Source organism: Indicator indicator, chromosome 2 (assembly GCF_027791375.1).
Source record: "Indicator indicator isolate 239-I01 chromosome 2, UM_Iind_1.1, whole genome shotgun sequence".
In the NCBI taxonomy this organism is placed as follows: domain Eukaryota; kingdom Metazoa; phylum Chordata; class Aves; order Piciformes; family Indicatoridae; genus Indicator; species Indicator indicator.
This window is the reverse complement of record NC_072011.1, coordinates 33,992,563-34,136,741: the sequence shown is the minus strand read 5'-3', so window position 1 is coordinate 34,136,741 and position 144,179 is coordinate 33,992,563.

Genomic DNA, 144,179 nt, shown 5'->3' with positions numbered 1-144,179 from the left:
GAATTTCACAAACTAAAATTATTTTTCTTTTTCTTATTCCTTCCTGAAGGTATTGCTCAAGGACAGAGCTAAAAACCCAAGTTCTGTTTGAGGTCTGAATTTCTTGACAACAGACTGCTTTGAAGAACTATGCACACTTCTAACACAAGCTCAACAGGGTCAGTTTTTCCACCTTAAATACTCATGGACATACTGTCTGTCCAAATGCCTCTTTTGCTGACATTACTCTCCCTTTAATTTCCTGTTTTCATGCACTTTAGATTCTAAATTTTCTCTGTATTCTCTAAAGCACATAGTTGTATGGAGTATAACATAGAAAAATGTTTTGTAGTTGACAAATTGATGTTATTTCTCTGAACTCACTGATTTTATTTATGAGATGGATGTGAAAAAATAAAATTAATTTCTCTTAAGTTTAGAAGTGTATATTGCAATAGCAGTGACATAATATTTATTCCAATGACATATTTAATTAAGCTTTCAAATAATAATTGAAATATTTTTGAAATCTGTGCTTCCCTTTCATAACTCTAACAACTATATTTTCATGATATATTTTTTTTAAATCATTACTTTTTTTGAGAGAATATACTTCTGCCATATACTATTTTTACTCTCCCAGATATAAAAATCTATTGTTGAGTTACTAGATAAGGAATGAGTAACTCAGTGTTGGAAAACATAACTCACTACATAATGGTTTGAGCTGCATCATATATATATTTATATGAACCCCACCCCCCCTCCATATGTATATCCCCCACTATTCTGAGCAATGCTGACTGCAGGGCATGGTACTCACATGATGTTATGTAGGTAGCGTTTGGAGGGCTAGAGGCTGGGCACTCTCTCTGGTTTTGTTTTTTGTGTGGAGTGGGTTCCTGTATGAATTTTGGTTCATCTATTTTTATTTTCTTTTCTTTTTTTTCCCTTGCGATGTAGCTTTTTGCTGTAATCTGATATCTCTGCAATAGAGTAGTAAAATATTTTGTGTAACTCAACGAAACTCTCCAGTTTCCTTCTTTTTATGTCCCGCCAGTGGGAGAGAGGGGATGGGAGTGGAGGAGAAGCTGTCAGGTTAACCTCTGCCTTAACCTGTTACACACTATTGTAACAAAAGTCAAATGTTACAAACTTAAAATGTTCCACTCCCAGTACAGAAAGAAGCCTTAGCAGCTCTTTTCACATGTCAAGGGCTTGAGCCCTCTGCCTACTAACCACTCTGGAATCTATAGGGTAGTTTGAAATTGAAATACTCCTGCTCTGTGAGATTGGAAATAATTGTGAAGTGAAAATTCATGCTCTTGCTGAAGCTAAAAATAACTCAAATAACACTGAAAAAGTATGAAAATCATTTTAAATATGTAACTCTCTGCTGTTTCTCCTAAGCATAAATCTCCAGCAATTGAAGCACTCAATTCAAAATTCCAGTTGGACCAACCAACTATTTATGGCTAGAGTATAATCTATTTATTTTGATATGTAGCCAAGCATTACACTGTGCTATCAACTAAAGTGTGTCGTTAAATATCTTAATTCTGGCCTGCAATTACACGATGTGATGAGCTGAAATGCAAACTCATAGACCGAGCTCGTAGTGAGGTGGCCTTTGCCACAGGTGGGGAAATGGCCCTGATCTGTGGGACAAGTGCCTCTTTATTGCAAGATGCTTACATGCTTTGCTTCCCTTCCTACAGCCTACTGGCCTTCAGATCCACTGTTTACAAAACCACACTCCTTCTCTCCCTCTAGCAGATTGCTTTCAACACCCGTTTTCCCACATGTTCTAGCGATAGAGCATTCTGTTACTGCAATACTCTCATCTGCTCATCTTATTATCTACCAAACCTGGGTTTCCACACTAAAGTACTAAAGTTATGTATCAAACTCAAGGGCTATAAATCAGAAAATTTAAGGTAAAGTGATTTAATTCTATAAATTCAGGACTTTATTGCATAGTGCCACAAGAGAGAGTTTCAAATGAAAATTTTCTGATTCCAAGGTCTAACACAAAGTTAATATTTTGAATCTTACTTCTGCATCCATAGGAATGTCTTTTTAACGGTAACATTACAGGAGTCCAACTCTGATCACAGACAATCCCCAACTGCATTAAAAAATACATGACCTAACCTGCTTGTGATGATTTGGACAAGAGCAGTGAAGATTCAAGATTGCTCTTTCCATGGAAGTGGAGAGAATTTAACTGCAAAAAATCCATAAGGTTTAAAAAAGCAGCTCAGTGACATGTTCCCAAATGTGAGAGATTTCCAGATTGATCAGCTGCAGCTGGCTATGATTACCCAAAATGTCTTTTCAGCTTCATACATCGTAAACTGACAGTAATAATTTTTGAGGTTTAATTGTCATCATAATTATAGTGAGAAGTAGAATGAACAGATAGCACATCATTTGATGGCAATTCCTTTGTAACAAAGCATAGCAGCCAAAAGCTTTATTTCTTGTTATTCTGTTTCACCTTTAGAGTTTTAATACTTCAAAAATATTACTTAACAAATTACATTATCATAACCCATATGTAAGTTGTAGTAAAAATTACTTATAATTTTATTGCATTAATGGAATAAACAGACAACATGCTTTTATCATTGACATTTAATTGGAGGTACATTAAAAACATATAGTAAGCAAATCTTTTAATGAATCTTGACTACTAATTGATGTTTCATTCATGTACAAGCTGCAGTCTTCTACCATGTCATTTACAGTGGCTTTTAACTTCTACAAACAGTGTGACAGTGACTGAACTGTTGAGACATCATTACAGTTCCTGCAGAACAGTGACAGGGTTTGTGGATGTACTTTATCTGCTTTGTATTTCATTTATCTACGTGCATCCAGAAGTGAACAATAACTGAAGACACTGCAAAAGCTCTTCTTTGCCAGTTTAGTGCTTCACTTCTGGGATGAAATACTGGAAAGAAACACAAAGGACTCAGGAAAACTACTAGACTGATGTCCATTCTCATCCAAAGACTCTTTAAACTAATTAAAATCTCTGCTTTAAATAATTTGTAACTAAATAACTTCCCTTTCCCTGAAATATAAGTAAATGGAAAAAAAAATGAAAAAAAAAAAACAGACTAAAAGCAGCATAATCCAAGAATCTATCAACAGTTATCAAACACCTAAAAGAAAGGCTCTTGATTAGCTTTGCATTAAGTAGCAAAGGCAGCTAATGGTATTCTGGGTTGCCACCAAATAAAGTAGTTGATTTGTCCTCTCTGCCTAACACTGATGAGGTCACACCTGGAGGACTGTGTCCAATTCTGTGCTCCTCAACACAAGAGAGATAAGGAGCTACTGAAGAGAGTCCAATAAAGTATCACAAAGGTCATTAAGGATCTGGTGCATCTCTACTATAAGGAAGGGGATCTGGGACTGTTCTCTGCCTGGAGAAGAGAAGGCTCAAAGAGATCTCATCAGTGTGTACAAACAACTGAAGGAAGTGTAAAGAGGACAGAGCTAGGCCTTTCCCAGTGGTGCCTGGTAACAGGACAAGAGGAATAGTCACAAACTGAAAAACAGGAGGCTCCATTTAACCATAAGGAAACACGTTCTACTATGAGGGTGACCATGTACTGCTACAGGTTGCCTGTAGATGTTGTGGATTCTCCATATGTGGAGACATTAAAAAGTCTTCTGGACATGATCACTGACAACCAACTCCAGGTGATGCTGCTTGAGCAGGAGTGTTGTAAAAAGACAAATTTCAGGAGTCTAATTCAACCTCAACCATTCTGAGACTCTGCCATGATGGGAGTCATCACGTCTAAAGAAACAGACTAGCTTGATTGTAGATGTACCAAAACAGTGCATAAGAACTAAGATAGAGGACATGTTTCTTACAATGATTCTGCTGAAATACAGATAAGAATAGGTGTATAGGATTCTATATTGTTTCTGCTCTCCTTTCAACTTGTCTACGATTGCAAGAAAGATAAATATTTTTCAAATAGAAAAACGAAGTACAGCCTTCCTGCAGTTTGGAAGTCAGGTGTAGGCCACCACTCAGTTTGCATAGCAATTTCTGCTAGAGCCTGGGGCATTATGCATACTTCTCACATGAAGATATGAAAAGGATTTGTGAAATCCATAAGAAAGCCATTAGAGTATTATTCTCTTTATTCTTTTATTGCCCCAATCATTACTATTCCTCTGGCAGCTAATCCAGACAACAAATCCAAGTGGAATATATATTATACTATTAAGACATCTCTTTTTCTGAATGAAACACATTATATATGCATGCAATTCAGTGAAATAAATGTAATTTCTTTGCACAGGATGAAATTAGTTAGCTTATTTTTCCTTTTTAATATTAATAGAACAACCATTCTTTGTAAAATGAATTGAAATCTACATATAACCACTATAACCACTATTCATAGTGCAGAAAATAGGCACTGAAAAGCTCACCATCTACCTTAGCATTTTCTATAGCACCTATGTAGTTTCTAGGAAAAGGGACCTGAAAAATGTATTTCAAATAAAAATGTGGAATCCTGTTCTGCAAATTATACAGAACATTAATTTTTCTTTTTTCAATTTTAGAGATTATTTTGGGTTTGCTTTTTAATGTAGAGTCCTTGTCCTCTTGGTCCTCTTGGTCCTCTTGGTCCTCTTGGTCCTCTTCACCTTGCTTAAGTGAGAGTATTTCCCTGGCACAGGCTCCTCTGTTATATTCATCTTCACTGGAGGTAAACATATGATCAGGAACAAGGTCAGCAACTACTGCAGTATGGAGAAGCTCACTGAACTACTCTGAGCTTGGGGAAGGCCCTCTGCTGTTTGCTTTTTCTTCCTCACATCTTTTTTTTTGGTTCTTCCTTAGACTCAGCTTCTAATTGATTGATTGCCTTCTTTTCTTTTTTTTTTTTCCCTTTTTTTTTTTTTTTAACCAGGTCGGAAAAGACCTCAGAGATCATCAAGTTCAATCTATTACCTAATACCTAACGCCTCCTGACAACTAAACTATGGCTCTGAGTGCCACATCCAAACTTTTTTTTTAACACCTCCAGGGATGGTGACTCCACCACCTCCCTGGGCAGCCCATTCCAATGGCCAATTACTCTTTCTGTGAAGAACTTTCTCCTCACCTCGAGCCTAAACTTCCCATGGTGCAGCTTGAGATTGTGTCCCCTTGTTCTGTTGCTGGTTGCCTGAGAGAAGAGACCAACCCCCACCTGGCTACAACCTCCCTTCAGGTAATTGTAGACAGCAATGAGGTCACCCCTGAGCCTCCTCTTCTCTAGGATAAACCATCACAGCTCCTTCAACCTCTCCGCATAGGGCTTGTGCTCCAGACCTCTCACCAGCCTCGTTGCCCTTCTCTGGACACATTCAAATATCTCAATATCTTTCTTAAACTGAGGAGCCCAGAACTGGAAAAATTACTCAAGGAGGGCCTGACCAGTGCAGCGTATAGAATGACTTCCCTGCTCCTGCTGGCCACACTATTTCTGATGCAGGCCAGGATGCCATTGGCCTTCTTGGCCACCTGGGCACACTGCTGGCTCATGTTCAGCCTACTGTCAACCAGTACCCCCAGGTCCCTTTCTGCCTGGCTGCTCTCCAGCCACACCACCCCCAGTCTGTAGGGCTGCATGGGGTTGTTGTGGCCAAAGTGCAGCACTCAGCACTTGGACTTGTTGAATGCTATCATGTTGGACTCTGCCCATCTGTCCAGCCTGTCAAGGTCCCTCTGCAGAGCCCTCCTACCCTCCAACAGATCAACACCTGTTCCAAACTTGGTGTTGTCTACAAACTTACTAATGGTGGACTCTATCTCATCCAGATCTTCAATAAAGATATTAAACAGAACTGGGCCCAACACTGATCCCTGGGGATCACCACTAGTGACAGGCTGCCAGCTGGATGTGGCACCATTCACCACCACTCTCTGGGCCTGGCCCTCCAGCCAGTTCCTAACCCAGCACAGAATGCTCCAGTCCAAGTCACAGGCTGACAGCTTGGACAGGAGTTTGCTATGGGGGACAGTGTCAAAGGGTTTGCTGAAGTCCAGGTAGACTACATCCACAGACTTCCCCACATCCACCAGGTGGGTCACCACATAAAATGAGATCAGGTTGGTCAGGCAGGACCTGCCCCCTCCCGAATCCATGTTGGCTGGGCCTGATCCCTTGGCCATCCTGCAGGTGCGCTGTGATTGCCCTCTAGATGATCTGCTCCATAATCTTGCCTGGCACTGAGGTCAGGCTGACAGGTCTGTAGTTTCCAGGATCCTCCATCCAGCCCTTCTTGTGGATGAGCATCACACTGGCCAGCTACCAGTCATCTGAGACTTGTTTCCTGTGAGCCAGGACTGGTGGTAAATGATGGACAGTGGCTCGGTGAGCTCATCTGCCAGCTCTTTCAGTAATCTGTCCATCATTTCTGTCCATTTTCTTTTTTTTAAAGGAACGTGTGTCCCCACTATTATATTCCCAGAAGGAAACATTTTAAACTACTTTTTCAGTTATATACTGTCGACTGGCATAGTGTAATTTTTTTTAGCTAGTTGGCTTATCTTCAGCTCCAAAGAAATTATTGATAGGTTTATTCTTTTTTGCCCTTGTTATAAAGTAAGCAAGAGCATTTTAGTTAATAAAAAACCTCAGAGCCTTATGATAGTAGGAACTTATGTTTCTGCATGTTTTCCAGATCTAGTAAACACATGGCATATGTGTAAGCAGTGTGCCCAAGTAGCTAATAAAGCCATTGGCGTCCTGGCTCGTATTAGAAACACTGTGGCCAGCAGAAATAGGGAGGTGATCAGCCCCCTGCACTCAACACTGATGATGCTGCACATTGAGTATTGTGTTCAGTTCTGTGTCCCTCTCTAAAAGAAGGACACTGATGTGCTGGAGCATGTCCAGAGAAGGGCAACAAGGCCTGTGAAGGATCTGGAACACATGACCTATGAGGAGCATGTGAGGGAGCCGGAGTTGTTCAGTCTGGAAAAGAGGAGGCTGAGGAGAGACCTCATCACTCTCTACAACTACCTGAAGGGAAGTTGAAGAAGGAGGAGACCAGCCTCTTCTCCTTAGTGTCAAGTGAAAGGGTTATCAAACATTGGAATGGTCTGCCCAGGGCAGTGGTGGAATCACCATCCGTGGAGGTGGTTAAGCTGCATGTGGCCCTGGCACTTAGGAACATGGTTTAGTGTTGACACTTCAGTGCTGGGTTGAGGGTTGGACTGGATGATCTTTGATCTCTCTTCTAACCATATGTATTCTGTGATTCTGTGATTCTATGGCAGTTTGCCTCTTACTGTGAGAAGCCACCTAGCTGCATTGTCGCCAGGCAGGTCTGTGAAATCCTCCAGTCCATTGTTTTGAAATAACAGGTGTGCTGTAAATGTACGCTTGGGCTTTCTTTACTCTAACTTTCCTCCGTTGCCATTTTGGCTCTCACACCTACAAGCTTTCAGTGATATAGCTTATCCATGCTTTCTAGATGGTATAATTGCTGATCCTTTAATGAATGAATAAATCTGTCAATCAATAACCTTGGCAGGTAAAAAAACCAACCAAACAAACAACAAAATGAAACAAGCCATTCCTCACTTCAATCTAAATGTTGAGAGGTATATATACATAGAGATTAAGCAAGATTTGATTCTATGAGAGACCTCATGTTAAGGAGGAGTAATTCTGAGTATATTTAAAGATATGAAATATTTAATATTGAAATACATATATTTCTTCTGAATTATTTTCTTCTGAACTTAGACATCTAAGGATAGGCATCTAGGATAAAATTGTTGTCTAGAAAGCATGCATCATTAAAGGAGAGAAGAAGGCCATTAAAATAATCAGAGGGCTGAAGCACTTCTTCTGTGAAGGCAGGCTGACAGAGCTGGGATTGTTCAGCCTGGAGGAGACCATATAGCAGCTTTGCAGTACCTGAAGTGGACCTACAAGAAAGCTGGGGATGGGCTGTTTACAAGAGTGTGCAGCAAAAGGACAAGGGGCAATGGCTTTAAAAATAGAGAAGGGTAGATTTAGATTGGACATTAGGAAGAAGTTCTTTTCTATGAGGGTAGTGGAACACTTGGGCAGGTTGCCCAGGGACGTGGGGAAGTCCCATCCCTGGAGACATTAAAGGTCAGGCTTGGTAGGGCTCTCAGCAATCTGATCTAGCTGGGGATTTCCCTGCCTACTGCAGGGGGCTTGGACTAGATGACCTCTATAGGTCCCTTACAACCCCATGCACTTTATGATTTTAAGACTGGTGTCATTCTTATGGGGGAAACTCTCAGTCTCAGATCAGTCATATCAGGAATTGTTCTCCCTCTGTTGTTCATGTAGGAAACCTAGGTGAGATGACTCATTTGGCATATTCTACCTGACTCATAGACCTTTAATGAGTCCTGGCCTGAGCATATAAATGTCTCAAGTCAAAACTCTTTATTTGAAATTAATAGGAATTTTTGTCAGTTTACTGCATGATTTTGCCATTTCAATTTTAACCCTAGACTCAATTTTGGTCCAAATATTTAAAACTCAAGATTTTTTTATAAATATAGCAAAAATGAATGGATTTTTTAAAAAAAATAAAGACCGCTATGTAATTTTATAACATTTGCATTACAAGTAATTAATAGTCCCTAAAACAAGAGATAAAAAGTAAGCCTAATGATGAAATAGCTATATGAAAAATAAGGCTAATAATACTTGCCAGTACAGCACAGCTGAGAAGATCTGAACTTAGAATTAGTTTCCTTCAAAGACCAGATTTTTCCTTAACAAAGACATAAGAAAGACAACTTTAACAAAATGTAAAGCAGCAAAATAGACTTGCAGTTTGCATTTGCTTATGAAATAGTCCATGAGTATTAATCACTTGGAGTAATTTGCAAGGATTTCTCGTATCTGTGTTTCAGGGAATACTTCTTGACAGCTCTCTGTAGCTATATTCACAAAAATAATTTGCTGGAAATCTAAAATCCTAAAAGACAGAAATAACAATGGGGAGAATCTGTATCTATGCTATTTCCCACCCCTCTTTTTTCAACTTTACTTTAAGAACTTCTTATTTGAAATGTAATTTTTCAATGGAAATAATTAGAAATTAGTGCAGAATGTATCCTGAAGACATTTGTTGCTGATTTTCATCAATATGTATGGTTAGTGTTTAGTGGAATTGCCACTCCAGTTTCATTCAGTCTGTCAATCAATAGAAATGAGCCAGAACATTTGCAATTACAGCTGTGGTATGCAAAATAAGAGGCAAAGCAATGTTCAAGAAGTTGGGTCCATGCTCAGTTTTGAGGTAAGATATATCTGTCACTTCAACAAAAGAGCCTAACACAAGTGCATTACATAGACAAGGAAGCATAATGTTGATTAACTTCTAAGAGAAACAATAACACATGATGTAATTCTATTGCAACAGAGAAGATCTGCTCAATGGTTACTCAGCAGGTAAATTTGTCAGATAGGATTGCAAGGAAGCATGTGGAGAATTACATCATGTGTGGTGACCAGTCATCAGGAAGAACATGTGTGGTAGGTAAAGGAGACTTGTTTATATACCCAACCCAGCCAATTAGTGTCATCTCCATGATCACCACCCTATTTTCTACAAGCATCATAATGTACCTCTTAGTACACTTCCTAGTAGACAAATCACTCCATGAAGAAAACCAGGTCAGATCACAGATGTATCAAGCCATCTGTCTGGGAGTGTCTGTTAACGAGAGATTAGTGTATAAGAAGAAACAATACAGAAATCTTGGGCTCATTTGATCTTCCCACCCATCAGGAAATTAGAAAATTCATGAACTTGAATTTTAATTCAAATTGTCACAGATAATTGTCACAGCTATATTTACCTCTGGTGGTGAGGTGAATTTAAGTAATTCTTATTTTGATGCTACTTATATTTGTGCTGTCTAAAAACTTCCTGTAAAAATAGGCTTTCTTGTGGGGTAAAAAAGAATTCTCTTTTGATTTAAATCTGGTACCCAATCATAAACTCGGTTTCAGAAAAGCATACTTTTTCCTATACAATTTCCATACCATTCACAACTGTATAATTTCTTAGGTCTCCTGCTGGCTGACATTTTTTCCAAGCAAAGATTTCAAGTGAATTATCCTTTATATAGAAGCATTCCCAATTCTTAAGAATGTGGTAATCTTACTATTAATATTTGTACTTCTTCCTGGTTTACTAGAATGATTGTGAGAAATTTCAGTAGAAAAACAAAAGTATAAAGTCCATAAAACATTCTTTAAAAATACTCCCCCCATCTCCAGACAAACAGCATCCATTGGATCAGTTTTCTAATGTTAGATATTGATAATATTTCAGTTAACTAGGACATTTGTTCATATAAGTAGAGCTAACAGAAAATCTGCAAGAGACACTTGATCTTCTGGACCAGCAGCTGAATACAAGTTAAGGGAATACAACATTTTATATAGCCTAATCCACATTTTTGAGAAAGCTGAAGTGATACTTACCCTTGAAAAAATCTGTTGAAAGACAGTGTGCCATGACTGGTTTTCCAAAACCAAGATTAGTGAGCACTGATTAATCTTGCATAGAACTTCTCAGAAAGAAACAGCTGCTTTTTCCATTTTCTCAATGTGTAGTTTTCTAGATGAGAAACAAGCTAGAATTTAGTCCTTGCATCAGAAGATGTAAGTGAAAACTGCTGACATGCACATTATAGAGCAATAAAGGAAAACCGTTATAAAACTAAATGTGAAATAGCCATCTAGGTATTCATTGTGATAAAATACAGATTCATAAAAAGCAAAGTAACTATTCTTTGGAATTAATTTTGCATACATCTTTCTAATTCCTGAAAGAAAAAACATAAAAGGTCGAACCAACATGCAAAATAAAGTAGAAAGATTTTGTAAAATAGAAATAAAAATGCTTAATAGTTCTTATTGATTGCATATTGCAGTACAATTAAAGAATTATTTTACTCTGACAAACATACTTTTCTATTGCTTTAAAATTCACTTTTTACTACTGCAACAATATTTATTGGAATGGATTAGCAGCAAAGAACATAATATCTACCAGGTTCTTATTTTTTTTTTAATGTCCTCTCTTTTTAATTAAGGAGTTATGAGCTCACATGCGTATTTTCAGTATTTCTAACCTCATGGATGGCAGTTTTCAGGTGCTGAGAAATCAGATGGAAGAAAGCCACTGTTTTTCAACTGAGTCAGCCCTACTGGGCTAATGTTTGCAATTGATATGCATGAAGCAAAGCACTGAAATAGGAACCAATAGCATTTTGACTGTCTTTCTAATTTCCTGGAGTCAGTCCTCTGGAACTAGAGCTTCATAGTTGATAGCACTCCAATGTGATATTCTTTTGTCATTTCCATATTATCAATATGGTGATTTATTTTTCCATCACTAAAGAGGAAGCATTTTTCTCTTCTGTTCTGTCTCACTTTAGCCACTAAGGCTACTTCATTTCATTTTAATAGGACAATGAGTCAATGACATGGAAATTTTGGTATCTCGCTCTTCCTAGTGAAACTCAAATTCTTAAATATCACTGAAGGATAAGCTGCTTTATCAACACATCAGTCTCATATTCTCACAGCACTGCTTATTTGGCTTTCTTTGGAATAAGAAAGTTCATAAGAAAAATGATGGTTTATTGCAAGTTAATAATAACAAAGCCTTATATGATCATTCAGTCTGACTTCTTATCTTAACCTTGGTCCTGTGATGACCCAGTAGAATTCAGGTAGAATAAACACCGAAGTTCATACATGGACTGAAATTACTAGTACACAAAACACACTTTTTTCTTCCCTGACTCAAGAGATTCCTACTTCATTATCTGATGACAAAACCCCAAGATGCTGCAAAGAAACCTGCTAATGTCCCATAGTTTTTGTTAGAGTTTGGTTGGTTTTATAAAACATTGTTTCGTTATACAGTCTTGCTAGTGACTTTCCAGTGCTATGTGGTATTTTTGCCTTTATTGGAACAGGGATGTGTGTATATATATATATATATATATATATATATACACATATACACACACCTTATTTTGTTCTAATTCTTTATATAACTCACCATAAAATAAATGGCAAAGTAAAACAGAAAATAAAGCAGAGAAAGAAGAATACATGGGAATTATTATGGGAATTATTAAGAGGCATTTGTTAAAACTAACGGGTTGAAAAAAGCTTTATCTTGACTGTCAAAATAATTTATAGATGAACTTCATTTTAAAAGAAAGTATTTTTACCACAAAGCTAATGCCTAACGCTTAAGGCTGCCCAAGAGCTCTTGAAAGCTTCTTTTAATGACTTTACATTCAACAGTTCTTGCAATGTGAATGAATAGCAAAGTCCTTAGACAAATTCAAGTTAAAAGGACACAATTGCTTTTCACTACTTCATAGGAACAACCATATTTAAACATGGAACTTTCTATTTTGCTTGGGCAGACAGAGGCAAAACTTCCTTTTTTTTAAAACTTCCCCCCCTGCCCACCCCCCCCCCCCCCCCCTTTTTTTTTTTCCCAAACGTTAATTCAATTCATTACTGAAGAAGGGTTGGTTCACTCTTACATTTCTTTCAGGAATGAAAGTCCCACTGTCTTGTGCCAAGGCAGGATTTAACTTCTTGAGTATTGCTTTTTATTTCTGAATGGAATAAATCAGTATTGTACTGATGAAAACCAATAAAATAATCAGATTTCTGTGAAAATCTGTCACAAATCAATGTAATTAACCTCACTTACACTCAAATTTCAAAATTCAGCTAAAAACTCAAGGAAATTTTTCCTTTCTTATCATAGAATCATGGAATCATAGAATAGTCTGGGTTGGGAGGGATCTCCAAAGGTCATCTAGTCCAACCCCCTCTGCAGTAAGCAGGGGCATCCTCAACTAGATCAGGTTGCCCAGAGCCCTGTCAAGCCTCATTTTGAATATCTCCAGGGATCGGATCCCAACTACCTCCCTGGGCAACCTGTTCCAGTGTTCCATCACCCTCATGGTGAAGAACCTGTTCCTAACATCCAGACTGAATCTACTTTTCTCTAGTTTGAAGCTATTGTCACTCGTCCTATCACTACAGGCCTTTTTAAACAGTCTCTCTCCATCCTTCTTTTCCAGGCTGAACAGCCCCAGCTCCCTCAGCCTTCCTCTGGACCCTCTCCATTAGGTCTATGTCCTTCCTATACTGAGGGCTCCAAACATGGATGCAAGTGCACACTAATCAACATTTTTCCTATTAACACTCATCAACATTGTATAAAAATACATTTACCTGACTGAGAATGGTACCCTGCAAGATGTGAGAATCATATCGCAGAGAGAAGTGATTTTCATTATTTGCTCAGCAAGATAAGCCAGACATGTCACCTTCTTAGAGGGGCACCCCATTGTTCCCCCAAGGCATTTCACATGAACTACCTTCCTCTCCCCTCTTACCTCAGAGGCCCATAGCTCAGCTCTGTAAGACCCTGCCTTTACTGCAGTGTTCACAAAATGCTTCAGGACAACAGGTTGAATGTATTTTTGAGCATGTTAACAGAAAATTAAGAGAAATTATAGTTCTATTTTCAGTGTCTCCAATGTTAATCAAGACTGGATAGTACAGACCCATTACTAGGTGACTACCAGCCTTCAGGCTGAGCACGTGGTTTCTAGTCTATTTTTTCACTATTTCACATTGATGACCTTTTCAGAAAAAAAAAAAAAAAAAAGGAAGGGGGGTAAAATTCCTCACAGCTGCCCTCAAGATCTGTCTAGTCTTTGCTGAGGTACCACTAATAAGAACTTTAGAGTGATTATTCAGTTGCAGTGGGATAGGACCCAAAAGTGGCATCATTTACTATCCAGTATCTCTATCAGGGAATGAAAGTTCGTTTTAGCCCCTAAATGTGGTAACATGTACAGATAACTGGAATATGTCTGAAGCCTGACCACGGGTTGTGCTTATTCAGTTCTCTTGCTGCAGAAAGCAAAGTGATCATCAGTAGTCTGTCATGAATTCCCATGCCTCCAGAGACCTCTGGAGGGCTTCTGTTAGCCACTAGGCTTATCTTGCACCCTAACTTGAAAATTTGTCACCCTGATAAAAAAAACAAACACCCATCAATATGCTGAATGGCCATCTGGGTTAAGCAGGGTATGCAAGGGGGAACTAAAGGCACAGAACAAAATGCGTTGCTACAAATGGCTTCTTGTATTGTTGTTAGATTCATTCCATCAAATTACAGCTACATCTTACCTTGACACAAGCACCGAAGTGAAATGTGATGCATAGTATTGTAAAGACTAAGATTTATAGATCTCCTTTCTTGGGACAAGAAAAATAAATTTTAAAATGGTAATTTTATAACAGTCATTGCACAATTTACTCGTAGTTTGAAGCCGAATAATTCTCTGTGATGGTTTTAAGACTGTCTTTTTAATTTTTCTTCACAAAGTTCCAGCAGAGAAAGTGAAAGAACGTAAATAAATCGCTATTGGGTGTAAGAAAGCAAAATAATGATTATTCTAAACACTCCATTAAAGAGAGAGAAATGTTTAAGAATCACTACTCAAAACAAGATACGGGACAGGGGAGCAGTCGGGCACTCTCGCAGTCCGTCTTCTCTCAGTCTGCCTGCTTCTTCTTTCCTGGCTGAAGAAAACATACTGACCTTGACAAGCTAAATCTAACGAACCTCTCTCTGCTTCTTGGCTTTCTTCCCTTTTGCTTGCTCTGAGGGGGGGAGGAAAAAAGAAGCACACCCCCTCCCCTCTCTCCCTTGGGGGGGCCAAGGGGGCTCGGTTGTGTTTTTCTGTTGGTTGTACATATTTGTAAATGTTGTGAATAGTGTATATTTGTACATATTCATCGCAGTTCATCATAGATTGTGCTTTTGCTTGTAAATACAGATTTCATTTGCTTCCAGACTGAGGTAGCCTGGTTATTGTCAGTGTGGGAAGGGGATTTCAGCTCTCACACTGTGACATTCTCTTATTGAAAGGAACTAATTTTTAAAAGAACAAAGGAAATTGTGATACATGGGTGATTAGTATTTGCACTGTAAATGGATATGTGATACCTTCTTCCAGTATTTCAGTTCCAATCTGAAATGAGAAAAAAATTAAAATATGTTGTTACATTCTGAAAGTTGTGCATTTACACGTGTGAAGTGAGGTTTCAATCTAAATGCAGAAGTAGCTGCATTTGCATTTGGGTAGTATGAATAAAAGCAACAGCAAAGATTCAGCAGCGCAGACAGATAAAATATTAATCCAGAGTGCCTAGCAGGGTAAGTCCACGAAGCCATGAAAACACCTTCTATATAATGACATGTGTAAGTGCTTGTGGCAGTATTTTTTTTTCAGAACAGGTGTATTCTGAGAATGTATTTTCAGGATTTAAGAGTACTAAAATAAGGTGGTAGTACCTGAATGTCAAAGAAGAGTGGCTTAATCATATTCTTAACCTGTAGGACATGTACTAGTAGGACATCAAGAGCAGTTTTCCATAATTTGTAGTTACTGAAAGTTTCTCTAAGAAGATATAAAATCAGGGCTTGTGTGGGACCTTTAGTCTATCTATATATGTTATATGAGTTCCTTAGAAGAAAAAGAAAAAAAAATCCATAAACAACTACAAAAATTATTGAAAAAAATGGCAAAAATTTGAATGCTGGAGTTTGAGTCACATCTCTTTATATTTCTACTGACATTTTCACAGGAGAAAAACCCTTCAGCTAGAACCAGGGTGCTTTCCCCCTTCTTTTCCTTAAACAGTTATGTTTGACAAATATTCCTCTATCCATCTTAAAATCAGTTTTAAGAATTGGAGAAGCAGTTGAGAGAAAAGGGAGAAATATGAGCCAAGTATAGATTGCTTTCCAGAAGCATAAATCTGCTTGGAACACAGTAGGTCTCAGATTAATTCTTTCCATATTCTGCTTTCCAAAATGAGGGCAGGGGATGCCACCACCATATCAGAGGCTTTATATGTTTGTTTTTACCTTTTTTTTTTTTTTTATTATAAATATCACAGCACAAAATGTTTGTTAAGGCAGGAATTCTTCCAGCTTATCATTCAGGAAGACAAAAATGAAGAAAAAAAGATTGCATTATTAAGTTAAACTGAGCTGAATGCATCTGTATGTGTATTTAAGGAAAACTAGATTAGACACTTAGAAATTATTATGCTTTTTTGCACCCAGTAGTGATTTATTTACATTCCTTCACCTTCTCTGCTTGAACTTTGTAAAGCAAAATTAAAAAAGACAATTTTAAACCATCACAATGGAAGTTGTGACTGGTCCATTAGGTAGAAAGAATAACTCTGAAATTGGACTTTCCATGAGTAATAAACAGCTTTGTGACCTTTTTAGTGGATGGGGGAGTATGTTCGTATATATGAGCATGCTTGTGACAGTGACTCATAGAAACAAACTGCCACATAGTAGAGCCCTGGATTTTCATGGGGATGCCAGCACAGGTACTGCCAAGGGCTGATGGTAACCAAGTTCCCCTTCATGTTCGTATCTTTGCATTTCACAAGGCTTTTTGTCCCCTTTTTCTGACTGAGGCACAACAGATTTATGGCAAAAGGAGATACCTGAACTTGCTCCCAGCTTGCCCATCTTTCATCTTTTCTATACCAGGTTCTTCAGTACTTCCTAAACCCAGAGTAATGTTCAGTGTTTAGGTCAGGTGAGACTGGCTGAAGAAGAGCTGCACACCATAGTTTCCCCCAGTGACTACTGTTCTTTCTGAAATAAGCTTTTTGGACTTCTGACTTATATGCAGGGTCTGCTCCTGGCAGGGTCTCAAATTCAGTCAGTTCTCTGCTGATTTTCCCCTTCTACCCAGAAAAGCTTCCATTCTGGCTATGAAGACTCTAGGATGTGGCAAATCTACTACTCTTTGCCATTTGTCCAGTGATTAACCACACTTGTTTAAAAAGACATGGCTTCTTTTGTGCCTCAGCTGCCCTGGGTTTGATCTGCATCTACTAGTCCTTGCTGCTTCTCTTTCTCCTGGATTAGAGAGCCCTTAATTTTCCAGTGTTTTCTCCCTTTAATGGTACTTAAGTCCAGCATTCAACTCACTTCTGACTTCTTTTTGATAATTTAAGCAGACTAAGCTCTAGATGCCTTTGTGAAAGTGACTTTCTATACCCCCTCATTTTTAGCATCTCTTTGTCATCTCTTCAAATTTTTGAAAACCCTTTTATGAACGTTAGACAAAAGTCCTACTTGACATTCCAGCACAGAAGCAAAATCACTTATTTCCTTCTATTCATTCTTTTTTCTCTGTATTTATCTGAGGAGTGCATTAGGCCTTTTTGGCCTATCATTACCATGATAGCTCATATTGAGTTGTCTATCCAGAATGAACCCCTGCATCATTTTCACTGAGATATCCTTTTCCAGGACACCTATTTTCCTGCTCTATTTGTATACTTTCCATCCTTTTTTTTTTTTTTCCCTCTTCTCAATTGTGTGAAACTCCTTATTTAGCTATATTACAGATTTTTATTCAAACAGGCAGGGCTTATCAAGCAATTCAGACTGTTCTATTGAACAATATAAAACCCACCACCGGTGCCGCAATGCAGTGAGTCCTGCTATGCTATTTGATAAGGTCTCTCTAGAGAAACTTCTCTCAGGATATGCTGGGAAAAGCAGGCTTACTACTGTGCTTTCAGACTGGCTCTACTGTGCCCACTTCACTAGCAAAGCAATTACAAAACGGCATGCTAGCAACTAGATAAAAATGAACATTTGCCCATTACTTACCCATTAATCAATATTTGCACAAATTGTCTCTTATATGGCATTTTCTTACCTCTCTTCTAAGATTAAAACAAATGCCTAGAGCAACAATAAAAGAAAATTATTTAGCAACGGCTAGACAAAAATATATTCAAGCTATTGATGCGGGTAAATAGTTACTCATTTTTTTAAGAGAGATATATATAACATCCCTGAAGAATCACAGAATCATAGAATAATTGTTAGGGTTGGAAGGGACCTCGAGAATTATCTAGTTCTAACCCTCTGCCATGGGCAGGGATGCCTCACACTAGACCAGGTTGTTCAGAGCCACATCCAGCCTGGCTTTAAAAACCTCCAGGGATGGGGCTTCAACCACCTTCCTGGGCAACCTGCTCCAGTGTCTCACTGCCCTCATGGTGAAGAACTTCTTCCTAACAACCAACCTGAATTTACCCATTTCTACTTTTTTCTGTTCCTCCTAGTCCTATCATTACCTGACACCCTAAAAAGTCCTTCACCAGCTAAGAAAACTAACAAAATTTTGGATCTTTCTCAGGGAAGTACAGCCCAGCAAAAAAGTTATCACAAGCCTCATAACTAATTTGTAGGACTGTATATAAACACAAGGGAACATAAGTTACTGTCAACAATCAATTCCTTACTACATATTTTACATATCTATATGAATGTATGTATTTATTTTATATATATATTTGTGGCATGCTTTTTTATACATAGAATGTATTTAAGAAGGTAAGCAAAAACTTTGCCCTAGAAAGCTTTTCTTTTCAGAATTTTACCCCAAACCAAACAAGTAAATTTGTTCTTTAAGCATCGATATATACTGAAGAAGCAAATTCTATAAGATTTTGCCACTTTTCATACATTTTTTATTGAAAGAAGCTTACATGATCCAGTTAGGGTTAATTAAGTTCTAAATGTACAGCAAAGTTGTTTCCCAGCAACTGATCTGACCTTTCTGTTGATTCCTCCTCTTCTGCTTCTACTTTGCTCACTAATTTTAGTTTGCTAAAGAAAAAGAGCATACTGTGTGGGATTTGTTTATACATTTAAAACCGAATTTTAACATATATACCTGCACATGTCTTATGCAATACTCATGGAAGAAAAGGACTCTCCTAGACCTCTCTGGGATTTTTCTCTACCAAATAACCAACCACCCAGAGTGGCTAGTGGTTTAGATGTGCTCTTAATCTTCTTCTGCTACCTCTGTTTGTCCAGTATGAATTACGTTTCTGTTGGCAAGCTGCTGCAGAAAGTAACATATAATTTAAAGCTATGCTATTAAAAAGAAAAGAAGCTTCCTCTGACTGACCATTGTTGCATTTGTTTATATAAATATAAATTTGCAGTACACACAGGAAAGTATCAGGAGATGTCTTCCTGAATACAGCTGTAATAAAAAATAGTAATATGTGAAAATTACAGTTTCATGCCAGACTTCTTTTAAAAAGGCTTATCTTTGTCTATAGCCCTCCCTCTCTATTTTAGTAAGTAGTATAAAAGAGCATATCATATGAAATTTTCCAGAAGAGACAGAAGACTAGGTATCCTTGCAGTTACTAAAATAATTTAGTATTAAACTGCACAGCAAAAGCCTCAAGATAATATGAGAACAATGAAGTGTAAAATCAGATAATCGGAATTTCAAAAGGCTTATTCCATTATCGTAGCTTTTCTATAAATCAAAAGGACTAATAAGCAGTCACAACACTTGGTTATAGCAAATACTGTTGATTGCTCTGTTGATTATAGTGAAAGATACGGAGTTCTTAGGTAAGGTAGCAGGGAACAAGCAAAAATCCCTCATTTCTGGATGCATCAGTGTACTGTCAGGTAATACAGGAGCCTAAGGGTTACAGCACCAAGGAGTAGCAACAGATACAGGAAGGATATAATCTCTATGAAAAAAACTTGGCCCAAATAATTTGAGAATATCCCCAAATGTAAAATGTTCCATTTGCTGTTTGATGAGTAGCAAGACTAGAGAAATAAGAAAATAAGAAAACATGCCTGCTAGCCTGCTCTGTTTCACAGCATAGAACCCTGTCTGGACTGTGTGGTAGCTGAGTGTGTGTTATCAGTACACTTGTCTGGTTTAAGAAACAAATGAAGTTGGGGTATGCTTACATGAATTTCTCCTCTCAGAAGAGCATTTGGATTGACATGTGTTGACCCTTCTTCACGCTTGAACTATCTCTATTTTAAAAAAAGAGCTGTGTATTTGTGCAATGTGCTGTCAGTTCGCTGTATAAACTAACCTCTTGAGACTATTAGTGACCTGTCCAAGCTCACAAAGTGAATTAGGAAGAAAGCTGGTATAAGAATAGAGAAGTTTCTAACAAGTAATGGTTTCTCAAGGAACTGATTTGCAATGTCAAATAGAAATTAAACCAACCATCCTTTGAACAGCTAAATGATAAACGTAATTGACATCAAGCAGATGGGCATTTGAAATAATGTATCATTAATACTACAATTCATTTCCACTCAGAAAGAGTCAGCATTGATCTGGAAATTTGGGCTCTTTCATTCTACTTATTGTCTCTTAAAATCACTGTATCTTTATGTTTCTAAAGTCCTCTTTTTCACCTTTTCTGCAAAATTAAGATCTGATTCTGTTACAAGTTTGTTTGTAGATAGGTATCTAGAGCACTAAAACCATGTTTGATATTAGAGTGTGCACATTATCTACTCTAACAAGAGTTTATTAAACTGCTCTTTCACACCTGGAAACAATTCTCTGGAAAAACTGGTAGGATATAATTGCAAAACAGTGAAGTAAAAAATACCAGGTGGCTTCTAAGCTTGAGACTTTTAATCAGTTTTGAAAGGAAACAATAGAAGAACTGCATCACTCTGTATAGTACATGAGATGCAGATTCTTTAAGAAATTTACTTTTTTATTAGATAATGTCAAGTTAATTAAAAAAAGAAAAAGGGTAGTTAGGTGGTTTTATATATCTGAATGAAATAGAAATGAAACATAGCAAAATCTTTGGTGAAACCAGCTCTTGTCTTTTGCTATTTCTCTTTTGACAGCATATATGCTGTGAGCATTAGTGTCTCCTAATGAGATGGAAATGAATAGAGCTCTCTGGGTTCCAGGTAACATGGTGGTGTCTGGTAAGATTTAGGAATATATCTGTCCAGTTTCTTGATGGTCCAGGTTTTCTGACTCCATTTTAACCTGCCGGCACAGAGCCCATTTAAAGGACTATTGAAAAATAATGAGTTATTGATCTGAAAGCAAACATCAAAATAATTAAAACTGGGAAAAAAAGTATTAACTTTCTATATGTAACTCTAAGCATGATTTAATTTTGTCATATTTACTAAAGAAAATAAATTCTATGAACACACCCCAAAATGATGTTTCTACAGTTGTACATTTACATTTTGGAAAGGATTTAGAATTGTGAGATATGATTACTTTTTTTCAGTACACTTGTTTAAATTAGGAATAACTCTAATGAGCCACACTGATTCTAAAATGGTGCACTAGCATAATGTGTAAAACAGCTCACTTGTAGCCAATCTGTTAGTTCTGAATGGCCACTAGCTTTTGACTTTTAAAAACAGTCATATTTTGACAGTATTATTTTTCGATACCGAATAGGGCTTGATAAAGAACAGTTGTACTGGAGCACTTCTGATAATAGATATTCTTGCTTGTAAGTAAATTTGCCTCATTTTAGACTGGATTTACACTCACAGTAAAAGTCTTACGTCCTTCTTTAATTTGATTTATCATTCTAGGTCAGGCAAGTCTGTTTTCCTGGAGTGCTTCCTGGTACTGAACTGCATCCACATGGCAGTCCCTTACTCTAATTCCCATTATTACATGTTTAATGGATCAATACAGTCTCTTTCACAAATAGGATGGCAGAAATGTGAGATAGCAGAAGTTTAACCTGTCATGGTATGTTTCTGAAATCTGAGAGTCACACTATAGTTTTGTCTGGACCGGGAGATGGCTGATACACAATTCATGCTTTAACACAGTGCTTTCTCTGGTTGCAAATTCTTTTCAGAGATGATTTAAAAAATGCTCTGTGTCCCCAGACAACTTGTGAAGTGGCATCTTTGAAAACCTTTCAGTTTAAGCCTTAGGAAGACCATGCTCTCAGTGTACATTAAATCAGCCTAAGACCTCCAATAGTTTTCCCATAGCTCTGTCAATGTGCATCTATGAATCATTTTGAATTATGACTGTGAGTGTTTGTGTAAGAACCTGAAGAGCAATGGCTTTAATAATTTATGACCCTAACAAATAAATAAATTTGTTTCATATTTCTAATTTCTTCTTATCCTTACCATTAAGGGAAGGCAAAAGGAAGTGAAAAAGGAGAAAGTACAGTCAGAATACATTTTTCTCAAGGTTCACAATATTTGCATTATTCAGTCATTCCTCCTTACCTAAAACTTAGATATACTTTTACTGCTTTCTATCAGGAAATTAAACATTCTTTTAGTATAAAATACTGTTGTGATCCTGTTCTCTCTTCTTCATGTACATCCCCCCTCATAAAGTTATAGCATACCCACAGCAAACTCCTGGCCAAGCTGTCAGCCTGTGGCTTGGACAGGAGCACTCTGTGCTAGGTTAGGAACTGGCTGGAGGGCCGAGCCCAGAGGATGGTGATGAATGGTGCCACATCCAGCTGGCAGCCTGTGACTAGTGGTGTCCCCCAGGGAATCAGTAACATTGGGCCCTATTCTGTTCAATATCTTTTTTGATGACCTGGACAAGGGGATTGAGTCCATCATCAGTAAGTTAGCAGAAGACACCAAGCTGGGGGCAGGTGTTGATCTGTTAGAGGGTAGGAAGGCTCTGCAGAGGGACCTTGACAGGCTGGTCAGATGGGCAGAGTCCAATGGCATGAGATTTAACAAGTCCAAGTGCCTGATTCTACACTTTGGCCACAACAACCCCATGTGGCACCATAGACTGGGGGCGGAGTGGCTGGAGAGCAGCCAGGCAGAAAGGGACCTGGGGGTACTGGTTGACCATAGGCTGAACATGAGCCAGCAGTGTGCCCAAGTGGCCAAGAAGGCCAATGGCATCATGGCCTGTATCAGGAATAGTGTGCTCAGCAGGAGCAAGGAAGTAATTCTGCCCCTGTACTCAGCACTGGTCATGCCACACCTTGAGTACCCTCAGTTTAAGAAAGATGTTGAGTTGCTGTAACGTGTCCAGAGAAGGGCAACAAAGATGGTGAGGGGTCTGGAGCACAAGCCCTATGCGGAGAGATTGAGGGAGCTGGGGTTGTTTATCCTGCAGAAGAGGAGGCTCAGGGGAGACTTTATTGCTGTCTACAACTGCCTGAAGGGAGGTTGTAACCAGGTGGGGGCTGGTTTTACACCAGATTATTATGCTATAAATTACAAACCCACTTCTGAGGCTACGGTATGTTTAGTGGAACTCAAGGAGCAACTAAACATACATTGAAGAGAGAAAAACATTTCTTTTTCTTGTGCTTGCTCTTTCTTAGTTATTTCAGATGCAATATTAGGCTTGACAAAACCTCAACCAGACCTACTTGGTTTTGTTCCTATAAATGCCAAATCTTCCACGAAAGTACATTATATCAGACTTCATATGTGGAAACAAAGAATTACACAAATCAATTGCATTTTGTTGACTGTAGCTTCCTTTTTTCCCCTCCCTCTTTTCTCTTTTATAAAGGTTTTAAATTCTGTTTAATTTCTGATACATAATTGAAAAAGACAAAGTCCTACTATCACCAATATAGTTGTCATCCTGACCTAAAACTTCTGGAACAATATTTCTTGAACTAGCTCCCACACTTTTTAAAAGGTTTGAAAGATGTGTTTTAGATTCTGAAATATTCCTTTTACTAATAAACTGAAATTTAATCTCTATCTATAAAGTCTCTGAGGATAAGAAGTAAGGATGTTTGCTTTGAGACTCATGAAAGTGGGCTGTTTAATTCTGCTACAGTGTTTTAATACATTCACAGCTACAGAATCAGGCTGAGAGGGCAGATCATCTTCTTTTGAAATTTATTAGCATGATATTGGGTTTTGTATAGATTTTTTTTAATGTGAAGACAATGTGCATCCATGACAGACGGATTTACATAAAATCAAATCTGTTTTCCAGAGAAGATTTGATTTTATTTGTTTATGTGGATTTGTGGATATTGTTTCAACGATTCAAAAACATACTGAATATGATAGTTTCAAGCTACAAAACCTAAGAGAACAAAGTCTTGAACTTGTACTTTTAGGACATTACACTTGATAGGTGGACGTCAAAGAGAGATGAATGCAGATGAACTATTAGTTCATTAGACAACATTAGTGACAGAAGACTAAAAGAAAGAGAATTACAACAGAGGTTACTTGAACTCAGTGCTCTCCTACCTAGGAATCTATGAAGTGAGGCATGTTTGTGAAATGTTAGAGATGGTACTGCTTTGCTATCCTAAAATTAACATCCTTCTAAAATTCACAAAAACCCTAATGCTGTGGTAGGCTTTATCTTATCATAGTAACTTCTGTATTAAATTAGCCATATATCTGTATCTAATGAGGAAACAATTTTGGAAAAGGGTGGGATAAAATCTAGGATGATGTTAAGATCTGATTTAACAGGATAGTCTCAATAAGAAAAAAAGAAGCAAAAGGAAAGTTGATCTTTACTTTTGGCAGTTTAGACCTGTCAGTGATAAAATACAAGAATCAAAATCTGTTCCGTAGTACAAGATTTTTCTAAGATGAAATAAACCATTTTTTTCTTATAGTTTCATTTTGTTTAAAGTCATTAAGATTATTAAAATTAGTTTGTTTATATTCTGTTGTGATGAAGTTTTAGGGATCAAGTCTGTTCTGTGGAAGCCTAACATGGACTGCAGAAACATGAATAACCCTTTCACCACCCAGGTTTTGGTTTTTTTTTTTTTAATTTATAATTAACATTTCTATTTGAAACACCTGTATCTGAACCTCTCTGGGGAGATATATTTTTTTTTTTCTGACAGAAAGCATTATGTTTTATTGTGGTGGTGTGATAATCTACAATTTCTAGATAGTTTCCTTTCCTACTAGCTTTTGTTTCCATCTTTAAATACAGAAAATTGGAAAACACTGGGGAGAATGATTAGGATGTAAGAACCTAGTACCAAAGTTTTTGATCATCTGATGGGAATTAAGTTATGCAAAAGTTTATACTGACTATTACAGTCAATCTCTAGTAAGCCTGTGACTTCTCCCCTGCCTGAGCTTTCCAAGCAGAGGACTATGTCATTTTTTGTTTTTTGCATCAATGAACTAATTTCATTACAAAGGACAGAAGATGCTGCAATGTTTGGAATGGCAAAACTCTCCTGCAATACCAACAGAAGGAGAGCGAAGTCACCAACTTCTGGCAGGTACCCCTCATTATCAGCTTGACCCCTCAAAAAAAGTCAATGGATATGGTTTTGGGAATGCAATTCACAGAATCACGGAATTAACTAGGTTGGAAAAGACCTTCAAGATTCTGAGAGATCATTCCTTTTTGTCTGACAACAGAGGACATTTAAATAAAATATTAATCTGTTTCTGTGCAAAAATAATAATCAAGGCCAACTACTGCTTCTCATCTTTTATTCACTGTTTGAGGTTCATTCCTACCTCTGATCATCCCATGGCACCAGTCTGTTATCTTAGTTATATTTTCAAACATGCATCTGTTCTTCCTTTGACGATACAGTACATGACAGGGAAGCCTGGTCTTTTTAAACACCTGCAAAATAGGATGTTTATCCTTCTCATAACTGCCTCTGAAATGCATACTTCCTTCCAAGACTCCTAGAAAAAATTTACAGTCTTGGCATTTGCTTATTTCATTTATCAACAGCATCAATTTGATGCCTTTTCTTGCTGTATTTCAGAGAAAGAAACAGTATTTTCCATCTTATGCTGCTGAGTTTTATTCAGTGATTTCAGGACAGATGCAAATGATCTATGAGCCTTATTGCATTTTTTCCATCAGTGTTTCTTGTCAGGTCATCTCATATCTTTGTCTCTTTTTTTTTAATGTCTTTTTAAATTTTACTTGTAACATGTAATAACAATGCCTTCTTAACTTTGCAAGACTGTTTGAGCTCTGCAAATGAATATTGAAGTGTCATACATAAACATTTGTTATTCCACAGCTGAAATCACAGGAAGTAAACACAACAAAACCAACCACATAATACAGGAGTATCCGGCATAACTTAAATATATGATTTTTGTAGAAACTTGTGGCTAAGTTACAAGCAAAAAGTGTATAGTTTGGGAGAGATGAAAAGTAAGCTCTCCCCAGTGGCTTTGCTCTGCAAAATGATCCGTGGATTTTTTTTTTTTTTTATTATTTTTTTTTCTGTTTGATACAGGGTGGATGAGAGTACCCCAAAATCTGCCGAGGAAGTTTCATCAACCTTTGGTAAAATTAAAGCTACTTTAAAGATCAACTGTTTTTATGAAAATATGAATAATCCCTGTGCTTCCAAAATGAGACTGGAGACCATAACATGGGCACATCACCTGTGTCCTGACCTGGAATCTGTATAGGATTTCCTTTTGCTTTTCAGAGGCATGAAGGTGGTAGGTAAAGGAAAATAATCATGAGAGGTCATGTGTATTTCATGTTTCTGAGACCCAGGAGGATTATGAAGGCACAGATCTGATTTAATCACTTCTGAGATTAGACAGACTAGAGAAGAATTTTGAACATTCCTTCCACTCATATATATTTGCATATATTAATTAATAGAGCATGTTTCAGTAGAAATAAAAAAATATAGCTGGCAAAGGAAATAAGAATGTGTTTTAAAATTTTGTTTATTTTGGTGTTTTATAAAACATCATTAAAAATGTAAGGAATTTTTAAATGGCAAAAATAAAGCCAACAGCACACATTTACTTCAGTTTCTTTGCAAGAAGCTTCTATGACACAATCTTTAAGTATTTTGGTAGCTTTTTCTTTATTTTGCAATATATTCCACTGTATCACAAATTCCTGTTAGAAGCACTGCCTAAAATCACTGGCACTTAATATGTGAGCAGGAATTATTTATTCTGACTTCCTCCTTCAGAATGCATCCTTTACAATGAACCATCTAAATTATGTCATTTATAAAACCTGGAACTGATGATGAGGTTCACAGAGTGCTATACTTCACCTCCCTGTAATGTGAAGACTTACTCTCATCCTTACTGAGCATTTGGAGCTACACATCATAGAGAAACAATGCATGCATTCGAAGAAGAGATTCCTCAGACAACCACCTTGAAAAAACATTGTTTAAATGTTTGTTCTTGGCTACAGTCAACATGGCTTCACCAAGGGCAAATCCAGCCTGACAAATCTGGTGCCTTCTATCACAAGGTCACAACACTAATAGGTGAAGGTTGAGCAACTGACATCATTTATCTGGACCTGAGCAAAGTCTTCAATACCGTCCTGCATGACATCCTGGTCTCCAAAACGGTAAAGTCTGGGTTTGATGGATGGACCACTGAGTGGATAAAGATGGCCACACCCTAAGAGTGGCTGTCAATGGCTCCATGTCCCAGTGGAGGCCAGTGACAAGTGGAGTCCTTCAGGGATCAGTACTGGGACCAGTCTTGTTTAACATTTTTCTTGGTGACATGGACAGTGGCATTGCATGCACCCTCAGCAAGTTTGCTGACAACACCAAGCTGTGTGGTGTAGCTGACAGGCTAGAGGGAAGGGATGCCATCCAGAAGGACCTTGACAGGTTGGAGAGGTGAGCCTATGGCAACTTCATGCAGTTCAACAAGACCAAGTACAGGATCCTGCATCTGGGTCGATGCAATCCCAAGCACTAATACAGGCTGGGCAGTGACTGGCTTGAGAGCAACCCCGAAGAAAAGGACTTGGGGGTGCTGGTGGATGAGAAGCTCAACATGAGCCACCAGTGTGCACTTGCAGCACAGAAAGCCAATCACACTCTGGGCTACATCAAGAGAAGCATAGCCAGCAGGTCAAGGGAGGTGATTCTCCCTCTCTACTCCACTCTGTGAGACCCCACCTGGAGTATTGTGTCCAGTTCTGGAGCCCCTATTACAAGAAGGATATGGAGGTGCTGGAAAGTGTCCAGAGAGAGGCCAAGAGGATGATCAGAGGGCTGGAGCACCTCTCCTATGAAGACAGATTGAGAGGTGGGGTTATTGAGTCTGGAGAGGAGAAGGCTCCAAGAATACCTTATTGTGGCCTTCTGGTATCTTAAGGGGGCCTACAAGAAAGCTGGGGAGGGACTTCTTAGGGTGTCAGATAATGATAGGACTAGGGGGAATGGAACAAAACTAGAAGCGTGTAGATTCAGATTGAATGTTAGGAACAAATTCTTCACCATGAGGGTGGTGAGACATTGGAACAGGTTGCCCAGGGAGGTGGTAGAAGCCCCATCCCTAGAGTTTTTTAAGGCCAGGCTGGATGTGTCTCTGGGCAACCTGATGTAGTGTGAGGTGTCCCTGCCCATGGCAGGAGGGTTGGAACTAGATAATCCTTGAGGTCCCTTCCAACCCTAACAATTCTGATTCTATTATTCTATTCCAACCCTAGCAATTCTGATTCTTATTCTAATTTTCTGCACCTTGCAAGACACTTCTGGCACTTGTCTCACAGTGAGGAAACTCTGGATCCAAAAAGCAGTGTGACTACATGACACATGACCTTGAAATCCTTTGCAGCTCCATGATGCAGAATGATCAACAGGCAGATCCTTTGAAAATGCAACTGGCAACCTTCAGAAAGATTTTTTTCCAGGCTATCTGAATGGAGATTATTCAGATAATCAGAATACTTGGTCTGGATTACATTCTCCCTTGCATAGAAGTATGCATGCGTAGAGGCAGCTAGAGACTGATTTGGTCTACGTGAAAGCTGACCTTAACACTGCTTGTGAATTCAGGGGGTTGACAAAATACTTGCTAACAATTTTCCAAAATTGTCTGCAGATCTGGGCAATTTCTGTCTTTTTTTGTGGGCTCACATTTAAGATATATTTTGACACTCACTTATTGAAAAATAGACCTTTAAAGTACTGAAAATCTTCAGCCAGCCTTTCAAGAAGAGGCTAGTAAGTGCACGCACACTAGTGTCACTGCTCTGCCATAGGGAAATAGTGAAAAGTTTAGTGAAGAAATCGCTCTGGAGCATGATCTAAACACATCTCTGAATTACTGCAAGGGAGACGGCTGGTCACACTGATGAGGCAACACATTTTGCATTCATTTCTGTGTAAACACAGCACTATAACAGCCTTCAGACACAGATCCTTGAAGGCTGAGACTGGAAACAGGCACTGTGTTGACGTTCATGTTGTTGAATAACACAGGGCAGATATTGTCTGCTGCAAAATGCCAGCTTCTGCTGCATGAGCTCCCAGCTACAAATGCTGCTACACAATGGTAGGTCTGTTTTCACAGGAGTTTTACCGATTTACAACAGTTGATGTTTTTATTAGTACTGTGTGATCTCTAGATAATATCCAACTTAAAACACAAGAAATATTTATAAAGTTTCTAGTGGGTACTTCCATTATTACATTATTTTCTTCCCCAGCACTGCATTGTTGTGTTACAACTCAACTTCCACAAGCGTGACTATGCTGCAGGTTGACACAGCCTACAATTATCTTGACTGAGAGCAGACAGAAAATATCTTGAAGGACACTGCCACATTTCAAGAAAACAAGAAAAAAAACAGAACAAATACCAGCAAATTCCAAGTGTTACCTGATAAAACCGGGAATATTTGCTTTGTGAGAGGTATCACAGTATCACAGTATAGCAGAGGTTGGAAGGGACCTCAAAAGCTCATCATATATCAAAAAATCCATACATAACAAACATCTGGAAATCTTTAACTGTAGCGGCAAAAAAGTGGTACTCCTGCAAACCTAGGGCATGGGTTTGCAGCCTTGATTTTGTAGAAGGGCAAGGAGGGAAGACAATGTAAAAGTAAAAGCAATTCTAAATTAGACGCAGTGGCTGGTTAAGCAGTGAACCAAGAGGCAAACACTCACACAGAAATTTTAAATGGTAAAAGTGTATCTCAGGCTCTATGGAAACGTCTTATGCTGCTAAACCCTGCAGCAACAAGAGAGTTGACCAGGCTGTACTCATCACATGCAGCAATCAAGCAGAATCATTATCCTGAATGCATTCCAGACCACGACTGTTTGCAAACTAATATCTTGAAGAATATAGTCAACGATTGTAATTACCCTTCAGAATTACACTTACCATTGGCAGACACTGATTAGCTTTTATTTCATAGCTCATTTGGAAATTAGCAGCAGACAATGCTTCTTACTAATTTCCTAGGGGCATAAGGAGAGCATTTTACACAATCTCTTGCCACAACCATCTACACAAGCAAGAAATAGTTATTACACACTTGGCATTTTACTCTTTTTAGATCTGCTGCCAGCACTGAATTTTGGTTTTGCGCTCATTGGTTTTAAATCCCAGGTCTTTGAAACTAAAACCCAATAACCCCTATTTGAAACTAGCAAAGGTGAAATACTTTACTAAGCTGCATATCAGTGCTCACTGACCTGAGATAACATCATTTCAGGTGAAAAACTGCTTTGTGCAAAACACTAAACCTGAACTTAAGTCCTCCTCTCCACGCATATTTTGTGAATATCTGCTTCAAGTACAGAGAAAAGATCTCTTACCCATGGTGCAATTTCATAGTATGGGGGTCAAATGCAGGTGTTCATGCAAAAACGTGTTATTGCCTTAGTTCTCAAATCTCATTCACACATTATAGAATCATAGAATCAAGAAGGCTGAAAGAGACCTCAAAGATCATCGAGTCCAACCTGTCACCCTAAACCTCATGACTATCTAAACCATGGCACCAAGTGCCACGTCCAATCCCCTCTTGAACACCTCCAGGGATGGTGACTCCACCACCTCCCAGATTATGTGCAGATTTGAAAGTACATTAACATAATGTAGCTGCATGTTTTATGACAATGACAGATTTTCTTAACTAAATACATTTCTTGTTTACTGACTGATAGACTGACTTCAAATCAAAGTCTATCTGACTTCAAATCAAAGTGTACTAGAAAGTGATTTGAAGAAAATCCATTTGAAGAAGTGTTGATTTGCTTTTTCTACCAATATACTTACAGATAATTATCTTACTCCTTTAAGACATCCCTAATACCATCCTGAGGAACCTTTACTTAATTTTCATTTGGTGAAAGGCATTCCCGTCTCAAACTACATTTTGATGCTGCTGTTGAATTCAGTGAACCTTACTCCAGCTCATGCAGACATAATGATCACAGGCTCTCAGCCTTCTAAGGGGTTTTTACTACCAATGGATGAAGGGACAGGCATCAAGGGAAGAATACAGGGATGTTGCCTGGTTGTGTAGTGATGAGGTCAGGAAGGCCAAGGCACAGGTGGAAGTGAGCTTAGCAAGGGATGTAAAGAAAACCAAGAAAGGATTCTACACATACCTTAACCAGAAAAGGAAGGTTAAAGAAAGCGTCACCCCCAATGAGTTGTGCTGTTTAATATTTTTATCAATGATATAGAGTACACTATCGACAAGTTTGCAGATAACACCAAGCTGAGTGGTGCTGTTGATATGCCAGAGGGATGAGATGTCATCCAGAGGGACTTGTACAAGCTTGAGAGGTGGGCTCAGGTGAACCTCATGATGTTCAAAGAGATCAAGTTCTGTAACTGGGCTGGAACAATTGCCACTACCAGTACAGACTAGGGAATGAGGTGATAGAAAGCAGCCCTGTGGAAAAGGACTTGCGGGTGCTGATGGACGAAAAGCTGGATGTGAGCAGACAGTGTACTCTTGCATATATGCCAATAGCATTCTGGACTGCATCAAAAGATGCATTGCCAGCAGATCCAGAGATGTGATTCTGCCACTTTACTCTGCTCTGGTGAGACCTCACCTGGAATACTGCATCCAGGTCTGGACTCTTTTAATGACTACTAATTATTTAAAATAACTAATATTTTAAAAATATTTATCCCATCCTTTTGTGGCAGAATAAGAACATTCTGATTATTCATCATTATTTGTCTACAATGGATAATTTTACTGCACCTATTTCCATCAAAATATTATCTGCAGAACTGTATTTATTATTATTTCAGCTAGTGTCCTAAGTTTCAACAGAATTTGCTATTCTGCATATTGCCCATATTATTCCAAACCTATTTATCAGCTGGAGAATGAATAATGTTTTGCAATCACAAAGTCAAAAAATTAGTAGAGGCAGTGCTTAGTCATAGAATCACAGAATCATGGAATGTTAAGGGATGGAAGGGACCTCGAATGATCATCTACTCCAATCCCCTTGACAGAGCAGGATCACCTATACCAGATCACACAGGAACTCATCCAGGTGGGTTTTAAATATGTCCAGAGAGTGAGACTCCACAACCCCCCTGGGCAGCCTGTTCCAGTGTTCCATCACCTGCACAGTGAAAAAATTTTTCTTCACGTTTCCATGGAACTTCCGATGCCTCAGCTTCCACCCATTGCCCCTTGTCCTGTCATTGGGCACCACCCAGAAGAGGCTGACTCCATCCTCTTGGCACTCACCCTTTACATATTTATAAACATTAATGAGGTCCTCCTTAGTCTCCTCCAAGATAAAGAGCCCAGCTCACTCAGTGTCCCCCTGCAAGGAAGATGTTCCACTCCCTTAATCATTTTTGTGGCTCTGTGCTGGACTCTCTCAAGCAGTTCCCTGTCCTTCTTGAACTGAAGGGCCCAGAACTGGACACAATATTCAAGATGCAGCTCACCAGGGAAGTGTAGAGGGTGAGGAGAACCTTTCTTGACTTACTAACCACACCCCTTTTAATACAACCATTTGCCTTCTTGGCCACAAGAGCACATTGCTGGTTCATGGTCAACCTTCCATCCACTATGACCCCCAGGTCCTTTCCCCCTTCACTGCTCTCCAGCAGGTCAGTCCCAAAACTTTACTGATACATGGGGTTGTTCTTCCCCAGGTGCAAGACTCTACACTTGCCCTTGTTGAACTTCATTGAATTTCTCCCTGCCCAACTCTCCAGCCTGTCTAAGTGTCACTGAATGGCAGCAAAACCTTCTGGTGTGTCAGCCACTCCACCTAGTTTTCTGTCATTAACGAACTTGCTGACAGTGCTCTCTGTGCCCTCATCCAGGTTGTTGATGAATATATTGAACAATACTGACCCCCAAGGGATTCCAGTAGATACAGGCCTTCAACTACACTCCTTCCCACTACCTGATCATCCAGACCATACTGCCTCAGTTTAGCTGCAAGGATGCTGTGGGAGACAGTGTCAAATGCTTTACTGAAATCAAGAGAAACCACACCCACAGCTCTACCATCATCTATCCACCTGGTTATGTCCTCATAAAATGCTATCAGGTTGGTCAGACATGACTTCCCCTTGATAAAATTATGCTGACTGCTCCTAATGACCCTCTTGTCCTTGGTATGTCTGAAGACAGTGATGAGGATAAGCTGTTCCATTACCTTTCTGGGGACGGAGGTGAGGCTGACCAGCCTATAGTTACCTGGGTCCTCCTTCTTAACCATTCTGAAGATTGGAATGATGTTTGCCTTCCTCCAGTCCCCAGGCACCTCTCCTGTCTGCCATGACTTACCAAAGATGATGGAGAGTGGTCTGGCAATGACCTCCACCAGCTCCCTCAGCACCCACGGTTGCATCCCATCAGGACCCATGGATTTACAGATCTTCAGATAACTTAACTGTTCCCTAACCCAGTCCTCATCAGCCAAGGAAAACTCCTCCTTTGTCCTGTCTTCCTCTGGTGTCTCAGGGATCTGGGGCTCCTGAGGACAGTCTCCAACAGTATAGATGGAGACAAAGAAGGTATTTAGTACCTCTGCCTTCTTTGTATCCTCTGTCACCAAGGCACCCACCTCATTCAACAGTGGGCCTACATTGCCTCTCATGTTAGTTTTTTCTGCAATGTATTTGAGGAAACCCTTTCTGTTGTACTTGACCTCCCTTGAAAGGTTGAATTGCAAGGAGGCCTTAGCTTTCCTAGTTGCCTCCCTACATCCTCTGACAATAGTCTTATACGCCTCCCAAGTGGCCAGCCCCTTCTGCCATGATCTGTAGACTCTCTTCTTCCACTTGAATTTGCTTAGCAGTTCCCTACTTAACCATGCAGGTCTCCTGGCTCTCTTTCTCAATTTCCTACTTGTTGGAATGCTCTGATTTTGAGCTTGGAAGAAGTGGTCCTTCAATAGTAACCAACTATCATGGGCCCTTTTGCCTTCTAGTGCCCTGTCCCATGAGATTTACCCTAGTAATTACTTGAAAAGGGCAAAATTGGCCATACTGAAGTCCAAGGTTGTGATCCTGCTTGGTATTCTATTCCTACCATACAAGATCCTGAACACCACTATCTCATGATCATTGCAACCAAGGCTGCCCTCAGCCTTCACCACTTCATCCAGACCCTCCTGGTTAGTGAGTATCAGGTCCAGTAATCATAGAATCATAGAATCAGTCAGGGTTGGAAGGGACCACAAGGATCATCTAGTAATGCTCCTCTCCTAGTTGGCTCATCCAACATTTGCAACAAGAATTTATCATCAATTCACTGGAGGAATCTCCTGGGCTGGCTTGCTGAGTAGGCCTTCCAGTAAATATCTGGGTATTTAAAATCCCCCATGAGAATCAGGGCGTGTGATTGCAAGACTGCTATCAGCTGCTTGTAGAAGGCCTCATCAGCTTCATCCTGATCAGGTGGTCTGTAATAAACACACAGAACAATATCACCCATGATAGCCTGCCCCTTAATTCACATTCACAAACTCTCATCTCTCCTCTCATCCACCCCTGGACAGAACTCAATACATTCTAGTTGCTCCCTCACATAGAGAGCAACTCCACCACCTCACTTTTTTGACCTGTCTTTCCCAAAATCGGCATAGCCATCCATGACCACATTCCAGTCATGTGAGCTGTCCCACCACATCTCTGTAACTGCCACCAGATTGTAACCCCTTGACTGCACATCAATTTCTAGCTCCTCCTGTTTATTCCTCATGCTGTGGGCATGGTGTACAGACATTGCAGGGAGTTGGTTTTGATTTTCATTTACTGCATCACACATTCCTTTCAAATGTTCATATAGGCAAAACTTGTTCATGCACTAAAGGACATTTCATTCACTTATAAATAGTGGAGTAGTGAGCAAAGGTAGTAGAAGAATCAACATGAAACAGTCACAGAACATACAGAAGTCAGAAAGGTAGCAGCTGGAATTCGAAAGAAAAAGGAGAAATAATATTTGTTGTCCACTATCTTTACCTCTTTTCTCTATGAAAAGCATTTCATGTTTTTCTGTTTCCCCACAACCACAAAAAATGTTCATGTTTGCAATTTTCTTTTCTCATCTTCCCTATTCCATTTGTCGTTCTGTTCCTCTTGTTTTTTCTTCATTCTCTCCATGGTGATGATAAATCTCAATGCAATTATTCCAGTCACTATGCTGTCATTATTTCCATCATTCATAACCTTGCCATTCCTTTATACCTCATCAGAGCAAGTAATGAAAGGGCCAGAAACGTTCTGTAGTGCCAGAATCCTTGTCACTTCTGTATTTCAGATATCAGGAATAAGGGACTGCTCTATATTGGGTCACCAAAGAAGGTCACTGTCTCAGTAAGTCAATTGCTATTTGTTGACCTGTATGAGAAGTGGCCCTAGTCAATTTTCTGGTGGCTGAGGCTATTCATTAGAACCTTAATTATTTTTTATATTGTCATCCTCACAGTTAGCAAGAAATAAACAAGTTAGAGAAACCGTATTATCTTTCCATCCTATCCACTTAAGAAGAGGTTTCTCTTGTTTGCTCTTTTCTCACACTGGGACTGAAGAACATCTGATAGAAGAGTATTTCCTAATTCACAAATGGAAAATTCACTGTTTAAGGTTGGATAGTATAACCAAGATTCTGGCACATGGTTGATTATAAAATTAATATCTGTCCTGCTCTTCTGCAAGTGCTAGCCACTTAGATCTCCAAAATGATCTGCAACATGTTAAGAATGACCCTCCTCTCTTTTTTATTTTTATTTCATGGGGGGTTTGTGGTCTTTGTTTTGTTTTGTTATTTGTCTGTTTGGTTTTTTGTTTTCTTGTTGTTTTTTTCTTTTAGGCTAAGAAATAAATTATGTGCTAGAATTTCGAATGATGAGGAAAAAATGTGCTAGGCAGTGACTTTTAGTTAAAGTGATATCATCACTCTTCACCACTGTAGTAATAAAACTGCACCTTCATCTCCCTGGATGCAAAGTGATTAAAATATTTCCCCAAAAATAGTGCTTGTGCTTTTTCCAGTTACAACAACTAGTAATTTTTGTAGGTGAAGAAGTCAGTGTGTTCTTGAGTGCATTCAGAAGAATTCCATTCCCTAGGTTCCACCATTTGCTCAGGCCACTTACCTAGAACCACAGTTTCAGTACAGGCTGGCTCACAGAATCAAAACCAGCTTTAATACCAAACAAAGCAAGGCAACATAATATTTCCAATTCATTTCGCTCTATAGCAGATGGTATTACATTCCTCTTAATCAATCAGTGTAATTTTCTATCTCTGATCTCATCCAGTTCTTCCCTGAGGATTTCTAACAGGATGTAGTTTATCAAGAAATCTTCAGCGATGAACTTAATAAACACTACTAACAAAACAAACCAAGCTCTTCCTCTTGCTGTCATCACTATCAAACACCTATTTCTAATACCCACCCACACCAGAAAAAAAAAAAAAAAGAGAGAGAGAAAATGCAGAAAGAAATTCATATGATCTGCCTAAAGAAAATTCAGTTTCAGCTACCACACCTGACAAATGCACTATTAGTTATATGAACTAATGAAAGCAAGATAACACAACTGCTCTGAAGATCAAAATGAATGTATTTAATTCTTTTACTTTAATTTCAGAAATGCTCCATATAATACAGAAATTGGATTAATTAGTGGGGTATGTACCGGCACAGGAGATGGCCAATACAGTATTCATGCTCACTGTCCTAAGAGAGCTTAACTTTCTCTGAATAAAGGCCATGGTCCTGTTTTGTCAGTCTTGTCAATGTCTAGATAATAAATGTTTAAAGAATTCTGTATTGAACAAACATTTCTCTCAGTAATTACCCACGTTCTACTTAAGGGATAAAAGATGCATGTAAGATATAGTTGTTAATAAAGTTTAGAAGATGCATTCTGATTTACCTCTTGCATAGAGTAACAGTTACAGGTTCATTTGATGTTTTCTGCATTGTTAACAGTAACATTCTATGAATTGTGAAGAAAAAGAGGATCTTTCTGAATCAGATCTTTTTTTCCCTCTTTAAAGCAGGGATCAGAATTCAGGGAAAAGTTTGCTTTAGACAGAGAGTTATGTGTTTTTAGGCAGTGAAACTGGTCTTTGCTGCAACAAAACAGTGTCAACAAAATGAAAAGACTTTTAATAGCCTAATGATTCATAGATCCTTCTAGGAGGTGATAGATACCAAGGTGTCTCTGTCTCAAAGACACCCTTGATCACAATCTCACAGATCTCAGTAATAGCAAAGGATGCAGTTAATTTTTGTCCAGATCCCAAACTCAGGTTTTAGATGTGCTCGTAAGTACACTTGGTCTATCTAGATAATGCCCATTTTTGAAACCTCAGATATTTTGACAGTGAAGCATAATGCTAAGCTTTCCAGTGTTGTCTCCACTATAGCATCTGGGAAGGGTACCTAAACCAGAATATCTCTTACAGCCTTCAAATCTAGGCACTGACAGAGCAGGACATCATCTGAGAGGGGGATTTCAGGTGCTATTCTTAAATGAACCAAAATGTCATGTTAGAATCTGGACTTATGTGACTAGCTAGCAGGGCACAGATGCATTTACTGTGGAGTAAGACAGAAACACAATAGCAGTAGATTTTCTGAACTTCCTGTGGGTAGCAGTAGCTATTGTGCTGCGGGGATAATTTAATTTGTTCACCAAGATATATTTCTTTGCTTTAATGACTATTGATTATTTACCCTTCCTAATGAGTAATAAATTTGCTCTTTAAAGCTGTAGCAAAAAGGTCAAGGGAAAATGGGCATTTGGCATTTATATGGTATTTTATTTTATTCTAGAAATAAATATGGTAAAAGTCATTCCCATGTAGCAACACAGAATGAAAACATACCTCAGGCAAGAAAGTGGACATACAAGGATCAAAAATCCCTTGCTCTAAAAGTCAAAACTACAGAACCAAAAGGAATAACAACGAAATTATACAGCTTTGCCCATATCAAAACCTTCAAAACAGGCCAGCATAATATTTAACATTGTCAAATAGTATTTCTATCATCCTCCCCTTTAAAAGTATATAGAGCCTTGCGGATATCTCTACTTCTGCATGACATGACCCATGACCAATGTAGTTTGGCAGTATCAAGCTATGCGAGCTTGTGATCAGTAAGTGAAAAAGGTCAGCATGGAATGTCATCATAAGATGAAGCTGGGATGCAACATTTCTACTCCATATTGATTGTGTCATCCTTAGCATAACCTGAAGACAAAGTGGACAGCTGTCAGTCACAGGTTATTTCAAGTGCTCAGAAAGAGAAAAGAGAGTGGGAATTAACACAGAAGGATTAAGAGAGTTAAATACATACTAAGTAAGGGGGTTAAAAATGTACTTTTCGTATTTGAAAGGGTGAAGACCTTTGTAAGAATGAAACAAGATAAAGGGATCATCATCATCATCAGGAGAAACAAATACATTCAAATAAATCATAAATTCCAGAGGATGGAATGAGGTAAATATCTTTTTGTAGAAAGAGTGAAGAAGTGCTCTTCAAAACACCAACAAAAAAAGTATTCTTCCAAGGTATGGGGTGCACTTCCTGAGTGACCTTAGACCTGTGAAATACTGATACACTCATATCAGGGGTTGGACTAGATGATCTCTCAAGGTCCCTTCAAGCCCCTGAGATTCTGTGTTAGTTACAACAGGAGTATATATTTTCTCCCCTTGCTCAAACCTTGGTGTGGAACAAAAAGACAGAGGAGGGAAACCTAAGCCAGGGCAGCAGAGGGTGGTGTGCAAAATCACATGGCTACAAATGCTATGTGGATCCAATCTTCTCACTTGCAAAAGTGTAGAATATGTGCATTTTACACATCTAACAGTTGTTGCAACAGCAGCTTTTTTTAATCATCAGTAAGGAAAGCTAAAAGCACACCCCAAACAAAACTGCCAGCCACATACGGAATAATTATGAGCTCTATCATAATCAGAATATTGTTACATTATAAAATACTCACAGTCCTAGAACATCCTGTCACTAAACCTGAATACTTCAGTCAGGAGTCAGGAGAAGAGACCTCCAGAGATCATTGAGTCCAACATCCTGCAGAGCAGGACCACTTAGGGCAGTTCACACAGGATTGCATCTAAGTGGGTTTTGAAGATCTGTAGAGAAGGAGACTCCATAACCTCTCTGGGTTTTTTCTCATGTTGAGATGGAATTTCCTGTGACTGAGTTTATGTCCATTGCCCCTTGTCCTGTCGCTAGGTATCACTGAAAAGAGACAGGCTTCATCCTCCTGACAGCCATCCTTCAGATATTTGTCGACACTGATAAAATCCCGTCTCAGCCTTCTCTCCAAACTAAACAGCCCCAGTTCTCTCAGTCTTGTAAGATTGATGCTCCAGTCCCCTAATCATTCTCATAGCCCTCCATTGGACTCTCTCTAGTATTTCCCTGTACTTCTTGAACTAATGTCTTATATTTTTCACACTATAAGAAGGCACATGTAACCTTTCTAAGTAATTTCAGAACTGCATAGCCTAAGCTTTTGTGCTTCTATTGCTGTTAAAAGTCTCCTGAATTACAGGAAGGAATCTGGTGCTGAGTGTTAACTAGATGTGCAGATTGTTTTCTCATTTACTTTGCTTTTGTAATGGCCATTATATTTGTTTGCATCTGATTTGAAGACCGCTACACAGTAGTTTTAGGCTTTACCATAACAGACCTCCATTTAGCTGTAAATAAATACAGGTTTTCATCATGTTAGTTCTGGTTCACACAATATGATTCACACATGCCTTCTATAGTTTTTTCACAAGAGCTAGTCTAAAACAGTCTAATTGGACACCTGCACATAACAGAACTGCATTCAAAATGATAGAGAAAACCACACAAAATATTGGCAGAAAGGTATTTAACTCCTTTGTGTCCAGGCTTTGTCAGTCTCCACTATGATGCAGGTAGCATCACATTCTTGACATGACAGTAAAATCTATGACAGCCAGTACACAGTGACATTTTTGTCTTCCCAAGACTATTATTTCCTTTGGACATAAAAAATGTATATAATTAGAAGCTGAAATTATAATGTCAAACTAGTTTCTCCAAGAATGCACAAGGTCGGGGTTAAATATAGAAAATTAGCATATTTTACTGCACATGGGGACTTTGTGGTCTTTTTTTCAAACATATAAAATAAAAAACTTTGCAATGAAATGACAGAGAGCCATATGACTAGAAATTGCAGAGTTTTGGAGGTGTTAATATCACGTGAGTCTACCAACTGCAGCTCCATCTCATGCCATTCACCTGACAATCTCTTCTCATGCATAGGCAACTCTGATAAGAAATTAATTGAGCTGATAAGGCGGATTAGTTTACATGTTTGTTTATCCTCAAACAATATTAGACAAAAAGGACATATTTCTGATCCTTCTGCTTTACAGTACCTTACCTTCACAGAAAATAATTACAATTGGCAGCAGAGAACAATCATGAAATCTGGGCTAAAGGATACAGATGAATTTTAACTGTATCAGTACATATAAATATATAACTATATAATTAATATATCCATAGCTACATTGATTTTGTCTGTCAGAGAAACAGATCTGCATTCAGCAGATAAATTGGGATGTATTTTTTTAAATTCCCTGGCAATTCAGCTTTAAGTGAAATTTCCATTTGTTACTGTGTGAGCCTTGGGCTCTGATTGGCAGAGCAGGTGATGGCTGTGGCATGTCTACAGAGACCATCTCAGCTGCAGGCATGTTTTGAAAGTCTGAGACTCAGAAACACAGCCTAGCACTGCTCAAAGCACAACACTTCATATAAGGTTATCAACTTTGCTGCCAAAGACACTGATTTCACAGTTGCTACTAGGCTGTGGAGAATTCAAATGCTATATTCCAGTGACAAGTGAGTAAATAATTTTCTGAGTACTGTTTGTGCTATGTTAATTTTTGTTATGAAATCGAATTCAAGATCATTAAAACATACAAGCATACACTACATAGGCTGAAACAATACAAAATACTTTAGTTAAATGCCTTTGTTTTTTATTAAAGTTTACAGAAAAACATACACTATGCAGTGTATTCATAAACTGAGGATGCATAAATTACAACTACTAAAATAAAACCTTTCTTTTATTATTTCTAGCTCTAGGGAGAAAAAAAAGGGGAAAAAAGATTTAACAAAAGCATATGTTGGATCAATTTTCAGTGCAAACAGAAAATAGAGTAAAGAATACAATCTCTTTATTCTACCTGAATTTAAAAACAGTGTCGCATACTTTGAGTTCAACAAAGACAGATGCATTAAGATGACCTCCACAATAAGCCACTCTATCATTTTTCCAGGGATGGAGGTGAGGCTCACTGGTCTCTAGTTTCGTGGAACCTATTTCTTGCCCTTTTTGAAGACTGGAGTAACACTGGCTTTCCTCCAGTCCTCAGGCACCTCTTCTGTCTGTCAGGATTTTGCAAAAATGGTGGAGAATGGTAGACCGAAAACATCAAGCAGCTTGCTCAACACTCTTGGGTGCATCTCACCAGGGCCCATGGACTTGTGAATATTTAATTTATGTAGCTGATCCCTAACCCAGTCTTCATTGACTAGTGGAGAGTCTTCCCTCCTCTAGCCTTCTTCTCCTTCATCCAGGGTCTGGAATTCATAGGGGAGTTCAGTCTTAGGAGTAAAGACTGAAACAAAGAAGGTGTTCAGCAGCTCTGCCTTCTCTGCATTGTCAGTTATCAGGGCTGCCTCCTCGTTCAGCAGTGGGCCCACACATTCCCTAGTCTCCCTTTTCCTACTGATATATTTGAAGAAGCCCTTCTTATTCTCTTTAACTTCCTTTGTCAGTGTTAGATCCAAGAGGGCTTTGGCTTTCTGTAGCAGAGAAAAATTAATTGGAGTGTGATTAGAAGCACCCAGCTGCCAAGGGCTGCCTGGGAATAATTGGTGTTTGTGCTGAGCAGCCTGGGAGTGTCTGGGAATGCTTGGTGTTTGACCAGAAGATCCCAGGTGCACAATAAGAGTAATGGATAACCCGTATCTGTAGGTCTCACTGTTTATGAAACTAAGCGGGGATAGGAATGTACTGAGTGTGTTGGCATCCTGAGCTGACTGCAAAAGACCTTCAAGCTCTCATCTGACCACTCATGAACCTGAGGAAGATGAAAATGAGGAAGGCTATTGCTGGGCAGGGAGCATACAACCCTGAGTGGGCTGTGTGCATGAGCAGTAGGGGGAGAAGTCACATAACATGATTGGGAAATATGGGAGGGGCTTTGGCTCCAAGACACAGCCTCTTGTGGTTGTCCTCGTCTGACGCCACAGGATGCAGGACCCTTAAAAAACCTGAAGGTCACTACTAGTGGTGCAGCCGTTCTCTCCAATCCAACAAGACAAGATTTGGTCTTGCAGGGACACCTGCCTGGATGGGAGATGGTCAGCTCTGTCATTTCATGATCTTCGGTACCGCTGTGTTTCTTATAGGGTGTTTAGGGTAAGTTATGCTTTGCTTGGGATCAGGCTCTGCTTTTGGGTTTACTGGGTAGCTTACGGGGTTGTGCCTTGTTTTCGGTTTTCATCCTTTACAGCACTCCGGTGCAGCCTCGTCAGCCTTTATAATAAATAAAGACGTACCTATTGGCATCTGTGGTACATGTAATTAATTAATTCTGCATTGAAAAGAACTCACTGGAACTCCTTCCTTGTTGCCTTCCTACATGCCCTGACAACTATTCTATAGTACTACTAAGTGACAAGTCCCTTCTTCCATGAAATGTAAGTTTGTTTCTTCCATGAGCTTTCCTTCAGAAGCTCTTTTCTCATCCATGCAGGTCTCCTGGCTCATCTACGTGATTTTTTACTCAGTGCCTTCTCTGACCCTTTCTCTGTTCTATGAAACAGTTATGAAGATTTCACATGCAATACACCTAGTAAATGAAATTTATGTTACTTAACTACAATTGGGAGAAAAAAATACCTAAAAACTTTTAAAGACACACACCAGTGTATGACCTCTCATGTTCTTCACTTCAGCTTCCAATTTCTATTTCATTATAACATATTAAATTTCTCCAAGGCATTTGTAGGCAATATAAAAAGAAGTGACAACTCAAACTACTTCACTTTGCTCTTGTACCTTGAGGGCAAGCACTTAAGTAGATGCTGAACTAATCTATGAACTCTAGACCTCTGGCCAGTCGTGAACTTTTTATTGAAGGTGTTGATTTTCACACAGCTGTCCTCAATTCAAATGGCCTTAGAACAGGATTGAGGTAAAGTGACTAACTTAAAAAATGCTCCGATAAATTGCAAGTGTGTAAATCTTGTGACATATTGTTGTTGAGTATGCATACATTTATATGCACACACGATTATCCATTCACAATTCATGGGTCAACATAACAAAAAGAAAACCCTAAAGAGACTGCTTGGCAGAAATTTCTGTTGCACCTTATCACACAAAAATTAGAAAGATCAGGTCATAATGTTACCCAACAACAAGAAGAAAACCTCTTAGTGCTCTCCTTAGTAAACCCCTCACTCTCCTGCACCTGAAAACAAGAAAAATGATGCACTTCTTGCTTGCCTGCAAAAGGAATAAAAAGCAGCGCTCAGGGAAACACAATTTCCATCTCCCAGCCTATGAGTAATGGCTATCATAGATGTAACATCTGACATTCTGCTTACACTTTGAAAGGTAAGAGCTCAGAGGCTGTAAGGCAATGCACTTCACTCTGTCCCAATTATCAAAAATCTTTGAGTTTTCCCAGAAGAATTACAAGCCTGACACTAGCAGGCTACATCTGACCCTTCCCATGGTTTCACTGATGACCTTCCACAGCTAAGGGCAGCACCATTGTCCGGCCATGACGTGTCTGCTGCTGATAATTTGTAAAAGGCGTTCTCATTGACAAGCAAGTGCCCTTTCACAGACACAAAACCTTCTCAGTGGCTGGTAGCACTGGATGTGGAAAAGTTACCAAAAGAAGGAACAACGGCAAACATTGCCAAACCTTTCAATGCATTTATTGATTTAAATGATAATAATTTCTCACGATCGCAACCAAAGTCACATGCATTTTGAGGCATGTGATGATTGCTTGCTTAGTTTTGATTAAGATATTTACCTGTTGCCAGTTTAAGAAGTGAAATTTGCTGGAGAAAGGGTGTTACATGGCCTAAATTTGCTTTAGAGTAATGTGCTTGCAAGCTTTAGCAGTAAGTTGTTAATTGATGACGTGAGTAAAGAGCATGACAAAGGAATTTATTGCAACAATGGGCAGGAGTATGATTCTAGTTTCTCTTTGGAGTAATGAGGATATATTTTAAGAATGAGCCTTGTAGTACACACAGTCCATTTCCTGAAAAAATGTCTAGTTACGTAGCTGCCACATAAGCGGCCATTTTTTCCTCAAAACCTGGGCCACAATTATTTCGTAATTCCTTTTCTTCCAGTTTCTCAATAGTTAAATACCACAAATATTGGTTGTGACATCCTGAGTCTCTGCTCAGAACCTCAGAACTAACACTGTTTTGGCTCAATCCCTCTTTACTCTTTTCTTACTAAGATATAGTCTCGGAGGATCACAGTGAACAAGGTTTAGGGGACTTCAGGAGGTTACCTGCTCTCCTCTTTTGCCATTATACGTGATCACCTAGCTACATTGTTCTTATGAGATGTTTCCTGGCATACTCCACCCAACAAAAGAAGGTCCTCAGTCCACTTGAGTAACCACAGCCTCATTGTTTTTTGTGGTTTTTTTTTCTTCAGATCTTCAGCTTTTCCTGCATATAACCTATTTTTTGATTGCCACTGTCCAAATCAATGATTAAGCTACTTCTGTCAACAGGCAACTTGTATGTTGTTCTACCTGACTGGGGGCCATTGGGTGACAAATGAAGGCACAAACCCTATTGCTGTGTAGCAACGAGATTCCAGAAATGCAGAGAGCATAGAATCTCAGAAGTCCTCCCAGAAGTCCTTTATTGCTGTGTTGTAGAATTTCCAGCATTACAGAATCTTAGAGTCCCACTTACAGAAGTCCTGGAAGCCCTCAACAGATGAAGCAGCTAACAGAAGTCCCGAGCATACCCCCAGCATCATTGCTACACCGAAGTTCAACCAGAAGAAGTAGCAAACTAACAGAAGCAGAAGTCCCTAACTGAAGCCCTAGCCCAAGATAACTGTTGCTTGGAGTGGCTGTTTACATATTCTTTGTTATCAATCACTTAACCAGTAAAATCCTACTACATATATAAGCTAAAATCTTTTCCCAATGAGAGGTGTCAGCATGTCAAGGAGGTGGCTTCTGCAGCATGCATAGGGTGCCAATGTGAGGATGTTGTTCTTGGCACATATGGAATGATGTTGTTTTCCTCTACGCAGTGTGCTAAGCAATTGGTCAGCTAAGGAATTATGCCTCTGCAAACGTCCAGCAGCTGCCCTCAGAATAGTGTCTGCAACATTTGTATCCTTGTCTTTTGCAAGAGTTTTAGCGTAGCAGGAGAGCTTTATCTTGTCTCCTTTTAGGATTCTCTTCTGTAGTCCTAAATAATGGTGTTTTGATATTTGTTTGTCTGTTTTGTGGGGTTTTTTGTTTGTTGTTGTTGGTTTTGGTTAGTTAGTTGGGTTTTGGTTTGGTTTTTTTTTTTTTGGTCCATTTTGTGCTTCCCCCTTTATCTTTTTCTTCTGGCTTCTGGTCTTTCTCACTCTTCCAAAACTTCTCCTGAGATGTGCTGCCTAATCTTGGACATAATTTATTCCTACTGAGTTCTGTAAATCCTGACTAGAACTGCAGGGTTACCCACTGGTCTTTCTGGCAGATCCCATGTCTGTCTCTCTGTCTGCATCTATGAGATTCTATTCTGCAGCAACACAACATTGTTGAGCTTTTTACCCAGTGAACATCAGTTCTTTTTTGCCTTACTATTGCATATGCTGTTGGAAAACTTTTTAGAAGTCAAAAGATCTCTATTGTGATTCTCATTACAGTAAAGAAGTTGCAATCCAAGCTCATGTGACAAGAAATAAGAAGTGAATTGGATTTCTTTGTCTTTACCAATAAACACTATTTTGCAGAAAACCCACCCTGCCCCAGGACCCAGCTGTTTCAGATATGCAAAGCAGATTATCTTACTATATACAAATACACACACTCTGAGCAACTGATATACAGAGAAAATATTTAGCAACTAGAAAGCTGATGTACTTCGGACCACAGTGTACCTTCTGCTACATGCAGTTCCCTTAAGCTATGACATGAATTTGGGTAAAGTATCAGTGGATAGAGAAGATTGAGAGGTTTGTTTACTATCAAAGGTCAAAAATACCAGAAAGTCTCTCTGAGTTTTCTTATTGATTCTTTTTAGAATGAAGTCAATTCCTGAAATTCCTGGAAGTATAACTAAGGTGATGGTTGTAAAGCTAAGGCACTGTTTCTTTAAGAGTCAGCTTCTGGAATTGTTAATACTATTAGAATAATTAGCTTGTCTGTGTGTGAGACATAATTGCACACACATATACATGCAGCAAATTTAATAACTTTTCCTTTAAAATGAAAAAATAAACCCACAGATTGGATTTATTTTTTGTTTCTTTGTTTATAACATATATTCCCAGGCTTCTGCTGTGACACTTAAAGGGACCAGAAATTCCAAAAATATCTAACGGTTACATGCTTTAGATATCTGATGGGTTTTTGAGCATAATGAACTGTACCCACTTTTATTTTTTCTTAAATTCAGATAGAGCTTCTAGGTGAGCTATGGCTTCTGAACAGCAGGTTGAAAACAGTTCCAAAAGCCTATCAAAAGATATAACCTGTTTCAGGTAAGCCCAAGAGTTAATATTAATGTTAATGTTATATTAATGTTAATGTTAATGTTAATGTTATGAGATAGGTTATACTTTGAGGCAAGATATTCTTCTGCTTTGACCACTATTAGTTAAGTTTCTAAGATTATAGATTATTTGTCCAAATTATTCTAATTTGTTTGTGTTTAAAAATTCGTTATTAAAAAAATCCTAGCAGAGCCTTCTCTTCACATATCCACATTTCAGCAGAAAAGTGAGTCTGTGAAAATATTTTTAGGTGTTAATTACTGTTTCTGAAGATAACTGGAAAAAATATACAGGGATTTTATGATTCAGGGAGCTAAGTCCGCAAGTATTGGAAAGATGTTTTCTTGCAGGCCTAAATATATTGATTCTGTGTCCATCTTAATACATTTTGTTGCATGATAAATTAATGTGGTAAATTCTTTCCTGGAAAACACCTTATTTTCCTCTATTTCTAAATAGTCACCACTATTTTATTTTGCAGTACATGAATGCACCTGATATTCAGCCTACTCAGGCAGGAAAAACCACAAAGCTCTGGGATTCACCTAAAGAAGGTTCTTCCTGGCTGGTGCAAAATAAAGAGCTAATAGAGGTTTTCTCCTCTTTCAAAGATGTTGAGGAATGCAAAAACTTTTCAGCTATATCAGACTTATCCTTCACATTGTTTATGTTCTGAAATTAAAGCTTCTCTTTGCAATGTTTCTAAAAAAAGAAAAATGTCATAAATTTTGAAAGTGTATCAGTTAAGTGGACACAAAAAGTTAAACAAAACTAAACCATGAAGTAAATTAAAAGAAATGCCACAGGCGGAAATCTCATTTTCACTAAATCCAAAGAGAAACACAGATGATGCAGAGACTTTCTAGCAGCTATTTGCTACTTGAAGTAAACTAAGTGAATACATCCTCAATATACCATAATTTACCTGAAGCTGTATTGAAGTAATTTAAGGGCATATAGCCTCAGTATGCTATGCTTTATTTAAAGCTGAATTGATAGTGCAGTTGTTTCTCATGACAATAAAACAATGCAACTCATACAGCATTTTAGTGATCATAATCTGCAAACTGGGAAAAAAAGTGTGGCAAATTCATATCTATCTTAACTACTAAATCATCGACTACCCAGAAAAATGGCAACTGAGTAGTGTAGTGGTACCAATACTTTTTTAATTGGTGTCTCTTAAAAGACCAGTCTTGAGCAGGAAGTGAAAGCTCTCGTGGAAGTGGAAACAACCTGCAGTTCTTCCAGACATGAAACTATCCTTTTTTCAATATTTCATAGATATACATTAGTCATACACTGAGTATAAAATGTATATTTGCTAGAAGACTGACATTATGTGGAGTTATTCTTTATCTAAAATAACTGTGGCATCTTAAGAAAGGAGTTTGAAAAGAACTCTGTGTAACCCCACCTGAAAAAACTCAGACAGGTCCCACTGTCTCTATCGGGATAGTATACAGTCGGTGGGGACGCCCTTCCAAAGGATGATGTATTGAGACACCACTAAGCAATGTATTTTGAGAAGAATGAATTCTGGAGGAGTCACATCAAAGTAGATCACAATGAGGCACAGAGGAGGTCACATCAGATTGCTTTTCAGATGCTTTCCTGACACCCTGAACATGAAGGTCTTATACTGTCAAATTTGGCCACTGAGTGAGAAACGGTCCAATCAGACCCATCACTCTCTTTTAGCTGTTGTGCATGCTCAGTTGATATAGGAAGAAGAATTTCTCCGTTTACTTATAGAAGTCTGTTAAGAAGAGCTAGAAGAACTTGTCCTTTGTACTCTTGTTTTCACTGTTGCATGCAGTCTTGCCAGTCAAAGACTGTTCAAAGATTATCAGAGGGAGCATAAACAACTGTAAGTATGATGCATATGACATGAATGAAGTATCAGTTAGCATTTATTTACATTTCAGTCTTTTAAAATTAAACATGTGATTAGCTACTAATTGATTCACTTGAATCAAAGCCACGATGCTTTTGAATGATTGCATACTTTTTATTTTCACTCTGAAGAGGCTAAGAGCTCTCTGTTATTTCTCAGACTTATTCAACCTTCAGAACTTCAGCTCTCACTCTGGACAGAAAGCTGACATACTTGTGTGCTGGTTTGAGGCCAGACAGATCGTCTCTTGCCCTGAAAGGGACAAAGGAATGAGACTCACACAAACGGATTGGAGAGTGATGGAAAGTTTAAATGGAAAAGCGATTGGTGAAGCTACAGAGAACTACAAACTACACAGCATAGTGGCAGAGAACATCCCAAAGCGTGCAGAGCCCGTTACATAATTCCCAAAGCTTCCCAGTTCTTCCCTTCTTCCCAAGAGGCTTCCCAATCCTTCCCTTCTCCCCACCTGAGGGTAAACCCAAAACCCCAGGGCTCTTTCTTCCCCCTCCCACTGCTAGGCAAGTCTCAGGCTGGCCAGGTCTGAGACTGCCCCCCCTCCATTCTACTCCTGGCATTAGGCCTAGACAGGCCTAAGAGGCCTTGAGGATACTCCCCCGGCATTACCCGATAAGAGAGGACATCTCCCATGGGAGCAGAGAGGGAAAAAAGAGGAAGAGAATGACTCTGCAGATGGCCTTATAGGGCGCAGGATTTATGGGTAGAAATACATCGTTTCCTGTGTCCACCTCTGTGGGTGGGCACCCAGGACACCAGAGGTGTATCTCATGTAGCAGTGGCAGGGGGCACCCAGCCTAAACTGCCACAACTTGACACATCAAGACAGCTTTTTCCATTCTTCTTAGAGTGCCCCCTTTCTGCTTTGAGGACAACAAGTGGTTGGCTGGTGTTTTCTGTGGTTTGACCATCATATTGATTCAGGCTGTCTGCAGTACAGCTAGATATAAGAATTTCCTGTCAAAACCAACAACAAAACAACACCACCACACACACCAACAATAGAAAAAGCCCCAAAACAACACCACAAACAAACTACCATCAAACACCTGCACAATTAAATCCAAACTGGAAAGCGAACTCATCACAAGGACATTACTCTGGCTTGACCTTCTGTGCCTCTGATATTATTTCAGTATCAGATATTAAATGTTAATGCATATTTCCAACAGACATGGTAGGAACTGTAGCACTAACAGCTTAGGTTTATCTTATAATTCTTGGTTTTTTAATATTATCAGGGTTTGTGGGCAAAGGACAAAGAGGAAAGGTTGTAGAAATAAACATATCGATCTACAACTAGCATAACTCATCCACCTACAGAGTCTAAGGTTTTGTTTGAGAAGATAAAACAGTACTTCCCTAAGCAAATTATCACAATTTCCCCACTGGAGATTACTGGCCTGTCAAATCTGCTGGCATCATCATGCATGTTCCCTTCTGTAACCTGGTGGTGTTAAATGAACTTGGTGAGAAAAGAAATAAAGAAGCAAGCATCAACCTCCTTTTTGAGAGCTCCCAGGCTCAGACGGAATGAGGGCAAGGTAACTGTCATTGATATGAGGGCACAAAAAACGCTGTTGAAATGAAGGAAGGTGTAATGAGTTTGCAGGCACATATGATGCCTTTGTATAATCTACATGATCTGTGATGCCAAACTCCTGATCCAGTGCTTGGCCATGGATAAGGGGCAATGAATGGGACTTGATACAGATATGAATAAGGCCACATTGCACAACAGATATGCCACTGAGGGGCTGAAAGCACACGCCTTTTCTTTCTGGCTTGAGTTCACAACAGTATCTGTATTTTCTGTGGAGAACATATGTAGGGCAACGCTGGTAAAGAATGTGGTTCATTTCTCTGTTCTGTCCAAGATGCAAATACTTTGCTCATATGCAGCTTTTTTGTGATCCAAACCTATTTCACCTGAAAATGAGTCACTGCAGTGCAGCCTTACAAAGCTTTGAAACAGAATCCAGGAAAAGAGTGGTAACTGATTCATCTATCAAGTTTAGTGGAAAAACGGCATGTCCAAGGTCTTTAATCCCTATTTATTTCTGATCCACATGTATTTTGGTGGCATATAAGAATACAATATTTACTGTAAATGTCGTGCTGCTTTGAAAAGTCATCTATGTGGTGTTGACTTAGGTGACATTTTCATTATCAAAATATAAAATTACTTTATACGTTGTAAGTAAAGGATAGTAAAAAAGAGAGAAATTTCATTTTAAAATATCCCTGAAAATGTGTGCCTTCTTATTACAGTAATTTTTCATTTGAGTGACATTACTCTTTTCCACGTTGCCACATAAAAAATAAATCAGTAAGACTCATGGATATGCTAATTTTAAAATGCTGCTTTCTGTGGTATAGATATCAAGATTTTGATGAAGAAGTGTTTAATTTAATATTTTAGCCTGTAGATCTGCCAAAGGTATTAATATACATTACAAAGTGAACATCAGGGCATTCAATATTACGGTTATTGATTATATGTCTGCTGGGTCTTTAATTCATTATAGATTATGAATCAGTAACAGACACATAATACTGGGTTCAATTTGGAGATATTTATTAGTTCAGATCATATCCGCCGTGATTCAGCTTAACTTTTACCTTCAAGCCCATAAACCATACCTTGGGCAGACATTAAATATCTGACCAGACACATAGTGATGACTATTTCTAGGGCATGAGCGCAAATAGGAAGTCCACCTGCCTCTTGGGCACCTATGTAAACAGAGGATGTTCCTTTAATTCACTAGTGAACACCTGCTTACATTTCCACACAATCACCATCGCTCAGTTCAGCATGCATAAACTTTTGGTTCCTACACCAATCAATGTTGTAGCTGTTATATTTAATACATTGTAATATTTCATGTTAACTAAGGAATCACTGTCTGCTTTTAATGTTTCTTGCAGTTTTATGTAGTCTAATTGAAACATTGGGTAAAAAAATCATAAATCTTTCCCATTCTACTAGTAATATGAAACAAAAGGATTTTATTTCTGCCACGGAGTAATCTGAAAATTTTCTGTACTCTATTTGTTAATGTACTTAGCAAACAACATTAAAAGATGTCAAAGAGAGATTTGTCTTCTCTTGCAAATCTAATAGATACATAATGTTGATGATTTTCTATTAGATTCTAATTAGGAAACATCTGTTCTTGCTTATCCAGATCAAGTGAATGAGTCTGCTTTATTCTAGAGGAATGGTTGATGACTTCTAACAGAGAGTTATATGAATTAGATCTTTTTTTTTTTTTTTTTTTTTTTTTACTCTACAACCAGTGGCCCTTCACAATGTATAAGAGTGCAAATTCATTGAACACATGATTGAAATCAGCAGTATTTCTTGTGAAGCTCATTTTTCTCATGCTCCAGTAACAATCTTTTCTTTCTTGTATATGACAATGTACTTCATAACTGGAATGTCATTTTGTATAACTTTTCCCACAATATTATTCAGTACTATCAGTTCTAAAAGGACTAGTTTACATATAATTTGCCCATTCTTTTCAGATTTTCTGAAGTATAGATACTATATTTTATGGAAATTGCACACTGTTTTCATTTCTCCTTCTTATTCTAGGTAGAAGCAATTCACAGTACTGAATACCTGACCATTGTGTGTTTCCTTCCTAAAAAACATTATTTTTAAAGCCTTCACATCTTTTTGATTCAGGAACGTGAAATGAAGAAGGAGTAAAAACAGTGAGAAAATTGTCTTCTTCAATATAATGTTAATGCAATTTCTAAAACAGTTTACCTTTTGATGTTGCAAGTATTTTTATTTCATAAAAGACTAATCAGTTATATTTCTTGTGTTAGATATTTTTGTGTTACAGCTGAAGAGTGGACCTAAGTTAAAATCATCATGTTTTCCAGTACTTCGTGAAGGTGTGACTCAGGATTGTCTGGTATTAGTAGTCATTTACAGCAGACCATTTTTTTTTCCTTTGATGGATCACTCTATTAGAAGACTTAAACTATTCTACTTGTATCTAAAACCTAAATAACATAATGTTTTTAGTTTATCTTCATTTCCTCTAGGTAACACAATGATTTTAGTTTATCTTCATTTCCTCTAGGAAAGTATCAGTGACCTGATGCACTTTTGATTTTCTTTTCTCCAGATTCTTCGTGGAACAAGTTCCTCAAACACATTCAGTAGCTGTTGAAAACCTTAAATAAAAGTAACATTTTGATTTATTGATTTTCTTGTAGTTTAGTAACCATAGAAATTCTTCAGGAGGAAGATTGGGCCAGCAGAGGTAAAGGCTTCCGCAGTAATATTTATGATTTGATGGCTGACAAGATGAGAGAAAGCAAGGTGTATGGGATATACAAAGCCAGCCTAACTTACCTCAACTCCCATACTGTAACATTGCAAACGTGATTAGGAAGGTTTATCAAAAGGGAAGGTTTGAAGTCCTATATGTAACCAGATCCAAAGAAGAAAAAGCACAAATAATGTAGGTTACCTACCTTGATTTGGAGTAATTATTCTGGCATCTTCAGTTTTCCTTTTCTTTCTACCCCACTAGCTTTTCTCCTTTGCTTCTTCTGTTCTCCAGGAATATTCCTACTATCTAATTATTATGCCCTATTTGATTCTACTTCTTTCTTACCACACCTTGTCTATAACGGATAAACTATCTCACTATACATAAATTGATGTCTCAATCCAATTACTGCTTCCAATTCTCTGTTGACCAGTTCTTGTTTCATAATGAAGGAAAAAGCATTTTAACTACTCATCACACTTCTGTGTTCGTGTATCTCTGACCAGTCTAATAATCTCTTAGGACTGCATAAAATTCCCAGTTTTTCTGGTCCTGACACTATTTTAATGAAAACTGTTCAAAATTATTCCCTTCATGACCTCCCCCACATAGAATGAACTTTTTTCCAATTTACAGTCTCTGAAGAAATGTGCAGCATCAGCCAATATATCAGACATGTGAGGCAAGCACATGTGTTATGCATGCTCCACTAAAGACTTCTTGTTACTACTCTTGACATATTAGTTACAAAATAAGGAAATCCTGACCTTCTTACTTTATCCTTGTGGTTGCTGCCATCTCTCCAACAGTCAACAGTGCTGTGCTGAAGTCTGCCTTACATGAAATGGTTCTGTTTTCTGGCCATTCAAGAATCAGACCTTGAAACATAACTTTCCACCCAGATTATTAAGATAAAATGAAGCCAGATAGAAGGTACTGCAGAGAAATAAATACTGAGAAATAACAGAGATTTTCAAAAGCAAAAATTAAGTAATTACTGCAAAGGTAATTTCATATCCATATAAAAACACATGGCAGGACAATGAAGGCAGTGTTTTGAGAGGTTATTTAGGCTTTGCATGCCCTCCCAGTTAGCAGAGTATTAAAAAATGAAGACAGCAAACTGTAGAGCATTTTAACAGCATGAAAAAAAATTCCATTCTCAGGCTTTTCCTGTATTAGATGAAGCATAATTTGAGCAAAGTAGTTTGCAAAAATACAGAAAGGCATTCTATGCTCCATTAAGCACATTGTTCACATGTTACTATTTTATAATAGATCAAATAAACTGACCTTCTAAAATTGAAATGCAATGCTTAAAATAAGCTGCAGCTCAAATTTTACAAGTCAGGAAATGAAAATGTGAATACATGAGAATATTTTTTGTTGTTTATTTTAGGAATATGACACTAATGTGGGAAACTGGACTGCTTTACTTCAATCAGCAACTGAAAAGACTTCCAAAATGTCAGGACCACTGTTCAGTAGAGGGGAAAGGCACCAGGAGATGAGAAGACAGGAAGGCAAAATGTTCTCTATTACATTTATGTAAATTTCTCTTGATTCAGATTTATTAATTACCACAAACATATGTTCTCACTCTGCTTCTTGCAGTATTTTCCTAACATCTTTCTAAAAGAGCAAGGAAAATACAGATTTCATGGAAGATTATAATCTTTTGAACAGCTGAATATTTGTTTCACTGCTGGCAAAAGATTTGCGCAGGATTAGATAAACTCAGATGAGCCAAAGTCCAATAAAGACTCTCAAAACGCCTAATTCACAGATTTCTGCTAATGAAGAGCTTGCCAATGCTCCTCTAGCTCTTCTGGGTGAGACTGTCACCTGAGGGAAACTATTGACAGCTGTCATCTGAATACAGGCAACCATGTTTATGTGCTTCTTAACCTCCAAGGTTTGTCCAAGAATTTTTCACCTTTAGCTGAAGATCAGCATTCCCTAAACCTGTCTCCTTTCAGTCATCATCTCAAGATGCACTGCCTCATCCTTAAGACTCATTAGATTTTGTGGCCAATTTTTTTTTCCCCCAGGAGAATCTTTGGAGCCATGCACAATGAAGACAATGTTTGATATTTAAGTGCCAAGTTTGCTAGTTGTATATTTGAACTGACTTTGAAAGTTGAACAAAAATTGGAAGGTCCCAACAGCAAACCAACCTAAAAAGCTGAGTTGTATTTCAGACAAGAGCAACGGTCACAGTTCTACTGGACAAACAATGTTATGCGTACAAAAAATGCTCTACCAGTTTAAATAACATATTTACTTTCTATTTTTTATTTTGTGAAAGCTTTATAAAACTTGAAAAATATTCCTAAACACAGTGGTGGAGGCATGTGCAAATTTGTACTACAAAGCCTTATGGCTTATCAGAACATCATCCAGCAGTTCATGTTTTTCAGTTCAGTGTGTGGTCTGTTTATATGTCTCAGTAAGACCACATAGTTTCTTACATTAAAGTGCATAATGCTTACCTCAATAACACTACATAAATTATCAGAAATAAGGCATGTAATCAATGTAGGAAGCTGCTTACATGCAGAGTTTCACTTCATAACATTTACAAGGATTTAACTCCCTTTTAATAAATTAGATAACTCCAGTGGGGAAGACTAAAGAAGACTTTGAACTTGGAGCTGATCAAGGAAGAAAACCTTACACCAGGTCCCTTACCTCATCAAACCTCTCAGACTTGGTTATCATATTTGTGTCCTACCACAGACCAAGCTAGGCCACAAGTTGATCATTTCCTGGTTGACCTCTGACAGGGTTTTTGGCAGTCCTTTTGGGTGTGTCTGAAACATTTAGTCTAATGGCTATTTTCTGGACTGCTTCTGGCAAAGAAAGTGTAATTATGGCTGGGTATTGAGCCAGGATATTCCCCTGTCTCTTGATGGCTGCAACTAGGGGAACAGTGGCATCTCTGCCCCATGAGGACTGCTATCATTTCCCAGTAGAGAAGCAGAGTTCTCAAAATCTGAGAACTCATTTTTCACTTCAGATTTCATATCCTAGTTAGTTGTTCAAATCTGCTACTAGCAGTTGAATAAAAGTGCATAAAGCCACCACTTTGTGCTCCTTTTAAAACATTTTTTTAAGTTCTATCCAACTTTTTTTCAGTGATTGTTTACTATGATACCAAACAATGAAATATTAGGTCCTTTGTTTCCAGGCAGAAACAGAAAACCAGGAACATTTAGTACTTCTGAATAATGGAGGAACACACTGTTAAAGTCCTGAGTTAGTTTAACTTTTATAGACAACTAATAAATGTTCTTATAGGAATGTTTTTGCTATGGTATTTGTGCATAAAAGACAGAAATAGCTCACAAAGATAATAATAAAATTATTTATGTACTAAATTAAAAACATTACAATTTTCAAATCCATAACTCAATTTTCATTTCTTCACTTCAAGACAATATATTATTATGTAAAATTTATTTTTCAGTTCAAAAATTAATTAATTTTCCAATTATCAAAATTAACCTGACTTTTTTTTTTTTTCTCTGTGAATGTATATGAGAATTTATAATCTGGATTAATAAAAACCAACCACACAAACAAAAACCCCACTACACTGTTGTGTTTTTTTTTTTTTTTAATTTATATATATATCACTGAAAAGCTGAGAAATACTGTGAAAAACAAGACATATGCTGCATATAGCAGTGCTTTTTTAGTACACTATTCAGTATTTGATATCTAAGGATCTTGATATCCAAGTAAAATGTTATCTCTGTTTTACAGGTCAGGAAACAAACAAAAGGAGGTCGAACAAGCCAATGTTAAGATCAAGATTAGAAGTCACTGGCCTTGATGACTCTAATGATTAATATTGCTGCATGTGATTCTCAGCTCCAAATTTTCTTGAATATACGTAGTTTTTTGAAGTAAAGGTAGGTAATAGTCACAAATGAGGCCTTTGAATAACTTAAGATCAGCTATGTTGTATGAGCTAACACACAACTTTTGTAGAGCTCCACCTATTAGGGGGAGGACTAAGCTCAGTTATTTGCTGTCGTGAATAAATACATTGTTGACAGTAATGGCAGTTGCTAAAATTCTGTCCTTCTACTCTTGTGGCTTTGTGTTACAAATGTATCAAAACATGGTGTTATGTAAGCACTGTGTTGTGCATTATCTTGATTTTTTTTTCTTACATGTTTTTTCCTTGAAATGTATCATTTAAAGAGAAATGCTGGACTAAAAGTACACTCCTCTACATTTTCAGAGCTGGAATTGAAAAACTCTGGCTTAATGATGTTATTTACTTGAGTGTTAGGGAACTGAGGTGAATACAAACCAAGATGAAATTCAGTTAGAGGAAGTAACTCTGAAACTGCACTACTGCTGCAAAGCCACAGTCTAGGAGTTATTAACAAGAAAGTGTCATTCAAAATGTGAAACCTCTTTGTCTTTAGCCTTTAAAAGCACTGGGTTTTAATATAGAAAGAATCACTCTTTTTTTTCTTGTGTTACTTTTTGGTGCAGTTTTGGAGACTTGTCACATTTTGCAAATCAGATTTGTTTAATTTTTAGTTAACCTTAAAGTACAAGACATTTGAAATATATAAATAGATTTGCTTTTTTTTTTTTTTTTTAACTGCTTGCCTCTAATTTATAAAACAGAAGCAGAAGACTTTCACGGTTACAGATGTGTCAAATTTTCATTGAAGATGCTAATATATTTTGACGTATTTAGCAACTTAAGCAATGTGTCTGGCTTGACAGATGAACTTTCTCTTGACAGTTGTGATTCCACCACAAAGACTTTGCTGGAGGAATGATCACCCTTGTTCTTAGCTAATAAGCATATGTTTCTTCCAGGTAAAAATCACTAATGACAGCTTGAGAAACAGCAGCTGCCAGTTTTAGACAAAAATCATATCTGCCAAAATTACTGATGTGACACTTCTCAATGCTGTATTAGTTTGGTGTTGCCACAGAGCCAGTCAATTGCCCAATTCCAATCTCAATGCAAATGCTGAGGTTTCCTTTAATGCAAAATGCACATTTTCTATTGTTAGCTCCTCTTGCTACCTGCTTATGGATTTCCACCTTGATCTCTATTATTACCTTCTGCTGAGGACCATAGTTCTATCATTAGGACTCTCAGTCTCTCTTTTGAGACACCTCATGTCTTACTCCTGCCTTCAAACATGCCCTGAAAATAGGACATCTCTGCATCTTACTATATCAAGAAAGGGTCCATTTTTAGCATAGGACAGAAAGAAGCAGAGATGTGCTGTCACTGTCAGTGTAGAAGCTTTACCTCTAATCTTCTACCCCAACTTTTCTCTGCTAAGGGTCTAATTTTTCCATTAGGGTAATCTGTGAACATGGCCTCTGTGAAAAAGTAGGTCTCTCTCCTCAGGACCAACATCCTTGTTAGAGCTTTATCCTTTCAAACAACCAGTGAAGAAGATTCCTTAAAGCACAGTAGGACAAGATTTGAAAGACTATGCATGAAATTGCAAACCTGCCAACACCTGTGTCTGTCCATCTATCAAGTGCACATCTGAGTGATCACTGATATTGTTTAAGGCTCAGATAAATTATGAACATTTCCAATTATTTATTCCAATTTTTGTTGCCAAAATTAACTATCTTGAGCTATACGTTCTTGAATGTGAATTTTAGGAAATGTTACACCCTCCTTTCTCCACAAGATAAGAAGTAGGAAAACAAAAAGGGATGAATGACAGATTCTTCCACATTTTTAAATAGATTAATAAGGAAAAAGTCCTGAGGCTGCAGGACTACTGAACACCCACGATCACAGAATCACAAAATCAGACAGGTTGGAAGAGACCTCCAAGATCATCAAGTCCAACCAATCACCCAACCCTGATAATCAACTGGACCATGGCACTGAGTGCCTCATCCAGTCTTTTCTTAAACACCTCCAGGGATGTGAACCCCACCACCTCCCTGGGCAGCCCATTCCAACGGGCAATCACTCTTTCTGTGAAGAACTTCTTTCTAAGATCAAGCCTAAAAGTGCCCCTGCACATCTTGAGACTGTCCTCTTGTTTTGTTGCTGGTTGCCTGCAAGAAGAGACCAACGCCTACCTGGCTACCCTTCAGGTAGTTGTAGAAAGCAGTAAGGTCTCCCCTGAGTCTCCTCTTCTCCGGGCTAAACCACCACAGCTCCCTCAGCTGCTCATCATAGGGCTTGTGCGCCACACCTCTCACCAGCTTGGTTGCCCTTCTCTGGACTCTTTTCAGCATCTCAACAACTTTCTTGAATCGAGGGGTCCAGAACTGGACACAGTACTCAAGGTGTGGCCTAACCAGTGTTGAGTATAGGGACAGAAAGACTTCCCTAGTCCTGCTGGCCACACTATTCCTGGCACAGGCCAGGATGCCATTGGCCTTTTTGGCCACCTGGGCACACTGCTGGCTCATACTCAGCCTACTGTCAACCAGTACCCTAAGGTCCCTTTCTGCCTGGCTACTCTCCAGCCACTCTGTCAACCCTGTAGCTCTGCATGAAGTTCTTGCGGCCAATGTGGAGAACTTGGCACTTAGATGTGTTAAATCTCATTCAGTTAGACTCTGCCCATCTGTTCAGCCTGTCAAGGTCCCTCTGCAGAGCCCTCCTACCCTCCAACAGGTCAACACCTGCTCCCAACTTGATGTCATCTGCAAACTTTCTGATGATGGACTGAATCCCCTTGTCCAGATCATCAATAAAGATATTGAACAGGATTGGGCCCAACACTGATCCCTGGGGGGCACCACTAGTGATTGAATGCCAGCTGGATGTGGCACCATTCACCACCACTCTCTGGGCCTGTCCCTCCTGCCCTTTCTTAACCCAGCACAGAGTGCTTCTGTCCAAGCCATGGGCTGACAGCTTGGCCAGGAGTTTGCTATGGGGGACAGTGTCAAAGGCCTTGCTGAAGTCCAGGTAGACTACATCCACAGCCTGCCCCACATCCACCAAGCCAGTCACCTGATCATAAAAGGAGATCAGGTTGGTCAGGCAGGACCTGCCCCTCCTAAATCCATGTTGGCTGGGCTTGATCCCTTGGCCATCCTGTAGGTGCTGTGAGATTGCACTCAAGAAGACCTGTTCCGTAGTCTTGCCTGGCACTGAGGTCAGGCTGACAAGCCTGTAATTCCCTGGCAACTCCTTCTGGCCCTTCTTGTGGATGGGCATCATACTGGCCAGCTTCCAGTCATCTGGGACCTTTCCTGTGAGCCAGGACTGGTGGAAAATGATGGAGAGCAGTTTGATGAGCTCATCTGCCAGTTCCCTCATTACCCTAGGATGGATCCCATCTGGTCCCATAGACTTGTGGGGATCCAAGTGGTTCAGCAGGTCTCTAACTTCTTCCTCCTGGATTACAGGGAGGCTATACTGCTTCCTGACTCCACCTGCCAGTTCAGGAGGCCAATTGCCCTGAAGACAACCTATCCTACTATTGAAAATTGAGACAAAGAAGGTGTTAAGTACCTCTACCTTTTCCTTGTCTTTTGTTACTATATTCCCCTCCACATCCAATAAAGGGTGGAGGTTGTCCTTGACCGTCCTTTTGTCATTAATATATTTATAAAAACATTTTTTATTGTGCTTCACTGCAGTGGCCAGTCCAAGTTCTAAATGGGCTTTTGCCTCTCTAATCTTTTTTCTACATGATCTAGCAACATCCCTAAACATTTCCTGGGTTACCTCCCCTTTTTTCCAAAGGTGATACACCCTCTTTTTTCCCCTTAATTCATTCAGAAGCTCATTGCCTATCCAGGCCAGCTGTCTACCCCCGCAGCTCATCTTCCAGCACATTGGGACAGCCTGTTCCTGAGCCTTCAAGATTTCTTTCTTGAAACAGGTCCAGCCTTCCTGGACCACTTTGTTTTTAAGGGCTGCTTCCCAAGGTACTTTCCGAGTTAGTTCCTTAAATAAGCCGAAGTCCACCCTCCAGAAATCCAAAGTGGAGGTTTTGTTGATGCCCCTCTTAGTTTGACTGCATATAATAACTCAATTATTTCATGGCCACTGGACCCCAGACAGCCTCCAACCACCACATCTCCCACCAGCCCTTCTCTATTTGTAAAGAGTAGGTCAAGCAAAGCCTCACTACTGGTAGGCTCACACACCATCTGTGATAAGCTATCCTCCATACACTCTAACGACCTTCTAGACTGCCTCCTCTCTGCTGTGTTAAGTTCCCAGCAGATATCTGGAAGGTTAAAGTCACCCACAAGGACCAGGGATGGTGATCTTGAGACAGCCTCTAGCTGCTTATAGAATAATACATCAACCTTTTCACCCTGGTTGAGTGGTCTATAACAGACTCCAATCAGAATGTCAGCCTTGTTGGCCTTCCCTCTAATTCTCACCCACAGGCACTCAACCTGATTGTCCTTAACCTCTAGTTCCATGGTGTCTAGAGCCTCCCTAATGTACAGGGCCAACCCTCCACCCCTTTTCCCTAGCCTGTCTCTCCTGAAGAGCCTGTAGACATCAATTACAGTGCTCCAGTAGTGTGAGTCATCCCACCACATTTCTGTGATGGTGACTACATCATAGCTTTCCTTCTGCACCAAGGCTTCCAGCTCCTCTTGTTTGTAACCCATACTGTGTGTGTTAGCGTATGTGCACTTCAGCTGGGCTGCTGATTTCATCCCTTTAGGAAATTCACTTCTGCAAATATGTTCTGTATTTTCTTCCCTGTCTTTAACATATCTAGTCAGCTAGATTCAAAAGGTGTTGAGGCAGACTAGGCTGATCACAGAGAATAGAAAGAGAAGGGAATTCACCTGGGACAACCGATGCTCAGCCCTGGTGAATAATAATGAAATATTTAAACATGACCTGAAACCTATGTAAATATTCTAATCCTTTGTTCTCTCTTCAATTCAAGTGTATCAATCAGAGTAGAAGAGCTTTAACTTCCCATTGTCAAAAGAAGAAATGAAACCCTTTTTTTTCTTGTTTTGTTTTGTTTTGTTTTGTTTTGTTTTTGTGTGTGTGTGTGTGCACCACGACTAAGCATGTTAACTACAGGACAAGTTTCTTACAACAGCCAGTTCCTTAAGCTTTGCTGTATAAAGTGGGTCTGAGAAATACATGTAGCTCCAGGCCAGTGTTTCAGGTTGAAAATCTCAGGAACAATTACTCCTGGCTGTCTGAAGCAGCTTAATTACAGGACCCTGGCATTTGATTCCTTCATAATTTCTTGCTCCTTAATTGTCTGTGAATTCCTCTAGAGCCTAGATATCTAATTTATGACTGTGAATTTACTTAGTAATGATATGGCTTAGAGCAAGATGCTTTGACCCTGGATGCCGTACTGCCCATACCTTGTCATGGATCTTGTTTGTGGTGTGATAATAGACTCCTGGGGGTGAAAACTGGACCAAAGGAACAGTTGAGGCACTGGCTGCATATGTGGTATGCATGAGCCAGCGGTTGCCAAACTTCCTTCAGCCCACAAGGTTTCTGCTATCTGCTTCATATGACAGCCCAGATGAGGAATTGTGGAGAACAGGTTAGTGCACAAAGTCTCTAAGATCAAGGTTCTATGCTGTCTTCCTGCACTGAGACTGTTAGCATGACAAGTGTAAAGAAAAAGGGCAATGTTGACAAGACTTTATGGAAGACCAGCACAGACCAGTCTTCAAGCCCAGTTCAGGTTCCACTGCTAGACTGAACAGAGGAAAGGAGTTTGAGGGAGAAAAAATGGGTCAGAGGTGCAAAGACAGGGAAGATACACAAATACTGATGCTTCTGCTCCTGCTCTTCACCCCACAGAGCTCTTCCACTCCGATGAATAGCAGTGCACATATGCATATCTAGGTCACAAAAAAGTATCCTAAAAGGCTAAGGTGGGAAAACACATAGAAGTATAAGGAAATCTTGTGTAATGAATGTGTCATAAGGGCAGACTGTTCACACAGCACAGGCATTTAGATTCTCCTTAGGCATTTAGTCTAGCATGTAGCTTAGATACAGGACTGACAGATGAATTAATGACCTATCCTGTGGATGTAAAAGGGATTCATAGGTGACAAGTCAAAGTATATTTTACCATAATAAAAATGTCAACATGTGACAGAGGCAGGAATAAATTGAAATGGAAGAAGCAGAAAGAAGGGGGGTGGGTGGGAAGGAAAGAAATCATCCTACGTATAGAAAATTAATTGTAACACTGAAATCATTGATTCACTTCTGTGCTGTAAAAAGTGGGAGATCAAAGAAGATAACCAATGCATAGGTTACTAATTTCTGAGAATCTTATTTTGAAATTTTGTTTATGTAACCTAGTTTCTTTAATGCATTCATTTGATAATTTTATTGTATTAAAGAACAGCACGTAATGAACTCTGCACTGAAGGAGATAAAATGTAAACAGTTCATGTACCCAAATTTTAGTGATATTTAAAATAGATAACAATAGATAACAATAACCTGTCAACAGACCATACACTACTCACAAACATTTTATGTCTCCATCTGTTAGTAAATATTATATGTTGCTACACATATTGCTGGTTTTCAGATTTCTTTTAATCTCTTGCTCTAAAATCCCACATCTCTGTCACCAGTATACTGGACAGATCACAGCAAGTGGATTCACACCATTTAGTCTAGATGCTTTCACTCTTATTTTTGTTTTTGTCTAGTATGTAACTAGATGAATTTCCTGTGAAAGACGGGATTTTTCATTATATGGAAATACATGTTTAACGTTTCCTGAAATGAAAAAGTCTGAATTTTTGTTTCCTGATGATGCTTGACAAGGAAGTACTAATATGAATTACTGAAACAGCATTCAATTCATCCCATTTCTTCAACTTTCTTATATTTCTGCGTGCTTCATTCTGATAATCCAATTGTAGTAGAATGATGAGAACTGACAACCTTTCCGAATCACAGAAAACATCTGGTTGGAAAAGACCTCAAAGATCATCCAGGTCAACCCTCAGCCCAGTTTAAGGTCAATCCTAAACCATGTCCCTAATCACCAGGTCCACACACTGCTTAAACACATCCAGGGACAGTAACCCATCCAAGCCTTGTGCCCTGAGTTTCTGAAGGACAATGCTGTGGGAGACAGTCTCAAAGGCTTTACTAAAGTTCAGGCAGACAATGTGCATGGCACTTCTCTGATCCACAAGGCAGGTCACCTTGTTGTAGAAGGAGATTGGATTAGTCAGACAGGACCTGCCTTTTGTAAACCTATGCTGACTGGGCCTGATTGCCTATTTGTCTTATAAGTGCCGTGATGAATATAATAACTGATATGTGTTAAAGGGTGAGCTGGGAGTAAAGTTCAAGGAGCTTGTTTTGAAAGATTGCAAGAGACTGTGTTTTTGAAAAGCTTGAACAAAGACTTTTAAACCAGTGTGCTGGTTTGAGGCCAGCCAGAACATCTCTTGCCCCGAAAGGGACAAAAGAATGACACACGCAAACGGATTGGAGAGTGATGGAAAGTTTAAATGGAAAAGCAATTGGTGAAGCTACAGAGAAACTGCAAACTACAAAGCATAGTGGAAAACAACATCCTAAAGCATACAGAACCCCCTCACAGAATTCCCAAAAGCTTCCCAACCCTTCCTCCCACCTGAGGGTCTACCCAATCCCTCAGGGCTCTTCCTTCCCCCCCCCCCCCCCCCCCCCACTGCTAGGCAAGTCTCAGGCTGGCCAGATCTGAGACTGCCCCCCCTCCATTCTCCTCCTGGCATTAGGCCTAGTCAGGCCTAAGAGGCCTGAGATACCGCCCCCCCCCCCAGCATTACCCGACAAGAGAGGACATCTCCCAAGGGAGCAGAGAGGGAAGAAAGAGGAAGAGAATGACTCTGCAGATGGCTTTATAGGGAGCAGGACTTATGGGTAGAAATACGCCGTTTCCTGTGTCCACCCCTATTGGGTGGGCACCCGGGACACCAGAGGTGTATCTCATGCAGCAGTGGCAAGGGGCACCCAGCCCAAACTGCCACAACCGGACAAAATCACAAGCCCAGAAGGGGCCAGGCTGAAGATAAAAGCTCTACCAGCTCTATCCTGGAAGATGTCAGATAAGAAACCTGAGGAACGGCGCATGCTTAAAAGGTGGGGTTATTCAGCAGACACTATGAGGAAGATTTCTTACTTCATCCTTCAACCCCCCCCGAGAAGACCCCTACCAAGCAGAATGCTCATGAGCAAGGAAATTCCCCCCACTCTGAGAACTTATTATCATATCCCTGCCTTCTATTTAGCATAAGCTTGTTTATGTAGATAAGGCAGCTATATAAGATTGAAGAAGCTATTGTAGTGGCTGCTGTGATTTGTCCCCCCCAGCCCAGCACGCTGTTTGCTTGCTTTTATTCCCAATAAAATTTTAAAAGAGATTTTTCTGGCTAGCTCATTTACAACAGGGCCATGTGATGACACTCAGGATGACCTGCTCCATAACTTTTCCTGGCACCAAGGTCAGACTGATAGGCCTGTAGTTCTCTGGTTCAGGCCCTTCTTGAAGATAGGCATCACACTTGCCAGCCTCCAGTCAACTGGTACCTCCCCAGTGATCCAGGACTGTTGACAAACAATGGGGAGTGGCTTGGTGTGCATATCTGCCAGCTCCTTAAGCACACTTGGCTGGACCCTGTCCTGTCCCATAGACTTGTGCACATCTAAGTGACACAATAAGTCATTGATCAGTTCTTTTTGGATTGTGGGAGCTACTTTCTGCTCTCCATCCCTGTTTTCCAGTTCCAGGGGCTGAGCCCTCATGGAGTAACTGGTGTCACTGACAAATACTGAGGCAAAGTACATGTTCAGCAGCTCAGCCTTTTCCTTGTCTTTGGGCACCAGGTTCCCTCCTTCATCTAGTAGTGGGGTGGAGATTCTCTCTAGTTCTTCTTTTACTGTTAATATACATATAAAAGCTTTTTTATTATCTTTAATGGCACTGGCCAGATTGAGTTCATGTTGAAATTTGGTCTTTCTAATTTTCTCCTTACGTATCCCTGCAAGAGTCTTGTACTCTTCCTGAGTTGCCTGCCCCTCTTTCCATAGCCAGTAGATTTTTCTTTTTGTCCTGAGTTCTAGCCAAATTTCTCTGCTTAGCCAACCCAGACGTCTGCCATGCCAACTCATTTTCTGATGCCCAAGGGACAACTTATTCCTGTGTCTTGATGTTTTCCTTCTTGAGGAATGTCCAGCCTTTCTGGACTCCTTTGTTCTTCAGGACTGCCTGTGGCAGTACATCCAAACTCACTCACCTTCCCTTCCCTCCCTTTCCCCCCGCCCAGAGCTGGGATGGGGGGAAGACAGAGAAGCATAGGTAAATGGAGTAGGGGGGAAGGCACCTCACCCCTTTCCCAAGGCTGTGGTCAGTAGACTCACAAGAGACCTTCCCCCAAAACCATGTCAGGCACAGACCCTTGCACCAGGGCAAGCCTGGGCAGGTTTAAGCAGAGAACTGATGGTAATCAGTTTCTGCACTTTTCAGCTTTTGGAATATGCTTTCTGGTAGTGTTTATGACAGCAATTAAGATAGGTGTTTAAATGGCTAAGCTGCAGAGCACTTGCTCTCTCTTTCTTGGATTTTCTCCATGCACATACATGGATTAAGCAGGCACAGTTACAGAAGGATCTTCTGATTAAAAGAAACACCAAAGAAATTCTCACAATCGACAAACAGCATTGTGAGTAATTTGGAATATTCCTAAATCTGCAGGAAATACCTGCCTTTTCTTAGTAGGGGTAACATACTGCTTTTGGATTTATCTTTTCCAAACACTGTTTTCTCAAGGTATTTGTAATCATTCCTATATTCTGAAGATATTCTTCAACCAAACCTAAGAACATGTGTATATATATATATATATATATATATATATAATAACTATAATAACTTTTGTATATAGTTACGTGCATAGCAGAGCTAAATTAATAAATAATTTATCTTTTTATTAATTCCCCACCTCACCCCTATTATTTATAACATAAATGGTGCAGCAAGCGGCAGGGTGTTTAATAGCAGAATATCTCCAAAAGATCATCTATGAAATTAAAGCCGTTGATTTGGAATGGTCTAAGGAAAATCAGAACAAATTGGACTTAATTTTACAGAAATTGGAAGCAAGTGCCACAGAAAAATTAGCTGTCATCCCAGGGTCCTGCTTAATTCAGTCACAGGAAAAAAATTAAATGTTTGAGATAGGGTTTGAAGAAAAGATTCAGTATTTGGAAAAGGAATTGAAAAATGAAAAGGCACAACCATGCACATTATGGGAAATAGTGGCTGTGAAGACTAGAATGGCTGCTGTAGCTTAAATAGCTCAAGCAGAGGCAGGAGCCAAGCACCTGGTGCCAACCATGCTGGACACAAAAGTGGCTAGACCTCCCACACCACGTGCTTCAAAAGAGAAGCTGTGGAGAGCAGACCCAGAATCAGCCATGCTGGGCACAGAAGCAGCAGCTCACCAGGTGAGCCCCTCCATGCCGTGTTTCTAAAGGGAAATCACATAAAGCCATCACACAGGTAGCTAATTCAAAATCAGAGAGAAATTCTCCAGAAGCAAGGTGTGCAGAATTAAGCTCTTTTGAAGATGAAAGCTGTTATAGTTTGAGGCTGATGCTTTAGCCTACTGTCTTAATTATAAATAAGAATAAGAAAATTCCAGAGAGACTTTGAGTAGAAAATAAAAAGGTAAAAGGTAAATAAGGTTAGCCATTGGATACAGATTATTAATATAAATATGTCTCTATCATTCCATTGGGATGCTGATTAGGATAAAGTTTCCTGCACAGATTGTTCTGTCTCCTTTTCATTGCTCTCTGTGGCTTGCATGGCTTTCTCCCTTAGTTCTTTCCTGACCTTTAGCTGGCTCTTATTGTGCCTGTGAGCTACTGGGAAGGGAAAGGGGGTTGGTTTGAAGGAAGCTGCAAGCAGCTCTTTGGGCTGTCCAGGGGGGATAGTTCTGTACAAGGGAATCCTTGTATTTGTTTTTCTGAATTGCAAATATATGTAAATATATTTTGTACATATTCATTGCATTTTATACTTTTATATTTTAGCTTAGTTTTAGCTTACCTTTTTTAAACATAACTTTTATTTTGATTCTGAGTTCTGAGTTTAGTTTTTTGGGGAATTTACTCTGGGGGTAATTTCCAATTAATTGCGGGGTAATCTCAACCCACCACCAAAGTGTACAGCAAAAACATGTGTGTCCTATAATTAAGAAAGAGATTTAGGCAGGTCCTAGTCAGGGTCAGACAAAAACTCAGATTCGTCTGCCTACAGACGCCCAGTTAAATGAGTGGCAGGACAGAAAGTATAACTCAATATATCTGGTGTGTCTCTCTTAACAGTGGCAACAGAACTTGGCTGTATCTGGGGGAAGCTCTCAGATTTTGGGATCCTGAGGTGTTTTTAGGTGGGGGACCTGACAGCAGCCAGAGCATAACTGCTCGAGTAACTTTTGGGGCTGGTGGATTGTATCTCGGAGATATAGGAGAACGTAATGTAATCTCGATTATAAATTTAGGGGAGCTTGGCATATGGGTTCAGAAAGCGGCATGCCTACAGGCTATGTATGATAGAGGAAATATCAAATCCCTATGAGTGCTCCCATAAACCCAGAATATCTTAGACTGTTTATAAGAGGTCTGCCAGAGGGTTTGAAAATGCCTGCATAAACCGTTAGGGAAGAAAGAGAAAAAGCTACTGATATTAATAAAAATCTGCGAAATGCAACGTGTCACATAATGACATAGATGGAATTTTATGTAAAAATAATTTCTTACGCTTGGGAAATTGGTTTTTCTGGTCCTGTAGCTGCAACGAGGTTTGCTGGAGAAGACAAACACCGTTTTTTCCTCTAACAAAGAAAACCACACAACTGGTGGCAAGAGGGAAGTCTTTCTCACTAACAGCTCTGTTCTCTCGAGTCCACGTAGCAGTCTGGAGCTATCTAGACATCGCGCTGGAAGATGCAGGTCAAGCCATGAATCCAAAAGGGACTCCTCGCCCTGGGAAGATTTATGCCAACAAGCAATCTCATTGGGAATGCCTGCTAATGTTTTAAAACATATACCCAACTGGCAAATAAAGTCTATGATACGGGCTTTTACAAAAAAATTGCAAAACTGTGGCCACAGCAGTGGCTACAATGGGGAAAACAACCAGAGCAGCAGCAGTGGCAGCGGTGACAGCCTTCCCTAACCAGCTTCCCCTGCCGCTTCTCTGAGCAAGATAGTTAACCCTTTCTCATCTCAATGACAGGAATTTACAGAAAATACAGAAAACCTAAATGTTGCGGTGATTCTAGACCTATCTTACCACTTTGTGAGTGCATGTCAGCAGTCTGTTAATTCGAAACTTTTTTTTGGGGCCCAGATAAGTGTTTTAAATTTGCAGCAACAACAAGCCTGGGAATTCAACCATTCAGTAAAAGAATAAAAGTACTGGGAGTCACAGGAACACCTGATACCTGTTACTTGGCCAAAACAAGGCTATGGTTACCAGGAAAAGGGTAAAAGCTGTATGTGTTAACTACAAATTGCTCCAGCATTGCCACAGGCTAACACCACATGCATTATCCAGTATCCTCTGCCAGTGACATCTAAACAAAGTATTGCAGAGGTGATTGCAGACCTGAAGCCATCACACAGCAAGAAATACATTCTGGTAGGAGTAGAAGTGGTTTCAGGATTAGCCATGGCCACAGCTACCAGTACTGCGACGGGATCCCAACAGCTGAAGCTCTAAAACGATGGTTCAGTGTCTCACCTATGTCTGAGTGTATCCAGAGTGACAATGGATCACACTTCACTGCCACCATAGTACAAGACTGGGCTTGAGCCGAAGGGGTTAAATGAGTGTTCCATATTCCTTATTACCCACAGGAAAATGGTATTCTTGAAAGGACAAATGGGTGAATGTCTCCCAAAACAGCTGGGACATGCGATTGGCCTAGGCAGATTTTATTATCAATAACTGATGGGGAAATATGGAAGTGAAGTGTTTTGTCCTACTGAACCGGTAATGCATACTAATCACATACCAAACAGGCCAAAGGGTAAACCCTTATCCCAGATAGAGATGGGCCCACCTGTACTGGTAAAGCTACCATCCATTGACATTGTGCCCATGATGCTGGCCACACCCAGAGGCTTATACACTTGGGAAGCCTTGGATGGGAGTGGGAAGACACACCACATCAGTGTACAGTGGATAGTCCCTGATTATTGACTGCCAAGCCTGGTTTCTTTACGCCATGGCCAATTTTTTCTCCTTATGGGACAGAGACCATATCGAAGACATGGCTCCAGTAAAGTAACCAGCACCTAGGAGAATGAAGGCTCACTCAGTGAAGAACACACATGAACGGGGTGGTGACTGAGATAACCATATTGATCCTGAATGTGATTCCGTATGCATATCTGTTATGGTTATTAATATTTAATAATTGACAGAATTATTAAAATATTAATAACTTAATAAAAAAACAACAGAAAATATTAATAAAACCTATTTACTGATTAGAAATATTTGGTTGTGGAAAGGTATCTCACAAGCAGGAACATGTAACAACTCAAACAATAATAGCAAAAATCAGAAACAACAAACAGTAATTTGAACTGTAAAGAAACAAACTTCGGCTACATGCCGGGTTTAGCCACAAAGGGGAACTCTAGAACTTGCCCAATAGAGTGGCTAGGGCAACAGAACCTATTGACAGATGCTTATAAAAATCAGTTTTGCTGGGTTACTCACTGCAAATTGTTTCAGTCCAGTGTATTCGGTTACTGCATTTATAATCCCAAGAATATGTGGCGCATTTGAATTCATGCCGGCTGGTGGTGGCATCTGCACATGGATGCTGCTGTTCTGGGAAGAGGCTTCTCTGTGAAAGATGCGTCCCTGGCACAGTGTAGGCAGGCAGATGATGCGGCTGTCTGGGCGGGCTGTGATCTGGGATATCTTTGGTGCTCGGGCTTCGAGCAGCTCTTGTCCCTGCAGCTCTGAGCTCAACAGCTTTTGTAGCTTTGCCTGTTATAGAGAGGTTCTTCAGCTGCAGCCTCAGCAGCGGCTCTTGTTGCTTCTTCCAGTAAAACAAGGCTGTCCTGGGGTTTCAGGCTGTTAGACAGATAGCCTGTCTCTCTTGATGTCTTCAGGACAAAGTCTGGGTTTTGCAAAGCAGGTGCTTATGCTGAAAGCGACTGATTGCTGCAAAGGGGACGGTTCCCAGGGTCTAAACTCACCCAGGGCTCGTCCCTTGGCCTGGCAAGACACGTCTGTCTGCTCCTGGGCTTTTCTGACATGTTACTGCGAAGGGCACTTGTGTCTTTCTGGGTAAACTGAGGCATGGCACAGATTCTGAGTTGCAAGGTAAATCAGGGCTTGGCTTTTCAGGCTTGCAAAGTAAGGCTCATGGCTTCTCTCCCAGATCTTAGACAAGGCAAAAGGCTTACCCTTTGGGGTGTATTTATAGATTTTCCACTACAATGGTGGCTAGTGGCAACAAAGATTAAGAGATAGAAACCTGATACTTTAACCTATAGAATCAGGTTTTCTCCAAATGTGGCCAAAGGCGCACACACACCTGGCTCACTTGAACCCAAGGGCATATTCAGAAAAGCCTGGGCAACACAAGCAATCTCCTGCAAAACCAGACCTCCTGGCTCCTGCTTCATTGTCTGCTTCAGGGCATATTTGAGACTTTGTCCCTTCAGGACAGTATCCTGAGTATGTCACTTCAGGGAAAGGACTCTCATCAACTAATGCCCTATTACTGGACTTGACTCAGAGCAATTGTTGCTCCACCAGGATTGCCCTGGTTATGCAGAGTCATCAGTCCATTGTTGTATGTGATTGCAATGTTCATCATTTCATCCTATAGTGATACACTTCATCTGGGGTGCCTTTTTGCAGGGTTGGGGCCTGCTCCCTGCTAGATCGCTCCCAGGCACTGATGTGAATCCTAGCTCATCGATGGCCCTTGCATCTTCCTTATCTCATTGCCCATTATCCCCTTCCTCCCCTGAGGAATCAGCAGTGCCATTTCAGCATCCCACACGTGTCCCAGGATTATCTTCAGCATGCTTGGTCCTTCCCTTTCCCCCCTTCCATTCTAGTTTAAAGTCCTGTCAGTGAGGCCCACCAACTCCCATGATAAAACCCTTCTTCCCTTTTGTGTGAGGTGTACCCCATCTGCTCTCAGCAGGTCTGGTGGTATGTAAAATGATCCATGATGGAGCATTTTAAAATAAAAACAGAAAGAAGGGAAGGAAAAAACAAGTGTTAAATTTGTTAATATAATAAATACTACTGGTGGCCTGGGTTAAGGCAGATTAACATTCATATTTTTCCATGCTGTGATTCTGCTCATGCAAGCTTAGCAGAGATGGCCTAAAATTTACTAGCACTCCTGCAGTTCAAAACAAAAGCCATTGTTCAAAGTCTAGGAATATTGTTCAAATGTTGAGACACAGTCAATGAGAGAGAACATGAGTATCACAGTGACTAGGAGAAGAGATCTGTGAGAGAGGCCTTCCTCTGAATGTAAATCACCTTGTGGTGGTTGTGATTACATTAAGAAATGAGAAGTGTCTCAACAAAGATAAGATAAAATGTGTCATCTCCACCCACCAAGACAGCAGCTGCCCAAGGGGTGTGGTGGGAAGACCCCCTGGAATGTACAAAAAAGATAAGCACATCCTGGCCTGATAAGTCCAGCAGAAGGCAAAGAGAGACAGAGGCTGCTCTGATGCCAACCCCTGCAAGCATACAGGAAAGATACCCTGGAAGTGACACCTGGAAGTCACATATGCATTGTAATGTGACTAGGGTGTGAGCCAGGTGGAGTTACAATAGATGAGCTCTATAAAAAGTCCTGATCTATGCCTGTTTGGGAAGAGAAGAACATCACTGAAAACACTACATGCTGGAGCCCTATCAGAAGAGGAAAACCAGGATGGACCACACTGAACTCAGCAGGATTCTCGGACCTCTCCCCTCCTCTGGCCGAGGACATCACAAGCCAAAAAGGACGCAGATGCTGGGATGTCTCCCGCACTTCCTCCTGGCCGAAGGCAGAAAAGAACCTCGGGGTGCTAATATCTCTCTTGCTCTCTCTCTCTTTCTCCATTTCCCCTCCCCCTACGTCCCTTTACTTCCTTTCTCTGTTTTGTTTAGTTTATTCTTTAATAAATGGCCTCACTGATATTTGACCTCATTTGTGCCTTAATTTCACACATGGGAATGTTTTAAAAGAACCATATCTCTTTGCTAACTTCCAGACTGAGACAGTCTGAACTGAGCCAAAGAAGCTTTCAGTGTACAAAATGTTTGGGAGAACCACTTCTGGTTCTGCTTAGATGAACTATCATATACATCAACAATGGAGCCAAGCACATACCTTTAGCCTTCTTCAGTGACTTCTTCCAAACCCTTTCCCTGGAGAAATCTAATCTGCTTCCTAGGACCCCCCTGGTAACAGCTAAGGTGGCTCATAAGATCTAGAAAGAGTATGGAAAGTGAGTAACCAATATTTTAATAATTTCTAATCAAACAGATTAATGATGGTGCTGGATGACAAATCCAGTGCTCTGATGCTTAGAAATGTCAAAGGTGCAGGTAACTTTTACAATTTTGAGGGGATAACAGTGTAAAAACCACATATTTCACAGTACTGAAACTGAAAGTTTCACAATAGGGTCTGCAGCCAACAGCTATGACTATTTCAAAAGACAGATGTCTGGAAGAAAATCTTTCTTTACTGTAAGTACGTATTTAAGTACTAAAGGCCAACAAAGAAACCCCTCATGGAGAAGTAGACGATTCTTCATTAAAATCCTCCTCAGCTCTCTGAGGGCAACATCTTTAGTTTTATAATCTTACTTTTTATCTTGTACATTATGGTTTCCTACACTCAAATTCAAAACAAGATCTGATTGCACATTAATTAAGCAAATAATTTAAAATTAATTTAGTTATGTTGTAATTGAAACTATACCAACATTAGAGTAAAATTTACTACTTGGACAATGTTTTAAGAAAGGGATACAGAAACAGGCATCTGGTCAAATAGGTACACATTTGTATAAGTCTGTTACAGTTTTATCTGACTACAGGCTTCAGTTGACATAACTCTTCCTTGGAGGCACAAAACATTCATGCACTTTCCAGCTCTACTCTGCATTTATGTAAACCTGGGAGACTTATAGGAGAGAAACAGTGGTCTGTATTTCAGTATATGAATGAAATGGAAATTTCTAGAAGAATATTTGACACTTCATTCTTATACAGTTCCAGATGTGAAGCAGCTAGATACCGTTAAAAGAAATATTACTTAAAGGTTATTTTAATATATTTTGTTGCAATGCTTGAGTTAGAAAATAACATCAGATTAACTGCAAGGGAAAGAGCCTGGCAGACTGACTGGTCCTATGAACAGGGTACTGGACTATATCTGCTGTCATTGCTCTCTATGCTATGCAGTCATCCAGAACAATTTATCCTTGTGTCCTTTGTCTCTGCTCTTAATTCCATCTCAACAGAGATGAATTATTGAGTGTTTATGTGATGGCCTACACCATTTCAGGGGAAATGTCCTTCTTTCATGTAAAGTTGTAATTTCTATGCAGACACTATGAATGACATAAATATTTTAATTTTCAATCAACTTTTTAAAAATCAAATTTGGTTTCACTTTTGTTTTACAAAAATTAGTTGTATGTGTATTATTGAAATTATTTTTCCATTAAAAAAACCTTTTTTAAATTGTTTGGGAAACTTCAATTTTTCCATGGACAGTGCCAGATTGTATAGGCAAAGTGTTTTGGGTGAAAAAAGTTAATGTTGATATTTTATGTATTGTTTGGTTTTGATTATTTCTTCTTTTCTTTCTGTGGTGGTTTGGACCTGGTCTAGGGGCCAGGTGCCCACCAAAGCTGCTCTATCACTCTCCCTCTTAAATCACAGTATCACAGTATATCAGAGGTTGGAAGGGACCTCAAGAGATCATCAGGTCCAACCCCCCTGCCAAAGCAGGGTCACTTAGGGTAGTCCACACAGGAATGCATCCAGGTGGGTTTTGAAAGTCTCCAGAGAAGGAGAATCCACAACCCCCCAGGGCAGCCTGTTCAAGTGCTCTGTCACCCTCACTGGAAAGAAGTTTCTCCTCATGTTGAGGTGAAATCTTCTGTTCAAGTTTGAACCCATTGTTCCTTGTCTTATCACTGTGAACCACCAAAAAGAGCCTGGCCCCCTCCACTTGACATCCACCCCTCAGATATTTATAGACATTGATGAGATCTGCTCTCAGTCTTCTCTTCTCCAGACTAAATAGCCCCAGGGCTCTCAGTCTCTCTTCATAGGGGAGATGCTCAAGTCCCCTAATCATCCTCGTGGCTCTCTGTTGGATTCTCTCCAGCAGGTCTCTGTCTCTCTTGAACTAGGGAGCCCAAAACTGGATGCAGTACTCTTGGTGTGCTCTCACCAGGTCAGAGTAGAGAAGTAGAAGAACTTCTCTAGACCTGCTGGACACACCCTTCTCGATGCGTCCCAGGATCCCATTGGCTCTCTTGGCCACAAGAGCACAGTTTTGTTCCATGGAGAACTTGCTGTCCACCAGCCCTCCAAGGTCTTTCTCTGTGGAGCTGCTTTCCAGCAGGGCAGCCCCTAACCTGTACTGGTGCCTGTTGTTATTTCTCCCCAGATGCAGGACCCTGCACTTGTCCTTCTTAAACTTAATGTGGTTTGCCTGCACCCAGCTCTCCAGCCTGTCCAGGTCATGTTGGATGGCAGCACAGCCTGAGGGGTGTCAGCCAACCCCCCCCCAATTTTGTATCATCAGCAAACTTGCTGAGGGTACTCTCAATGCCCTCATCCAGGTCGTTGGTAAAGATATTACACAAAACTGGACCCAATACTGATCTCTGGGGGACACCACTTGCCACAGGCCTCCAAGTTGACTCTGTGCCACTAGTGATGACCCTCTGAACTCTGCTGTGGAGCCAGTTTGCAATCCACCTCACTGACCACCCATCTATGCCCCATCTCCTGAGCTTTTCTATGAGGATGTTATGGGAGACAGTATCAAAAGTTTTACTGACGTCAAGATATATGACATCCACTGCTCTTCCCTCATCTACCATGGACAAATCCCCCCACTTTCTTTCACTTCATTCATAGATCTGAGCTGATATCATACGGCATAGAACACCCCTTCGGCCAGTCTGAGTCAGCTGGCTCAGCTGTGTCCCCTCCCAAGATCTTGTCCACCCCTCAGCGTACTCTGGGGACAGGGAAATGTTGAAAAGACACAGCCTGGATACTTATTCAACAGTAGCCAAAACACTGCTGTGTTATCAACTACTGATGCAAAACACAGTGCTAGAAAGATGCTGTGAGGAGGATTAACTCCAGCTCAGCCAAACCCAATACGCTTTCATTTCTGTTCCTAGGCACTGCCTCATCTGATGATCCTTATAGACAAAGATACCCAGAGGTGGTCTGTCTCTTACTAAGTTTCTGTGAAGTGTTACAGCCCTGTGACGTTACAGGCCTGTTTCATGCTTCAGAGGATATTCTTTGCAGGCACATATTCATAATATAGGGATGAAAGACTCCTGTTTGCCTCAGTTTTCAGAATGAAAGAATGTAGATTGTCTTAGAAGAGATGGAGAGGGAGAGAAAAGGAAGTCAGAAAGGGAGTAAAGTCCTGTGTAAAACAAGAAACAACTTTGATGTTGAACATTCCTTAAATCAGAGATACTTACAGAAAATCTAATATGTATCTCTATTTGAGTGGCATGAAAATCATCAGGAAGTATGTCACAATGGAAGAAATGTTTGGGCAGTGCAAATAAAGCAATAGAAATTAAAGAACTGATAAAAACATATACCTGATAACAACTAACCCTAAAAGGAAACCATTTTTTTTCCTGGTGAACCTTTAATAACAGCTTGTTCTTCATTTCTCTTCATCTCCTACAGGTCTTCACAATCTTCATTTAGATCAGAAGGACCTAAATTTTTCCCACTGCAAGGAAAATAAGGAAAGAATGTCCACAACTCTCTACTATCAATCAAGGACGAGTATAAACGTGTGAGCAAGAAAAGAAGAAAGAAACGATATTTTTGGCAGAAAATGGTAGTTAACGAAATGCAGCTCTTTTAGGAGGAAGCTTGAAATATAGGATGAGTTTTCTCAGCATAATAATCCATTGTTCTGAGTTCATGATTCAGTTCTTTAATGTCAATAATTTATTGTAATTTAATTATTAATATATAAAATAATTTTGAGCGTATACTAAGGGGAGCTAAGAGTCACAGAAAGCACTGTCCTCAGAGAAAAAGTAATATCATTTGTGAACAGCAAATGCTAATTTGACAAACTAACAAGACCAAAGGACACTGTGGACTTAGTCCTAGGAATAAAGCCAGGTGAAATAAGTAATATTAAACCTGGCTGACATTCAGAATTTGATCACAATTTTAGCAAATTTGAACTGCTCTGGAAAGTTTAATGCAAGGTGTCATTTATAAGACATTTTAAAAGCAGGCTTATTTGAAGGTAGTTCACAGAGCATGTATATCTCTTCAAGAACAAGGACTGGTGCTCCATTTCATGCATAATTCACCACTGATTAACAAATCACAGAAACCCCATGAGTACTATTCCAGGAGAGGTCGTGCCAGCTACTAAACCACATTTCTGCATAACATGCATGCAAAAATATTGTTTAGAAATATTCCATCACATGAAATGGTGGAAAAAAGAAGAATGAAAAAGCCATAGGAAAGGGTCATTGTATGAAGACGAAAATTTAGTCTATCACATAACAGACTCCCACACAGTGTACTAACAATTCGACACTGAGAAAATAGGCAGAATAAGAGTCAAATATTTCCATGTTGTTTGTGTTGAGAAGATGTTTTAAAAGTTTTGTGAGTTTTTGACAATGCAGGACTGATTTTAGAATCTTTATGTATAACTACGGACACATACCAAATATGTTTTGCAGTAATAAAATTAACCTCTGGATATGATTCTTCCTTGCCACTCACCAGTTATGTCCTATATCAGCATCTTGGTCTCAGGCAAATTAATTTCTCTCTCTTTCCCTGTTGTTCTTCTGAAAAATTAGAGTAGTTACCTAGAGTAGTATTACAAAAACATGTTGGGAGATTGGCTTATTTTTACACAGTGTTTTTTCAGTGGTTCTTTAAACAATAAAAATGCTAGCCCAGTTACAGATAAGTGGTTTGTGGCAAAACAAAAGAATCAGAATGCATGCAGATACTGATTTTAAAACTTGCACATGAAATGTCAGTCCAGTACAAAGGTATCATCAACCAGGCTTTGGAAGCTAAATAAAAAGAAGGTATTTAATTGCGACCTTAAGTGATGAAAATAAATGGCTTTTTAGAAGGATGTTAATAATTTCAACAGGAAACTTATTTCCTCTCATCTGAGAGCCTGAATAAGTATTCAGGATCTTAAGCAACACAGAAAACTCCTCTTTTAACATAAGATTTGTTGTCAGAAGTAGAGATTCAAAGGATGAAATTCATCTAACACATAATTCTGCATGAAATTCAAAACAAAATTGTATTTTCATCTTTTTTTTTTAATCAGAGCATTTGCAGTAGCTTAGTTTATATTGATCATATAATTCTTGAGACAGTAATATATGATTGGTGTGAAAGGGTAGCTTAACTTTACCCGGTGCTTTTTCAAATGGAAGCAGTACTTTATGGAAGAATCCCTGGTAAAACAGGGATTCTTGTTTCCATTGCTTTGTAATGCAGTTTGTGGTAGACAGATGAATGCGCATCTGGAGAATAACAACAACAAAAAATCAGACCCTTGATTACAGTCAATTACTCACTTAAAGAAATATGGGGAATGGGAGATATTAATGTGATAATTTGAAAAAGGGATTTACTGTGAAGATGCCAATGAAAATTGAGAATCCAGGGCATCAAATAAACTAATAGAGCTGAGCCAAGTGTGACTAAGCAGGACTGAACATAGTAGAGTGACAGCCTAATAACTTTTGAAAGGCATAAAGCTACGATAAACAGAGCGATCAGCCAAATCATAAATTAGATCAACCAATAAAAATTCTTCTAAGCAGATGTTTGAGAATATAATGGGATTTTTTTTCTTTTCTTTTTTTTTTAAATACCATTGGATGTGACTTGGGAAGAAAACCTATGGCATGGAAAGTACTCCCCTCCCGATAATGTCAATAGAGGGTAGCGATATTCAAATGCTTATAGCAGGAGGCAGATAATTTAACTGATTTTTTCAAGTATCTTTAATATTCCAAAATTTTAGTGTCCTTAATGAGAACACAGGTTGATAGTCAACTGTGGAGAAGAAATCTATAAAATTAAAGATAATAATATGTCTCCCAAAGTCAGACATTCACAGAGACTCTTTGAGTAGGGCAAGTGCAAAGAGAATTTATGTGAACAAGATCAATGAATGTCAGCAACAACTCAAAAGATCAGTCTAGGATACATAAAGAACTACTCAAAACTGAGCAGAATGGGCAATGAGCATCTTTGAAAAGCCACAAAAGACAAAAGGGAAGATGAACAAAACACCTCTTCATAATAAAGGAATATGGGAAACCCAGAAGAATTCTTGATCAGTCATCTCAGCTTAAATAGTCAGAAACTAATGGAAGACACTATTAAACAATTAAGTTACAGACACTGAGATAATTAAGTATACAAATAAACATCCACCCATCATGAAATTTCGAGTCCAAGTCAGGCCAAAACAAATTAATTTTGATTTTTACAGCATATATAAGCAGGTAACTACTGTCCACATGATGTCTTCATGAACAAGCTAAGGAAGTGTGGTATGGATAAGACCAAGGTGAATTGAAATGAGAAACAAGTAAAAAAAGATAACCAGAGAACACCTGCCACTACTGTGACATGCTCTCACACAGGCAGGACACACAGCAGGGACTCAGACTGATCTTCTAGTTAATATTTTCACTTGAAGCTTGAGAGATGGTAAAGAAACATGCTTATCAAATTTTCAAATGTTACCAGCCTAGGAAGGGTGGCAGATTGGAGGGAAGGCTTAAATGTTTGGTTTAGTTGTTTGGTTGCTGTTTTTTGTTGTAGTTTGTTTTTTTTTTTTTCATGTTAAAATGGAAGATTACTCAAAACCAACAAAATAATTTCAGAAAAATCAAGTGTAAATCTTTAGTCAAAAGGAAAAATTTCCACCTAAACATAAGGAAACACATTTTTAATTTGAGGATGATGGAGCACTGGAACAGGCTGAGCAGAGAGGTTGTGGAGCCTCTTTCTCTGAAGGCTTTCAAAATCCACCTGGACTCCTTCCTATGCAACCTATTCTGGGTGAACCCGCTTTATTGGGGAAGTTGGAACAGATGATTCCCGAAGGTCCCTTCCAACACTACCATTCTGTGATTCACTGATTCTGTGAAATCTGATGCCTAAATGCAAAATTTAAAAAATCCTGACTAGGAAGCATTTTAATAAGAAAGTGTGGTAGTTCTGCTTGACAATAGACCAATCATGACCTGCAATGTTATAGTATTTTAAATAAAACAAATCTTGTGATGTGGTTTATTAACAAGAATATTTCCTGCAAAAAAAAACGGATATTATTTTTTCTGTTTACCAAATTCTGGTGATGTCTAAATTGGAACATTGTCTTGAGTTTGATGTACTCTTCTATGGCAAAGGGTTATAGCCCAAATCAAAGTAACAGAATGCTCAAATGTTTTGATTTAGTTTTGTATAATCTAAAAAAAGGGAAAGATTGATGGTGGTTTCTCAAAATGTAAAAGTGTTTTTAAAGGAAGATCAATCACATTCTCCTCTTTTTTTTTTTTTTTCCCCCTCCAAAGTTAGAATTTTACATCAGATATTAAGGAAATCTTCTAAAGCCATAAATATTTGTTATCTTAGAAATCTATCAGCTAAAAAGAGATGTAATGTCCTTCACTAAAGCTTTTAAAGACAACGCAGATTCTTTTAAGATACTCTAGATTTATCTGTGCTGCCTCAGCACAGAGGACAGGGAGGAATGACCCCTCTGGTACAATATATTTATAGAATCATAGAATCATAGAATGGTTTGGGTCAGATGGGACCTCCAAAGGTCATCTAGTCCAACCCCCTCTGCAGTAAGCAGGGGCATTCTCAACTAGATCAGGTTGCCCAGAGCCCTGTTCAGCTTCACCTGGAATATCTCTAGCGATGGAGCCTCAACCACCTACCTGGGCAACCTATTCCAGTGTTCCACCACCCTCATGGTTAAGAACTTGTTCCTAGCATCCAATCTATATCTTCTCTTCTCTAGATTGAAACCATATTTCTGTCATGATAAACTTACATTCCTGAATGCCTTTCATCTCTGCACCTCTGCTAAATCAAAAACTCCGTATATTAAACTACATCTGAAAAAAGTATTACCAATATTAAGCAAATAATTAGGAAGTTGCCTAGCAATGTGTATAAATTAAATAAATTTCACTTTATGTCGAATAGTCCCTTTTTATTGCTGTTTATTTGCCTCAGTGAATTTAGTTGCAATTGTTCCAGCAACCTGCACAGTGTTGTAGCCCTGAAATAAATCTGTTTTTTGCCATGAGAACTTCCTGTACCTTACTTTACTTCTTCAGAATAATAGCCATTACAATGACTAGCCACAAAATCTCAGCCCTGATGGATTGCAGGTCACTCACAGCTAGTCTATGATGTGAATAAAGAACTGGTCACAGCAAATTAAGCAAACTTTATGTACCTGATGCCAAGTCATTGTAATAAGAATGTATTTTCTTCTTTTTCAGAATATTGAAATTAAAGAGTGCCTGGTATTAAGAGACATTTACTGAAATAGATATTTCTCAACATTCCATCTTCTGTTTTTAGTTTGAATATTTTAGTCTTTCCTGAATTTGGAGCATTGTTAAGTAATCCTCAGCTCTAAACCAAGATCAAGGGTTGTAATTAATCCTACTCTGCTCCTGGATCTCATTAATGACCAGTTGCAGAACTAATCTTACTGGGTTTTTTTGAGAGACAAAAGGGACTACACAGGATAATGTTCTGATTTAACTGCAAACCATCTGCTCCATGACTCTTCAAAATATTTACAAGTAGTTTTTCAAACCAGGAATAAACAACGTGTAAGAAACAAAAGGTAAGAACATAGACATACTACAGTGATGAAAACCCAAAAGGTGTAAACTGTTATCTTTGTTACCACTTCATTGTCCAAAAAGTTAAAGGAAAATGCATGATCAGATAATCTGATTACTTATAATAATTCCATTCATTGGCCCTGTGGGAAGTTTGCAATTTGACCCTTTGTCATTTGCCCACTGACACAGGTACAAGGAGGAGATAAGACAAAAGAGAATTTGATGAAGGCACTAGCTTTATGGTATAAGTCTGAAACAAAATTTGACCAGAAGAAATGAGTAGGTACAAAAGGAATGAGAAGTAATTATGCCCCTATTCTGTTGGTCAAGATTTACTGATATGTCTGAAGAATTTGTTTAAAGAAATGAATACATCTGTGAGAAAAGGAAAGTCATGTCCAAGTTAGAGTGGATGCTCACAACAAAGGAGACTAGATTTCTATTGTCTTAGGTCAGAGGTTGTAAATTATAGTTTTCTTGGCTTGATTATGGAAGAGGGGAGTGTGGGTTTGTATGCTATGGTAGGAATTTTGAAGAGTCAGAAATAAGTGGGAACCCTAGCTACTGAAATTAGTAACTGTGGGATAGCTTTGAACAATATCTCTATGTAATTAACATAAAGAGGATAATAAACAAAGGAGTTTGTTCTCAAAGACAAGAGTGTATCCGTAGACAGGCTGCTGTATTTTACCTGGAACCAGTCTTCCATCTCATGGAGTTAGGCATATAAGACGAGTAAGATGTATGGTTTACTGTATTTTGAGGTATAACAGTGGATTTATTTCCAAGTGAGTGCCAAGGATCAATAAGTACATGGAAGAGGTCTTGCTTCTTCAAATTAGTTTTTGAAAATGGTCAAGAGCTCACATGGAACCAGTGAAGATGTTCAGTTGTGGACCTAAGTGAATTACTTTCTTTCAAGTTGGTGTGCAGATCCCTAATGTCAAAAGTACAGCCAATGATAGAAATTAATGAGTCAAGCATTTGGGAAAAAGGAGTGGGCCTATTTGTACTTTTCTTTTTGTAACCTATTTTTGAGGGCAAGATATTTAAGCATGAAGTGGATTCACTCTTCATTGCTAGTAAAATATAATTTTAATAGAAGTGTTCCAGACCTTTAGGGAAAGCAGGAATGAAGAGAAGAGAGATAGAGTATCTCTTTTTAAGGTTGCTGTAAACAATAGCAGATCACATATTTTAGCAATTATTTCCGATGTGTCAGTATAACTCAGATTATAAGCAAGCAAAGAAGTAATTTTAAAAAGAAACCATGGGTCAGTCTTCCTCAAATCTCTCTACTTTACAATATTTTTTGTGACTTTTACCATCTGGCACCTTTCTTCTAGTACATGTAAATTTGCTTTTGGTGTGGCATGGTGATGCAACAGTCTACAGTAAGGTGACTGGAACTGGAAGATTTTGGTCAATACTAGAGATATTTAGAGAACTCAAAGATGTATAGTACACTGCCTCCTGATATTTCTATAATATTAAATTCCTATTAAATCATATTCCATTCATCTTTTCTTTCTCCTAAAAAAAAAGCCTATGCTATTTTTTTGCCTTTTTATTTGTAAATTGAATACTAGTAGTATTGGCATATTTATTTTTCGTAAGCAATCAAAAGTCTTAAAGAAATTGATGAGTAGCTTTCTCTGTTGTCTTTCTCCTAGTACATTTCCTATGATGGTTTCTTTTAGCAGAGCTGCATCCACTGGCTGGCATCAAATGGAATGTGGGAAAGATTAAATTATCTTAATATTTCATTTCTGGTTTTGTAGGAGATGACAAATACTTTTTTTTTTTTTTTCTCCTGGAAAGTAGGAAAGAATAAGACCAAGCAGATACACAAAGATCTTTTTCAGGGTAAATGACGGAATCACTTATTGCCACTGTGAGATATGGTGCAGTCATTTTATCCCTGTGGCTTCCACACAGCATTTTCACATTTTCCTGCTTGTATTTTGGAGAGGTAAGTAGTAATTTGATTTCTGTGCTAAATCAAACCTAAGTTTTTCCTGAGTAAAGAACTACAGATGTAACAGAGAATAATTCATATACATTTGTGGTCTATTATCTCTTAAAGATTTAGAGACAAAGTAAACTCTTCTTGTTTCATTTCTGAGTGGTAGGGGATGAACATTTTCATCCCTTTCAATCAAATAAATAATGTAATGTGAACCTAGAATAGATATTGGCCTCATCTGACAGCAACACAGAATATGGCTTGAAACAAATGTTTTCAAGCATGTCTACAGTGAAAGAATGAACATAATTCTAGGCAATAAAGATAATGCTACCTGCAGTGTAAACTACAAACTTATCACTATCAGAGTTTTGTGCAGCAACTGGATCACTCTCATCTTACTGGATTTTCCCGCTACTTGATAATTTTCCAGCTGAATCACTGGAAACAAGCAGAGAAAAAGAGAATATTTTATCTTTGTTCTTGACTTCATCTTTAAGGAGGTTTCTGTCTTTTGCTGTTTGGTCTCACAGGATGCTGTGGTCTGTTAATAAAAAATGTAGTAGCATTTCTAATCACATAAATGTTTTCCTGATATGTCAAGATGGAAAAATACCAGGGACTACCTCCTGGACTTTCATTCATTGAAACTGTTACATTTTGGTGGAAGGAGGGACTCAAGTCAGGATGACAAGCCCAAATCCCTGTCAAATGCTTCATCCCCAACAGTACATATATTTGTAGTAAGGACCTAAATGCTGAATTCCCCTCTGTGTACATGGCCATGTCAAAAGCCTGACAAACCTCATCTTGACAAGAGAGTGTCAAATCAAGACCATACTGGGCACACATGGTCATGTCACATTTGGAGAGCCTTTGCTCGCAGGATCTTCTGCATAGTACTGCTTTTTGGGATGAATCTCTGATTGCCCATGAGTGAAAACTGGTTACTACTACTGATTATGGGTTTCCTGTAGACCTGGTACTGTTCTGTCCTCAAAAATGTAAATATTGTTTTGTCCATATTGCCAATGTAAGTTGCTGGAGGCAGGTCTCTTGTTTTTGGACTATTTAAGTCTGAGACAATCTCATAGCAAGATGCTTCTGGGATACTGAGGGCATATGTAGATGTATTAAAGCTCCCACCACCTGCCCCAAATCCAGGACTTCATATCAGCTTCCTGGGAATTGCTCTACTGATAGTGCAGCAGGGTCTGTCCCCAGTTCCCCACAGCCCTGCCTTGTCTGGCCATGGGCCCCACCAAGCTGGCCCACTTGTGGACGAGCATCCCAGCCTGACCTTGGCTGGTCTCTAGGAAGATTCCTGATGGCTGGGGCTGCCATAAGGAGAATGCAACTGATGCCAAGAGTAGCAGCTGCAGGGCACTGATGTTGGTGGTTTTCACATAAGGACACAAATTTCATGTGTGACAGACAACACCAAGATACCTGGATAAGCCTGATTATTGTGACATAACCCCAAATACCCAGTGGGTTTGTGAGTACTGGTTTTAGGTTGTACTAGGAGAAATACAGAAAAGAGTTTTCTCCCTAGACAGTGTCCTGAAAACGTGAGTGAAAGAGTAAACTAGCTGATAAACCATCAAACCATCATTAGTGCTCTTCTGAGCTAAAACTGTGCAGTGATATCATGTGAACCATGCAGAGCAGAGGATGGTGCTTAGACAGGGAGAGAAGTGAGAGAGGCCTCTGATGGTGGTCCATTATATGCAAGCAAGGGATCTCTGTATTCCAAACCCATTCATTTAACTCCTCAGGAGCTTTCAACAAGCTTCAGACTCGAAAGCGGTTCAATTACTTTTGCCTTTTCAGATGATTTCTAGATTAATTTTGAAGATTATGTATTAAGCAATTCTTTATTTTAGTAAAATGTACCACTCCAGTAGAATTGTTTCTGCCGTGAAACTTCTACAATAAATCAAACAATTGAAACATGTGGAATGGAACTCTTCCAAAATTTAAAAAAACCCACTCCTTGAAAATCATGGGAGAGGAAAACATTTTCTCTCTTTATTGCCCTGAAGAACAAGACCAAAAACAAGCTTTACAAACAATTAATACAGATTATAAATAAATTACACAGGCAAAAACTAAACACCAGATCTGGGCAGGGTTTATTTCACTGGAAAAAAAATGTACTTTATTGTAGAGTCACCTTTTTCTGGCAGAAATATAGCTTTCTTTTAACTTTGTGGCAGAGTTATCAAGGCTTTACAGGAAAGATGAAATTGATAGAAACATTTCTGTCTAGTCATCATGACCAGTGCCCCAAGGAGAAAAATTAAGAAGCTGGCAGAGAAAACAACAAGGCATTATTACCTAGGAAAAAGCCCTTGCCCTTGAAACAAAGGACAAATGTGTGAAATGAAATGCTGTTATTTAATGTAACATGCTAGAATGGCAAGACCCTTGCTAAGTACAGATATTACCATGAATCTTAAATGAAGCTTCAGTTTCTATTTTGTTTTCTTGTCTCATTTCTCCCTTCAGATTAGTTAACTAGTACTTGAGAATCAAGGATTTTCTCTATAATTGCTTTGCCTCACAGATTTAAATGGTCATGTTGCCTTTTAAAATAATTTGGAGTGTTTCTCTCCTATTCTCAGAAACAAGACACCGTGAAAGCATGTTTATAGATCATGACAACAACTAGATTTACCAGACATGTTTTCAGGACATTTTCTAGGGGACTGTGATGCCTACATCAAACAGAAAGAGGACTTAATATCTGCACAAGTATGCTTTAAACAGTGTATGCACAGTGGAGAGACTTGTATCTTCAAAATAGCAATGGAAATATTCAGGTTCAAACAGGTATTTTTTTCCCCTCGGTATAGCATGATATGCATGTTCAATAGTTGGAGACATCACACAGACCTTTTGTCTTCAGATATATCACCAAACATGTGACCTGTTAAACTGCAGGAATACATTGCTTCTATTGTACAGAATGTTTGTTTGAATGTTTTTATACAATTACTTTTTACTAATAGTTATGTATCTATGTAATCAAATCTAGTTGCTGGTCTAGGTCTGAGTGGGAATTCACACACAGCAGTTCGGATGGCAATGAAAACCAGCAAAAACTCCAGTTAACCTGGCCTCTGTTCTTCTAAATTCACTTGCTTCCAGGCACTTGATTAGCCAAAGCTCCCAACTTTCTTCTGAAATAATGTGTGACTCCTGAATACTTTTTGGAGAAGTAATACTGAAAAAAATAAATAAAATTTAAAAAAAAGCAAACTTATTATCAGAGTGCAAATGTAGAAAGTCCTTTAGTCATCAACATTCACAGGAACAACATGGCTGTAGTTAGCAGAACATTACCTTTAACTCTCTTTTTATAGCCAAGTATTAAAAGTCTGAATTCCAGCTTTTAAAGGAAGGCATGTAAACTCAGCCCATATTTTTCTGAACTCAAGTGTCTTGCCTGACCTTGCTCTGATTGTAGTTCACCATATAACCTCCGCATCCCTAGAAACATTCAAGATCAAATTGTAGTGGAGTTTGAGGAAGCTGATCTAGTTAAGTATGCCCCTGCTCACTGCAAGGAGGTTGGACTAGATGACCTTTAATGCTCCTTTCCAACCCAAAGCTTTCCACGATTCTGTGCTTCTCTAGCAAATTTGCATAAAATATTATTCTTCTGAAAAATTTCATATGGTGAGTTAACTCTTGTTTGGCATAACATTAAACAGCTGATGGCTCTACCATTAGTACTAGTGGCTTTTTTTTTCTGTTAGATTTAAAAGTGCTTTACTGGTGAATTCATTGCCATTTACAGATGAGGAAACTGAGGTACAGAGAAGGAAGTGACCAGGCTAAATCTGGAACTCTGCAATTTTATCTAATCTCTCTTTACCAGACTATTTTAAAAAATATTTTCCTCACAAATCTTTTATCATTAAAGGGAGAACAGTATTATGGGGAAAAAAAATCTAACACAAGGTAGATTAGTGTGCCCTGGTCTTACTTTCAGAAACATAAAAATACATCTGAATGAGAGTTAAGGGAAATAAATAAACAAAACTTGTCTATCACATATTGTATTTATTTGTCTACAGGACTAGATTTAGCTTTCATGTAGCCTCAGGTTTCATTGATGGTGAGTTAGATTTTTTAAATAGATTTTTGTCTGCATATCAGCTCTGGCCAGACCTGATAAAAAAATTATTCTTACCAAATTTCTCTAAGTGAAGAATTGTAACATCGATAGCCTCAGCTTTAATTCCTAGAAAAGGCTGTTACTAGCAGGAAACCTGCACTCAGTGTACATTACTGAATAGCATTTGTCAAGGCCAAGAGCTTGGGGACCAGCTCCTGTGGTATGAAGTCTGTGATTTAAGATAAAGCACCAGAACTCAGCAGAGAAGGCTCTTTAATATGTCTCTCTCCTTTCTTCCCTGCCATCTACAAAGGATGCTTCAATAGGTCAGGAGTTGCCGGGTGACAAACCTTGTGTCTGATTCCCTGTTGGTCACAAGCAAGTTTTGAAGGCTTGATCCTTTATCTGCTCCAGCAGGAAAGGGGGAGAGGATCTCTTTCACCTGGATGAGGGAAAGAAGAGAAGATATGTTGCAGTAGAATCACAGAGCAGCTTGTGCTCTTTTAAAAGGCTTAATGTTTTTCAAATATTTTGAATGACCAATCACAATTCCAGCTGAAATCACAAAACAAGCATCCCCAAGAAATCAACACTCCTGCTGCCTTTTCATCTGCACATTCTATTTGTTCAACCTCTTCAGCTGACAAAAGCTTGACACTTTAAATTTTAATTTTGACATCATCCATACTGAGAAATAGCTCAGTAACTGATTACAAGCACATTTTCAGTTCACTTTTAAAGTCACCTTGTGTCTTTCCAAGAGACTGAAGTCCATGACAGAAAGTCAGGAAATTAATCAATGTACAGACCCTGCTTCTCAGGAGCTGCCAACAGACAGAGAGCAACCTGCATGTAGTTTAGTCAGTGCCTTAGCTATTGCTGTACTGGGAATTGATTAGCTGAATCAACTTGGCAGGGATGTGATTGTAATCTGAAGAGACCTGGAAATTGTTTCAGGGGATGAGGCAGAGCTGCAACTACGCTGTAGTTATGGTATAAAGAGCTTTCTGGGAATTTGATGTAAGACAGTGGAAGTGCAGGAGAGATAAGTCACTACAGTGCATAAATATGTAGAGATGTGCAGGCTGTGCTACTATCCATGGAGCAGGGCTCTTTCCTCTGCTGAAGAAGGATGAGTATGTGTTCCGATAATTGTGTCTGGGCAGAAGCACAGCAATACATAACAGAAACAGCAATACGTAGATATTTGTGAATTGGAGAGGATGGAATGTGAAAAGAACAACAGTGCTGGAAAACCTATTGGTCTGCATTGAACGGCAGAACAAATATAAGTGAAATACTGTCCAGAAAATCTTTTACTTTAGCAAAGTACACACAGCTTGCTTTGAGGATGTGATTCACACTCTTCAGAAATGGGCTGCAAGGATGTGTGTTAGAGGCGTGCTGAGCAAGGACTCAGATAACGCAAGGGAAGGATATTGCTGACAGCTACTCTCCCTGTACTGCCTGGCTTTCAGGTCAGTCACTGAGGAAACTTTTTTGTCAGGAGCCTGGCATTACAGGGCAAAGGCAACTTCACCTCAACAAAGTACTCTGAAAAGATTTTAATTGCTGGGCCTCACTGAAGTCAGCCCAAATCTGAGAGGGTAATCTTGTGAAAACGGAAAATGAAATAGCAGAGGAGGAAGAAAAATGCTGTCCAAACATTTCAGAGTCTAATGCAATAGTAAGCACTTGCATAGCATGATTTCTTCTCCTTACTTGCAATGGGACCACAGAAGTGTGAACTTAATTTTGATTTCTTAGTTATTCCTGAGTTTTCCAAAGTTTATTACTCTACATATGGCCTTTTCTTGTCACTAGTGTTTTGAAAATCAAAGATCCTTGTTTGGATCTCAGACTTGAGGTACAGGATCCTGCAGCTCCCTTTGGCTGCTGTAGAATTTGAAAATGAGGAGTTCATCTGGGTAACATTGTTACCAGATGGTTTCCTTATGCCTTTATGCAGTAGTTGGATGCACTAAAACCAGCATTTTGGAAAAAATGAATGAAAAAGTGGTTTGGAAACACCACAATTTCAGACTATGAAGCTGTAGACTTTCTGAATATAATGCAATTATACCCTAGCTACACCAGGAAGTATTTGAAACCCTGAGCTCACTAATACATGTTATTCATAAAAATGACAGATAATTTTATATATCCACTTGGAGCTCAATGTGGGTTCTTTCAATGAGTTATCCAAGAAAAGGAAAGAGAAAAGAAAAAAAAAAAATCTGTCATGTTAATTTAGGACTTTATTCTGACCTTCAGTATTCCATAAAGGAAAATTCACTGTTCATAAATAAACGGTAGTTTCTCTCTTCGTTTTCTTGCCAAAAATGTATGTGCTTTCAACACCCTCTATAGTAAAGAAGCTGAGATGACTAACCTTGCTCACTTTTACGTGGCTGAAGTCAGATGAATTTATGTGTTTCATCTGTAATAAATTAAATATGAACTATAGACAAGTAATTTAATGAATTTTCATGTTCTGTCTTAATAATAAAGGCTAAATTCTAGTTTAGCCTTTCTCTTTTAATCTTGATGGAATACTAGATATTGTAAATTAATTGTTTAAAGGAAAATACAACATTTTAATTTTGGAATACAAAAATTCATCATCTCTTGGAGAATTCTTTTTGGATTTTCATTTGAACTTTCCCATTTTCCCATATGCAAAAAACCCCAAACATTTTACATATGATAATTTTTTTTTTTGGTCAAATAACAATTGTTCTATGTCAATACCAATAGAATAGATGTTTCTGAAATTCACCTGTATGCTCTTTTCAGTCAAATAAAAAGTCATAAAATCTTTCCATTAACTATGCAAGGGAGGCAAATTATGCCTTGAAATTATTCAGCAGTAGCTTGAAAGTAATAGTGTCATTCGCAATCAGAATTAGAAGAGCAGAAATAATGACCTTGTTTTCTAGTCATGGTTGACTAAATTTCTGAGAGATGTGACATTCGTCTCAGGAAACAAAAATGTAGGTTGTGTTACAAACAAGCAGTAACAATTTGTTTTATTTTTAACACTTTTAAAATTAAGGCATTTTTCATTTTATTAATCATCTGCTCAGGAAGAAAACAATATGGCTGTATTAAAAATTCAAATAAAATGCACTCAGTGTTATCTTGCAAATGAAGATACTTGTCTTATGATTTGCTTTTTAGGTAGCCATTTTATTCTTTCTATAATAGTCAGGAATCCTGAGAATAATGGAAAGAAAACATTTACACTCGAACTGTTGGCTGCATTAGAAAACAACTGCTTTAATAATCTGTTCATCTAGCCTCCCTGGCCTCCTGTCTCATCCCAAGAATCTCCAAGGAAATGACTGAAAATAAGAAGGAAGCTGGAAACCACTGAACTCAAAGCCCTGGAGTCAGGGCCTTGCTTAAATCACTAATAGAGGCTCTGAACTGTGCTGTTGGCTCTGACCCCTCAGTCACAGCTATGGTTACTGCCTTTGTCAGTTCTAGTTGGAAACACACATATAGACTTCAAAACTTTGTCTGCAGACAAAAGAAGAACAGAAGACAGTAGTATTAAGTTTGAACATTGTATTCCCAATGTTTTCATAGAGAACACCTGCTCAGATGGGGAAGCTTTCCAACTGTCTTTGTCTAATGTTGCATTTCTGCACGTTTGTCAGATTGAAGGACAAAGGGATTCATTTCAGCAACAGCCTTGCTAAGGAGTCTGGTTGCTATTTTTAATTCAGCCTGTTTCCAGTCAGGTATCATATGGTATAGCCTCTTCAATTGCTCAGCCCTTTAGTAGAAATAAGGATCTTTCTCTCACCAGACAAAAATACAAATAAAGCAAAAAAAATTGGAGGTATGATTTACAGTGTCACTTACATTGGTTCATACCAGTTTGCAGCACACAAGGAGGATAAATGAAATATAATAATACTTGGGGGAAAATAGAAGGCACATGGATCCTAGCTATTTTCTCTAGTAATCCCTAAATTTTTGATAAGCAAGCAGCAGAATCCGAATAAAACTGTAATGCCAGCTGTGGTGTCCAGACTATGCTATTAGATTTTATACATATAGGCAGTGATGTTGGAAATTTGTAGACAGTAATCAATGTATATTCCACAATGTATTATTTTTTTAATGGGGGGGATAATTATAGTGCTTAGATTTTTTTCTTGGCAAAATAGTAATATAAAGAATGGAAAGCGAACAGGTAGAGATTGTGTTAGACAGCATTTTGATAAAAATTACTTTTAGGGTGATTATAAATTAATTCTTTTTTGAATATGTGTTTGGAAATGCGAAAGGTAAAACTACTTTTAAATTAAACCACATTTCACAGCCCTGGTGTTTTATCTTCTTTCCTCCTGACTACAGTTGGAATCAGTGGATTTCATGTGACAATTACCACTTGAAATTCAGGAAAAGTTAAAAAAGATGAAGAGATGAGTGATAATGAATAAATGATAAATATTTCCCTGTAACTGTCATTTATGCTCTCCAGTGAACCAAGGCCAGATATACCCCAGAGAAGTCAAAATAGTAATTGGTAAAAGAAAAAAGAATTGTATAAATGAACTGGTTCCAAATGCTTGGTGTCCTAAGATGTATCCTATATGACTAAGTGTATTGGGTTTCGCTGAGCTGGAGTTAATTCTCCCCAGAGCATCTTTCCTAGTGCTGTGCTTTGCAGTGATGTAGCTGAGTGCTGATAACACACCATTGTTTTGGCTACTGCTGAGCCAAGGCTATGCTTTTCCAGCATTTCCCCCTGCAGCAACAGTAGGCTGACCCAAGATGACCAAAAGGGTATTCCATACCATATGATGTCAGCTCAGATATAAAAACTAAGTGCAAGAAGGAAGTATGGGTACATTAGTTGATAGTGTCTGTTCTCCGGAGCAACCACTATGCATATTGAAGCCCTGCTTCCCGGGAGTGACCCATCATCATCTGCTGATGGGAAGTAGAGAATAACATCCTTGTTTGCTCTTGCTTCCATGAGCAGCCTTTGCTTTTGCTTTTCATCCCATTAAATTACTTCTATCTTGACTCACAGCCTTTTGTTACATTTTCCCCTCTTCCCTGTTCATATAAAAAGGCTTTGGAAGGCATTTGGCTCCCAGCCAGGGCCAAATCACCACACTGAGCAATGGGTGACGTTCAGAAAGAAAGAGAGATGATTGAGAGAACAATTACAACTTTTGAAGTAATGGCTCTCAAGACTAATCTTTTTTTAACCTAATATTTCCAGTCTTTGTTTATTTAGCAAAACAGAAAGGAAAAACACATTTCTTGTGAGAGAAAGATTGGAATATAGTTTAAAACAATCACTCAAGGTCATGGTTACAATATAATGATTCTATGATTCTATGATTCTATGATGCATAGACAAATGAAAAAATGTTCAAATCAAATGTTTCTCAATCACCCATTCTTCTTATTTTGGGGAGGTGAAGGGGCAAAACATTTGCACATTGTTAAGCACACCTTTAAGGTAATCTGGAAAATATATGTATAGGAGTGTGCACATGCTACTAAGGCATACTGCTTTCACTCCACCAAATGGAATTTTTGGTCATATTTAGTTATTCATTAATTTAAAAGGTTGATCAATATCTTGTTATATGAAATAAAGAAGTGGATGGAAGGATGAGAATGTCATGCAGTAACAGAAGCACATTGAAAACCGAAGAGAAACAGAATTAAACTAAAGAGTATGAACTCAGGGTTTTGACAGAGAATGAGTTTGTCAGTGATCAGACACAACAGTCAAGTATATGATTCCTCACAACAAATCATTTGTATAGTAGCTGACTAAATGTAAACAAAGCCTTAAATATAGTATAGCCAATGCATACCCTGGTTCTGAGACCATGTATTGAAAAAAATTTGCTTAAGCTTGAGTTCCACCCATGCTGAGATTTCAGTGTCTCAGTGCCCTGACTAACAACTGTGCTGTGACTTGTTTAGACTTGTCCATGGCAGAAAGTTCAAGGTCATGAATCTTGTACAAGATCCTAAAAGAAATAGATATGCTTATATTCAGTGCTATCATGTATAGCCTCAGATGTCATTAACTGGCAAAATTATTTGGATGATGATTTGGGGGATTTTGATTTTTAAGGTTCCTTCTTAGAAGATGTAATTGCCTACTGCCAATTGCTTTGTGCCAGAGAAGACCATTTCCTCTCCAACTGTGTATGCTTTTTTAACATGTTTTTAATTCTGTTTAACTTTATATGATTTAAAGAAATTTCATATTTAACTCTATGGATTGGCCTTACAATATCAGAAAACCTGGAGCCTTGTGCTCTGAGAAGTACAATTCATGGAAGCTTGATCTGCTGCCAGTACTTTCTGGGAATAATACATAAGCTCACATCATTTTAGATGGTAAAGACCTGCCTGTAGTCTTGCTTTTCCCTCCAGGGCAGAAGTGTTTCTGTGCAATGTGCTATCAGAAAGGTCAAAGGGAATGTTAACATCAGCAGGTTTGCCTCATATTTTGACAAACTGGAGAATTTCATTCTTTGTCACACATAAATTTCAAAAACTAGAGAAGAGTTTTAGGGAAATTTTGGATTTAGAGATACTGGGTGAAAAACAAACTGGCATACCTCTTAATAAATCAGTGACAACTAGTCTAATTTAAGAAAAAAATTACATTACTACTTCCAATTAATTTCTGAATAAGGGCCTGAGGAGTCAGACTTTCCATTGTGAGCTTGGGTTCACTATTGAAACCATTTTTATATTCTATAGATTGTGTGTGATGCACCCGGAGGATGAAAGAAAGAATATGCCATTGAACAATTGCCTTTCCCAATATATTAAAACATGATTTTCTGCAGGGAGCACCATCACTCTCCTGAGGGCTCTTGCAGGAACACCAAAGAACTGCATCAAGCACCACTTGGTTTCTCCATCACATGAGAGCTCCATTATGAAGGAGTCAAAGCTGACAGAGAACAGCTTTTCTATCAAGATCCTGCCACTAGCTCTTGGTTTATGCTAATGTTTATACCTTTTGACAGCTGTGCACAGTGCTATCTGAGCAGTTGCTCTAAGGGTTATATCTGAAGTTTCTTAGGCTGTGCTTAATAAGATCTTGGTCCACAGTTGCATTTACTTTCATCACAGACCATCCAGTAAATAGGCAGCTGTTTAAAAGTGCAGGATTCCAGGAAGGTTTAAAATCAGCTGAATTTATTTATGCTTTCTGCATCTTTCCTCCCAATAGCACCTTTTTCATGTTTTTCACCATAAAATGAGCAGTCTTCCAAACCTGGTAAGGAGAACTATTTTAAACACACTGCAGAAATGAGAAAAAATCCTACAGACTTGTCTTTTGGACAATATCCTGCAGCAAACATAAGGCAGACATTGACATTGCTAAAAATATTCTTATGATGCCTGAAGTTATCTCAGTTCCAAGGATCTGGTATCTCAATAATAATAACAATGACAACAAGAACAACAATAGTAGTGTAATAAAATGTATATGTTTTATATATTTTACTATTTAATATATCAGGTGGTGATATCTTCAAACAGTGCCATAACTTATTTACAAACTATATTTACCGGTTCTGTTATTTGGTTGAGTGATACATTTCACATATGAAGACAGCTAAATGATTTAAGCACAGATCTAAGAATTTCCAATACAGCGATTCAAATTGGAAATAAAGACTCTGTGATCTGTTGTTTCACACAAATGGGATTCTGTGGCAGATTAACCAGGTATTCATGGCTTGCTCCTTTGTCCAGTATCTTCCCAGATGCTGTGACTATAATTCGAGAGTCCCTTGGCTCAAAGAGGGTTAGGGGCCTCTCTCCTCTCGTGCCTGGTTCATGGTATGGAGCTTGCCCTTGGCTCGGAGAGAGCTAGGGGTCCACTCTCTCTCTTGCATGCTCTGTTGCTGGGCTGTAGCTTTTCTGTGGTTCTTCTGGGATTTAGTTCTCTTGGAGCTTTTCTCCTTTCTGCCTTCATCCAGGTGCAAGGCCTGGGTGCAGTTCTTCAGCTGCTACTCAAGCAGGATTTGGCTCTTGCTTCTTTTGTGGTAAGAGCAAGGCCCAGGTGTAGTTTGTCTGCTAGGACAAGCCCTTCAGTTGCTACTTAGGCATCATTTGTCTCTTGTTGCTGTCTGGGTGAGAACAAGGCAAAAGCCTACCTTCTCATCTGGTTTAAATTCTGTCCCAAGACAATTAATGTCCTTTGGTAACAGAGAACCCTGATAACTGAACCTATAGGATGGGGCATATCCAAACAGGCCCAGGGGCACATACAGTTCACAGCTGTGTCACAAAGTTAATTAAGTGTGCTATACATTTGCCTGGACCATCTGGACTCCAGGGACAGACCAGGTTTGCACATTCGCAAGTGCTTAGCCCATTGTCTGGGCTAGGGCATGTTTTGGGGTTTGACCCTTCAGGACAAGTAGTATTGTTACTTCCACCTATATAAAGCATTTTTTAAATTTCTAAAAAATGGCTCTATATAGCACTGCCTTCTCATGAAAATAAACAGAGATTACTATTGTACATATAAGAAAGGGCATTAAGGGCTTAAGTAGCTTAAGTGACACTCACTGTTGTTTTTTTTTTCTGCAGGTCACAATGAAAGAAATTAGCTTCAGGTTATGTAGGATAAGGAGAGAATACCTCAGAGACACTGGTGCAGCCCAGAATAATGGTTTATGATCCCACAGAATCACACAGAATAGTAGGGGTCTGAACTGACTGCTGGAAATCATATAATCCAACCCCTTTCCTAAAGCAGGTTTATCCACTGCAGGTTGCACAGGAACATGTCTAGGTGGGTTTCAAAAGTCTCTAGAGAAGGAGATTCCGTAAGCTCTCTGGGCAGCCTATTTCAGTGCTTCATCACCCTCATGGAAAAGAAGTTTTCCTTAATTTTAGATGAAACTTCCTGTGTTCTAACTTGTGCTGAATGCCCCTTGTCCTGTTACTGGGCACCACCGATAAAAGTTCAGCCTGATCACCTTGACAGCCTCCCTTTAGATATTCAAAAACATTCATAAGATTCCCTATTAGTCTTCTCTTTTCTAGGCTAAACAGACCCCCAGGTCTCTCAGCCCCTCAGGACTGCCTCCCAAGGGATTCTGTCCATCAGTCTCCAATACAGGTCAAAGTCTGACTGTGGGAAGTCCCAGGGGGCAGTTCTGATGATCCTTCTCTTTACTTCAAGAATAAGGACTCTGTCATTTCATGACCACTGTGCCCAAGTTGGCCCCTAACGGTTACATTGCCCACAAGTCCTTCTCTGTTCACAAACAGCAGGTCCAGCAAGGTGCCTTCCCCAGATGGCTTCATTACCAGCTGTGCCAGGAAGTTCTCCTCCATACACTGTAGGAACATTCAGGAGTGCTCTGTCTCTGTTGTATTTCTAGCAGACATCAGGGAAGTTGAAGTCACCAACAAGAACATGGGCCATTGTGACTTCTGCCACGTGCCTCAAGAATACTTTTTCTGTCTCTTCATCCTGTTTGGGTTGTCTATAACAGCCTCCCACTAAGATATCTACTTTATTAGCCTCCCACCCTATTCTTGCCCATAAACTCTCAACTCAATCATGACCATCATCAGGCTCAATACAAAGCAATTCCTGACATGCAGGGCCATCTTACTGCCTCTCCTTCCTTGCCTATCCCTTCTGAAGAGTTTATAGCCATCAGTTGTACTTTAGTGGTGTGAGACATACTACCACATTTCTGTGATGGCTACTATATCATAATTTTTCTGATAGACAATGGTTTCCATCTTCTCCTATTTGTTTCCCAAGCTGCACACATTAGTGTAGAGGCACTTCAGTTGGTCTGAAGGTCTTGCCACCTTTTTGTAGTAAGAAGCCCAGATTTCTGCCTGGCTGCTCTCAAGCGCTCCTGTGCTGTCCTCCGGCTTGTTTCTAGCCAGCCTGGTTTTGTGCCCTTCCCCTTTCAAATATAGTTTAAAGCTCTTTCATTGAGCCCTGCTAGCTTTTGAGTTAGGATCCTTTTCCCCCTCTGAGACAGGTGCATTTGTCTGTTCCCAGCAGACCTGGTGTCTTGTAAATCAGCTCATGATTAAAGACCTGAAAGTCCTGCTGTGAAACATCAAGCTTGGAGTCAGGCAATGATCTCCTGGCTCTTCCTGTTCATCACACCCTGTGACTGAGGGGATAGAGGAGGATAGTACTTGTGTTCCCAATCCCTTAACCAGTTGTCCTAAGGCTCTGAAGTCTCTCTTAATTGCTTGTGGACTTCTTGTCCATACTTCATCACTGCCTACTTGAAAGAACAACTTAGTTGGTATTCAAGTCTCAACGTCATGGTTTTTCTACAATAATAAACTAAAGTAAATGCTTGTAGGTATGTTGTAGGTTGAGGACTAACTGTCCTACCATAGAAATAAATTCCTCCTGAGTACCAGAGAATACCAGAGGGAGTACACAGGATATCATAATTTTGTTATGCCTTCCCATAATCCTGCAATCTCTATATAAACAGAACTCACAGCCCATTCTTTCTTTTTTTTCCTCCTCTCTACTTCTGGTGCATGTGACTGCTATCACTTTGGTTTGTGGGGGAGTGTGGCCTTCTGTGCAGCTGTGCAGCTCAGCCTATTGTGCCAGCTAGGCTGCAGCAGGGGGGCAGTGAAGCTTGGTGCAGGAGAGCACAAAGGCCTTATAGGTCTGTCTCAGCGGGGGAGCAGTTTGTCTTACACTGGGCCTACTGAGGACTACTACTGGGGGGAAGGTCTTGACCTGGTTGTGGCTTGGTGGGTCCAGCTGGAGAGCTAGGCCTGAGGTGATTTGAATTATCTATCTATCTATCTATCTATCTATCTATCTATCTATCTATCTATCTATCCTTTTGCGTTTGTACCTTTTGTATTTGGTTTATGTGGTGAAGGCACCATACGCCCAGAATTATGCCCCCAAATACCAGCAAACTTGTCCCAACATGTTTTGGCAAGTCCCCCCTTTCCACCCTCCTTCCTGGAGTGGGGACAAAGGCCCAGGCGCCAACTTGTCTCCTTAAGGAGTAAACAACTGCATGCACCCATCGCATGGCATGCTCATGCTCTTTCCATCTAAGGGCATAATTCTAGCTTCACGCTTTCCATAGGCTAAATCAGGTTGTTGACAAGCTTGCCCATTGGCCAGATCCAGCCTGGAGAAATCTATAAGTATTCCCCTCTTGTTTACCAATTTGCTCTCTCCTTTTTCTTTCTCTTGCTTTGCTCGAGCTACGTAAGCTCGCAGCGCCTGTAAGTCTTTTCACTCCCACATGCAAGCGTACTACAGACCTCTGCAACATGGAAAGAAGCCAGTTCCCCAAGCTGCTCGAGGAACCAGCAAAGGAGGTCCCATCGCTGAAGCTATGAAAGCCAGCATCATAAGCCCTGTCACATCTTCGAGAGGACTGGAACCCTGAGGGTAAGCTTTACCCCAGAAGGGGAGGCAGTAGCCCAAGCCAGGAAATCCAGTGTAACCCCAGCTGTTCAAGGGAGATAATCGGAGCCACTGTCGCCTCTCCGCAGCCCTGTGTCATCAGGGTAAAGTAACTCAGGATTTCCCAAGAGAAAGACATCCTCTCCGTTGTGTTCAAACCAAGGACTGCATCATAACCTTAAATGGGAAGCAGTCACCGAGATTCAGCATAGTCAGCTTACTTTGAGCCGAGGGGAAGCGCCGCTCCACCGTGCCCCTTCCCCAAAGCCCGTCTCTGGGATCGGAGACAGCCGACTCCACCCACCGGGAACTGTCACCCCGACTGCGAGGGCTGACCTGGAAGGACCCGGCCCTGCCATGCAGGACCACTCCCCCAGACCAACCCTGCCAGGTTGACCCTTTTCAGGGAGCCACACCAGTCCTGCCAGTCCCCAGTCTCCATAGTTGCGCCATGGGATCACCCAGCCAAGGGAAGCCACCAATCGGCAGAAAGTTGCCCCTCTGCAACCGTGGGAGGAGAAAGAAACTCACCTCTCCCATGCAGGCAGGAGGAGAAAGACAGTCATTGTCCGGAGGCCAGCAATTCAGCCTCAGCCCCGGGAGCCTTCTCCCGCCCGGATGGACCAGCCCCGGGTTGACAGACAGCAAGCAGCCAGCATAACCCAGCAACTTGCCACGCTACAAAGAAAGACACAGTGTATCCTTTCACATGTGCAACACTCAGTAACGTTCAATTCAAAGCACCCGTGCCTAGCCGCATGATATTCCAGCTTGAATTGCCTCTTGATAGCATAGCATTGTAAATTTCTGTGTACATAGTTGCAGCCACCAAGCATCTTGTCAAGTCTCCATCTAGTGGAGCGGTGGAACTGCACCTTTCATTCCCTTAATTAGGAATTAATTCTGTAAATATTCTAATTGGGTGAAATTGTATATATCAAACCAGTTATGGAATATATTTTTACAACCGTGCATTAGAATCAATATATAAAGGTGATTAATTGGTTATTAATAATTTTAATAATCAATAAACAATAATTTTCAAAATTCAAATTTCATAATTCATAAATTAATAACCATCCTCCATCCTTAATCATGACAGTTTACTTTTGTAAATAGTATTTCTATTTAACCTCCAATTCTGTGTGAGTGTGTTTATTTACTCCTTTAGGGTAAATTCATTCCATCCTCAGTCCATAGCTATTTTCATCTCAAACCACGACAAGGTATCCAGCTCTCTGCTGAGATTTAAATGTGATATTGGTTTCATTTTGGTTTGGTTTGTTTTTTTCTCCAGGCTACCTGTCTATGAAAACAAATGCAATTTACAAAGTTAAGCCTATTAGTGTCACACAACTACATCCAGTACAGCAGTTTCCTATCTGTGAGTAAAAATGGAGCTGTTCTTTTTAACATCTTGATGCTTACTGGTCTACACTTCATATGAATTTCATACATGTGTGTGTCAGTGTGAGCTGAAATTCCCCCACCCCCACCCCCCCCCCCCGACAATAACCAGGCTAGCCCAGTCTGGAAGCAAATGAAAGCTGTATTTACAAAGCAGAATCTACAATCTATAATGAAATGCAATGAATATGTACAAATATACAAAATTCACAACATTTACAAATATATATATAATCAACAGAAAATCACAACCAATCTCCCTTTGCTTCCCCTCAAAGGGGACCCTTCCCAAAGGGGCCTCCCTCTCCCAGGAGCTTCCCCCCAGGCCCCCCTTGGACAGAAAGCAGAGTTAGTTAGAGCAGAAAGTTGTTAACTTAGCTGCCAAGGTCAGTGTGTGTTGTCTTCAGCCAGAAGAGAAGAAGAAGAAAACAGCAGCCAGACAGCCCAGCAACTGCCCCCACTGCAGAACGCAGAATGTGCAGAGTGCCCACTTTGTTTTGAGTAATAGTTCTTAAACATTTCTATCTATCCAATGGAAGTGTTTAGAAAAATCAGCACTTTGCCTTCTTACACCCAATAGTGACTTATTTACACTCTTTCACTTTCTCTGTTTTGAACTTTGCAAGGAAAAATTAAAAAGACAGTTTCAAACCATCACAATGTGTAATTAGGGAACTTAATCTGTGACAGGCTTGTGAGTATAACAAACCAGCTCTATGAATTGCCTAAAAGTTTGGGGGAGTTATTATAACAATAGTATCTCTGAGTTTCATTCAATATTTGGGCAGCTTTGGCCTGGAGAAAGGACAGAAATCTGCACCTCTGTGTGTAAAGACCAAACTAATCAGAGGTATAAGGTTATGTGGTTGAAAGCTGTGGCAGAGCTGTGAAGGAGCTCCTCTTTGCAGGGTGTATTCTCAGGTAGGAGAGAACAGTAAAGCCTGGTAATAAAAGTCAGTGGAAGAATATGAAATCCTTAGTATAAGTGATTTCTCTGTAATGTAGGATGCTATAAAAATTGTAGACAAAAGAAGTTTAAGAAATTTCTATTAAAACTGAAAATATGTATTTGTTGCATCTGCAGCATGGACAGGAAGAGGCACAGCACTAAGGCTGGTAGGACATCTTCTCCAGAGAACAGAGCTCTATGATTTTGCTTCATGTGAACATGATTCACCTCTGACAGGCAGAATACACACAGGAAAAGCCTGGTGTTATGTTTCGCAATTTGCATTTCTCAGGGCTTTCAACCCTTAACACTTCGATTACTTTGGCTGTGAGAAAGAGCAGTCCCATTTCACTTGTTTACAGCCATCAGAGCACATGTTGTGATGGTCTTATGTGTGTGATGTTGCTCACTATCTGGGCACTTAGAAAAGTATATTCTACATTACTGCATGCAAATACAAAAAGGTCCTATCTCCAGTGGTGCAAACATGTGCCTAATACCAGTACTGCCATTGTACCTCTGTTTTATCTAAAGGCTGTCTATTGTCTAAAGCATTATAAATTAATCCTGCACATGAAAACCAATAAAACAGACATCCTTTTCTGTGACCCACAAAGGCTTCTTAGAAAATTGGCTTGCCTTGTAACCATCAAAGGTCAGATAACTTTTTGTGTCTCAGTCATTAATGTTAGTTCCAGGATCTACAAGCTATAAAATGTCAATCAAGATTACATTAACTATTGATATTTCTCCAGTCAAGCACATTTTGTAATAAGCAGGAAATGACAAGTTTACAGTCTATCAGGATCCAGTTAGGAATCAATGGCTGAGATTAAGTTTCATAAGCTGCAGCCAAGCTACAGTTGTGATTCTTAGATTGTAATTGAGTGTATAGCTAATGATCTACAGTAAATGAGTTTTCCTCTTTTTAGCAGTTTCTAAAATCTGTTAATCTCTTCCAAATACAACAGTGAAAATACAGCTCTTAAATACCTCCAAAGATATCATTAATATCTTTATATTTATAGGTGTTGAATTATCTTTTGAATCTTCTACCTCTGAAAGTATAACTTTGAATATTTTACTGATGGAGCCAAAAGTCCATAAAAGTGAAGTGTTTATCACAGGATAACATTGCTGTGTCTCTGTGAGAGTCTTGTATTTCTACAAAAAAAGCTAAAATGGCCCCTGAGCAAAAGAACTGCTATTATCTGCTCAGTACATCTGATATTGCAAAGATGTTTCTATTCTTTCTGCAGTTGCATTTGCAGAGTAGTGAGTAGTGAAGCACTGAGAAAGGAGCATTTTCTTGGTGGGGTTCACAAGTGACACATTTTCTTGTTCCTCTAAATTGCCTGTCAGATTAAAGGGCAAGTCTGAAAACTTCTGCAATTATCTAAACTATTAACTCTAACAAAGATTTACATGTCTTTCCTACAGTGCTGAAGAAGGGTAGTTTCAAATCATTAAGCTTAAAACCTTCCAAGAGATGCAGTTAACAATGTCCCAGTTACAAACCACTCTAAGAAAAATTTCAAGCAGAACCCTAAGGTTGACTTTAACCATTTACTGTGTATAAATTGAATTCTTTTGGTCTAACTCTTTAAAATCAACTTCCCTTGCCCCCCACCTCCCACTGATAGATTAAATTAATGATTTATCAAAGCCAAAATCTCTCTCAGTGCAGATATGAAACCAATTTTTTTCGACTATATAAGTCTAAGGTTATACTTAATGTGTATTAAAATATAGATTAGTCAAATACCCAAGAATTAGCTATGGAATTAATTACAGTCATAGTCCCTTTTACCTTCCAGTGAGCAACGACTATTCTTAAAATAATATTCAAAATATTGTCCCCTTCATGTAGCTTTATGTAGAACATAAATTTCCATACTTTTGGTGTGGTTACATCTGAAAGTGTAGAATACAACATAATTTCTATAGTGAAGCTTACTAGTAACAGAAGGCTAACTTTTTATAACTTTCATTTTCCCAGACTTGGTTTCTTCTATGTTTATCTTTTAAATTAAATGTTACTTGCTGCAAGAGAATTAGAATTTGACAGATTTTTGACAATATTTGAAAAGAGAGAAAACAGTTTCTGGTCAGTAAGAGCAAGTATAGGAAGAACTATTCCTGAAACTTACATGAGTAATTTTCAGTGTCAGTAAAGTACATGTGGGAAAGCTTCTTAGTAACCCACTTAGAATACTATAGAATTAGTTCTTGCAAATTATGCAATCAAATTTATTATTGTATTGAAAATTGTATTGAAAAACCTCCTTCATAGTTTAAGAATGGATTGTAAAATGTGACATTATTAACCTATGTATCTGAATACAGTTTTGCAAATAGTTTTGTTTCAGTAAGAGGATGTCAAGAGAAGTAGATCTTTTCAGTAAAGCAACACTGTAGCAGACTGTCTGCATCAAGATTTAGATGTGAATTCTGAACTAGAATTTAATTAGCTTTTTTCTAATATCAAAAATAACAAATATGCCTGAATAAAATTAATTATGATATGCTAAGCAAATGAAGGCTACCTAATTGCAACTTCAGTTTAAACAATGCTTGAATTGCCTAATCAGATATTTTATTCCTTTTGCCTAAATGGCAGTTGCTTATGAATTGCTACCTTGCCACTATGATTGCCCTTCTTAAAGCTTAGTAAATTACCAAAGCTGAGAATGCATCAAGTGCACAGCATATGTAGCTCAGCCTTCCTTTGCTATTGAAGCACACATGAAGTTAGTTTTGCTATGAAAAGGAAGTCTTTAGCAAACAATGACATCTCCATAGTTATCCAGGTAATACCTTTGTTCTCACTAATGTAAATATGCACATCATGTTATTTTAAAGCATGCAAATGGTATTTTGAGGTCACTACAAGATAAAAAAAAAAAAAAACAAAACTTACCAAAAAGGGTAGAAGAATATAGCATAGTAAGATAAATGTGTACTTAAACAGTAATCATAATGCACTGCATGGTAAAGACAATCAGAAAATGAACTTCTAACCTGACGTAAATTGGTTTTGGGTCAATCAAAATTATTTATTTCCATTTCATTTTTAATGAATTGTAAATAAGAAATAATTCTTCACATTTTTTCCCAAACAAAATTACTATTGATATTTTGTAAAGTCAGGTTTTCAGGAAGAAAAGAACATTTTGTCTAAGGTAATCTCTCCACTTTCACAGACTTCTGGAGTGCAGAAAAAGGATGTAAGTATTTTTGGAGTTTGGCATTTTGTAGTTCTATGAGGAAACAGAAATACCAGAGTAGTATGTGAGTTAATTATTGATACTTCAACGTGGCAAACCTGGAATTTCACCACAACATTGCTCACAAAAGTAAAGCCTGAAGTTAGCCTTTTGTTGTGGCTGTGGCTGCCTCAACAGACTTGATGAACTCTTCAGAGGAATTTCCCAGCCAATTCACTCAGTAGTATGGGGAAGTGTCTGTTTTAAAATAGGTTTTGCATTCCTTCACCAGCAGGGCCAAACTCAATAATACCTGTTAGGTGGTGCAATTGCTCAACAAAGCATGGCACAATCACTCTGCTTTATATTCAGACTTGAAGTAAAGAAGTAGTGAAGATAACGTTCTAATTTTGTCTCCACTGTGCAGGGGTAGCTAGGTCACAGTGTGTGATGCTTGATGTCTTTTATCAGGTCATGTGCCTCTACTGTACAATTTAATTTAGAATCACAGCTAACATGTTTAAGTTTTCTCTGGATGTTTGTTGAGAGGCTAAGCCCTCCTCTGAGAGAACAGAGAATTTGGGAAGGAAGTCAGACTTGAAAACATAAGAAAGAAGAAACAGAAGTAAAATAAAGAGTAAATTAGACTATGAGGAGCATACTAATCCTGAACAATTATGAAATTTAGTGTCCAAGTTACACTTTCACAGTGTTTTTCTTTCTGTTGGGACCATTGTCTGTTAGGAAACCTTTCCCTAGCTCCTAGACATAAATAATGGTGAGTCCTTGAGCTGCGAAAAGATAAAGACAGCTGCAAATAGCAACCCAAAACATCAAAGGGGACAAGATAATGATTCACACACTGAGAAGCTGACATCAAGAAGTAAAAAGACTTCATTTAAATGACTCCATGCATACATAAACCATTTACCAGAAATTTAATGAATATGTATAAGCTCTAAGTGTATAAAGCACGTTGGGACCACTTTTGGGTTGATGTGAACTTGGAAGGTGACCCCTTTGCATCCGGTGTCATAACAAAGCAATACCTTGGCCTAATGGTTATGGACTATTAGGTTTTTATCCACATCTCACACCATTTTTACCAAGTTACAAATACTTCTTTTTAAAATTCCCTGGGGGGTGGGTTAAAAACACTATACCTTGGTGTTTAAAGTATAGTAGTAATCAAATCCCTTTCTCATGTTTTTTTTTTTATCTGTGTAACTTGTTTTCCTAACAGTAGAATCCAGCTAACACAACTGTATACTCAGTGTCGTCCTATCAGAGAATCCTGTACATACTTTTCTTCCTCATTTGTCCCTATGATACTGTGTCTAGTAGAATGTGTGTTTACTAAAGCCTGCTGGAATTAATTTACCCTTGCTAGCAACCATATTTAACGTACGAGGGGAAACATTCAGGCCAATACGTGAGGCTCTGCAGATCCAGAGTTGCAGAATCTTCTGTCAGCTGGTTTTAAGTCCATATATAATATACGACCTTCTAGAAAATCTCTTTAGTGTTCAAGTGAGGTTTATAATATCTGACTGTATAACACATATTTCTAGATTAACGATGTCATTCATTTAACCTGCAATAACCTGCTCTGTGTGAACATATGCATTCTAAATGTTATTTGTGACCAATTTTCTTGGGAAAAAGATGTACAAATACTAGTATCACTTGAAACAGGCATTTTCAAGGAATGTTCATATCTGTCACTCTGTTATCATTGACTTTGTCTATTTTGCTTCCACTCAGCTGTTGTGTAGGAAAATAAGCAAGTGGCTTTGGAAAAGGAAATTGAGAGCTACAAATGTGAAGTCGCTCAAGACAGTGCTTTAATGACACCTTCTGAATACTGAATTCTGAATACTCTGAACTCCTGGCTCTGGTTTGTGTCTGGAAGATGCAATTTAGAAGCAGTAAGCACTAAATTCTCAAACTATCTGAATGGCTTTATAAGGATGCCTAGACTTTCAAGTGAACTTGGTCAAGTGACAGGTAAACTTTACATAATCTCTTCCATTTCTTAGTGGAACAAAAGGAATATCTGATTATGAGTTTTACTTGGAGATTTCAGGTGGGCTGAAAAAGAAATAAGGTTAAAACATGAACACAAAATGAGTAGAAGCAAATACATTTTCCAATGAGAGTGATTTGGGTTTTCTCTTTGTGTTTTGATTTGCACTCTCCAAGCTGAATATTTCATTCTCCAGGGCTTAATCTCTACATGTGCTAATTAGCCTGAAAGAGAGAGAGCACACACTTAATTAGTGTTTGCTGTAGCTCTTTGCTCATTTGATGGTTTCCTAGGTATTATTCAGAAATGTAAGGTCAGCTAATAAACTTGATGATGCCAAACCCCCTCCAACTTACTCTTCTTGGACATCTCTCTACCTCTGCTGTCAACAGCCTCTTTCTAACATTTCTGAGCACCTTACAAAATGTGGGCTACATTTTTGTCAGTGCAGGTCTTCACTATTGCTTCTGCTCTCAGAGGTTATCTTCCATAGAAGACAGAGGATGGCATTCTACTTATCCTTGTTTAATCCTATGTGGTTTATGGCACATGTAACATTCATATGACTACATATTCTATCTTTATACAATCATATAAAAAAAGTGGCAAAAGGCAATTAAAATTATGTACGAAAACCAGATCTAAAGCGAGAATACGTCCTGCCTGCAAAATTAAGTTGTCCTCAAAATCTCTCTTGTATGAGTCAAGACTAAACATGTTCCTTAAAGAATTACCATGAGCATAGCAGTAGTGTCATTGTGATATGGTGATTTTCTTAGATTTCTTGGTATTATTCTATTTTGTTTTCATTTAGCATAGAAGTTTCAATAAGAAGAAAAAAAAAAAGAAAATAAAAGAAAAAGAGAATAAAATCATGTAAACTTTCATTGCATTGGTGGCTTACTTAGAACAGCCTTACATGCTCCAGGAGAGTCTTATGGAGCTAAGGTGTGACTGTTCTATTTGAGTACATAACACTTTCTTCCCTTTGCTGGCTGTATCTGGGTATTGGAAAATATAGATAAAACTACTGATGCTGTCAAAGATTTAATACCAAGAGCATGGCTTCATAATTCTTACTTTAGGAGTTAATTTTGGAAACCTTGCAGAAGAAAAAGTGATTAACTGAAGATACGACTCCTGCTGAAGACCAGAAGCAATGCATCATATACTCTCAGCCCTCCAAGGAGGTACAGAGCTGCCAGATAAAGACAGGAGTCACTTCTGGAAGTGATAGTCCAGGTGGATGTCAGTGCTGCTGTGACAATGCACACTTCACTAGAACACACTGCCCCCCCAGTGCTTTCAGTGGTATTGAAATATCTTCTCCATTTTTATCAGTGAGGTGAAAATGATGTACTCAAGCAGTCAGTCAGTGGATGACACTGTTGCCTTGTAAAATATCTGGATCTATAATCAGATATGGTCTAGACTAAAGTAAAATAAAGTTTTGCATACTGTAACTACGTTGATATAGCAAGCACCTCCATTCGCTACTTTGTTCAGAAAGTCCTTGGAGAATTAGGTTTGAGGGGGAGAGAGGAAAATGAGGAAATGAGATTAGGGGTGGAAAGAATGGCAATGCAAATTTCAGTTTCCTTTTTCTAGTGGGAGTAGTGAATAATTTGGGACAGATCCCACTTTTACCAATGCAAACAATAAAATGTCCATTCACTTAAATAAGAACATGGTTGATTTGCTTTGGTTGTATTGTTTCTTATTTTCTAACTTCATCTTGTGTATGGCTATAAAGTTTGGATTTAGTTTCAAATGTTGATAATAGCTTTCACAGTATTAATTTACAACACAGAAATGTCTTTCAATCCTATGTTCTTATGAGAGTCAGACTGATTCAAACTGATTGCACATAGCCTGAAAGCAAAATCCACTCTCAGGGATCAAGCTGTGGTAGATTATTATAGTGTATACCTTCTACTTTCAAACTGCTTAATTAAGCAGAAAAGGATTGTAAAGGATGATCTAGGACAATTATGTGGTGAAGGTACCACATGCCCAGAGTTATGCCCCAAATACTGTAAAACCTGTCCCGACATGTTTGGCCACACTCCCCCTTCCACCCTCCTTTCCAGAGTGGGTACTCAGCTCAGAGCTGAGGGGAGCAAAGGCCCAGGTGCCAGCCAGATGAGTAAACAACCCAACCTGTCTTCTAAGGGGTAAACAACTGCATGCACCCACTGCACGGGATGCTCATGCTACTGCCAAGTAAGGGCATAATTCTAGCTTCACGCTTTCTATAGGCTAAAGCTACCTGTTGACAAGATTGCCCATTGGCCAAATTCAGCCTTGAGAAACTGACAAGTATTAGCCCAAGTTGTAAACAAGTCACCTTCTTTTTGCTCTCTCTTTGACCAAGCTTTGTAAGCCCATTGCTTTTTGTGCTTGAGTCTTTTCTATTAAGCTCCTAGCTGTTGCTAATAAGTTGTGTCATACCACATGCAAGCAAACTAGCAGCCTCTGCAGTACAGAGAGAGAAGCTAGCAACCCTGAGAGCCTGCAAAGGAGGGTCCTTCACTGGAATCTCCAGACCAGAGAAAGACACAACATTTTGTTGATTTCTTGCATGTACTGAAAAGGAGAGGTTTGAGACAAGGAAGCAGAAGTGTCTGTATTAATAGAATAGTATTTGACTTATTTCTACTATTTCTTTAAATAATAGTATTTGGTTTAAACTTCTTTTCATCAGTAACATCTAATTAAAACCTCACAGTACCACATCAGTTTTAAAGATGTGCAAATGACACCCCAACATTTTCAAGGTTAGATTTTGCCACTTGTACTGGTGTTGAAAATTCTAAGGTCCACAGATGATTTGACTGGACCTACTAAACCACTGAGAGGTGTGAAATATAATGCTGTAAGAAAACATTAGCAAAATCATTATTCAAATGTCTTGGAAAAGGTACATTAAAGGGAACAAAACTCTTAATATTCCTTTCCTCATCACAGCTACTAGATATTTTGCCCAACATTCAATTCAACATTGCAGATACTTCTAAGTTCATCTCTGCTGAGGTTCATTCGACTGTCCAAGCAAATTGCATAGCTTTACATTTAGCCTGTTTATTACTGCACTTTTTTTAATAAATTGTGCTTTAAAAAAAAGAGATAGAAAAATTGATATGTCTTCTTACTAACAGCTTGTGAAGTTTTAATTGCCAGCAAATTTTGCTTCCTCTCAGAAGTCTTACTATCATATATGTTTTGTTTCACTTCCCTTCTAATGCAGTGGATGCAGAATGCTCAGAAGAAATTGTATTCACTCAATTATCACATGGTGTGACTACACAGAAAATCCTATTGTCATCAATGGTTATCAGATTGCAGTAGGACAATTGAAGAAAAAGACAGGGAGTGCATAAAGTTAGGATGGAACAAACCTGTTGTCTAACTCCATGTAGCTCTCTTGTACTTCATGCTCTCTCTGAAACCCACATAACATTTTTTTTTCTTAATACTCAAGGAAGTTGTAGCGAGAGAGCCATTACTCAGGTTCATGCTAACTAGCTAAGCTTTGACACTTCTGTAATAAGCTTTCCCTCCAAATAAGACAAGATTCTGACAGAGAGCCTTTAGAGAGCAAATGACAGAAGATATCCTGCTGTTGAATATTTGTCACTGATGAATGGATATAGGAGATGGATGAAGAATATAGGGGATGCTATCAGTGACAGAACAAGCATATGTAGTTTGAACCATCATAGCTCCTGTTTTTTAACTGCAGGGCACCTTCCAGTTCAGGCAGCAAGTGTGACACACCTCTCCAGAATTCAAGCAGCTGTGGGACCAAGCTGCTTAGGATGGGCTGGGGATGAAACAGTACAGTTGTAGGACCATGGTCTACTAACTCACAGCATTCCCAGCCAGAAACTCTTGTCAATTTATACAAGTGTACTCCAATTTGGTCCTTATCATGGCAGGAATCTTTTTGTTACCATTGGGTAGAAATAAATTGAAAATGCTTCAAAGTCTTCTGTAACTGAAAAATATTTAAGATCATTCTTTTTGTGCTCTAGACCTCAGAACTTTTCAGTTCTTCAGCCTTTTTTTTTTTTTAGCTGTTACATACCATCATTATTAATTCCATTTTACAATAGAGAATTAAATAAACCTAACATTTAATCAATTTATTTTTCTTAACTGTAAAAGAGACCAGCTATATTTCCCTATTTTTCCCTCCAAGAATTCACACTAAAGCATACTTTTTGATTCATAGAGTGCTGCTTTAAAATATATAAAGCAAAAATCCTCAAGGATTTTATTTTGGTTTTGGGGGTGTTTGTTTACACAGAAATGTGGTTATTTATCAGAGGCACAAAAATATTCTTTTCGTGTTACTGTGAATGACTGATTGTTTTCAAGTAACATATTCCATAGCTTAGGAGGAAAAAGGTAATGGGGCTGTATACAATCTTCTGAGAGCAGACAGAGGGAAAACAGATATCTAGTAAAGTAACAGTCAACACTTCACTGAACTCAGTAAAATCCATTTATACCTTTTCTAGCTTCCCTGAACATACCATATTATGTTTTCCAGCAGCTATTCAGCCTACATCAGAGAGGGGAAAAAATAAACTAAATAATGTTGCTTCATTACTAATAAATATAGAAAACATATACTGCAGTGTCTTAAATGGACCTTATGTCTTCTGGATATTACAGAAGAGTCTCATTAATTGAAGAAATAAGTGTAATTCTGTAATGGTGAAGATCAGGCACAGATTCAAGAAGATATTATAGATATTCACTAATAACAATCAACCCTAGCCTCCCACAAAAGCCAAGTGAGGTGGAAGTATATGTTTGCCTTCAAAATCTATTATTCTCAATCTTTACGCTTCTGAAAAAGAGTTATCTTCATTCCTTCACACTTGGACAGTCACCATCACTATTTGTTCCAGCTTAGTGTTTTTATGTTTGCTATGCGTAAACCCGAAATATACCTAAAAGAATTCACATTGCTTCCAAAAGAGCCTCATAAAGTGGAGATGAAAAGTTTGTGCAGAAGGAAAACAGTGTTTGTGCCTTGACAGTGGTTGCAAGTATAGATTGGTGAAGTACCATGTGACATTTATAAAAGTTTTAAGACATTAGTAGTGCATAAAGAAAAGTGCTAATTTCCAGAGTTTAACTAATTCTCCCACTTTACTATATTCTTATGCTAATGAATAATTACTCATATATTTTTCAAAGGAAGTACACACAAGACCATACACAGTTTTAGAAAAATCATCTTTATATAATCAAATATAACATTCACATTAACATTTGGTCCTCCTGATTATTGTAGATAATTACCTTATGGATGCTTTCTTCAAAACGGATTTTTCCTTTAAATCAAATACACTTTTCAAGCTCTAGAAAAACTGATACAAATGAAAGTGCTTTCATTCCTAGTACACAAAGGGTTAACCACAGCCTTGGAGAAAGAGAAAAGGTTTTAAGATGACTTATTAAGGAAAATGCGTGTGGGAATACTGGTTGTGTCTTCAGAAGAGGTGTAAGGTTTCGCAGTCCTTTTGACTCAGAATTACTTTGTTCAGTTTAGTGCTGGTGAGGATTTTCCTGTATGCAACCCCTTTCATCTCATTGTGGTGGTCTGTTCCTGGACCAGGCAGCCCTTCAGGTTGTTAGGTTGTGACCACAGAGGAAAGAAATCTCTGTTTTAAAGACACTAACACTGATACTCCTGGACTCTACTTCAACATCTACCACTGTGTGGCCTTCAGATTGTGCCTTGCAGTGTTCCATTGAGACGTGTCTCTGAGCATGATTTACAACTGCAGAAACTTACTCTGAGATTAAAATCCCATTCATGTGTACTACAGAGACAATGTTGAAGGCACTATTTCCTTAACGGTAAAGCAGTGACATAGAGTATTTGTGGGTTTGACAGCAATTTGAAAAATCTCAGGTTGTTGGGTTTTTTTTTCAGCATCTTGAGTTGATTTATGAAGTCCCAGAGCTTACAAAAAATGATAACAAGACATATTAAATGAATTATCCTCAAGATAATGACACATGAAATGGCCCTCTGGTTATCACATATCTGTGTGAGATTCATTACCCTATAATGGGGAATCTCATTTTTATAGAAGTGATTTATTATTTTAGGTTCTCTACAGACTGAGAAGTCCTCTCTGAAGCTGCTATCATTCTGGTGGTGCTATAACAAAGGCAGGCATGTTGCCACTACAGATGTGGCGCTTGAGGAAGCAAAAGTGGTTTGGCCAAAGCTGAAATTTGATGTGAAGAAAGGCTAGCCACCTACATAGTGGGAAAAGGTGAAAAACTCTTATGGCCAGAGTAATAATTTCTTCATTAATATCTTGAGTAAATCTCAGAAAGGCAGGTTTTCATCCTTCTTTGCCAGGAAAGGGTTTGAATAATTCAGAAATTAATCAAAATGCAAAAAAAAAATCTTCATAGTCATAAGGTTTTGCACATATGTGGGTGTACACAGAAATAGCCAGATTTTACATGAAAAGAATATTAGATTTTAGTAATCAGTAGGAATCTAATATCACAGGTCAAACTGATCAAGCAAGAATCAAATTGACAAAGGTTCTCACTACAATGTTCATCCAAGTCTGGTCCATTGTGCTTGAGAGAAAAAGGAAAGGAATAAGGGTAATTTCTGATGCTGTTCATTTTGTGAATATCTTGTCACCAGCTAAAAGATACCATAAACACAGAGTATGCTGATCCTTTGCATCTCTTGGGGTTGAAACAAACCCAACAGTTTATATGCAACTGTAAAATCATATCATCTTTGGGAACTGCTGTCTCAAAAGTGCCCACAAATCGTAAATGAGGTAGTGAAAGGGGTCACAGACACAGCTGTATTTGAGCTTCTGAATTACAAACTTCTGAGACATTTCCCCATCCTTAGAGTTTTGAGGTTCTTTAAAGAAATTTTATAACTAAAGAGATTTATTTTTTTTTCCTTGGGATGGCTCAATATATGATTTTTTTTTTTTTAAGGTTACAACCATGATAATATTAGTAAGTAATTATAGTTAAAATATCCATAACTCAAAGTAACAAAAATTAAGTGCATTTCCAGGTTCTCTCTTGATTTGGTACCTGCAAATGCACAAAAGATTTCTATAGGTTATCAAATATGTTATGTAAATGTTTGATTTTCTGTTAGCACATAGTGTATGTACACGTACACACTGGCAGTAAATGAACAATATTGCATGTATAACATTTTCAGCTCTGGGCCTTTGTCATTTTCTGTTGGATTTTCTCCCACCTCAGATACTGCAAGTTACTTTCAATCTTTGGGATAAAAAAAAAAAAAATCCCTTGATTTTCTGGATGGCATGTCTTGCTTTTGTTTATCCTCATAAGGTGCCTCTGGCAAAACAGGTTCTTTGGCATTATCTATCCATGACTCACTTATATGTCCTGATAGATCAAGTATGGTTTTCTGAGTGAAAAAAATGACTTTTATAACACTTAAAATGGGTTTTAGAGTACGCCAATACTGCAGATCGTACTCTAAGAGCGAGAAATATATAATGACTATGAAAAAGTTAGCGTACATGCTGGAAGATGTCAAGCAGCATCACAAAACTGAGAAAAAGACTTATTCTGCCAAGAAATAGGCCCCTCAAACTCATGCTTGCAAGACTAAATGTCCACTTTCACACTTACAAAACTGACGAAGTACTGTTAAGAAATGATCTTTTTCATTGAGCAATACAATAAAAAATAACAAAAATTGCATGTGTTTTTCTAGTATTTCTCTGCCCCTTGCTTGAGCAATCTTTGGTTGCTGTTAACTTACTGAAAGTTACACTGCTGAGAATTTTTTGTGTTTCTTTTTTTGTAAATACAGGGGATAAAAGGGGGAACAGTTGCATACTGGAGTAAGTAAGTCTTCTGGATAAAATAGAGATTTGCTAAAGAACAATGTCACTGTATGTGCAGAAAATTTTACTTCCTTGAAAAACAATTTCTTGAAAGCTCTAAATATATTTTTTCTCTTTATGCTTTGATGTTATTTCCTTATTTAATACCTGGAATACTTTGTAAGAGAAGTTGTGCAATGAAGAGTTTAACACAAAAAAACCCCCCAACAGCTATTGTTTCATTTTGCCATGAAATGGTGTTCTTTTGTTCAGCTAGATTTCTAGATGAAGCATCACAGATGGGCTCTTCTGAAGACTTTTTGGGGAAATATCTTTGCATTACGAAGCAGTAAATAAGCTCTAAAGCTGTTTTAGAGTTTTTTTTCCTTTTCTTCAGTATTCTTGCTTCTCACATGACATTCCTCCACTGCCAAACAGCACTTTGCTAAAAGACCCTGAGAGACAGAAAATGCTGTCAGAAGCATGTGAAAGTCAGGATTTTATTTTTTTTTCACTGTGAAGGCAAGTTGGCTTGAAATGATCAGGCAGCTATACTTCAGCAGCTGTATTTTCACTCAGTAAGGATTTTTTTCTCCCCCTAGACAAAGCACATTTCATACAGCAAACTGTAGCTTGTCTCCTGAATGTTTTAACATATCTCAAGTACTTTAAAGAGAAACAGCTAAATTCTGTATCATCTCTGAAATATATTTATTACAATTCATATTTTTATTTCAGTGCAATCGATTATTAGCAATGCATAGGGAATTTCACCACTTTCCACAACAGTTAGTTATAACAGGAAGTAGTTGGGGGCATCTGGGGTGAACCTGCCTAACCGATGCTGCCTGCACAGGCAGGAGAGAGCCTGGTTGCTCTCCAGTCTCTCCTCCACCCTCGACCCCTTCACCTTGTTGGAGTTTAACAGGTCTTTTCAGCATGTGCTGGAGCTTCTGCATTGACTACCTGTCAATGCTGAGGACTTCTGAGTTAGGACAAGGACTTACCTGAGCCTTAACCTCTTGGCTTGTATATTAACATGTCATTAACATTACCAGAACTGATAATTCATATTAGTAACAATGCAGCTCAGTCCCCACCTGCATTTTCATTTTTCACAGTTGGAGCAAAAATGCCATCCATTACATATCCTGAGAATACTATGTAAAATACAGAACAAAAGTAGAAATAAGGCAGGGTCAGAGGCTTCTTTTTAGATTTTTTCTTAGTATTAACTCCCATTTCAGCAAGCTGTATTTGGTTCATCTACTCATTCCTTTGCTGTGACTGGAAAAACTGTTCTTCATGGATATTATGCATTGTAAGAGGAGAATATAAATTAAATGTAGATTATTTTCTTCCTGGCTCATTTGATCACCACAAGATCCATTTCTTTGTGTTTTTTGTTTTATTTTTTTTTCTGGGATTTGTTTTAGAGGGTGAGGGCTGGTTGGTTTGGGTTTTTTCTCTGGAAAGGAGGTGCTGGAAATGAACCAAGGGACTGTTTCTGTATCAATAACACTCTTTGTTGTGCTATCAGTGGCAAGTAAATGTCACTGACATTTACTTTAAAATGAGAAATATAGGAAAGAAGAAAACAAACAAAACATAACAGATATCAGACATTTGTTTTGTAGAAGGAAGGGAAAGTATCTTTCTATATTTATGCAAGTCAAGGTCTGTTTATGAACATAGTTGAAATATTTGATGCTCCTGGAAGGTAACTCACTAATGATGACAAGTTTCTAGCATAATTCTAAAGACCAAGTCACACTGGGGCCACTAATTTGAGACATTTCACTTCTCATGCAGTAAAATAACTTTGCAGTTCAGAAAGGCAGGCAAGCTTCACTGGTTTACTAGGGAAGAAAGGTAGGGAGGGAAAGGAAGAACAAAAGGGAACATGCAAAACACATCCTGTATTCACCTGAACACAAACCCTCTCAGTTTGCTCTGAGCTTCACCATGGTATAAATGAAGAAGTAGGAAGGGATCATCAGCATAATCTGATAACAGTATTTGTGCTAATTAAGTGCTAATAGACCTAATTATTTGTTAATCTTTCTAATTATCAGGAAAAAGTAAAGAAAACATGTTCATTTTAACTTTATCTTCATTTTCTAATATATTTTACTATAATACCTGTCAGATTCTGAAATTACTTGACTGTTAGATATAGTATATATTTGCATAGACCCTTCATGTGTACCAGACCCTGTCCCTTGGCAGGCAGGAACAGGAACTGCCCCATCTCCAAAGCTCGATGATGACCACCAGAACTTCACCTGAAGTCTCCACCACATGCTTTTGTCCTTTTTAAGGAAACAATCTTTTAATTTAATTTATTTTTTTTTCCCCAGGGGTCTTTGTCCTGAAGGGACAAATCCCAAAACATGGCCTAACCCAGGCAATGGGTTAAGCACCTGTGAATGTACAAACCTGGACACTTCCTGGGGTCCAGATGGTCCAGGTAAATATGTAGTGTGTGTAATTAACTTCGTAACACACCTGTGAACTGTGTGTGCCTGTGGCCATGTTTGGATATGCCCATCCTATAGGTTCAGCTATCAGGTTTCGCTATTACCAAAGGGCATTAATTGTCTTCAGACAATTTTTAACAGCATTTAAACCAGCCAAGATGGTAGGCCTTTGCCTTGTTTTCACCAAGAAAGCAACACGAGCCAGATGCTGCTGGAGTTGCAGCTGAAGAGCTTGCCCTAGCAGGTCAGCTACACCTGGACCTTGCACCTGGACCAAGGCAACCAGCACTCTGAGAGCCCTGTTCTGGAGGCAGAAAGGGGAAAGGTCCCAAGAGAATTGAATTCCAGAAGAGCCACAGAAAGGTTACAGCCTGGTGATGGAACACACAAGAGAGAGAGGCCCCTTAGCCCTCTCTGAGCCAAAAGCCACTAGAATTATAGTTACAGCATCCGGGAAGATACTTGGCAAAGGAGCAAGCTGTGAGTATCCAACTAATTTGCTGCAGAATCCCCCTTGTGGGAAACAGCAGATAGCAGCACCAGAATTTACAATTTAAATCGCTGTATTGGAAATTCTCAGATTTGTGCTTAAATCATTTAACTGTCCTCATATGTGGAACATATTACCCACAACTGAATAATAGACCTGTAAATATACTTTATAAATAAGTCCCAGTGGTGTCTGAAGATACAATGGCCAGAAATATATAAATATAAAATATATAAATATAAAATATATAAATATATATTTTATTACAGTCTTTTGAAGGAACAAATGTTCAGGTCTTTAAAAGTAGCATACATGTAGACCTCTTTTTTTTTTTTTTTCAGCCTGCTTTATTTTAAATATAGGTAAAATGCTTAGAAATATTTTTTTCTCTTTTCAAAAAATTTAAATATTTATGGGTTTTATTGCTGATTCTTTGATTTTGCTTCTAAAAACGCTGCCAGAATTATTGAGTATCCCGCTGGCTTCAAAGCATCTTTCAAATTATTGTAAGCTATTGTTCTTTATTGGGCTTCATTTTAAAAGGGAGAAATTGCTTTCTTCGTTCTTTAAAATAAGTATTCATTCACCTTTATCTATTCCTTTAAATTTTCACAGCAGATACATAAAGGTAACACAATAGATACTATGATATGATAATGTATCATGCTGTTTTGGAAGAGAAGCATGATAGGATCTGCTTAATTTTTCCACACGAAGTAGTATCTGGTGATGTACTATGGTAATGACTTCACCCAGTGGGGTGTACTGAGTCACTGAGAAGAAAGCTGTGAAACAGAATTTGTATTTTAGCTAGTCTCGTTCAGCTTCCTGAGGCTTTCTTTATCATGTCCAGTTAACACAGAGATGTGAAATATATACAACTATTTATATCTTCATACATACATATCTATATATATATACTTATATATACATACACAGATAGCAATAAAAGTGTTTTCTAATATGTAATATATCTTTTTTTTTTTTCACTTTCGTGTAACATTTTGAAATAATACTGAGAGCTTGTGCACTAAGCCATCATTGCTGAGCTGAGAGGTGGCTTTCATGCTGACCCAAGCTGTTTTGACCTTCAAAAGTGGATAGAAAAGCCTGTGGGTAGATGAAATGTCTTGGTTTAGGTTTGCAGCAGATGGGTCCTGATGGTTTCAGCCAGATACTTATTGATGTTTTCATCAGTGCCAGAGGGGCAGCTACAGGGGTATGGGAAGGTGTAATATGCTCCATTCTCAGCTGTCCCCAACTGAGCTAAAACTCTTCACTGACCCTGCTACTGGACTCTCATTTCTTCTCAACTTCAAAGATGCCTGGTAAGCAGGTGGAGAATAATCTGCTCACTGCTCATAATAGGTTGTTCCATTTTCAGAAATTAATTTCTAGAAAAATACACAGCTGCACATATATGCCAAAAATCCTCCACAACTCATTCAGTTGTGCCTCTCTGCTCAGATGCTACAAGTTCAAATCCATCACAGCCATGGCAAGAGGGGCAGCCACACATTTCTGATTGAAACTTAACTGGCATGTGGTGTTGGTTTGTTTTGTTTGTTGGTTTCGTTGTTGTGGGTTTTGTTGTTGTTTTGTTTGTTGGTTTTGTTTTGTTTCTTTTTGTTGTGTTGTTTTTTTTTTTTTTTTGTGGGGCTTTTTGTATTTGTTTTGTTTTGTGTGTGTTGTTTTGTTTTGTTTTGTTTTCTGGAAAGCTTACTCTTAATAACCTGCATGCAATAGGCACACCTTTGACTTTCACTGGCAGTATGTTTCTTTAAAGGTATCAATACCCATTCCAAGATGTGTTTCACTTGTGTATTTATCCTGAACCTCTGGCTTCTCTTCTACCTACTCCTTTCAGCTCCATGGTCATCTGGGAGATTTCTTGATAAAAAATTCAGTGTCTCAGATTATCCTGATTAGGCTTTAAAGAGCTTAGGGACAAAATAGGAAAGCTGTTTATGTAAGTGTATACACACAGACAAATCCACACATGACTTTGGTAGTGTGAGGATGCATAGAGTTATAAAACCACCCTGCATAGCTGGCATGTGCTGAGGTCAAAAGGTGAATCTGCATGAACTTAGGTAGAAGAAAGATAGATAAATATTTTTAAGGATGGGGATGGATAGGTACTTCTGTATTCTTTATATTCTTCTGCTAGAAAACAATGTTTTGCAAGCAATGTTTTCTTTTTTATATCATCTGGAATTATGTGTCTAATATGTCCTTTGTAAAAACTATATTTTAGAAATGGGAAAATGTCATTTCCATAATTACACTTGTAGTGGTTTAACACTAGCCAGCAACTAAGGATCCCTCAGACATTCATTTACTGCCCCTTTCACACCCATAGCAGGATGGGGAGTAGGGGAGAAGTTAAATTCATGGGTTTATATAAAAGCAGTTTATAGGACAGAAAAGGAAGAAAGTAATAGTAATGGTAGTAATAGCAGCAACAATAATAGTAATAAAGAAATCTATACAAAATAAGTAATACACAATGCAGTTGCTCACCAGTTGCTGACAGGTGCCCAAACAATTCCTAAGCAGCAGTGCCTAACCAGCTTGCTTCCAAGTTTATATAATGATGTCATATGGTATGAAATATCCCTTTGGCCAGTTTGAGTCAGCTGTCCTGGCTGTAACCCTCTTGTGCCCCTCCAGCCTTCCTGCTGGCAGGGCATGAGAAGATGAAAGTCCTTAACCTAGTAGAAACCCTGCTTAGCAGCAACTAAAAACACTGGTGTGTTATCAAACGTTATTCTCACCCTAAATCCAAAACAGTGTTTTGTACCAGGGTACCAGCTGTTAGGAAGAATATTAACTCTATCCCAAGTGAAACCAGGACAATACTAAAGAAAGATAATATAACATCTTAATATTACAGTAGTTAATAAGTACACACGACTTACATTGTACAAAATGGCATTTATGATTAACTGAAACCTGTAGGTTGCTTTTTTGTTTGTTTGTTTTCCAAAAAGACACAGCATAAAAATCTGGAAAGAACATGAGAGAGATGGGTAATGCTAAATACTATTGCATGTAGATTGGAAGACATCCAATATCTGAGCTCTCACACTTGTTACACAACCTTTTATTTTTCACATGGACATCATGCCTTCTCTACTTTCACAGATGCAGAGACATATATATATAGATATACACTGTTAAAATATGCATATAGAATCAGACTCGCTACTAGAAAAAAGAAACAAAAACAAAACAAACCAAAAAAACTTGAGAAATAACCAAAAATTTCCTTTGGTTAAAAATAAAGAAGTCTAAATTGAAGAATCTTCCTTAATCGTCCTTGTCTTTACCTAGAGAAGAGGAGAAGTCAGAATTTATTAGCAAAAGTTCCTATTGAAATCTGATCTGTGATCATGCATCCTTAATTATGATTTTTTTTTTTATTGTGAATTCCCAGAGTGTTGATTCCTGCCTGCGCTTCACAGATGGCTATCACACCACTTAGCTTTTCTAGGGTCTTCTCTACAGATTAATGGGTGTCCAGTGGTGGAAGATTTTGTACCCAAACATGACAATATAAATGTGTGTGTAATATTGGTTATGGAGCACTTCAGCAGAGCTATGACTGGGGCAGAACGACAACACAGGGGACTGGAAATGTGGGTCATTTCTGCATTTCACAGCACAACTCACCTCACAGCGTTTAGGGCTTTATGCTGCTTTTTATTTGTTTTGTCAACTGTAACCGTTCCTATTTTGCACTTAATGCAGAGAGGGTAAACTTTATGTCATTTGTTTGTCATATTGCCCTACAAATCTTCACAGAATCACAGAATGTCAGGGGCCTGAAGGGACCTCGAAAGATCATCTACTCCAACATCCCTGCCAGAGCAGGACCACCTATGAGAGATCACACAGGAACACATCCAGGTGGGTTTTGAATATCTCCAGAGAAGGAGACTCCACAAACTCCCTGGGCAGCCTGTATCAATTTCTATATGCTCTTTTTTGAGAAAAGAGCAAGCACAAAAATCTCTGTAGCTTTAGATCCCTTCAAGATGCCAATTGCCTTTACATTTTTAATAAGATTTTGGTTTTATTTCATGGAAAATAGAAGAAAAATAGTTTTGCTCAGAAATATTTCTGAACTCAGTTCATAGATTTTCCCACTCAGCATTCAGTAAGACAGTCACAGCCTCTAGAGTATATCCACTAAGTCATTAGGAATTCAGTGGATATCTCTGGCACATATATTTTAAAACTCCTCAGGGTGTTTCAGTATTATCTCAGGAAAGAAAAAAAAATTAAAAAAAATTTCATGTATTCCAACCTAACAAAGCCAGAATGACAGTCAAAACCAAGTGATTCACCTTTCTACAGCAGAAAAGGAGCAGCAAAATTTGTTCTGTTTCCAACACTGATTTTTTTTTTAAATCCGTTTTAAATTATATATGTAATACTTTTATCTTCTAAATATTCTGAAGTCTTAGTTAAAGTTTGATATTGTTATAAAACTAAGTAAGATTGCTTAGGTCTACTAGGACTTTAATGTAAATTCAGGAAAGTTATAAATTATTTTTTGAGTTGTAGTGTAAAAGTTCCTATTGCAAATACTTTAATTATAATGTACTTTTTTTTGGAGGATGGTCCTCTTGCTCAGATACTTCACAGTTTCCTTAAAATAATTTTCACATGCATAAGGAATGCCAGTTTAATCATGGACTGAGGAAAGAGCTTTTCCTTCAGGCTAATATATAGTAAATAATAATTCCAGCTATAGGAGGAATATAAGTGATGAATCTATACGAAAAGTCCCTTTTTAGTATTTTGAATTTGAATTCTGAAAATTGATTACTTGTGTAAGGCATTGGAGATAACCTTCAAAATGTCGGTACTAGAAAAGGATATAGATAACATCCTGGGAGAAAAAAAAAATCTGTTTCTCTGAAGTGCATTGGTCTTGTAAAAATGTAAAACAGGCAAGATTTAAACATGAGAACACATGCAGTTTTGTCAGTAACCCTTCATGAACCACAGCACTGTAGTTTCATGCTCTTCTTTACTTCTCATTGACCATATTCCTCAAGGGCAAGGATTATACTTTGTATTAATGACAACTTAGAATGCTTGGGAGTTATAATTCATGTTAATGAAAATTGTAATAGTGTATGATTTGTAAAGAATTCCGAAAAGTTACTCAGTCATCTTTTCCCACCGTGTCTTCTCCTCTGCTGAGCTGGCTTAGGAGAACAGACCTCTCCAAATAGATCTTTTTATTCTCTAAGAACCTTTGTTCCTCTTCAGAAAAACTTCAACAGGAAGCAGCTGGAATTTTTTCATCAGCAGACCGAACGAAAGAGCAAAACAGAGAAAGGTTATCACACTGAGGTATTAGTAATCACAATAGCCAGTGCTATCATTTTGTAATAGAAATAATGGAAATGTAAATTCATGGGTTAAATGTGAGTTAAACCAGTTTGTTTGTCTATTCCATGTTTAAAGTCCAATTGGTATATGATTATTCTCCATTTTCTACTTCTAGATAAAAGATGTAATTTTTCTGAAATAATTAAGACAAGTCACGACCACAGCACTAAGGATATGATCAATGCCCCACACTCCCCTCCATTCCTTATATTCCATAGAACATATTCACATCCAAAGGGAAAAGTATATGTTTCTTTAGTCTTAATAACTTTTGTGGCTTTCTTTGGGTATGTAGGCAGTGCAGAGGTGCTGGAATCCCTCTTCATGAAAAAAAACAGTTTCCAAGAAGGTCTACATTTCGCCATTCTGTGCAAAAGCACTGAAAAGGAGTCTTCTTGCAATTCTCATCTATAACAAAAGCTCTTATACCAGTATCTCTCTAAATGCCTAATCAGATGGTTCAGAAAATATTGATAGCAAAGTCTAAATATTCTGTCTTTCCATGCTGCCACTAACATATTGTTTAACATGGTATGAAGTGATATGTTGTTGAACAGTTTTTCCTTTTCATTAATTTTCTGATGATTTCAATTGACTTTTAGTACCAGTGTTCTTGTCACACTTCGTGAATTACCTAGAGTGGTTTCACCAACCCAGCTCCATCTTTCCACTCAGATTATGTAACAACCTTTGGCATTTCTCTCTGAGGACTCACATCTTCACATTCTATGTTCTTTCTCAGGATGTAATCAGTTTGGTGTTTTGGGGGGGTTCTTCATTTGTTTTGTTGTTTTTGTTTGTTTCTTTGTGTTTTTTGTTGTGTTTTTTTTTTCCTTCTGTCGACCACTGAATCTTACAGGTTCCTAAAATCACTTTAATCATTTTGACTTTTTTTTTTTTTTTTTTTTTTTTTTTTTTTTCGGATGGGAGGAGAAGGTGTTGTTGCTGCTCTTTCAGAAAACAAAACTTATCTGGAAATGAAAAATGTTTTTGTATACATGCTTCTTGCATTTAGTAGTCACTCATCCTTTGCAGTGTTGCTGCAGAAAGCACCAAGCCTGAAGGGAGAGATTTCTTTTCATTACTGTTTCATACCTGTGGATTCTTTGGGCAGTACTCAGACAAGTCCACTATTCTTAAATAGTTTGTACATATGTCAGAACAGCTTGTGAGCACTTTTTCCGTACTTCAGTTCACTGCCTCCCGGTAGCTCCCATACTGCCTTTGATTCTTATGAGGAAAGAAAAGGTCATTAAATTAATTCTTTACGCTTATAATACCCTCGATAATAAGATATTTCAAATTATCCATTATCCATCCAGATATTTCAAATTATCCATCATGTTGTTCACCAAAACACAGAATTCTTGGGTTTTATTTATTCCTGAAGGGAGATTCTTAAACAGTTGCCAAAGTTCATTTAATTTCATTTAGTGGATAAAACAAACCTAAAATGCAAATACTTCAGAAACCATGCTCTCTGCGATATTTTCTGGATCCTGCTGGGTGAGAAGCTGTACGTGAGATGCCTTTCTTCAAAGTATAGATGCAGAAGACATTTTTAGCTGGCAATATGATTATGCCAAGTACCAAAATAAACTGATGAATTGAAATAAGATTTGTTATTGCCTTCTATCAATCAGAGGATGAAAACTGCACCCTGTGAGCAAACAGTACTGTAGGCAAATCAGATATTTTTAGTGATTAAAGGCTATTGTACTCTTCATAAGAAAGCATAATGCAAAATCAATGATAAGAATAATACTGTCCCTGTATGTGAGTGCTATCCATACAAGTGTGGTGTTTCAGAAACATATCATACAGAACAGGGTAGTGTTCCACATGAGTAAAGCTGTTTCAGAAAGAAACACCAGTTTTAGGGGAAAAAAGCGTATCTGCACACTTGCTGTATAATCAGATTTCAGCTTGACTAAAACAGTGTGATAGAATTCTTTATGAGAAAACACGTAGGTTTAAAGGTCATAGTCAGAGACCTGATGCTGTGAGAATCTGCTGCAAAGCCAAACAGTGTTAAGGTGGCTAGAAAAAAAAGATGCATAAAGATGACTCATGTATCACAAGAACTGAAGAGAAAGAATTAAAGAGGAAAATAATACTGTGAGGAAAAATCAAAAGAATAACAAATCAAAGTGGGAAAACAAGGGATTTTCTGAAAGCATCAAACAGGTAAAATATCTTCAAGATGGATTTTCACAGACTGAATAATAATAATAAACATTATTAAATATAACTAGACAACAAGAAAATTTTAGCCTAAAAAGCCATCTTTATTTTCACATTGTTATTCCTGTTTTCATGTTTTTTCATGTAATATTTTTAACAGAAAAATAATTATTTATAAAAACTTTACATTACATTTATAATTCTAAAAATAATTTTTAAAGTCTTCAAACAACATAATTTGTGGCTACATACAGTAAAGGATATAATATTAAAATAATGGAAAGTAGTTATTATACAAGATGCCTACTATAAGTGTAAATTTCACCAGCAATTAGCTATACATAAAATTAAGACTCATCAGGCATAAGATTTATTTATCTGCTCACTTATAATATGACATATACATCTGAAAAAATGAGTAAATTCAGACACATCTCTATATCTGTTGATAATGAACACACCTACTTTTTTTTTCTGGAAAAGTTCCCCAAAACCAGGAACCTTCAAAATTTTTGAATGTTTGAGATTTACAACTGTTTAGGTATTTCTGTGATCTTGTTTCTACATTCGTAGTGGTTTGGGTTTTTTTCATGTTCACAGACTCTAAACACCTGAAAAAGTTATTCTGAAATGTTTAGATTTGCTTCTTAGCTATTATATTTTTGATAAACTGCTGGTGTCATAACTTATAGAGTAATGTTTATGCTTTGTTTTGCTGCAAAAAGGACTCCAGAAGGAATAGATAAATAATGACGGACTGTTTGCTGCACATCTGCCAATAATCTACTTGCTAAGAAGAAATAAAGTATCACTCAAGGAAAACAAGAATGTGCTTCAAAAGACATTTGAAATATATTCAGGTTTGTCAGGGGCTTGCTCGGGAAGATAAAAACTTGTCTTCCTTATAACTGACCCTAGAAGATTTCTAATTTTCAAATACTTTCTCTCTAAATTCATTGTGCATAGCAAAAGGGTTTTCAAAACACATGGCCTGTGATTCTAAGGTTTCCTAGGTGAGCTTTAAATCTCATAGGCCTAACGCATATCTCAGAAAAAAGGGTGGCCAAGAAGTCTTCTGTCCACACATTGAAAGTGATGTTCCTATTTCCAAACTCCATGTTTCAGGGGAATATGACATAATTCATGCTAGGAAACTATCAAATGTGCATGAATGAGCTCTCATTTTCTAACACAGAAGTGGGAGATTGTGGCTGCAGTCCTTTATCTGCACAGAAATACTCACCATACCTTTCCTACCTTCTGCTCGAGCTTCCCCTGGGTATTGGCTGCTCAGGGCCATCTCTGGCTTTGCCTCTCAAGCACCAGTACAGTCAGCAAGTAATTCAAGATACAATGATTGAAAAAAACCCAGCAACAATAGCATTGCTGTAAATTAAATATTTGTTTTATTCATTTGGAAGGTACAAATAAAGAAACACTTTTTCAACAAACTCTTAGACTTTTTTTACCAACAACTTTAAGGTCTGGAAATCATGATGAGATTGCTAGAATATCATCTAATCTACTTCAAATCAAGGCATTTTATTGATTTATCAATGACAGTTAATTGCAGTCAGTGAACTACAAGTGGAGGATTACTACCAGTAATAGTATAGACACCCTACAATTATAAATGTTTTAAAAAATGTTTAAAAATGTCTGCATACAGGGATGTGTGTCATAGTTATTGCTTATACTCGTTCTTCCCTCCCTCCTTTTTGCTGCCTCCTGTGCAGGTTTGAGGCCAGACAGATCCTCTCTTACCCCGAGAGGGACAAAAGAATGACACTCACACAAACAGATTGAAGAGTGATGGAAAGTTTAAATGGAAAAGCAATTGGTGAAACTACAAAAAAACTACAAGCATAGTGACAAAGAATACCCCAAAGCATACAGAGTCCCTTATATAATACCCAAAGACCTCCCAACTCTTCCCTTCTCCCCACCTGAGGGTATACCCAAAAGCCCCAGGACTCTTTCTTCCCCCCCCCCCCTACTGCTAGGCTAGTCTCAGGCTGGCCAGGTCTGAGACAGCCACCCCCTTCTCCTCCTGGCATTAGACCTAGACAGGCCTAAGAGGCCTTGAGATATTCCCCCACCATTACTCGAAAGGGAAGCATCTTACATGGGAGCAGAGAGGGAAGAAAGACAAAGAGAATGACTTTGCAGATGGATTTATAGGGGGCAGGATTTATGGGTAGAAATACGCTGTTTCCTGTGTCCACCTTATTGGGTTGCACACTTGGGACACCGGAGGTGCAGTTTATGTGGCAGTGACAGGGGGCACCCAGCCTGAACTGCTGCACCTCCACAGTCAGTTCTCTGTATGTCATTTGCATCCTCTATGCACAATTCTGTTACCCTGGAACAGCAATTGACACCCGGACAACTTTGGCAAGGCTGTGCTTTGTAAGCATCCCGAAACCTGTCCTATTTTAAGAGAAATCGTGAGAGCAGGCGTACTGATACGTATCTTCATCTCTGCTTGAGCAGACTGTTCCTGCCACTTTCCTACAACTGCTTTCTGAATATTGATGGATTTAAAATAAATATCGTGGTTTAGTGACTTAATTCAAATGTCTTTAGAGGGTTGAGGAGGTTGTTTTCTTTATGCAGTGTAGCTATTACTTAAGTTTAGGTTGCCATCAAATCTCAAATCACTCAATTAAGAGGAGATTCCTGTCCTCTCTCTGTAGTTGTATTTAATTGCTTTTTAATTGATTTCCCAAATGAAGGCTTTGGGGGGGGGTGGTATTATTTTGACTGTGGTTTTAGACTATGCCTTTACAATTTTTCACAGATTTTGAGCAGAAAGTAGTAAAAATGTAAATAAATCACTACTGGGTGTAAAAAGGAAAATTATTATTCTAAACAATTCCATTGGAAGGATATCTCCCATAAGATTTGGTTCCCAAAACAATCTCTTCCCTTCTTACTTCTTCACTGGGGAGATACTAACAGGCTTTGCTGACTTTGGATGCATTATTTTGTCTGGTATTAACTTTCTCTGCTTCTCTTTCTTCTTTTTTGTACAGGGGGGTTAGGGGCAGGCAGGGAGAGGAAAGCCATTACAGCTTATTCCCTGGTCTTTTAGCCAGGGGGGTCCTTGAGCTGTTTTGTTAATACCTGCAAATATTGTAAATACTGTATATTTGTACATATTAATTGCATTCCATTGTAGATTGTAGTTTTGCATGTAAATACAGCTTTCATTTGCTTCCACTGAGCTAGTCTGGCAAAGTAAATGTTGGGGGGGAAGGGATTTTCAACCCACCACATTGACTTACCATGGTAATGGGATGGGGAAAATTCAACCCTTTAAACGATGCAATAAAAATAGGAATCAATTTCCACTTGAAAAGTACTGAATCACTGAACTCTCTTCATTTTTTTTGCATCTGTCCAGCTTAACCACTAAACATGCTTCTTTTAGTTTTCAATACTAAAATCACTAAATAATTCCCATCAAAGAGTATTTTCTGGCTTGTCATATCACAACATTAATGTAGTGCCAAGAAAAGAAATAGAAATAATATCCCGAAGGATTCTGTAACCCTACCTCTCCATCTTCTGCACATCCTTGTGGCCTCCCAAGGGTTCTTTTCACCCCTGTTCAGCTAAGGGTGAATCTGCTTTCTGGCCTAACAGTGCTGAGCATTGATCAGGTGAGTTGGAGTCCATGGAGCAATCCTGGCTTGTCTTAGAAAAATGTCCAGGGTTGATGACAGATAGAACATATTAAAACACATTAACCTCTATTTACATTGAGAAGACTGACTTTGAGTTAGGTAAACTTTAAATTTACTGATTTGGTTCTAATCTGAGCAAAGCTAATTCTATTTTTTTCTCAATTTTTTAAGTAAAACAATGGAGTGCACTGAGCATTTTGAACTGTGTATCAAAAAGGGCAAAGATCTATGAGGCACCCAGTAAGACAGAAGGAAAGTTGCTAATTAAAAGACTTAAAAGATACTTCAAAGAGTGAATCAAAATACAGAGTTAGGAGGTTTATATAATCAATGCTAATCTCTACAGACCTTGTACTGTATAAATTAGTGAATGCAGAAGTGACTAGGTTCACAAAAGTGTCTCTTTAATCCCACCTAATATATTATCAAAGACTGATAATAGGACTCCAGCCGCACTCCTGGAATAACAGAAGATAATGGCAGGGACTGGAAGAAGGAATCATGGATCAGGCCCAGCCAGCATGGATTTAGGTGGGACTGGTCCTGCCTGACAAACCTGGTCTCCTTCTGTGATCAGGTGACCTGCCTGGTAGATGTGGGGCAGGCTGTGGGTGTAGTCTACCTGGACTTCAGCAAGGCCTTTGACACCGTCCCCCATAGCAAACTCCTGGCCAAGCTGTCAGCCCACAGCTTGGACAGGAGCACTCTGCACTGGGTTAAGAACTGGCTGGAGGGCTGAGCCCAGCAAGTAGTGGTGAATGGTGCCACTGCCAGCTGGCAGCCAGACACTAGTGGTGTCCCCCAGGGATCAGTGTTGGGCCCAATCCTGTTCAATATCTTTATTGATGGTCTGGACAAGGGGATTGTCATCATCAGTAAGTTTGCAGATGACACCAAGTTGGGGGCAGGTGTTGACCTGTTAGAGGGTAGGAAGGCTCTGCAGAGGGACCTTGACAGGCTGGACAGGTGTCCAGAGTCTAACAGAATGAGATTTAACAAGTCTAAGTGCCAGGTTCTACACATTGGCCACAACAACCCCATGCAGCACTACAGGCTGGGAACAGAGTGGCTGGAGAGTGGCCAGGCTGAAAGGGACCTGGGAGGTACTGGTTGACAATAGGCTGAACAAGAACCAACAGTGTGCCCAGGTGGCCAAGGAGGCAAATGGCATCTTGGCCTGTATCAGGAATAGTGTGGCCAGCAGGAACAGGGAAGTCATTCCACCCCTGTACTCAACACTGGTTAGACCACACCTTGAGTACTGTGTCCAGTTCTGGGCTCCTCAATTCAAGAAAGATGTTGAGTTTCTTGAAAATGCCCAGAGAAAGCCAATGAAGCTGGTGAGGATTCTGGAATACAAGCTCTGTGAGGAGAGACTGAGGGAGCTGAAGTTGATTAGCCTGGAGAAGAGGACGCTCAGGGGAGACGTTATTACTGTCGACAACTGCCTGAAGGGTGGTTGTAGCCAGGTGGGGGTTGGTCTCTTGTCCCAGGGAAACCAGCAACAGAACAAGAGGACACAGTCTCAAACTGTGCAAGGGGAAGTTTAGGCTTGATCTTAGAAAGAAGTTCTTCATAGAAAGAGAGATTGCCCATTGGAATGGGCTGCCCAGGAAAGTGGTGGGGTCAGCATCCTTGGAGGTGTTTAAGAAAAGGCTGGATGAGGCACTTAGTGCCATTGTTTATTTAATTAGAGAGGACTGGGTAATCGGTTGGACTTGATGATCTTGGAGGTCAATTCCAACCTGGCTGATTCTGTGATCAACTGCCCATTGTGAGTGAAAATCAGGTTCATGACCATCTGAAGAACCTGAAAGTGTTCAAGTCCATGGGACCTAATGGGATACACCCATGGGTGCTGAGGGAACTGGCAGATGAGGTTGCTAAACCCCTCTCTATTACATTCCAAAAGTCATGGCAGTCCAGGATAGTCCCCACTGATTGGAAAAGGGGAAACATAACTCCATTTTTCAAAAAGGGAAAGAAGGATGACCCAGGGAACAGGGAACAGACCAGTCAGTCTCACCTCTGTGCCCAGTAAGATCATGGAGCAGATCCTCCTGGAGGCACTGCTGAGGCAGAAGAATAACAAAGAGGTGATTTGGTGCAATCAGCATGGCTCCACCAAGAGCAAATCCTGCCTGACAAACCTGAAGGCCTTCTATGACAAGGTCACAACATTAATAGATGAAGGCTGAGCAACTGATATCATTTACCTGGACCTGAGCAAAGGCTTTAACACTGTCCTGCACCACATCCTGGTCTCCAAGCTGGGTTTGATGGATGGACCATTCAGTGGATAAAAACTGAATTGATGGCCTCACCCAAAGAGTTAATGGGTCCATGTCCAAGTGGAGGCCAGTGAAAAGTGGAGTCCCTCATGGATCAGTCCTGGGACCAGACTTGTTTAACATCTTTGTTGCCAACATGGAGAGTAGCATTGAGTGCACCCTCAGCAAGGACTTGGGGGTGCTGGTGGATGAGAAGCTCAACATGAGCCACCAGTGTGCACTTGCAGCCCACAAAGCCAATCACATCCTGGGCTGCTTCAAGAGATGCATAGCCAGCAGGTCAAGGGAGGTGATTCTCCCCCTCTACTCTGCTCTGGTGAGACCCCACCTGGAGTACTGTGTCCAGTTCTGGAGCCCCTATTACAGGAAAGATCTGGATGTGCTGGAAAGTGTCCAGAGAAAGGCCATGAGGATGATCAGAGGGCTGGAGCACCTCTCCTATGATTACAGACTAAGAGAGTTGGGGCTATTCAGTCTGGAGAAGAAAAGGCTCCAGGCAGACCTTATTGTGGCCTTCCAGTGTCTGAAGGGGGCCTACAAGAAAGCTGGGGAGGGACTTTTTAGGATGTCAGGCAGTGATAGGACTAGGGGGAATGGAACAAAACTAGAAATGGGTAGATTCAGGTTGGATGTTAGGAAGAAGTTTTTCACCATGAAGGTGGTGAGACACTGGAACACGTTGCCCAGGGAGATGGTAGAAGCCTCATCCCTGGAGTTTTTAAGGCCAGGCTGGATGTGGCTCTAGACAGCCTGATCTAGTGTGAGGTGTCTCTGTCCATGGCAAGGGGTTTGAACTAGATGATCCTTGAGGTCCCTTCCAACCATAACAATTCTAGGATTCTGTGATTAGTATTGGATAAATCTGTGCTCACAGTCTAGTTATTTCATCTTTAAAAAATTTGTACATTTCAGCAGTGAAACAGGGGTAATGTTTAACAGAAATAACTGAACCTGACTAACATCCATTTTAACAAGGCTTAAGAGAGTGAGCCAAGATTAAGGTATTTCCATCTGTCTACATATCTCACAATGTTTTCAGAAAGTGGTGCATGTACAATTCATTAATTATGAATGCAGGCATTGAGTATCCAAATATTTTATAAGTAATTTGCCCACTGGAATGGAAAAGATCTACTAATGTGTTTTTAACAGAATGCATAATAAAAATAATTACCAAATCTGTTTACTATCACAAAAACTTTGATCCCTGAAATGTGTCCAAAACTCTTGCTTAAGCTAAATGTGCTTTTATGTCATTTGGCTGCAGCAGTTGGTGCAGTAAGGCATATGCTATTCTTTCTCACCTAAATATGATTTTCTTATTTTCAGTGACTGTGAAACAATTTTTTTTAAAAATTATATCAGCGCAACACCATCAAATGCTTAGCAACATCAGGATAAAATTATTTTGTGACCTGAATTTCTCCATTTGTTGTCACTATAACTGCAAATCTTGACAGACATCAATACATAATAGCATTCAGTGCTAATTAAAACATATATATATTTCTTTGTTTTGCTTCTTTTTAATTGAAGAACCAAAAAGAAATGGAATTCATTTTTAAGCAACCAATATTTAAAGATTTTAATTTCTGCAAATTTATTATAAAAAATTCAGTGCTACACATGTTGAAAGATAACATGAAAATGCATCTATTAAAAGCCACTTTGGACAGTGACAAGGACAATTTGATATACCAGCTTTCATGGGTGGCAGTGCAGAGGAGTCTACTTTTGGCACCAGCCCCTTGTCATAAATGTAGGAGCCTTTGGAGTTCATCAAGAAACTTTGACTGCCAGTAAAAAAGATGACATCTTTGTTTTTTAAGATTCAGGAAGAGTATTCTGTTTCAGAGGTTTCACCAGTGAGCACCAAAGTAAACCAGCCTGTTTCCCAAGAGGGAAATTAAGATAAGTGGGAATCAGATGATTTGCATCTAGGCATGAACTGGGCTGTAGAGGAGACAAGACTTTCCTTCCCAATTCAAGGCCAAGCAGCAGTGGAGCAGGGCCAGGAGCTTTCCCTGGTGTCTGCCCATCAAGCATCCATTGCTGTCTGAGGGCCATGCTCTGCACCTATAGCCAGATCCCTTTCTGTGTAAACCCAAGGGAGTAGTTAATGGAATGTTTAGCTGGCCTTCACATCTATGTGGGAGCCTGGGGAGCGATAACTGATGGTGCATTTTGTACTTTGGAACTGTGTGAGAAAGGATGGGAACGTGGAGATGACAAAATGCTGTATTGCTGAAATGGATGGGAAAAGTAGTTGGGAAAATAAAATATCTGTTAGAATAAGACAAAACAGTAGGTTTGAGGATTGGTAGGCTGTGGAAAAATGAAGTAAGGCATGTGTGAACTTCTTAATAATTAGCTACTGGTTCTGCGGTTCGAGGCCGTGATGATAACAACTGATAATAGTAAAATAGTAGTAATAGTAGTCATAAATAAAAAGTTTTGTGATTGGAGAAATTGTAATTAGAATAGGTTTGGAGCAATTTTATTTAGAATAAGTTCTTTGTAAGGTCATAGGTCAATAATTCTCTTCTAGTTTGAATGATTTAAGGGTTTTTTTTATGTATACCATGGTATTTCAAAGCACACTGTATAATACAACTTTTTTTTTTTTTTTTGCTTTTTTACAGAAATTAATTTGATGGCTTAACATAGTCTTTTAGTTTACCATTGATTTCTAGTATTAGCATAGGTAAAGTCAAGAATTCAGAACAGGGATATTACAGAATATTTTTGGTCTTTATATTAATAATAGTGCTTTAAGATAAGGATTATGTCAAGATTTAGGAAAATAGAACAGTTGTTATTACAATAAATTGGCAAAAGTTACAGAATTAAGTTTTCAAATATACACTGAGATTTAATTGCAAGCATACTAGATTAGGTACTAGCTCTCTATAGTAGATAAATAAAAAGATGTTGTTGTGAATTCATTTACTACAGATGTGACACTTTCAAAAGATGACTTGACACAGGCCATTGCAGCTACCAGAGAGAAAGATTGCACCTATGGAATCATTTGCTGAGTTAGTTTGCAATCATGAAAGTACAAAAAGAAATTAAACCAGATAACAGACCTACCTTAACAGCAGGCACAGGCAATAGTCATACATGATCATGTTACATTAAAAACCTCTGCCTTAAACAAACAAAAAAGGGGGACTTCTCCAGATACGTCACACAGGGAGATCCAGCCTAGAACATTTGTTAGCATAGGGAAGGAATGTGCTTGTTGTTTGTCACCTGCATGTCCTCAGTGGATAACAGCAAGAAAAGTCAAGCCATATCATGAGCTGGAGAGATCAGTTCCACAACCCAGTACCACAAATGTCTCATCTGACAACTCAGGTGTGGTGGGTTGAAATTACCCCCCAACATAAAATTACCAGACCAGCTCAGCTGAAAGCAAATGAAGCTGTATTTACAAGCAAAACTACAATCTAAAATATGAAATGTACAATTTATAACAAGACAAGAACCCCGTGGATAAAACCAGGGGGTTACCAAAAGCTTCCCCCTTTTCCTCCCCTTCACCCCTGTACATGGGTCAAAAGAAAGGAGAAAAGCAGAGAGGTCACTTGTTAGTAGTTAACCACAACAAAGCAATGCAGCCAAGGTCACCAAAGCCAGCAGTAGCCAGAAGCTAGCATCTGTCAGAGCAAAGGAAGACGAAAAAAGAGTTAGTTTACATGAACTACCTTATGTTATTTTTCATACCAATGGGATTATTTAGATCTTATCATTATTTTCCCTTTTACATTCAATGGTAATTTATTTACATTCTACTACTTTCTGTTCAAGATCTGTGGAAAATTTTATAGGCACAGCTACCTACCACATCAGGAATCCCCCCACAGCCACCAGTGTCATTAAAAACACTGCTGCATACTGTTGCAATTATTCTTGCATTTCGGGTCTCTGTGTTGAGACTGGCAAGCTCCTGAATCAATACACTCCACAATACACGCAGGAATAGCAACACCTTCCCATTTGGCTGCTGATTGACTTTGCTTTCCATTCTGGTTTAGAGTCTTGTGTAAAAAGAATAGGACAACTTGGCATAAGGAAGGCACATATAACATTCAAATTGATGAAATGCAAGCTGTGTGGGTGGCAGGGTATTTACTCCATGCACTTGAATCTTAAAATCAGTAGCCTCAGAAGTTTTACCTCTTTGTGAGTCTAAATAAGCTATAACAAGTTTGCTATAATTTTCATGGTATGTAAAAAAAGGGGTAATAAAAGCTCATAATCACAGAGCTTATATGAAGTGGGCAGCAGAATACCACAGGGGCTACTGTTAAGATTAGTTTTAAAATCATAGAACATGGGAGAGTTATGAATAACATATTAACTGAATTTGAAAATGAATTTTGATTACTGAGTAGATTCAAATGCATCTTTGGATGCGCAAAGGAAAACAGCTTTATATAACTTCAGGGCTAACCCTGTGGCAATAGAATAATGCAAAGAGGTACCAAGACCATCGCATTCAGTAAGAAAAAACAGCTTAGCATCCAGGCAGCATGTTGTGCACTCTCATAGAAGACTACAAATTGGATTTCTATATTCAGATTTCATTAAGAAAAATGGCTAAATATTCAAATTCATAGAGTGTGTTACTGTTGATGGGTTTTTTTTAGATTTCTTGGCTGTCTCTTCACTATTGTGCTTTCCAACTTTTGAAATAATATGACACATTGCAATAAAGGAATATTTCATGATTCCCATGGTCCTTCCTGAGCATACTGGTTTTGTCTGGGATAGAATACATTTTCTTCACAGTAGATAGCATGAGGTTGTGTTCTGGATTTATGCTGGAAACAATGTTAAAAGTACAGGGATGGTTTAAGTTACTGCTGAGCAGTGCTTATATCATCCCAGAGAGCAGGCTGGGGATGTATGAGAAGTTAGTAGGAGACACAGCTGGGATAGCTGACCCCAGCTGAACACATGATATTCCATATTGTATGATGCCATGCTCAGCATGTAAAGATGGAGGAAGAAGAAAGAATTGGGGAGCACAGTTTTATGGCATTTGTCTTCCCTAGTAACCATTACATGGGATGGAGCTCCGCTTTCCTGGAGATGGCTGAACAACAGTCTGTCCGTTGGAAGTGGTGAATGAACTCCCTATTAAATTTTGCTTGTCTGTGAGGCTTTTGCTTTAACTATTTACACTATCTTTAACCCATGTTTTTTTTTTTTCACTTTTAATCTCTCTCTCCCATCCCAGTGCAGGGGAAGTAAGTGAGCAGCTGGGTGGTGCTGAACTGCTGGTTGGCTTTAAACCACAACATTGAGTTGTTCTACAAAGATGTTTACTCTTGTTGTTTTAACATAGCCTTCCCACTGCTAAGATAAGATCATTCAACAGCAGACAGACATTAAAAATTCCAAGTGCTCTAACCTAACACACTCATTTAAGAAAGAGAATTTCTACATGGCATTTTGTCTTCTACACTGTGGTAGTTTCAGGCTATGCCTGGAAAACTGGAGATGACTGGAACTCTTCAGCTCTTCAAGTTTATTTCTGCTTCTCTGCCAAGGTAAGAAGTGTTGGTTTTGAAGGAAACTGTAGCTGGTTTTGAAGGAAATGTAGATTCTGTTTCCATAGCACCCTTTTATGAACATTTTGTGGTTGTTGATGTTGTTCTTAGATCCCTCCTCCTTCATTAAATAGGTTTCTTTTCTTACAATATCTCTATGGATGAAAACACCCAAAACATTCCTCTCTATATGTGATAACAGAGCAAATACACAGTTTTGTGAATATTTTTTAAAGTCAGAAGTTCCTTATGGAGTTATATCTCAACAGCAGAAACTTTATTTGGGAATGAAATATGCACTGAATGTTTGCCAGCATCACAAGCCCAGATAAATCACTCCATCTATGATTTTTTCATGAAAGAACCTATTACAAGTACTGTAAACATTTTATAATTTTTTTTTAAATCAATTTAAGAGATTCAAACTGTATTTCATGGAGGAAAGGGCCTTTTTAAAATTTAAATATCCCAATTTACATTACAATATCCTAATTTAAACCAAGAGTGCATTGTGGCTCCACTGGATGTAAAGTTAAAGAAGCCATTAGAAGTCCAGGGCCAAAAAAGATGGCTGCAGTTTGTTCATACATTTAATTGGAGGCAGCTCCAGGCCAATGTCAAAAGTGATGAATTCCTCTTTTCAACTCCACTTAAATCTCTTTACCCTCCCTCCGTTCTTTGGTACTAAGCAATGACAGGAGCCTGTATCAGCTCTAGGTTGGAAACACACTCATGCCCATGCTGCATGCAGCCTTCCAATCAGAGCCCCAGTTTCAGCCCTGAGTATTTCTCTGAATGCTATTAGAATCCTAGAGAGAAACTCTCTGGTTTTCAAGGGTCAACAGAGGGAAGAAAGTCTTGCCTCAAATTTAAGGCTAACCTCTGGGTGCATATCCTTGTTGATTAAAGGCAATTCTGATAAGTACATCCCCGGGCACCCTTTACTTGTACAGACACTGGTCTGTCAGGCATCCCACACATAGTTATTTCTGAGAATGGTGTGGGTTTTTTACAAATAAAAATAGCTTTCTGGTGGTTTTAGCTTTTAACTGTCCCACTGCAGTGTCAAGCAAGGGCCAGTAGTGGTACAAGGCAGGAGGGTCTATTTCACCTTACCTTGTCATGAAACTGTGGTCTAGGGCTCGACATCTGGAGGTGTTCCTGTGAGTCCTCATGGACTCTATGAATATCTGAATATCTTGATAATGCCATAGAGTGTGTCATTAGTATATTTGCAGATGACACTAAATTACATGGGAGTGTTGATGTGCATGAGGGTAGGGAGGCCCTACAGAGGGGCTTGGATAGATTGGGTCAGTGGGACAATGTTAATGGGATGAGCTTCAACAAGACCAAGTGCCAGGCCCTGCAGTTGGACCAAAACAGCCCCCATGCAACAGTACAGGATTGGGGAAGCATAGCTGGATAGCTGTCTGGCAAAAAGGGACCTGGGGGTTCTAATCGACAAGCAGCTGAATATGAGCAAGCAGTGTGCCCAGGTGGCCAAGAAAGCCAATGGCATCCTGGTTTGGATTAGAAGTACTGTGTCCAGCAGGAGTAGGGAGGTGATTGTCCCCTTGTATTCAGCACTGGTGAGGCCTAGAATATTGTGTCCAGTTTTGGGCATCTCAGTATAAGAGAGATATGGAGGTGCTGGAGTGAGTGCAGAGGAGGGCAACGAAGGTGGTGAAGGGGCTGAAGAGTGACTGAAGGATTTGGGGCTGTTCAGTTTGAAGAAGAGGAAGCTGAAGGAAGACCTCATTGCTCTCGCTGCCTGAAAGCACATTGCTGGTCCCTTCTCACAGGTAACTAGTGATGGAATAAGAGGGAGCAGCCTCAAACTGCAACACGGTAGGTTTGGACTGGACATCAGGAAAAATTCTTTCATCGAAAGAGTGGTCAGCCATTGGAATGGGCTGCCCAGGGGGGTGGTTGAGTCATCATCCCTGGATGTTTTTAAAGGTCATTTAGATGTGGTGCTTGGGGATGGGTGAACTTTGTAGAGTAGGGTCAATGGTTGGGCTTGATGATCCCAGGGGTCTTTTTCAACCTGAATGATCTTACGACTCTATTCCATGATCAAGCTTTATTGATACTAGAATCAGATACTGTCTGCAAAAAATATAACTTTTATTTCAGAAAGAGCATTTACTTAGAAGAGACTTACTTAAAAAGTACAATCACTGAACAGGATTAGTTTTGCTCTAATTGAAACAAGGACACCATGAAAATTGAGTGGATATGAATATTAATTTTAAAAATAAATTTATTCCAAGCTTTCTCATTTGTTCTTTTTTTCCTGTAGTCACATGGATTCATTTTATAAGCAAAAATGTTTATATAAAGAGAATTAGTTACTTAAATAAGCACACAATGACAATAGACCCTGAATTTGAAAGCACAAGTGTGGGGAGTGCTTCATCACTCGTCCAGACAGTGAATAGAAACAAAATCACGGGCTGCTGAGAACAGCTAAAGAGGCAATCATACAGCAAACACAAAGTGAGGAATGACTAGAAGTTTATGGCTGAAGGTAGTCATATTCATTTATAAGGGGGAGTTAATAGTAAAAGGGAAAAAAAACATGTTTATTCAATAAATAACAACCTTTGTCATAAGAAAAACTCTGTGCTGGCTAGTGTCCAGCTAAAAAATTAGAATTCCTAGATAACTGATGAAAGTAAATGTGCAGTAACCACTTGTATTGTTTGGGAAATTCAACAACAACTTTTCAATTACAGATTTCATTTATGCCTATTTCTCCTTTTGGCTTGAGGAGTACAACTGCAGTGGCAGCACAGATTGCAGCCATCCCTTCCAGATGGAGACTGAGGTAAGCCCCCAATTAAGAAGAGCTGCAAAGAGAGTGAAAGCGAGGAATAATCAGTTTGTCTTCTAAAAGTCCACCTCTGTAATGAATAAGGACACTGGTAAAAGATAGGGAGTAGTCACATGGAAAACAGAAAACGTAGCTTTTTTAAGAAGGCTGATCTTTCCTCACATAATCAAGCTGTGTTGCTATGTGGAATGTGGTCGGAGATGCTGACTGAAACCAGAGGAAGTGATCCTTTGATATGTAATAAGCTATTTTCCTGCTATAACTTTATCCAGATAGACATATCTGAGAAATTCAAACAAGCAGGTGGTAAATAAGAAAGTTACAGAACGATGAAGTACATAACGTGTGAGGTTATTTGACCTAATGAGATTGAATGAACCCTTGCACTCAAAGAATTCACTAGTAAGCTACAGACATTGGGAATAAAGGAAGTTGTGATTTGTGAAAATCAAATTAGTTATTAAGGGAAAGAAAATTACATAATAGAAAACATACATATAATAATTTTTGTTCTCTCATCTCTCTCATCTTATCTGAGAATTAATTTTAATCTTAAATTTGTACATTTTAAATGAGATAATTTCTAAAAAGTATAGTTTTTCTGCTTATGCATAAGATATATCTAATATCTCTAATCTGCTCTGAAAAATATGTTGAAGTGACTACTTATTTTCAGCCTTCTTGATTATTTAAATGCAAGCATTGATTGTATTTTATATTTTTGAAAATGAGTTTGTCAGTTCAGATAGCAGCTCACAGGACAAAGCCCAAATTATTAGCTCCGTGAAGCCAGGGGACATCAAGTCTCATCTTTTCACTTAGACTGAATACTGTGTCACAGTTCTGTATACTTTTGCATAGAATTTCTTGATCTTGTGATTTAATGTAAAATTCATAAATAACCACAACATCAAAGGCTGGGACCTAAAACTGTCAACTCCTGGGCAAATGTCTTGAGCCAGTTTCTGGAATAGGCTCAAAGCAAAATTCCACCTGTTCTTTTGTACAAGTTGTACAAAAGTTGTTGGGCCTGGGACACTCCCAAAGGAATTGTAGTAACTAGTGGTTTGCGTGTTTTCCTCAAACTGCAGTGGATCCTGTCCAAGGCAGCATTGGAAGCTCAAGTATGGAGCACCGTGGTCTGAGTTATACTTTGGAAGTGAAGGTATTTCAGCAGTGGTTGCCTTTACAAGATTTGGCTATTAATGACTTAAAGTAAGTTTCTCTTTATGTAAGGTTATAATACAAAAAGTCTGTCAAAAAGTAAGTTTTTTTTCTGTTGGGCCCCCTCACCTTGGGTAAACTGTTCTGCTATAACTGGGTATATTGCAATATAACATATTTCATGAAGAAGGCTATTGTTGTCATTCAACACATAAAATGCCCTGCTATTGTGATATTCCATGGATTCACTAAAGTCATTTTCCCAGTAGGAAAAAAAAAAAAAAGGTAAGAAAAGAAATTCAGACATCTCTCAAAAGGATATTAACTCAAGCTGGTAAGTCTTTTATTCAGACTTCAATAACCTTATACAGTGATAAGCCTGACTTGGAGAAAGGTGTAGCCTGGGACTTCTTTAAGTAATTTAAATCTTATTTGAAGTAATTTGTTTCAAAGATAGGAAAAGTTTGTCACGTACCGTTTGAGTCATAAGAATAAAAAATCAATTAAAAAAGAAAAGAGAAGGGAATGAAAAGTGTGGAGGAAAGGGACAATTTTCCATTCAGAAGAATAATATTTTATTACTTTAAGGTCCATTTCTATGTCAAAATTAAAACCCACAAGCTTACATTATGTTTGAGCACTCTGAGCTACTAAGTGAAGACACCATGGTGTATTTCTCACTTGCCATTATTAGATTAAGACAATTTTCATAGGAAATAAAACAACTATTAAATTACTTAGTGCCAGTTTTACTCAGAAATAATAGTATTGTATTACTGAGATCTGTGTTAAATACTCCTGCTTTTTATACTAGTACTTATTTAATTGCCATTATTTTAAGGAAGAATATATGGAATAGCAAAAAGCAATATATTCTGTTTCAATGTCTTCTGCAGCTGCAGAGGAAGAAGTGACAGGAGTGTTGGAGTGCTGTGTGGGCATTTTCACATCTGTGTCTGTAAGTTTGTACCAAAAAGGACAAAAATGTGGTATCATTTGACAGGTGTCAATTGTATGCCATATGTGTCATGCAAATAAAAATAATCTTAAGATTCATGAACAATTAATGTAGCTAACAGTAGTAGGAAATGAAAATTTTTGGGTTGAATTGTATGATATTTTTTAGAGGACAAATATTTTATCTCATAATATTGCAGCCTTTCAGGATTCCAGACTATTGCCAGCCCTCTTCAGGCACTAAAGTCCTGCAGCGTTCATGTCCTATAATACTGATCAATACATAAAAATTGGTCTGTATTTTTCCCCTCTTCAGAGAAGATTTCTGAAGAAATCACTGAAAAGAGAGTAACTACTGCAAATACAGCTTGGCAATTTTCTTTGAAAAGGCAGGGGTGAGTTCAGTTTCACTCTTCCAGTTTGCCCAGATTTTTTTTCTTTTTTTGGTTGGTTTTGGTTTTTTGTATGCATGAGAAATTTACTGGTGAAAGCTTTATTACCTGGACTGACTTAAGCATTATAATAGTCATTAATCAGTGCCATTTTCATAAGATGTTCAAAGAACCATTCCATTATGTTTACTTGTGTATTTTGCATCTGATATAGAAACTTCTGGAGTCCAGCCGAAGAATGTAAGGTATGTGCATATTTACTATCAATTCTGGAACCTGATTTGATTCACTTTTTAATTCTAACAATCCTAGTTTTAATATAGTTCTGGATCATACCCAGAGAGCTGCTGGGAAGACAGTATACCATGACCTGTTCATATAAACATCCATGATCTTTGTCCTTCTGCTTAGAAATTAGATCTATATAAACAAATACTTTGTGTTTTCTTAGGTGGCAACAGACAAATGTGGCATGGCGACATGGTGGCATGGCAGCATTAACAGTGATAAAACATGGCAGTACTTAGCTCCAGTGGTTTCCCCTATGAAAAGTATATAGTCACAAGGTATTTCTAGTGTGTGGCAATTCAAGATTATGAATCATGAGCACATTGGTATCCACTATAGAGCTATTCAGAGATTACTCACTCTTGTACCAAACACACTTGCTCTTCAGGATGGATGTGATCTCCACTGTCCTTTGGAGAACTCCCTATCTGGCCCTTTCCTGCAGGCAGCCAGTCACTTCCTTTTCCCAGACCCTTGTGGAGGTTTAGAATAGCTCTTTTGTCAGAAGAGTGAACAGGAAAAGTGAAGTTAAAAGCAGTGCTGTACTGGGAATACTCAGTTTACTGAAAAGAGTGGTGAGTGATTGATAACTGCTTTGTGATCCACACAGTGAAGGTTGTGTTGCTTTATTTGAAAGCTCTACTTGGGAAATGTGCTTGGCAAACCTTCTGATTCATTGCTGGTATCAAAGTCTAAGCAGTTCTGGAAGGTGGTGCTGATGAAGCCAAACTAGCACAGCTGGGATAAAGAGAGCTAGGACATTTTCCCAAGGTTTTCTTTTTTTCTTTTTTCTCTCTCTCTCTTTTTTTTTTTTTCCTGTAGAAGACTCATTCAGTGGATCCTCTCAGAACAAACAGACACATTCTAACTTCAGACCAAGGTTATACAGTTTATGACAGATTAAGCGTGAAAACATGCAGCAGCTGAAAATGACAGACAGAAAGCTTGTTATTCAGTAAGAGTAAAAATAGTTCTTCCAATTTCAAAAATAAGAAGTGCATTAGTGGAAGCAGTTCATCCAGAAAGTTAAGTGCACAGCACAAGGAGAGGAGGTATGGATA